At 45.5% G+C, this 144179-nt stretch overlaps 1 long non-coding RNA gene across 1 annotated transcript; it reads right to left on the bottom strand.

Annotated features, from left to right (window-relative positions):
* Positions 1 to 53187: 53187 nt before the first annotated feature.
* Positions 53188 to 100825, bottom strand: LOC142301537 (uncharacterized). The gene is made up of 3 exons (XR_012752822.1): positions 100550 to 100825; positions 57434 to 57524; positions 53188 to 53403 (listed from the first exon to the last, which is right to left on the bottom strand). It is a non-coding gene; the product is annotated as an uncharacterized LOC142301537 (long non-coding RNA).
* Between the last annotated feature and the right edge of the window lie 43354 nt (positions 100826 to 144179).

Here is a 144179-nt window from a genome sequence, read left to right as displayed (position 1 = left end):
GCCGCCCACCTTCTTCCTTCCTCATTGCCGGTGGACGCAGGTAAGGAGATGTTCATCGCTCCTGCGGTGTCACACATAGCAATGTGTGATGCCGCAGGAACGACGAACAAAATCGTACCTGTGGCAGCAGCGATATTAAGGAAATAAGCGACGTGTCAATGATCACCGATTTTGAACGATTTTGCGATCGTTGATCGTCGTTCATTGGTGTCACATGCTGCGATGTCGCTACCGGCGCCAGATGTGCGTCACTAACGACGTGACCCCGACGATATATCGGTAGAGATGTCGCAGCGTGTAAAGTACCCTTTAGTGTGCAGAATTATTACACAACTAAATGAACAACCAAAATTATCCAATATCAAATGGGTTTTTTTTCACCTGAGAATAATAACAAACAACTCAAAATACACAAAAATATATTTTTAACATTAAACAAAATATATCAGTGCCCAATGTATTCACCCTTGTTTTCAATAACAGACATATGCCTTCCATCTGTTTAAGGACCGTTTCACACATCCGGCATTTCAACGGATTACCGGATCTGGCACACTCCAGTACAGTGTTAATACTGTACAATGGAATCGCGGCAAGCTCCGGTCACATGCTCTAGTCACATGACAGCATGTGATCGGAGGTTGCCGCGATGCCATTGTACTGTGTTGCACTGTACTGGAGTGTGCAGGATCCGGTAATCCGGTGAAATGCCGGATGTGGGAAATGCCCTAATCTGTTATTTTCTTAATCTGTTGATGATCAACTTTCTAGGTGGAACCAACCAAAAGTTCTTGGACACTGTTCAGAGAGGTGACTGTTTTCCTTCACCATAAATCTTCTGTTTAAGAACAGCCCACAGGTAGTGATGGGCGAACTTGCAGATACTCAGGATAGGCAGGACTAACCGGACTTAATAAAAAAAAATCGGTTCCGGCCTGGAATTGGTCCTGGATATATGGCGGAATGCCAGTCCCTATATAAGTCTATGGGGACCAGAATTCGGTTCTTAAAAATGGTAAAATGGTGGTAGAAGGGATAGGGGGGTTAGTGCAAGTGTGCTATACTTACCGAGTCTCTGGCACAGCTGTAAGTGCTCTAGGGCCAATCACTCTTCTTCTGGTGCTACTCATTTACCTTCATGAAATTCACTGATTCCCCAGCTCACCGGCTGTCCTGGCATCTGATTGGTTGCAGTCAGACGCGCCCCCAGCCTGTGTGACTGCTTTCAATCACAGACCCTGTCTGCGGGTCACTATCATGGTGTAAAAATAAATAAATAAATAAATTGTCATAGGGTCCCCCCTTATTATGATACCCAGTACAGATAAAGCATATGGCTACAGGCTGCAGCCCCCAGCCATGCGGTTATCTTGGCTCTGTATCAAAATAAGAGGAACCGCATGTAGCTTTTTTAAATTATATAAACAAATAATTTTTAAAAACACGGTGCAGTCCCCCTCAATTTTGATACCCAGCCATGATAAAGCCCAACAGCTGGTGGCTGGCATTCTCAGGCTGGGGAGACCCATGCTTATTGGCCCCCCCAGCCTAAAATAGCAGTATTGCAGGATTGTCGCATCCATTAGGTGTGACAATTCCGGGCAATATACTGGGGTCTTCCTGATTGCCATGGTGCAGTGGCAATTGGGGTAATAAGGGGCTAAAGACAGCTCACAGCTGCCACTAACCCTAGATTAGTAATGGGAAGCGTTCATGAGACCCCCCCATTACTAATCTGTAAGTGAAAGGAAATAAACACAAACACCCAAAAAATCTTTTATTTTAAATAAAATTCAAAAAATCCCACTCTGTTTCACAAATCCATTAACCCCCAAAACACCCACGTAATCCACACGAAGTCTCACGACGATTACAGCTCTGCTACATCTGAAGGCACAATGCTCGGCCATAGAACATGACCACCTGCTGTGAGCTTCAGGTAGAAAATGTCTGAGCCACTTGATCAACAGTGATGTCACTCAGGTTACTTGTGGTCACAGCTGGAGGTTCCCATGGTCCTCCACCTGTGATCACAGGTAGGCTGGTCTCAGTTGACTTTAGTAAAGTCAGTGACCTCAACCACGCGTTTTTTCAACTAGGGATGCAGATTTGATGCTGAAATTTCAACAGCATATTCGTGCACCCAATCTACACCTCCTGGACAAAAATTGCATCAGTACCACATGCGGTATGATGCGGTAGTGATGCGATTTTTTTTTTTTGCCAGGAGGTGTAGACTGGGTGCATGAATATAGTGTAAAAATGTAATCACCAAATTTGAATCTCTTGTCTCTTGGCCCAAAAATGGAAAACAAAGGTTTTGATGCTGATTCAGGGTGGTTTTCTTCCAGGAGGTGCAAATTTGGTGCCGAAATGTCTGCACCAGATTTTAGCACAAAATTTGTACCTCCTGGCAGAAAACCACAATGAAATGGTGTGAAAACTGTTTTTGTGCACTTTTTTGCCAATAGATGCAGATTTGGTGCCGAAATGTTTACCTCACATTCCTTCACCCAGTCTACACATACTGTGAAAAAATCTCATCACTATAACATCAAAACTGCATAGTGTTTTGATGCATTTTTTTGCCAGGAGATGTAGATTGGGTGCAGGAATATGGTGAAAAATTTCAAACACCAAATCTGCATGTCTTGGCAAAACAAATATGTGGTTTTCTGCTAGGAGATGCAGGTCTGTGAACTACTCAGTTCATAGAGGTCAACTGAGGTCAAGTTACCTGTGGCCACAGGTGGAGGACCATGGGAACCTCCAGCTTTGACCGCAAACAACCTGAGTGACGTCACTGCTCATCACGTGGCTCAGTCATTCTCTGCCTGTAGCTCATAGTGGGCGGTCATTTTCTGTGCCCGCACGCTGTCACTTCAGATGTAGCAGTGCTGGAATTGTCATGGTACATCATGTCAATTACGTTGGACCTGGGGGTTTATAAAAAAAGTGTGTATTTTATTTTAAATAAAGGATTTTTGGTGTTTGTGGTTATTACTTTTCACTTACAGATTAGTAATGGGGGTCTCATAGACACCTCCCATTACTGATGTTGCGCTTAATGGCAGCTGTGAGCTGTTTTTGACTCCTTATTGCCACCTCACCAGAGCAATTGGGATGAGCCAATTAAAATTCTGGGGATTGTTACCTCTAATGGATGTGACAATCCTGAGTGGCTGCAGGTTGTTTTTTAAGCTGGGGTGGTAAATAAGCATGGGTCTCCCCAGCCTGAGAATACCAGCCCCCAGCTGTCGGCTTGAACCCATTGGTGCTTCACAGAATTTTATAATATTATAGCTGTGAAAATAAATTATTACATTTTTTTTTCAACTAAAATATGCTGATGGCCCACATTTTTTATTTTTACAAGGGTAACAGGAAAAATGAACCACAAAATTTGTTACTCAATGTCTCCTGAGTATGGCAGTATATCTTATATGTGGTCGGAAACTACTTTTCAGGCACAGTGCACAGCTCAGAAAGGAAGGAGCGTCATATCGGAGTGCAGATTTGGCTTTAATGGTTTGCAGTGCCATGTCATATTGGCAGAGCTCCTGAGATGTCAGAACAGCAGAACGTCCCTTGGGTCTGAAAAGATCAGGGCCTGAGTTCCAAAGTATGTGTCTCCCCATACGACCCACCACTTGAAAGAAGATCTATATATATATAATTACAGTATACAAAGACCAATTTTACCAAAATTATTACCATACAAGGCCAAAATAATACTGCTTTGCAATGTCCACCATCACCACTACATAATAAGTATGTGACGCTCCTGGACTATCAGGTCGTCACAGGATACTGCACAAGCTGCCCTTCCGTGCAGTATTCCGCCTCCCTCTTGTTTCTGGGTCCCTAACTAAATGGTGTTGGCTCCAACAGCAAATCAAATCCTAGATACACCCTGCACCACACCCACCAAGCACACCAGTGGACGGCTTGAGTATAATAGAGTTGCCCAACTGGGAGGGGTCAGGGAGGGGAGGTGAGGAGTGTAGTGAGTAGTGAGTTGGGAAGTAGCCCTCGAGCTGTGAGGAGCTTAGAGGAAGTCAGGAGTGGTGACTCTTGAAGGAACAGTCTAGGTTGCAGACGGTGGTCTGGGCCTAGAGGAGTCGGACCCCCGGTCGCAGGGGATTGTGGCGAGGTGATCAGACCTGTCGAGGAGGACAGCCGGTAGCCTAGCACAATCATCAGTACGGGACCAAAGGCAGGACGGGGACCCTTCCTGGTATATACAGTATGTCCCCATACTGGTTTATTTGTCCGCATCCTGGTATATATGTCCTCCTACTGGTATATACAGTTAGGTCCAGAAATATTTGGACAGTGACACAAGTTTTGTTATTTTAGCTGTTTACAAAAACATGTTCAGAAATACAATTATATATATAATATGGGCTGAAAGTGCACACTCCCAGCTGCAATATGAGAGTTTTCACATCCAAATCGGAGAAAGGGTTTAGGAATCATAGCTCTGTAATGCATAGCCTCCTCTTTTTCAAGGGACCAAAAGTAATTGGACAAGGGACTCCAAGGGCTGCAATTAACTCTGAAGGCGTATCTCTCGTTAACCTGTAATCAATGAAGTAGTTAAAAGGTCTGGGGTTGATTACAGGTGTGTGGTTTTGCATTTGGAAGCTGTTGCTGTGACCAGACAACATGCGGTCTAAGGAACTCTCAATTGAGGTGAAGCAGAACATCCTGAGGCTGAAAAAAAAGAAAAAATCCATCAGAGAGATAGCAGACATGCTTGGAGTAGCAAAACCAACAGTCGGGTACATTCTGAGAAAAAAGGAATTGACTGGTGAGCTTGGGAACTCAAAAAGGCCTGGGCGTCCACGGATGACAACAGTGGTGGATGATCGCCGCATACTTTCTTTGGTGAAGAAGAACCCGTTCACATCATCAACTGAAGTCCAGAACACTCTCAATGAAGTAGGTGTATCTGTCTCTAAGTCAACAGTAAAGAGAAGACTCCATGAAAGTAAATACAAAGGGTTCACATCTAGATGCAAACCATTCATCAATTCCAAAAATAGACAGGCCAGAGTTAAATTTGCTGAAAAACACCTCATGAAGCCAGCTCAGTTCTGGAAAAGTATTCTATGGACAGATGAGACCAAGATCAGCCTGTACCAGAATGATGGGAATAAAAAAGTTTGGAGAAGAAAAGGAACGGCACATGATCCAAGGCACACCACATCCTCTGTAAAACATGATGGAGGCAACGTGATGGCATGGGCATGCATGGCTTTCAATGGCACTGGGTCACTTGTGTTTATTGATGACATAACAGCAGACAAGAGTAGCCGGATGAATTCTGAAGTGTACCGGGATATACTTTCAGCCCAGATTCAGCCAAATGCCGCAAAGTTGATTGGACGGCGCTTCATAGTACAGATGGACAATGACCCCAAGCATACAGCCAAAGCTACCCAGGAGTTCATGAGTGCAAAAAAGTGGAACATTCTGCAATGGTCAAGTCAATCACCAGATCTTAACCCAATTGAGCATGCATTTCACTTGCTCAAATCCAGACTTAAGACGGAAAGACCCACAAACAAGCAAGACCTGAAGGCTGCAGCTGTAAAGGCCTGGCAAAGCATTAAGAAGGAGGAAACCCAGCGTTTGGTGATGTCCATGGGTTCCAGACTTAAGGCAGTGATTGCCTCCAAAGGATTCGCAACAAAATATTGAAAATAAAAAATTTTTTTTTGGGTTTGGTTTATTTGTCCAATTACTTTTGACCTCCTAAAATGTGGAGTGTTTGTAAAGAAATGTGTACAATTCCTACAATTTCTATCAGATATTTTTGTTCAAACCTTCAAATTAAACGTTACAATCTGCACTTGAATTCTGTTGTAGAGGTTTCATTTCAAATTTAATGTGGTGGCATGCAGAGCCCAACTCGCGAAAATTGTGTCACTGTCCAAATATTTCTGGACCTAACTGTAAGTCCCCATCCTGGGCTCCTTTTGGTATATATGTCCCCATACTGGTTAATTTGTTGCCATCATGGTATATATGTCCCCTTCCTCTGCCCCTCCTGGTATACATGTTCCCCTCCTGATTTATATGTCCCCATCCTGGGCCTCTCCTGGTATATATGCCCCCCTCCTGGTATATATGTCCCCATTCTTGTAAATATGTCTCTGTTCTGTTTCTAATGCAAAAACAAACAAAAATTAATAACTGTACTTACCCTGCCCATCTCTCACATTGTACGATGTGCTCTCTGCACTGCGATGTATTTCAGCTGTATGTGCACCCTCAGATGCACATTCAGCTGAAGCAGTGGCTGGGGTCTGAGGCCCCCCACTCCGGCCTCTGCGATTGTCTTGTGACGCCATTACGCTCCTGCATGTCGGTCTGTGGGATGATGTGCCTTTCACTGCCCCACTGCCCCTGGCGCCACCACATGGCTATTTTGCATGCTATGCACCTGAAGCTCTTTGTATGCAAATTAGGCATGTGTAGTGCACCATAAGCAACACAGTTGGCCCCCTCTTGTGTGGTCATATTTTCTGCTAGCTGCGAGTGCGACTTGGACCCCACCCTAGTTATAATAAAGGAAAAAAAGTTCCCTGAATCTAAGCCTTCTTCACTGGGCCCCATATATAGCAGTAAGGGCAGTAATGCCCTGATGGCAGTCCTAATTATACAGAAGGGCAGTGTGTGTAGGGTAATATTATACAGAGGGGCAGCGTGTGTGTGTGGAAATTATACAGAGGGGCAGTGGGTGGGGTTATATTATACAGAGGGCTAGCGGGGGATATTACACAGAGGGGCAGTGGGCTGGGGTATGTTACAGAGGGGCAGTGTGTGGGGAATATTGCACATAGGTGCAGTGTGTGGGGGGTATTGTACAGAGGGGCGGTGTGTGGGGGGATAATATACAGAGGGGCTGTGTGTGGGAAGATATTATACAGAGGGGCAAAGTTTGTGGGGAATATTATACAGAGGAGCAGAGTGTGTAGGGGATATTATACTGAAGAACAGTGTGTGGATGGATATTATATATAGGGGCAGTGTGGGAGAAAGTCCAACAAACTGCCTGGGTTTCTTAAGTTGCACAGCCTGGCATGGGCGTCAGCTGGTTCACTGCTCTTAAGTACAGCGAGAGTTAATTTCTTCTGACCTGTGATCAGCTGTTGGGAGCTCAGGCTGCTGATCACGATCTCCAGCCTTTATAAGCTTATGGATTCTGGGGCTGAGTCCTCGATATAGCTCTTTTGCTTTCTGGTTCCTGTTGCTATCCAGTTGCATGGTGATCTTCAGTTTGTGGTTCAGCGGGGTGTGTGAGTCCTCCAGTTGTGTAGTTATTTCCTACACCTTTTGCATTACTCCCAGGTTCACCTATTGTCCCTCCTTTGTGTTTGAGTGCAGTGCGCATTTCCACTTGTCTGTGACTATTTGTGGGTGTTGGTTACTGGGTTTCTGGCCCGCTTCCTGGGTGGGGGGAAGTAGTATCAGGTCTTGGGCAGGAGACAGGGCCATGTTAGAGGCTTGAGCCTGACTACCATCAAGGCTACCCTTGAGATAAGGGACAGCACAGACACCCTAGTCTTAGGTTTAGCCTAGGAGCCCCTGTTCCGTCTGTACACCCCCGTGACAGAGGGGCAGTGTAGAGCGTGTATTACGGAGAGCGGCAGTGTAGAGTGTGTATTATGAAGAGGGGCAGTGTAGGGGATGTATTATCATTAATTTTCTGAGTGAAATACTTCATTTTCTGAAACAACTTCAATCGTGCTAACACTTTTGGCCATGACTGTGTGTATATTTACTAATAATGTGTGATTGGTGATGATGTAGTGCAGGAGTGGAGTTTTTCCAAGAGTAGCGGTGCGACTATTGAAAGTTTGAGGGGTGGGGGCAGAGCTGGGGTGGAGCCTGTGCGGAGTATCAAGGGTGCCGCAAAATTTTGCCAGTATGAGGCCCTGAAATTGGCGTAGCTGAAGGAAACCTAGCTTGAAAACGAATGATTTGCTTCAAAATTTTGTGACTTTTGAAAGCAATTAACGCCAGTGTTCTGGCAAAATTGCTTTGGTGAATAAGGACCATAAGCTACACCATTTGAACACACATGCATAGTCTCTTATATTGTAGCATCATTAAAACAAGTTGGCCATGTTATCTTTGTTTTAACAATGTATTTTGTGGCTCAAGAATTACAGGTTGCCCTTCTGCTCTGATTAAAGCCGCTTTCCTCATGGACAGTATAGCTTTCATGTCTTCATAATGGTAACTGATGAACGAATATGTGACCAAACCTGTCCATCAGGCTCCTCAAATTAAAATAATTTTCCACATGCACTATCTTTAAATTGGAGGAGTCTCGTGGACAGTTTAGATCACATGCTCCTCTATTAGTTGCCATTTTGAGGATAGTGCCACCTTTAAGGAAGGGTGTATTAACAAACAGGCGATGATTCATGAATATAGAGCTGAACCTGTTATACTTATATATTAATAAGTTACTCAAAATCGTGTCCCCAACACATTTATTGAATTAAAGATAAAGTAGACAACCCCTTTAATTTAATTACAGTATTTCTGTCATACCTAAATTTACTGTATGTCATGATTGACTCCTGGCTCAGCTGGAGCTGAGCCTTTTTTTTAGTTTCACTTCTAATGCAGGTCACGTTAGGGGTTAATCCTTTCTGCCTCGTTCTGGAGGTCAGGTTGCTTTATTAGGGCACTGTTTCTCTTGGACTTCGCCAGTGATATTTCTGGCTCTGCTGTGTTCTGCTCTTGAGTGACCTGTTGTCTGCCCTGCCCCCTCCTGACCTCCGTGTTCACCTGACCTGTTTACCTCCTCTGTTGTCTGTTTCCATCAGTGTCTCTCCCGCTGTCTCCCTGTTCGTTCCTTATCTGTTTACCTTAATTCTGTCTTGTCTTCCCACTCCCCCTCACTTCTAGGCTCTAATTTCCCGGCTACTGACTATTTGCTTCCCTCTGACTACGTTTAGACTTTGCCCTTGTGTACTTACAAGACCTCGTGTTGTGACACGGCTTTCTGACAATTCTACTGCCATCTGGTGGGCTTGACTAGTATTACCTCTGCTAGGGAATTCCCTGCTCATACGTTTCCTCCACTTTTACGCCCCCTAGAGGTTTACCAGCTAACTACCTTCTCAGATAGTTTCAGGAATCCTCTCAGTCCCACATTACTGCGCTGTACTGCTATTGTACATCTTAGAGTACAGCGTGACACTGTATATGTGGTTTAGTTTCATTGCACTGAAGTGAGCTTATCTAGATTGTATGATATCAACGATATACATCACTATCACTATGATATACACACCTTATTTAATATTTTATGTTTTTTGTCCTAAAAAATACTAATTAATAAAAACTGGCCCAACTCTCTGGTGTATTCAAAGTTAAATGTGAACAATAAATCAAGGAAGTACATTTTAATTTTCCTTACATACACTAGAGTGAAGCTACCTACACACTGAACTGAGCTTAAGCAAACATAGTTTCCATGGTTACGTTTGCCGCATTCTAAATGTAGTATATGATTTAATTAGCTAAAATGACTACGTACAAAATTGATGACAGCTGAGCTTGTAGGCTAGCAAAAAACCCAGTAAATAGAAGTAACCTTGCTAGTAAATTATTTGTTTTATGGGAGGTTTTAAGAGAAGGAACTGGAGGACTACTGAAAAAGTCACCCACTATACGCACAGATCTGTCTCACGGGTTGGCGCTGTTTCCTAGCTTGCTGCTTAGATACCGGCTCTCTCTTATTTGCACCTGAAGCTCATTCCACAACTTGAAATATTGTTGAAGACTTCAACTGAAGCCTCACATGTGATTAATATTGGTTCTCTTGTCAGCAAATATAAAACATCATTTTTTAATATAATATAATAGCTTTATTTTACCAATGCTTTAGCCAAGCAAAATTCCATAATGGTGCAAAATTTCCACTGCACTGATGGCGAGCTGGAGAACTGGCTGCATTGGCAGAACATTTAGTCAGACAATCCAGGTCAGAGCAGGCAGTACAGCTTCAATATACAAACCTGGGGTCAGGAGCAGAGAGTATAATCATATAGGCAAGCCGTGTCAGAAAATGGGTGAGACAATACAGAGAGCACCTTGCAGGAATCTAGATGAGAGATGAACTAGAACCAACTTTCGGGCAAAGAGCGGTGGGAGGAGCTGCCTGAAATAGGCTCCACTAGAATGGGATTGGCCAGGGAGCCAAATCTCTGCAGAGCCAAGCAGAGTTAAATTCCTGCAGAGATCGTCCAAACCTCCCTATAGGTAGGTGGAGATTCCCTAGGACCACAGCTGGCAGTGAGCATAAGGCAGCACATGATGATGGTCTGCAGCTTTGGAAGCAGAGTGGTGAATGGATTGAGTGGGGCAGTGCTGTGAAGGCACAAGACAGTTTGTTAGTCCACCCCACCCCTTAGGCTCTGCATTTTTAGATCAGACCAGTGAGGAAACCTCTCAGGAATGGTAGGGGTACTTACGTCTTCAGCAGGTTTGTTCATGGAAGACTTATCACTGGTGCACAGAAGACAGGTGGCTACAAAGTCCTGTATTTTATTGACCAGCTTGAATTCATGTCTCCAGATGTTCTCCTCTGAGTTAAAGCAAAGGCCTTATCCAGAGGGATGCCTCTTACAAACAGGAACTTCTTGAACAGTGCTAGCCAGGTGGTGTAGAAATTTTGCCTCAGAATCAGATGCCTAAAAGAATCCAGACAGGACACAAGTCTCAGGCATGGAAAACTGGTCCAAATGTGTGGAGGCAAGGACTTGGGCAACACCTTGGCAAGTCAGTTGGTAGAACATGATGATCCCCATTAAAGCACCTGACTGGTGGAACAGTTAATATCTGGCGAATCTAGACATAACCATGTAAGACCCAGAAGAACTGAGTTCATAGAGCTAGGTAATAGAGAGAGATTATTTCAGAGTGTTGGGCTCCAATTTACAAGGTGACAGGACTGTAATATGATGAGTAGGCTCTGCAAGGGGTTGTGCGTCATTGGAGGCAACAACCAGGGGACGAACTAGCTGTTATGTAAGAAGCTGAAGCTGATGAACCAGGTCAGGATTGTTGAGGTTGGTAACAAATCCAGAGTTTAAATGTGCTGATGCAGAGAGACCACTCTCCCGAAACCAATTTGAGTTGGGTCAGGGGTTTTGGGGAGATAACTTTCCCATCCTGGATAAACTTTCTGAGTGTCCCAAGGCACTGGAGGCCTCCAATCCTCATTCTGCACTGACGAACATAATGTCCCTTGCTTCCACAGTACATGCAGACATTGTCATGATATCTCTTAGTGCTTGTACAGAGAGCTTGGCTCACTCTACCTGCATTGGCTCTACAGCAGGAGATGGAGCTTGTCGCAGCAAAGGGAACTGAAGGGTTGGAATTGATCTGGGAGGTTGCCTGAAAAGAGAAGACTCTGTTCCAGAACTTGTTCATGAAAACAGAGATCAATCCTGGTAAAGAGGTTTATAAGAGCATTCAGAGAGGATGATAAATGCCAAGTCATCCTTAATATGACCATACAGACCCTGCCAAAAGGTTGCCACCAGGGCTTCTTCATTCCAGGCCAGCTCCACCACCAGGGTGCGGAATCGTAAGGCACACTGAGCCACAGTATCTGTGCCCTGTTTTAGAGTCAGCAGAGATGCAGCAGAAGACAAGGTGCAGCCAGGTTTCTCGAATACTGCCCAGAATATCTCCAAGAATCTCCAAACGCGAGTCACAGGACCACCACAGGATAATTGAGTAGGCAGCCAGATCAGAAAAAGGGTGACAATACAGAGAGCACCTTGCAGGAGCCTAGACAGGAGACAAATTAGAACCAAGTTGTGGGTAGACAGTGATGGGAGGAGCTGCGTGAAATGGACCCTGCGAACACGGAATTGGCCAGGAAACCAAGTCTCTGCAGGAAATAGCCGGGTTAGATGACTGCAGAGACCGGCCATGCCTCAATATAGCCAGTTGGAGATTCCCTAGGAGCAGAGCTAGCAGTGAGCACAAAGCAGCACAGGAAGATGGTCTGATGCTTTGGAAGCAAAGGGGTGAATGCAGTAAGTAAAATGGAGCAGAGAAGAGCTGTGAGATGATGGCATGACATCCGGCGCTCTGTATTGGGAGCGGCAGCGAGAGCAGCTGCACAGGGAGATCGTTGCCCGAGAGGGGTGTAAAGCAGATGTGCATGCCCGCATGTATATGGAGAAAGATCACCTGCAGCGAGCTATCATTGGGTCCAGAGCAGTGTACCATGTAAAGGTGGTACTGGAGGCCCACGGTGGAGAATGGACTGTTGAAAAAAAACACCAAAGGTAGCGCCCTGTTGAATCCAGTTTGCCCCGTTTTACAATAGACAAGGCCGAGAACTTGCAGGCCACCCAATAACTTTTGAGTTTGTAAATAATTCCCGGACCACCCTTCAGGTCCAACAGTCTCCGGAGAGGCTGGTTGGAGGAAGGGCCCGCCGCAGAGGCGGCCGAGGCCCTGTCACCAGGGCAACCGGTGACTACCCTCCAGGTCAGGGGTCCCCTGGACGTGGGGCCTCTGAGAGACTGCCGGGTAAGGAACTTTTAACCCGGCCCATGTGGACTATACCCGGACCTTGACCTGTTCCTGGACTGGGGAAAAGGGGTGCTGACCTAGCTTTAGAGGCAGCATCAAGGTTTAGGTTTGCTTGGGTGGGCAAGCGGATGAACCCAGTCCCGTTTCCCATTAATAAAAATGTTTTTATATATGTGCAACGTTTAAGAACGTGCCTCCCGTAAGGGATGATTTAACCAGCTTACTTGAATGTAAAAAGTTTATTACACTTGTATATGTTTTTCCCGTTTATCTTTTACAGTTGAAAAGCAAACAAAAATAAACCAGTGGTGGTCGGGCAGCCCGCGGACGGTCTGCATTAAACCAAGGGGGAATGTGATGCCCTGTACTAGCCAGGTAGTCACAGACAGGCCCTTGCACAAACACCAGTCCCCTAAAAAGGTAACAGCAGCCAACCTAAAAACCCTGAGTCACCCCTCTCAGGCTTTGACGTTCACACCCGGGGGCGGAGCCAGGCAGTTGGCCACACCCACCGAGGAGTTTGGATAGCCGGAGGCGGGAGAAGCAAGCAGATGAAGTTAGGGAGGAGACGAGAGCAGTCTAGGAGGTGAAAGGAGAGGTGTTAGAAGGAGAAAACGTCTGTCGGGGATCTGGGTCGTGGCCCGGATACCCTGTGGCCAGGAGGCAGACGGTGGTTGCCGCCTGCAGGAGCCAGGAAGACAGCTGCTGGATAAGGGACCGGGACAGGGTAGTGGCCCACCGGTACCGAACTGGGGAACCAACTGGAAACCGGAGCACCAGTAAGGGTACTCAGACCCAGAACGAGGCCCAGAAGCCACTGGACCGAGTCACTGATTGGAGTCTGGACCTTAGATTCTTTCCCACCCAAGTCCCGACTGAAGACAACAGCCCAACGAGGGGGATAGAAAGCCACCGCTCAGGCAGAGAGATCCCACGAGCCAGCGTCTGCGGGCAAACGGACTCTCCTGACACACACAAAGCCGGGGAGCGGACTCCCATCGCTGAAGCGCAGGCAGTCAAAATCTACAAACGAGGTGCAGGAGAAAGGCGGGGACCACCAAACTGGGTGGGGGACCAGACGCAGCCGGCTGCGGGCACTGACCACCATCTTTTTGGTTTACCAGAGACTCCGGTGTATCTGTCATAGTGAGTTCAACAATGCCCTCGGGCCGCGCACTGCCCCGCATTACGCCAACACGTCCGCACCCCCGCATCCTAACCCCAACAACTGGGCCCCGGGACCATCAACCCCCTACCCATGGAGGGGTCAACACCTGGCTGCGCAACACCGTCCTCGGGAGCCTAGTCAACGGCAGCAGTGGTGTCCACACTCACCACGACCCGTGGGTGGCGTCACAAACTTAAACCCAAAAACCACGGCCTCCCCACCGAAACCCCCTCATGTAGCGCCAGCCTCCCTTCAGAGCGATGTGACCCCCGGGTCTGGAGGCGCTAGAGCCACCCACCGACAAGCCCGGATCCGAGTGGCTCGGCTGCGGGGGAGCCCGGGGGCGATACATACACGTTTAACCCCTTAACGACCGCGGGCCGTAAAATTACGTCCTAAAGGACATAATCTTACTGCCCGCGGTCCTCCGGCGGCAGCATGCCGCGATCGGCACACATCTCAGCTGATTTTCACAGCTGAGATGTGTGCCTGCTAGGCACGAGCAGAATCGTTATCTGCTCGTGCCGATTAACCCCTTATAATGGCGCTGTCAATACATGACAGCGCCATTATAAGCGCAATCGCGGTAAAGTTTTACTTACCGCCGAAACCGGAAGTCACGTGACGCGATCACGTGACTCCCGATAGTTGTCATGGTAGTACAGGGTCATGTGATGACTCCTGTACTACACATGAATTGGTTTCACTTTCGCTGTGCCCGGGGCACAGCAAAAGAGAAAGACAGCGTATCTGCTGTTTACAGCCTTCCAGCTGTGATCAGCAGATACTGCAGAGCGATCGGAATGCTGATCGCAATAGCCCCCTAGGGGGACTAGTAAAATAAAAAAAAAAAGTAAAAAAATAAGTTTTAAAAAATTAAAAAAAAACAAAAAAACCTAAAAGTTCAAATCACCCCCCATTCGCCCCATTGAAAATTAAAGGGTTAAAAAAATAAAAAATATACACACATTTGGTATCGCCGCGTTCAGAAACGCCCGATCTATCAAAATATAAAATCAATTAATCTGATCAGTAAACGGCGTAGCGGCAAAAAAATTCCAAACGCCAAAACGACGTTTTTTTGTCGCCACAACTTTTGCGCAAAATGCAATAAGAGGCGATCAAAACGTAGCATCTGCGCAAAAATGGTACCGTTAAAAACGTCAGCTCGAGACGCAAAAAATAAGCCGTCATTGCGCCTAAGATCCCGAAAAATGAGAACGCTACGGGTCACGGAATATGGCGTAAAACGTGCGCCACTTTTTTCGGACAAACTTCCGATTTTTTTTTAACCCCTTATATAAAAGTAAACCTATACATGTTTGGTGTCTACGAACTCGCACTGACCTGAGGCATCACACCCACACATCAGTTTTACCATATAGTGAACACAGTGAATAAAATATCTCAAAAACCATAGTGCTATCGCACTTTTTTTGCAATTTTTCAGCATTTGGAATTTTTTTGCCATTTTCTAGTACACAATATGGTAAAACTGATGGTTTCATTTAAAAGTACAGCTCGTTCCGCAAAAAATGAGCCCTCACATGACCATATTGACTGAAAAATAAAAAAGTTACGTCTCTCAGAAAAAGAATGGCGAAAAAAAAAAACGGAAAGCGAAAAATCGGCCGGTCGTGAAAGGGTTAAATAAAGTTAGGTTAATTCCCCACAAAAGCAGCAAAAAGGCGTCAAACAATGCAGCTGTGTTTTTGCACTCTTAATGCTTTCAATGGGGAAAAAAGCAGCAAAAATGCTAAAAGAATTGACACGCTGCTTCATTCAATAACGCAGCAGTTTTCCATTTCAGTCAGGCAAAAAAAAGCAAATATCTGTCTGTGTGTGCATGCAATTTCTGAAATCTCATAGTTTTTATTATAAAATGCAGCTTTTTAATTGCATTTATTTGCATAAAACTCATGAAAAAAATGCAAAAAAAGCAGCAAAAATGCAACATGTGAATATAGCTTCATATGTGAATTATCCATCATAAGTGGTAGTCACTGCAAATGCATTACTATATATATGTTTCTTTAAAGTAGTATTATTTAGATTATTATTCGAAGTATCCACACTGTTTGATACACCCTAAACTGTATATGGCAGTATTATCTTTGTGATGGTATGGCAGTACTATGCAGGTAAAAATAATGAGGAAAAACTATGGATGGAAATACAGTACAACGGCATCCTTTATTAATGAAGCAGCCTAGAGTAAGTTTGTTTATAAAACCGTATTTCCACACTCTTCTAACGTTCTGACTTAGTCATTGTCACATTTAGCAGATGGACTCATGGTGAACAATTAGTCATAGTACAGAGCACCGTGGTCCATGAAAAAAAGGCAAGACTCAGTCGCCATCGATAGATTTCTCTTCCTTTCTGGAGTAGTTTTAGAGATTGTCTCAGAAACTTTTACTGGATTATAGTCAGTATTACTCCTCATATTTCAGGTGCTATTGAAACAGATTGTGCAGTTGTTTGAAAACTTGCAATTAGCTGATTTTGCTGGGCTAGTAAGTTTGTAGTTGGTGTCCATTTACTTCAGTGGATGTTACCTGCCCTCCAGAAATAAAGGTTTTGCAGGATGAAATTTGTCATAATCTTGATGTTGCCTGAAGCGTGTACTGTATGTCATCTAAAGTGTTTACTATAAGAAACATTTAGTTTGCTGTAATATGATTCTGTATTGCAAAATCTGATAAGGTGCCCCAGCTGACCAACTACATATCTGTCAATTTTCTATTGTCCTCAAAGAAACTATAACTGTCAAATAAAATAAATAAGCATTCAAATGGATTTGTCCCGCTACCTATCTACAGTTAGGTCCAGAAATATTTGGACAGTGACACAATTTTCGCGAGTTGGGCTCTGCATGCCACCACATTGGATTTGAAATGAAACCTCTACAACAGAATTCAAGTGCAGATTGTAACGTTTAATTTGAAGGTTTGAATAAAAATATCTGATAGAAATTGTAGGAATTGTACACATTTCTTTACAAACACTCCACATTTTAGGAGGTCAAAAGTAATTGGACAAATAAACCAAACCCAAAAAAAAAAATTTTATTTTCAATATTTTGTTGCGAATCCTTTGGAGGCAATCACTGCCTTAAGTCTGGAACCCATGGACATCACCAAACGCTGGGTTTCCTCCTTCTTAATGCTTTGCCAGGCCTTTACAGCCGCAGCCTTCAGGTCTTGCTTGTTTGTGGGTCTTTCCGTCTTAAGTCTGGATTTGAGCAAGTGAAATGCATGCTCAATTGGGTTAAGATCTGGTGATTGACTTGGCCATTGCAGAATGTTCTACTTTTTTGCACTCATGAACTCCTGGGTAGCTTTGGCTGTATGCTTGGGGTCATTGTCCATCTGTACTATGAAGCGCCGTCCGATCAACTTTGCGGCATTTGGCTGAATCTGGGCTGAAAGTATATCCCGGTACACTTCAGAATTCATCCGGCTACTCTTGTCTGCTGTTATGTCATCAATAAACACAAGTGACCCAGTGCCATTGAAAGCCATGCATGCCCATGCCATCACGTTGCCTCCACCATGTTTTACAGAGGATGTGGTGTGCCTTGGATCATGTGCCGTTCCCTTTCTTCTCCAAACTTTTTTCTTCCCATCATTCTGGTACAGGTTGATCTTGGTCTCATCTGTCCATAGAATACTTTTTCCAGAACTGAGCTGGCTTCATGAGGTGTTTTTCAGCAAATTTAACTCTGGCCTGTCTATTTTTGGAATTGATGAATGGTTTGCATCTAGATGTGAACCCTTTGTATTTACTTTCATGGAGTCTTCTCTTTACTGTTGACTTAGAGACAGATACACCTACTTCACTGAGAGTGTTCTGGACTTCAGTTGATGTTGTGAACGGGTTCTTCTTCACCAAAGAAAGTATGCGGCGATCATCCACCACTGTTGTCATCCGTGGACGCCCAGGCCTTTTTGAGTTCCCAAGCTCACCAGTCAATTCCTTTTTTCTCAGAATGTACCCGACTGTTGATTTTGCTACTCCAAGCATGTCTGCTATCTCTCTGATGGATTTTTTCTTTTTTTTCAGCCTCAGGATGTTCTGCTTCACCTCAATTGAGAGTTCCTTAGACCGCATGTTGTCTGGTCACAGCAACAGCTTCCAAATGCAAAACCACACACCTGTAATCAACCCCAGACCTTTTAACTACTTTATTGATTACAGGTTAACGAGGGAGATGCCTTCAGATTTTAATTGCAGCCCTTAGAGTCCCTTGTCCAATTACTTTTGGTCCCTTGAAAAAGAGGAGGCTATGCATTACAGAGCTATGATTCCTAAACCCTTTCTCCGATTTGGATGTGAAAACTCTCATATTGCAGCTGGGAGTGTGCACTTTCAGCCCATATTATATATATAATTGTATTTCTGAACATGTTTTTGTAAACAGCTAAAATAACAAAACTTGTGTCACTGTCCAAATATTTCTGGACCTAACTGTATCTATCTATCTATGTACCATATTTTTCAGATTATAAAACTCACTTTTCCTCCCAAAATTTTGGATTAGGTTAGTATTAGGGATAAGCGGGTGTATGCGACACTATTCCATATCCGACGGCTAATGGGGTATCCGAAACATCCGATAGTTGACGGCTAATTTAACATCCGCTCCGATACTTTCATTTTCATTTCTCACATCCTGGCGCCTTTTTCCAGTCAATTAACACATCTGACGTTGCTTGCCCTCACAGTAACACCGCTGCTATCTTTGTTGTGGTGTTACTGTGATTGGCTCGGCCGCGCAGCATCATAGGGGCTATATAAGGCAGCCGCAATTTCGTGACGACGCAGTCATTCCAGAGCTGGCGGTGTACAAACACTGTGGTGTGTAAGGGAGAGCGTTTATACAGCCAACTAATAGTCCTTGTAAGGGCTGAAGACAGTGTGCATAGTTCGTATCAGCTGTGACAATCATAGAACAAGGTTTAGGGAGGAACAGTGCAGTGCGTTCTATGAGATAGTGTTCCTGCTAGAAAATCCAAAATAGTCCTTGTAAGGGCTGAAGACTACATTAGCTAGTATCTGCTGTGTAAATTGTAGAAACAGCTATAGGGAGGGACAGTGCAGTGTGTTCTATGAGATAGCGTTCCTGCTAGAAAATCATATATAGTCCTTGTAAGGGATGAAGAGTGCATTAGCTAGTATCTGCTGTGTAAATCGTAGAAACAGCTATAGGGACAGTGTTAGTCCATTGCTTATTAGTTGAGGGCCGTTCCTGTTTCAAACCGCCCCCCCAAAAAAATAATCCTCTTATTAATGTTGCATACAGTCTGTTACTGCAGTGTGTGATATAGGGCTAGGTTATTCCCAGGCAGGCAGAGATTCAAAGTTATCCTGACATCTGCTACTAAATCAGCAATTTCAGCACTGCTACATCCCTTACGTCTGTTATACTAGGAATAGATATTACAACTTGCAAAAAAAGGTCCCAAAATTGTCAAAACAACTGATTCAGGTGTAGTGTAGTGCCTGACCATCTCAATTCATACCAGCTCAGTTGTGTCCTTGTGTTGGCTTCATAGCGTACATAAACTCCATAGTACCGTACTGCTAAAAAAAATAGTGTAAGTTTAAAAAACAAAACAAAAAAAAAACAAATTGCTGTCACAGTCTGTAGTTCTGCCTGAAGCCAAATACCATAATATATAGCATCCTGGTGGTGTATTCATATCTTACCCAACTTAGATAGTTGCCTGCTGCAACTAACACACAGTTTGAGTGTTCCCCAATTTTTAGCAATACTCTGTCAGTGGCACAACGTCTGCCTGAAGGCTATAATTGTGGTGGCTTCATATCTTACACAGATAGTTGCCTGCTGCAACTAACACACAGTTTGAGTGTTCCCAATTTTTAGTAATACTTTATTTATTTTTATTACTACTTTATTAATACTTGATTATTATTATTAATCAAGTAATTAAACCAAAAAAATGAGAAAAAGAGGGGTTAAGAGCCGTGGACGAAGTAGTGGTGACAGTGGTGTGCGCCCAAGCAGTGTGATCAAGCCAAAGAAAAAGATTCCTGCTTTTTCTACCTCTGCCTTCCTATGCCAATTTTCTTCTTCACGTGGGAAAGCACTCTTGCACCCTGAACAGTGGGAACAGGTCACGAGTTGGCTAGCAGAAAATGCCTCCAGTTACTTGTTGAGTAGCAAATCCCAAGGGTCCACACATACAGACTTGAGTAGCCCAGAGGCTGGGCGATCGAATCCTCAGCCTGGTCCTCCTTCCTCACAACATCAATATTCTAAGAAAACATATGACCCCAAAGCAGGTTACTCTGAGGAACTGTTTACGAGACCCTTTGAGCTTTCTTGCCTCTCACCATGCAATACCACCAATGCAGGTGAGGCCGCAGGTGAGGCCGTGGTGTGCAGTGATGCACAGATCTTTGAACACCCAAGGCCAGAAGAAAGCTGTGTTGTTTGCCGTGACATTGTGGGCAATAAGGTGGAAGTGTTGGAGGATGATGAGACACAGTTGCCCTCAGGTCAGCCTCAAACCTCCATTCCCGAAGATGTTGACCTTCAGGAATTTGAAGACGACATGGTCGATGATGACGTGACTGATCCAACATGGATGGGTGACATGGATTGCGAGAGCAGCAGTGGAGAGGAGCATGTGCCGATAGCCTGCAAAAAGACTGTAAGACATAGGGTTTCGACTACTGCCAGAGGTCAACCAACTGTGCACATGACACCACCACTTGCAGCATCTCAGAGTACAAGGGTTTGTGCACCACCTGTGACATCTCAGAGTCCAAGGGTCCGTACACCACCTGTGGCATCTCAGAGTCCAAGGGTCCGTGCACCACCTGGACCATCTCAGAATCCAAGTGTTCGTGCTCCGATTGTGTAGGAGGTTTTTTTCCAAGAGTCCTTTAGACAAAACGGTGGCAATTTGTTAAATCTGTCAGACCAAGATTAGCAGAGGCAAAAATACTTCCATCTTGGGCACCTCCAGCATGAGAAACCATATGTTAGCCAAACACACCACTAGGTGGTTAGCCACTTCCCTGGGCTGCCTGCTTCCCAAACTGGTGTGCAAGAAGGTGGCGCTGATGCCTCCTTCTCCCAACGTGATGTTGGCCAAACTCAATCATCAGCAACATCAGCTTCGATGTCCCAGCATTCTGTTCAGTTGTCCTTACCACAGAGCTTTGAAAAGAAGCAAAAATACCCCGTTACGCACCCAAGGGCAGAAACCGTAACTGCACACATTGCACGATTGATAGCCCATGAGATGTTGCCGTATCAGCTTGTGGGAACAGAGGCTTTCTGTGACCTTTTGGCGGTGTTAGATCATCGATACTCTGTGCCTAGCCACCACTATTTTTCTCGTTCTGCCGTCCCCGCGCTCCACAATCACGTGTCCGTAAACATCAAATGGGCTCTCACCAATGCCATAACAGGGAAGGTCCACTTAACCACAGACACGTGGACAAGCGGAAGTGGACAGGGACGCTATATCTCACTGACGGCACACTGGGTGAACCTGGTGGCGGCTGGTACAGTACTCTTCATCTGGCTCCTGTGCATCTTCCTCAACATCCGCTTGTGTCCAACCGTCGACATCATTCCCCAGCTGGGATCTCCGCAGCACTGCCTCGGCTAAGCGTCAACACGCTCTACTGAAACTCATCTGTATAGGCGACAAATCGCACATAGCACCTGAGCTTTTGAAAGCAATAACTGAGCAGACAGATGAGTGGCTTGCACCGTTGGACCTCCATCCAGAGATGGTAGTGTGCAATAATGGTCGTAATCTGGTGGCGGCTTTAAAGCTTGGAAAGCTTGTACACGTTCCTTGTATGGCCCAAGTTGTAAATTTAGTAGTTCAGCACTTTCTGAAAAAATACCCTGGGATACCAGACCTACTTACCAAGGTACGACGTATTAGCGCACGTTTCCGCAAGTCGTTTCCCTCTTTTGCTGGCCTGGCAGTGTGGCAGCAGCGCTTACACTTGCCTCGTCACAGACTAATATGTGACCTACCTACGAGATGGAATTCAACCTATCATATGTTGGCCAGGATCCATGAGCAGCAGAGGGCAGTATCCCAATTCCATATGGAACATGCCCGTCAGACGCAGCTGCCAGACATAAGTACTACCCACTACTAGGGTGTGGATTGCAGACATTTGTCAGGTCTTGGAGAATTTTGATTACTGTACTAACATTGCAAGCAGTGAGGATGCTGTTATAAGCATTACCATTCCACTGATTTGTTTATTGAAACGCTTTCTGGATTGTCTGACTGACCAAAGTGTTAATGCACCCGAGTTGTCTGTGGATCCAGACTTCACAACCGTTGCTAGTAATCCACACAACCTCGGCCAACAAGCTCAGGCCACCTTTGCTCAGCATCATGAGGATGAGGAGGATGATGAAGAACAGGAATGCTTTGAAGTTGGTAACCAAGGGATTGACAACCCAAGCTTCAGGGCTGTCCAGCATGGATGGCCTGAGGAGGAGCAGGAGGAGGAGAGAGAGAGAGGAGGTTTAGGGAGACAGCCGGGGGAGTCACTCAGAAATCCACAGCTGTTCACTGATTTGTTACACACGACTACTCTCTAGCGCCCCCCTTGTCTGCAGGCCACTTTTGGTACTGCAGGACAATGCATAAGATGAGGCTGCTGAGCTAATAATGCCAAATATTGGAGGTCTCACAGCAAGGGTAAATGTATATATCACCGATTCCCGCTAATGGAATATATATATATACCTCTGTACCCTTAATGATAGCATTCCAATAATTCTATGCAATAACAATTACGCTGCCACCACCCAGACTTTCTACAGGTAGCTGGGGACCCGTTTCAGATAGCATAAGGCCCTTCGGGTTTATTGGATTCGTATATAAAGCATGAGGAAGAAACTATTAAATTTTTATATATTTAATCCGAAAATAGGCAGTGTTTAAAGAATATACAAGAATTTACAAAAGGGAACAATACACATTACGGCATAGACAGTTACAATAAAATAAAAGGTATAAAAGTGAAACTTACTAAGCTTGTGCCATAGAAGTGGCGTCTACTTAGGGAGTGGAGGGAACTCCAAGATGGTAGAAGAACGGCCAGCATCCCCCTTCATGATGCCCTCCAAGTACTGACTGAGCCCCCCAGACAGGAACTGTCTCTTATGCCCTTGCTAGCCCCCCTTGCCTGTGACATCATTTTACAGTCACTTGTGGGCTGGGCTTGAGATGGTCACAAAGTTCCATAATTCTAGGATTTTTCATATCTTTGCTCCTGGACCACACAGGTGCAAGACATTAGTGTCATTTTTTATATCTTGATTTTACATTTACATTGATACCAAACACAACGCCTCTAGTACGATTTTACTGGCCAATACTAATTGGTCGTGATTCCAGCGATCTCCCCGTCGGGCGAGATGGTGCACTGGGTTCCGCACGACACAGAGATTCTGGAAATATGTTTTTCAATTTTCTAGCATTAAAGCAGCACTTAAAACCTGCTTTGGGAGTTTTCCCGCCAATATAACCAAGAATTGTCTTTCTCTGCATCTTTTGGCTTTAGTTCTACCATCCCCCATGTCATAAATACATTAAGCTTCCAGGCCAATCAGATAATCGTCATGACGATCTGTAGCTGATGGTGGAAATGAGGGGGGTGAAGAACCTTCAACAGTTTTACATGACACCTCCCCCTTTTTGAGGTAGCATGGGAGATTGATTTGCCAATCGTCTCCTAAGCCTACCTCGCTGGCATCCCCCTGCCGGGACAGCCTGTCAGCGTTGCCATGCTCAACACCCTTCCTGTGTTGAATTGTAAAATCATACTGCTGTAGTGCCAAGCTCCGCCGCAGTAGCTTACCATTGTCACCGGCCACCCGGTGTAGCCAGCTGAGAGGGTTGTGGTCTGTTACTATGGTGAAGTTGCGCCCATATAGGTAGGGCTGCAGCTTCCGCAGGGTCCACACTATAGCGAGGCACTCCTTCTCCGCAGTGGCGTAGGCCACTTCCCGAGGTAAGAGCTTACGGCTGAGAAACACCACCGGATGCTCTTCTCCCTTCCCATTTACCTGGCTTACTGCACCCAGGCCAAATGCACTGGCATCTGTCTGAACTATGAACCGTCGGGTGAAGTCTGGGGCTTGTAGGATTGGGGATTGGCGAGGGCAGCTTTCAGTGCCCTGAAGGACCGTTCACAGTCATCTGTCAAGGTGACTACTTGCGGTAGCTTCTTTTTGGTGAGGTCCGTCAACGGCTTAGCAAGAGCACTATAGTTAGGAATGAACTTCCTATAGTACCCTGCCATACCCAAGAAGGACATCACCTGCTTCTTTGACTTGGGGGTAGGCCAGGAGGTGATGGCATCAACCTTCCCTGGCTCTGGTTTCAGGGTCCTGCCACCCACTCAGTGTCCGAGGTACTGCACCTCCGTCATGCCAATCTGACACGTCCCTGGCTTTACAGTCAGACGAGCGCTTTAGTTCCGCCTGAGCACCTGCTCTAGGTGCCCCAGGTGTTCCTCCCAAGTGGGACTAAAGATGGCAATGTCATCCAGGTAAGCGACTGTAAACCCTCCTAGTCCCTCAAGCAGCTGGTCGACCAATCGCTGGAAAGTGGCAGGAGCATTTCTCATGCCAAAGGGCATGACGAGGGATTCATACAGCCCGAATGGGGTGATGAAGGCGGACCTTTCTTGTGCTTCCTTGGACATAGGAATCTGCCAGTACCCTCAACTCAGGTCCATGATTGTCAGGTACCGGGCCCCGGCTAAGCAATCCAGTAGCTCATCGATGCATGGCATTGGGTACGCATCGGGTGCTGTGATTGCATTTAGCCTCCTGTAGTCCACAGAAAACCGGGTTGTCCGGTTCTTTTTTGGAACCAAAACTACAGGCGAGGCCCATGCACTTTTGGACCTTTGGATCACTCCCAGGACTAGCATTTCATCAATCTCCCTTTTTATGTCTTTTTGTACCTCTAGGGAGACACGGTATGGGGTTTGACGGACAGGGGAATGACTCCCTGTGTCCACCTGGTGGGTGGCTAGGGATGTCTTCCCTGGGACATTCGTGAAGATCATCAGATAGGGCCGGAATACCTCCCGCAGCTGGGACCTTTGGTCCAGGGATAGCTGTGGGTTGAATGCCGCCTCCTCGATAGACCCTCCATCCCAGGCCGAGGCGAGCAAGTCCACCAAGACGTCACTTTCGTCTTCCTCTGGAAGACTACATACGGGAAGGGCAAAGGCTTTCCTGTCATGATGAGCCTTCATCATGTTGACATGGAAGACCTTTTGCCTCTTCCTGGCATGGTCGATGGTGACCACGTAGTTTACGTCGTTGAGGCGCTGATGCACCAGCTATGGACCCTCCCAGGCCACCTGAAGCTTGTTCTGGGTCATTGGGACTAGGACCCACACCTTCTGACCCACTTCATACACCCGCTCTCGAGCGTGTCGGTCGTACCATCGCTTCTGGCTGACCTGGGCTTGCACCATATTCTCATGCACCATCTGCGTCATTGACTGCATTTTGTCACGGAGCCGAATGATATACTCCACAACGGACACTTCTGGGGAGTTCAGTTCCTCTTCCCAGGACTCCCTCACTAGACGAAGAGGCCCCCGGACTCATCTGCCATACAGGAGCTCGAAGGGGGAAAACCCTGTTGAGGCCTGTGTTACCTACCTGTAAGCAAACAGCAGGTGTGAGAGATACCGCTCCCAGTCGCGTCCATGTGACTCAACCAGCATCTTAAGCATCTGCTTAAGGGTACCATTAAATCGCTCACACAAACCATTGGTCTGTGGGTGATAAGCGCTTGATATCAGAAGTCGCACCTGCATTTTCTTACAGAGAGCCTCCATTAGACGAGATATGAACTGAGTCCCCTGGTCGGTAAGCATCTCCCTGGGGAATCCTACTCGGGAGAATATGGCCAGGAGGGCATCTGCCACCTTATCGGCCCTAACTGAGGACAGAGCCACTGCTTCCGGATACCGGGTAGCAAAGTCTACCACAGTAAGGATGAAACATTTTCCAGAGCTTCTGGGGACGGCCAGAGGCCCGACGATGTCCACAGCGACCCTCTGGAAAGGCTCTTCCATCACCGGCAAAGAGATCAGGGGAGCTTTGCGAGCAGGCCCTGACTTACCCACTCTTTGACATGTGATACAGGAGCGGCAGTAATTGGCAACATCTGTCCCCATTTTGGGCCAATAGAAGTGGTGAGACAGCCGGGCCTTGGTTTTGCTGACCCCCAAGTGTCCGGTGAGTGGGATCTCATGGGCAATCCGCAGCAACTCACCCTTAAAGCGGTGAGGCACCACCAGCTGTCTTTCCTTTAGCCACTCCTGTTGAGGGTTACAGGGAACAGTCTCCCGGTACAACCTCCCCTGGTCCCAGAATACCCTCTCCTTATCGGTCTCGGAGGAGGGCTTCTCTGCGAGGTCCCTTAACGTCTCTAGACTGGCATCAGTTCGTAGAGCCACCTGGAAAACTTGGCTAGAGGCAGCCAAAAGTGACGTTAAGGTTGCAACCTCATTGGGACCCTCTGGGACCTGCTCTGGGTCCGTAACCAGTTCCGTTATCCCTCTGGGTGAAGAGGTGTCAGAAGGCAAGGTTTCATTAGCATTCTGGGCACTCTGACTGCAGGTGACAGCACCGATGAAGGCTGTCTCCCCGGAGAATAACCACTCTTCCCCATCAGCCTTACAGGTACTACTGGCTGTGTCACTGTCCGCTGTGACACTGCTCAGCTGCATTTGACCACTGTCCTCGTGGTTCTCATGTCTGCCTCCATCTCTGTCAGCACAGACATTTGCTACCTTGGGGTCGTCCTCAGCCACGTCACCCTGCAGCGTGGCATGGCTGAGTTCCCCTGTACAAACCTCCACTTTATTACCATGCACAAAATTTGTAATTATGTTCTGGATATCCGCATTCGGGTCGCATGACTTATCAACAACATTTGCATCACATGATTTAACAACATTTGCATCACAAGACTTATTGGATTCGGGAGGATCATCAGGGAGAAATTGTGCAACTAATCGCCCCAGATCAGTCCCCAATAAAACATTGGTTGGAAGATGTTCGTCCACCCCCACTTCCCTCCACCCTCTCCCAGCACCCCAGTCGAGGGGAACAAGGGCCATTGGGAAGGATTGGTGAACACCCCCAGCCACAGTGACAGTCAGGAGTTTTCCCAGGATAAAGTTTTCAGGGGGTACCAGTTCGGGGCCGATCAGTGTTCGGTCGGCCCCAGTGTCCTTGAACCCCACAGTGGGGGTTCCGCCCACGGTGACGGGGTGTAGGTTTTCACAGGCTCTACCACCCGCCTCCCTTGCCAAAAGGACAGTTCCAGTAGGCCCTTGGGCCTTGGATGTGGGGTTTCTCTTCTGCCTCTCTGGGCAAGCGGAGCTAAGGTGTCCAGGCTGGTTGCAGGAAAAACACCTGCGAGTGTCAGAGGTGGGCCATGCACTGGTGGATGACACAGGACCTACGGGAGGTCGGCTGGTAGGGGCAGGGGTGGTCGTAGTTGTCATCTTACCTCCTTTCCAGCTGGCGGTGGATGGCTTCCGCACCCCCAATGGACGGTTGGCCTCATAGGTGTCGGCAATCTGTGCTGCTGTATTCGCATCTTTTGGTTCCCGGTCCATCATGAACGTTCGCATGTCTGCAGAACACGCGTCGTGTAGGAATTGGTCCTTTACCATCAGGTCTATATCTGCTCACCAGTGGTGGCGGACAGTCCTTGGGCCCATTGGTTAAAGTTGGTCCGGAGCCCATCCACAAAGTCTCTGTTGCTGTCGTGAGGTCCACGCTGGAGGGTCCGGAACTTTTTTCGGTACATCTCTGGAGTCAACTGATACTTCCGTATTAGGCCCTGCTTTATGGCCTCATAGTCTCCACTCTGCTCTTGAGGGAGACTGGCAAACGCGTCCAGGGCTTTGCCTCGCAGCCCTGGGGTTAAGTATCGTGCCCATTGTGCTGAGGGCAACTGGTACTGCAAGCAAGTCTTTTCAAATCCCCTCAAAAAGGTGTCCAAATCCCCGTCCTTTTCCATCACAGGAAAGTGCTCTGGTCGGGGCTTAAAGCTGCTGGCATTATTGGGCTCACCGTTTAGTGAGGAAGATGTCTGCTGCCGGGCTTTGAGGATATTCAATTCATGGTCTCTCTGGGCTTGGCGCTCTCGCTCGGCTCTCTCAGCCTCTCGCTCGGCTAGCTCAGCCTCTCACTCGGCTCTCTCAGCCTCTCGATATTGCTGAATGAGGTTCAGCCGTCCCTGCTGGTTATCTGCAGCGAATTGTTGTAGGGCCATCTGCAGGAAGGAGTCCATGCTGCCCCGGCCGCTGCTCTGGCTTGCAGTTGATGGTGGGGACTCTGCAGCAGCCCCGTCCTGGGCTTGGCTTGCCTCCCCTTCTTCAGCACTGGGGGAACGGACACGCTCTGCGTCCCATTGTAAAAGTTCTTTAATGAGGTCTTGCCTCGTTTTGCCATGGCCATCAATCAACTTGGATCTGCAGAGTGCAGCAAGAACCTCCTTCTTCTGCTGATTGTACCAGGCTTCTGTCACAGCATCCATTATTGCGAAATAAAAGATAGGATAGAAAAACAAGAGAGAGGGGAAGGGGTAACTGCTACACATATAGTATTGTTCCAGGTATATTTAAACACTGAGTTCGATCCTCAAAACTTTTGCAAGTTTTTAGTGAAAGGGATGATTGCTCAAACAAGATCACTAATGCTCTATATCCCACCGCTGCCACCAATTTGTCATGAACAGCCGGGGGAGTCACTCAGAAATCCGCAGCTGTTCACTGATTTGTTACACACGACTACTCTCTAGCGCCCCCCTTGTCTGCAGGCCACTTTTGGTACTGCAGAACAATGCATAAGATGAGGCTGCTGAGCTAATAATGCCAAATATTGGAGGTCTCACAGCAAGGGTAAATGTATATATCACCGATTCCCGCTAATGGAATATATATATATATACCTCCGTACCCTTAATGATAGAATTCCAATAATTCTATGCAATAACAATTACGCTGCCACCACCCAGATTTTCTACAGGTAGCTGGGGACCTGTTTCAGATAGCATAAGGCCCTTCGGGTTTATTGGATTCGTATATAAAGCATGAGGAAGAAACTATTAAATTTTTATATATTTAATCCGAAAATAGGCAATGTTTAAAGAATATGCAAGAATTTACAAAAGGGAACAATACACATTACAGCATAGACAGTTACAATAAAATAAAAGGTATAAAAGTGAAACTTACTAAACGTGTGCCATAGAAGTGGCGTCTACTTAGGGAGTGGAGGGAACTCCAAGATGGTAGAAGAACGGCCAGCATCCCCCTTCATGATGCCCTCCAAGTACTGACTGAGCTCCCCAGACAGGAACTGTCTCTTATGCCCTTGCTAGCCCCCCTTGCCTGTGACATCATTTTACAGTCACTTGTGGACTGGGCTTGAGATGGTCACAAAGTTCCATAATTCTAGGATTTTTCATATCTTTGCTCCTGGACCACACAGGTGCAAGATATTAGTGTCATTTTTTATATCTTGATTTTATATTAACATTGATACCAAACACAACGCCTCTAGTACGATTTTACTGGCCAATACTAATTGGTCATGATTCCAGCGATCTCCCCGTCGGGCGAGATGGTGCGCTGGGTTCCGCACGACACAGGGATTCTGGCAATATGTTTTTCAATTTTCTAGCATTAAAGCAGCACTTAAAACCTGCTTTGGGAGTTTTCCCGCCAATATAACAAAGAATTGTCTTTCTCTGCATCTTTTGGCTTTAGTTCTACCATCCCCCATGTCGTAAATACCTTAAGCTTCCAGGCCAATCAGATAATCGTCATGACGATCTGTAGCTGATGGTGGAAACGAGGTGGGTGAAGAACGTTCAACAGTTTTACATGACAATTACCCTCAGATCATGTTGGCACCAGAGGTAGCGTGTCATCTCATGCAACAGGATTACAACAGAGGGCTACGCATAGTAGGAGCAACACAGGCGGGGGACTAATGTGCCAAAACTGGTCCATTTTCAACAAACCGTCAACTGCGACTAAGATAATGGTTGGGGGAATGATGACAAGGAGGGAACAGTTAAGTAAGATGGTGAGGGACTATGTTGGTGACCATATCAGCGTGCTTTCAGAGTCTACAGTTCCCTTTAACTATTGGGTTTCCAAGCTCAACACTTGGCCAGACCTCGCGTTATACACTTTGGAAGTGCCCTGCTGCGAGTGTGTTGTCTGAGCGTGTTTTCAGCTCATTGGGGTCAATAATAACAGACAGTCGCACATGACTATCCACAGAAAGTGCAGACAGTTTGACCATAATCAAAATGAACCATAGATGGATTGCCACAGAGTATCTCAGGCCGCCTATTAACCCAATAATAAGTGTAGCCCCAAATTTTATATTTCATAAGTTCCAATGTTTCTCAGTCAAGACAATTTTGTCTTCTATCATCTAATGAGACCGCATGACAAATGTAACTTGTTATGCTGCTGCGATTTAATTGTTTAGCCCAATCACCCAGGGCAATATTTTTCAAGCCTTTGTACATTATGCACTGGCACAACCACTGTCCAGGCTAGAATGTCTAGAACAATTGGTCAGGCAGTCTCTATTTCTGTTCTTTATTGATTCTGTGCTCCACGGTGTGTTACACATGGCCCCCTGTGGAATCAGAACTTTTTTTTAGCTCCTTGGCATGTTATGCCTTGTTGCAAAACCTACCAATTTTTGGGAAAAAAAAACTGTTGCCAGTTTTTGGGAGTACCTGCTGATGCAGTGCTCCATTATGTCTTAACCATTACTCCATGGGGGAACAGAATTTATTAAACTCTTTGGCATGTTATGCCCTGTGGCTGATCCTACCAATTTTTTCAAAACAGCTGTTGGGAGCTGTTGGGAGTAGCTTCTGATGCTGTGCTACATGTGTGTCGCCCAGGGAATGGGGTAATCGGTCCCGGGAAGTGAATCAGTGTTGGGGATGTCACTTTGGTGGCCGTTGTCCAGTCCCGAGCCCTGGGGACTTTTTAAAATAGGGAATATTTACAAGAGAATAGAGTTTATCATGGTGTGACGCCACCTGCGGTTTACGGTAAATGACTCGGTACCGCCGCTGCGGAGTTAACAGTCCCTGGGTGAATGGTACTGATGGCAGCAGTGATGGTAGGCCCTCCACAGACAGGGCTTGAGCCAGGGACTTGTCTCAGCAGACATTGCGCCGGAATAACAGAGGCCAGGCAGGGTTATGGTCAAACAGTCTTTACTCACTTATAAGCCTCTAGGTGGCTGATCGCGGTCCCTGGAACCTCTGTCGTCGGTTTGTTCCCTGCACTCTCTCCTTTTAAAGGACTTTTGTGGCATGGAGCGGCTTAGGAATCCCCGGCTGTCTCTGGAGTGGGTTTCAGCCTCTTATCCGTACGGCGGGCAGTGCGGACCCTGTAGGGATGATCCTCTGATTAGATCCCTGATCTTAATCTTACTGCCTGATGCCCCGGAATTTAGGGTAGGTGCGGTCCGTGTAGGTCTCCTCACCCCGTAGGTTTTACCAGGCCGTCTAAAACGGCACCTGGCCTAGGGCCCTGTGCCCCATGCGTGCTCCGGGCCCAGCGGTACCGATCAGTATCTGCCCTGGCGACCTCTCTCCCGTGCCTCCGGGTCACCGCTGCATGACCCTCACTAGGCACGTCCTCACACTTTTGTGTGCAGACCTCTCTTCTTCACTTCTTGTCTCTCTGCTCTCCACTTCCTATCCAGGCTGTCTAGCCCATAGTCAGGCTGAACCCACCAGGTATCCATCTCCCTTGTATCTGGCTACTGTATGAGCCCTGGTTTGGAGTGGGAACTAAGGGTTTTACATTTGTTAGTGTAGGCTGACAATAGCGTTCAAGGTACCAGGAGGTAGGCCCTGCATCCTTGTGGGGATGCATTACCTAGTAGTGCCCTGATGGTCTCAGGGGTCTCACATGGTGTTTGAATCATTCCCCCCTGGGGAAACTGAATTTATTAAACTCCTTGGCATGTTATACCCTGTTGCAAATTCTACCAATGTTTTAAAAAGAGCTTTTGGGAGTACCTTCTGATGCTGTGATTCATTGTGTTTGAACCATTCCCCCCTGGGGAAACTGAAGTTTTGGAAATCCTCGGTGTTAGCTAGTGGAATAAAGCCTGCGTTCCAGAGTGAAACAACTGCCACTTCCATGGTGCAGCACGCTTCACAAACTGCGGTCTAGGAAGCAGGTGATGATACCTCCTGCTCCCAACCTGCTTTTGGCCAGATGCAATTATCATCAATGACATCAGCTTCGATGTCCCAGCGTGGCGTTCGTTTTTCCGTAAAACATACATTAGTGAATAATTTGAATAGAATTTGAATAGAGGGCCACTGGAGCCGGTGGTGTTGGTGAAGGAGGAGGAGGAGGAGGAGGAGGGCATTGCCAACACCCAAATGGCCACATTGGCAATAGCTCTGTAAAGTGTTATGGAGTACGTATTTCAAGTTTCACACTAATGATATAGGACACGTAGAAAACTACAAATGACTGCCGTCACTCCCCAATGTATGTTACAGGGCCCACCTGAGGGCCCTAAGAAGTCTGAGACTTGAGGACAGCCAGTGGCCCTTTCTACATTTGAATAGAGGGCCACTGGAGCCGGTGGTGTTGGTGGAGGAAGAGGGCAAGGCCAACATCACAACGGGCAAATTGTAGCTGACCTTTTAAAGTGCTGTAAAATATGTCCCAAAAAATGAGGTGTGAGATAGACACCAATATAAAGTACAAGTTACAGCCCTTTCTAATCGAAAAAGAAGGAAAAATGTAAAAGACGGAACGTGTGAACATATGCTAAAGTGTTTTTTTTTTTTAAGGTCGAGGCTTGATTTAACGTTTTATTACAGTCATTAGGCACTCCAAACTGTTTCTTTGCAGTTTCCAATCTTTTACTATGGTTTGAGAGCTCTTCTGGCGACTACGTAAACGCCGCGTGCTGCTCTGAGCGCGTTATTCCAAGGCACCAGAAATACACTCAGGCACCTTCTACAGGCTGTGCCCATACTATTTCAGCCTTTTCCCATCCATTTCAGCCTTTTTCTCAGTCACCACAGCTTACCGACGGGTCCAACGAGAAATTATTCGAGTTTCCCATAGACTTACATTGGGCGTCGGATATCCACGGATTCTCGGATATCGGCAACCTATCCGGCGGTTAGCCGTCGGTTTGGATAATACAGTATTTGATCATCCCTAGTTAGTATATGATGTTCTTTTATTTTTGCTCTATGGAGGATATATATACCGGGATGGGGCTAAAGGGGGCTTTACACACTACGATATCGCTAATGTGTTGTCGTTGGGGTCACGGAATTTGTGACGCACATCCGGCCGCATTAGCGATGCCGTTGCGTGTGACACCTATGAGCGATTTTGCATCGTCGCAAAAACGTGCAAAATCGCTCATCGGTGACATGGGGGTCCATTCTCAAATATTGTTACTGCAGCAGTATCGAAGTTGTTCCTCGTTCCTGCGGAAGCCCACATCGCTCCATGTGACACCGCAGGAATGAGGAAGCTCTCCTTACCTGCCTCCCGGCCGCTATGCAGAAGGAAGGAGGTGGGCAGGATGTTACGTCACGCTCATCTCCGCCCCTCCGCTGCCATTGGGCGGCGGTTCAGTGACGCTGCTGTGACGTCGCTGTGACGCTGAACGAACCACCCCCTTAGAAAGGAGGCGGTTCGACGGTCACAGCGACGTCGCTAGGCAGGTAAGTATGTGTGACGGCTCTGGGCAATGTTGTGCGCCACGGATGGTGTGTAAAGCGGCCTTTAGGCTATGGAAAACATATATATCACGATGTGGTCCAGGCTGGGGGACATATATATACCAGGATAGGGCCAAGGCTGGGGGATATATATATATATATATATATATATATATACTAGGATGGGACCCAGGCTGTGTGACATATATTTACTCACAAGGAAGTTATCATCTATCAAAAAACTACTAATGTGGTCCCAAAGTGTTTCCAATCAGAATACATACTAAGCACTTCAAAAGACCATATTTAAATCAATATATCAATCTTTATTCACATGATTTAAAAACATAAACACTAGACACTTGCGACAAATTAAAAACATCAACAAAACAGGGTGTAAGGTAGAGGGTCCACCATAGTTCATTAATTTATAGTATCACAAAATATCCTGATGAAATTTTCATATATCTCAATATCACAAAGCATTTGAATTTATAATAATGCCTTGTTTAATCAATACATGTCAAAAATATGATCTGTATGACCTCTCACATTTCCTAATATTCCAGGGTTAGATGTTTATTTCATCACCACAACAACCAATGTAACAAGCAAGAGGATACACTATATTTTTTCTCTACTTTAGTGCCAAAATACATAATAGAAATTCTGATAACCTTGAGCACTTATATTCATATATACCATGTAATAACTTATATGCTTCCTCTTGTTTTTAAACATTCAAAAATTAGAGTCTTATACTGCATTGGTATCGCAGTGTACTATAGCAGAGGGTGAAATTTACTGAGATCTATTATATATAAGGAATAAACATCCCATCCATTCCCATGAGAGGAATTGGGAGAGATCTCTTAAGCAAGGAATAAACAGACAATCATTCTGATCAATATTAGAGATACTTTACCTAGGCGGACCCTCCCCACACCACTCCAACGATCGTTTCAACGTATCTTCGTCAGGGAGTGATGTGAAGGGGTGATGGGCAGCCCTATATACTTCCCTCACAGCTGTTGTAAATCTGTATAACGAGCGCTCCACTTACCGGGCGCTGCTAGCGTTAGTGCGGAGGCCCCCTCCCCCAACCACGAGGCACAGGCACGTCAGAACAGGCGACACAGTCGCCCGCGATGACGTGACCACATCACGAGGTGGGGGGAACAGGAGCACGCATGCGCGCCACAGCGTCAGCGCTCGTGAATGCTGTATCTAGAGGGAAAGTCGCCATCTTAGTGTATATCAGGGCTTCAACATGGCTGTCGCCTATGACACGATTTGTTAATATGTGCACCAATGCATTTATAGCAGCGACCATCATACAATCTACAGATTTATCATCCAATTCATAAGATGGCATGTATATACACCTATATAGAAAAATCCATGTATATACGTAAATCAATTTGTCATTAGTGAAATTGTGTTTATCATCATTCACCTATCAATATACATTACGGGTGCCCCGAATACCAAAGAAACCCCTTTACATTAAAAATCAAGTAAGCGGTGTAGTGACAGTACCTCAAGATATAATTCACAACATAAAGGAGAATCTTCTCCAAATAGCAAGTCTTTGTTAATCACAAACAGAAAAAGGAAAAAGCTTTTATCATAGTATGGAATTGCTAAAGGACTCCAAAACCGGCTCTCAAGTGACATAACAATTCTTCACAGGATCCAAAAGTATCATTCATCAACTCTGCATCCACTATGGTCATAACAGACCCTACTATAACAAATGATATGAAGATGGGAGACACAAAGGTGTCTCCCACCCCCATTCATGGCATAGTAATTGAAAATCAGGGTGATCAGTGATATAATAAATAAGGGAATAGTCAATGGGATAAATCACTATGAAGATCATGAAGGATGCTAGAGACGATGAATATCATAGTATGACCAATTCAAGTCATCACAAGGTCATATAAGGTGCCCTGTGTAGTTATAGTTCAGAAAGGAGCCATAGTTGATGTCATTATTCACTGAAAATGGTTCACATAGATAGTGCAACCATTCATCCAGTCAAAGGAGTTCCACAGAAACCCAAAATAGGAGGGTCATCTAAACACAAACGTTGCAAGGGGGGATGATATAAACCATATCACCGCCCATTGCCCATGGTGTAGATATTGAAAACAAGGGTGATCACATCAAGTCACAACAAGGACATATAAATATTTTATATATGGTCTCAAGCCAAAAAGAGGCAGTAATTAGATGTCATTAGTCACTAAATATGACTCATAAGAATAGTATGACTATTAGTCCAATTATACCTAGGAAGTTCCACAAAAACCCAAATGGGCTCATCTAAACACGGACGTTGCAAGGGGAGGTGACATATCAATATCACCACCCATTGCACATGGTGTAGATACTAGAAAAAAGAGGATGATCACATAAGAGTGACCTTAACATTAATAGTATCAGTCTCCAGTCAGTATCAAGAACAGGGAAAAGAACAAAAGGGACCATGAGGAATCATACTGCCACAATATGTAGCTGAAGATAGTGCCATCATAATCCCTGATTCGAGATTATCCAAAGGGTTTATAGAGGAGAAAGGTTGATCATAATTATAATCCTATCAGATCCATGGCCATTTCAAAACAACACCTGTTCTAATGAAGAGTAGAGAGGGCGGATGTGATCACTATCATCCATTCATATACTATAAGAAGTTAGAAAATCCCCATTGATCATTCAAACCTACGGGCTTCATACTCCTCAATAGGGTGATCCATTTACACTCCATTTGTCCCAATCTCTTAGTTATATCACCTCTTCTATTGCCCACATGAAGTTTGTCAATGCCCCGGAACTGAAGGCGATGTCCCTGACCTGGATGGAATTCCCGAAAATGTTTGGCAATAGGTTTTAATTTGAAAATTTTCTCGGTCTGGTCTGCGGTGACTGTCTCAGCATTTTTTATATCTCTAATATGCTCCAAAATGCGAACACGAAATTCTCGTGTAGTCATTCCGACATACAGCTTCCCACATGGGCAGCATGCCAGATAGATAACATGTGTAGTTCTACAATTGATATGCTGTAGGATTTTATACATTTTAGTATTGGAAGCATCGGAAAATTCTTGAGTTCTCACCACATACTTACAAGCTGAGCAGTCACCGCATCTCCAAGACCCCCACTTTGGCCCACTTGACCCAAAAATAAAGCGGGACGATTTTGCAACATGATGACAATGTACCAAACATTCTCGGATAGTTTTACTTCTTCTGGCTACAAAAAAAGGTTGGTTAGTTACAATATTACATAAGTTTGGATCTTGTTTCAAGATGGACCAACAACTGGAGATAACATCCGTCAATTCAGCCCATCTGGAGTGATAGGTGGTGATGAAGCGTAAAGCATTATCAGATGTTTTCTTGCGACGAGGAGTTAGGAGTGCTGATCTCTCTGCATTTTTTGATCGTTCATAAGCTCTATTGATGTTTTCTTTCTTGTACCCCCGTTGAAGAAATCTTAAACGGAGATCTCCTGCTTGTCTTTCAAAATCCTCCTCCCTGTCGCAGATGCGTCTGGTTCTAATAAATTGGCCAGTCGGTATCGCTCGTATCACATGCGACGCATGAGCTGATTTTGAATGTAAAAGGGAGTTAACACTTGTCTCCTTTCGATGTATCCTGGTATGTAAATCTCCCTGATCATCCACCAAGATATCCAGATCCAAAAAAGTAATTCTTGTCTTGCTGACTGAGTATGTTAGTTTCACGTTCCACAGGTTGTCATTCAAATATGCCAGGAACTCTTCCAATATAGTTTTGGAGCCCTGCCAAATAAACAGAACGTCATCAATGAATCTCAGCCAGAGTACCACTGAGCCCAAGAACATTGCTTCACTCTTCTGCACAAATTCCCTCTCCCACATTCCCATGAAGAGATTGGCGTAGGACGGGGCACATGCCACCCCCATCGCCACGCCCCTCTTCTGTAGGAAAAAACGATCTTTGAAAATAAAATAATTGTGGGAGAGGACAAATTTCATTGCAGTCAAAATAAAATCAACCAAATCATTTCCCATATCTCGATTGGTTAGAAAAAATCTCAGCGCCGACAGTCCCAGGGAGTGTGAAATACTAGTGTAAAGGGATTCCACATCACATGTGATGAGGAACATGTCCTCATCCATGTGTATCCCATCCAATCTGCGTAACACTTCTGTGGAATCCTTTACAAATGATGGCAATTCCATCACTATTGGTTTCAAAAAATGATCTAACAATTTCGATATGGGCTCAACCAAGCTACCATTCCCTGAGACGATCGGTCTGCCGGGTGGGTTTTTCATATCCTTGTGTACCTTTGGCAGTAGATACAGCGTAGGCACACAAGGAAATTTAATTCTAAGACCTTCCCAGACCTTTTTAGGAATAACGCCATTTTCGAGGGCCTCATCTAAGATGTCATTTAATTCCACCTGAAAGGAGTCCGTTGGGTCTCCAGTAAGCTGTTGATAGCAAAGGGGGTCGTTGAGCTGCCTGAAGACCTCTTTTTCATAGAGGTCCACAGGCCAAACTACCACGTTGCCCCCTTTGTCAGCTGGTTTGAATATGACATCCTTCATGCGTTTCAATTCCTCAAGGGCTTGCCGTTCCTCTCTTCGTAAATTGTCATACGGTCTATGTTGGGGAATCTTAAATATTGCTTCAACCACCATTCTAACAAAGACCTCAACCGAAGAGCATGATGACAATGGTGGAAAAAATGTACTTTTTTTCCTAAAAATCTCTGGAAACTTACCAGGCTGTGCCTCCATTTGTTCTAATAGTAGATCCTCTAGTGCTGCCCATCACCCCTTCACATCACTCCCTGACGAAGATACGTTGAAACGATCGTTGGAGTGGTGTGGGGAGGGTCCGCCTAGGTAAAGTATCTCTAATATTGATCAGAATGATTGTCTGTCTATTCCTTGCTTAAGAGATCTCTCCCAATTCCTCTCATGGGAATGGATGGGATGTTTATTCCTTATATATAATAGATCTCAGTAAATTTCACCCTCTGCTATAGTACACTGCGATACCAATGCAGTATAAGACTCTAATTTTTGAATGTTTAAAAACAAGAGGAAGCATATAAGTTATTACATGGTATATATGAATATAAGTGCTCAAGGTTATCAGAATTTCTATTATGTATTTTGGCACTAAAGTAGAGAAAAAATATAGTGTATCCTCTTGCTTGTTACATTGGTTGTTGTGGTGATGAAATAAACATCTAACCCTGGAATATTAGGAAATGTGAGAGGTCATACAGATCATATTTTTGACATGTATTGATTAAACAAGGCATTATTATAAATTCAAATGCTTTGTGATATTGAGATATATGAAAATTTCATCAGGATATTTTGTGATACTATAAATTAATGAACTATGGTGGACCCTCTACCTTACACCCTGTTTTGTTGATGTTTTTAATTTGTCGCAAGTGTCTAGTGTTTATGTTTTTAAATCATGTGAATAAAGATTGATATATTGATTTAAATATGGTCTTTTGAAGTGCTTAGTATGTATTCTGATTGGAAACACTTTGGGACCACATTAGTAGTTTTTTGATAGATGATAACTTCCTTGTGAGTAAATACTGGTTGTTGTTGTAGGAAGGATCACCGACATGGATTTCAGGATTCGTGACTCAGCATGGTTGAACAAACTACCAACTGTATTTGGAGAAATAGGTGGTGATGTGGTTGACAGTACCTCAGAGGACATCACAAATGAAAAAGATATATTAAAGGAATTGCTATACAGAAGGACCAAGACATGGTGGAACAAGGCGTCCTTGGAACATTATGATCAACGTAAATTTATACCACGTGGACTACGGGTACAGGTAATGCCCTCCTTTTCTTTGGAGGAAGAATCATTAACAAAGAGATGGGAAGATGCATGTAATGCATGCTCCTCATCTTTTTTGTCAATTTTGATTGAGGCCGATAAGAAACATCTGGAAAAATTGGAGGAACAAATTAAATTGTCACAGGACAAGGTACGACAAGCGCTATCTCCTGAGCAAATGCAGAAATTTGATTTGGAACTCAATAATTCCTTCCAAAAATGGGAGAAAGAGATACAAAGTCTGAAAACGAGCAAATTCCAACGGGATACTCGAGATTACCAGACCAATAAAGTATACAAGTGGAAAGCGAAACAGAATCCCGTAAGAACGACGTCCTTCTCATCGTCAATAAGTGACATCTCCAGTGTCTCTGTTGAGAATACACGGGGTGAAACATCAGGATCTGTGAGTGGTTACTATACACGGAACAAAGCAAAGAAATATAAACCTGCCGTTTTTGAATCGGATTTCAAGACAACAAACACCCTAAAGGTAATTAATTTATCTAATATTACCTTAACAGCAGCACAGGAATCAATTTTGACTTTGGGGTTGGGCTTTTGCCCAACAGCAAATTTTAATCACTTCACGGCAATTAAGGATACCTTCCTGTTTGCCAGGAAGTTGTTATTAAAAAAGTACCACTCTAAACCTACCTGTGATTCATTCTCTACAGAGGAAGAACTGGCGGCACTTCAAGCACTAGAGGATCTACTATTAGAACAAATGGAGGCACAGCCTGGTAAGTTTCCAGAGATTTTTAGGAAAAAAAGTACATTTTTTCCACCATTGTCATCATGCTCTTCGGTTGAGGTCTTTGTTAGAATGGTGGTTGAAGCAATATTTAAGATTCCCCAACATAGACCGTATGACAATTTACGAAGAGAGGAACGGCAAGCCCTTGAGGAATTGAAACGCATGAAGGATGTCATATTCAAACCAGCTGACAAAGGGGGCAACGTGGTAGTTTGGCCTGTGGACCTCTATGAAAAAGAGGTCTTCAGGCAGCTCAACGACCCCCTTTGCTATCAACAGCTTACTGGAGACCCAACGGACTCCTTTCAGGTGGAATTAAATGACATCTTAGATGAGGCCCTCGAAAATGGCGTTATTCCTAAAAAGGTCTGGGAAGGTCTTAGAATTAAATTTCCTTGTGTGCCTACGCTGTATCTACTGCCAAAGGTACACAAGGATATGAAAAACCCACCCGGCAGACCGATCGTCTCAGGGAATGGTAGCTTGGTTGAGCCCATATCGAAATTGTTAGATCATTTTTTGAAACCAATAGTGATGGAATTGCCATCATTTGTAAAGGATTCCACAGAAGTGTTACGCAGATTGGATGGGATACACATGGATGAGGACATGTTCCTCATCACATGTGATGTGGAATCCCTTTACACTAGTATTTCACACTCCCTGGGACTGTCGGCGCTGAGATTTTTTCTAACCAATCGAGATATGGGAAATGATTTGGTTGATTTTATTTTGACTGCAATGAAATTTGTCCTCTCCCACAATTATTTTATTTTCAAAGATCGTTTTTTCCTACAGAAGAGGGGCGTGGCGATGGGGGTGGCATGTGCCCCGTCCTACGCCAATCTCTTCATGGGAATGTGGGAGAGGGAATTTGTGCAGAAGAGTGAAGCAATGTTCTTGGGCTCAGTGGTACTCTGGCTGAGATTCATTGATGACGTTCTGTTTATTTGGCAGGGCTCCAAAACTATATTGGAAGAGTTCCTGGCATATTTGAATGACAACCTGTGGAACGTGAAACTAACATACTCAGTCAGCAAGACAAGAATTACTTTTTTGGATCTGGATATCTTGGTGGATGATCAGGGAGATTTACATACCAGGATACATCGAAAGGAGACAAGTGTTAACTCCCTTTTGCATTCAAAATCAGCTCATCCGTCGCATGTGATACGAGCGATACCGACTGGCCAATTTATTAGAACCAGACGCATCTGCGACAGGGAGGAGGATTTTGAAAGACAAGCAGGAGATCTCCGTTTAAGATTTCTTCAACGGGGGTACAAGAAAGAAAACATCAATAGAGCTTATGAACGATCAAAAAATGCAGAGAGATCAGCACTCCTAACTCCTCGTCGCAAGAAAACATCTGATAATGCTTTACGCTTCATCACCACCTATCACTCCAGATGGGCTGAATTGACGGATGTTATCTCCAGTTGTTGGTCCATCTTGAAACAAGATCCAAACTTATGTAATATTGTAACTAACCAACCTTTTTTTGTAGCCAGAAGAAGTAAAACTATCCGAGAATGTTTGGTACATAGTCATCATGTTGCAAAATCGTCCCGCTTTATTTTTGGGTCAAGTGGGCCAAAGTGGGGGTCTTGGAGATGCGGTGACTGCTCAGCTTGTAAGTATGTGGTGAGAACTCAAGAATTTTCCGATGCTTCCAATACTAAAATGTATAAAATCCTACAGCATATCAATTGTAGAACTACACATGTTATCTATCTGGCATGCTGCCCATGTGGGAAGCTGTATGTCGGAATGACTACACGAGAATTTCGTGTTCGCATTTTGGAGCATATTAGAGATATAAAAAATGCTGAGACAGTCACCGCAGACCAGACCGAGAAAATTTTCAAATTAAAACCTATTGCCAAACATTTTCGGGAATTCCATCCAGGTCAGGGACATCGCCTTCAGTTCCGGGGCATTGACAAACTTCATGTGGGCAATAGAAGAGGTGATATAACTAAGAGATTGGGACAAATGGAGTGTAAATGGATCACCCTATTGAGGAGTATGAAGCCCGTAGGTTTGAATGATCAATGGGGATTTTCTAACTTCTTATAGTATATGAATGGATGATAGTGATCACATCCGCCCTCTCTACTCTTCATTAGAACAGGTGTTGTTTTGAAATGGCCATGGATCTGATAGGATTATAATTATGATCAACCTTTCTCCTCTATAAACCCTTTGGATAATCTCGAATCAGGGATTATGATGGCACTATCTTCAGCTACATATTGTGGCAGTATGATTCCTCATGGTCCCTTTTGTTCTTTTCCCTGTTCTTGATACTGACTGGAGACTGATACTATTAATGTTAAGGTCACTCTTATGTGATCATCCTCTTTTTTCTAGTATCTACACCATGTGCAATGGGTGGTGATATTGATATGTCACCTCCCCTTGCAATGTCCGTGTTTAGATGAGCCCATTTGGGTTTTTGTGGAACTTCCTAGGTATAATTGGACTAATAGTCATACTATTCTTATGAGTCATATTTAGTGACTAATGACATCTAATTACTGCCTCTTTTTGGCTTGAGACCATATATAAAATATTTATATGTCCTTGTTGTGACTTGATGTGATCACCCTTGTTTTCAATATCTACACCATGGGCAATGGGCGGTGATATGGTTTATATCATCCCCCCTTGCAACGTTTGTGTTTAGATGACCCTCCTATTTTGGGTTTCTGTGGAACTCCTTTGACTGGATGAATGGTTGCACTATCTATGTGAACCATTTTCAGTGAATAATGACATCAACTATGGCTCCTTTCTGAACTATAACTACACAGGGCACCTTATATGACCTTGTGATGACTTGAATTGGTCATACTATGATATTCATCGTCTCTAGCATCCTTCATGATCTTCATAGTGATTTATCCCATTGACTATTCCCTTATTTATTATATCACTGATCACCCTGATTTTCAATTACTATGCCATGAATGGGGGTGGGAGACACCTTTGTGTCTCCCATCTTCATATCATTTGTTATAGTAGGGTCTGTTATGACCATAGTGGATGCAGAGTTGATGAATGATACTTTTGGATCCTGTGAAGAATTGTTATGTCACTTGAGAGCCGGTTTTGGAGTCCTTTAGCAATTCCATACTATGATAAAAGCTTTTTCCTTTTTCTGTTTGTGATTAACAAAGACTTGCTATTTGGAGAAGATTCTCCTTTATGTTGTGAATTATATCTTGAGGTACTGTCACTACACCGCTTACTTGATTTTTAATGTAAAGGGGTTTCTTTGGTATTCGGGGCACCCGTAATGTATATTGATAGGTGAATGATGATAAACACAATTTCACTAATGACAAATTGATTTACGTATATACATGGATTTTTCTATATAGGTGTATATACATGCCATCTTATGAATTGGATGATAAATCTGTAGATTGTATGATGGTCGCTGCTATAAATGCATTGGTGCACATATTAACAAATCGTGTCATAGGCGACAGCCATGTTGAAGCCCTGATATACACTAAGATGGCGACTTTCCCTCTAGATACAGCATTCACGAGCGCTGACGCTGTGGCGCGCATGCGTGCTCCTGTTCCCCCCACCTCGTGATGTGGTCACGTCATCGCGGGCGACTGTGTCGCCTGTTCTGACGTGCCTGTGCCTCGTGGTTGGGGGAGGGGGCCTCCGCACTAACGCTAGCAGCGCCCGGTAAGTGGAGCGCTCGTTATACAGATTTACAACAGCTGTGAGGGAAGTATATAGGGCTGCCCATCACCCCTTCACATCACTCCCTGACGAAGATACGTTGAAACGATCGTTGGAGTGGTGTGGGGAGGGTCCGCCTAGGTAAAGTATCTCTAATATTGATCAGAATGATTGTCTGTTTATTCCTTGCTTAAGAGATCTCTCCCAATTCCTCTCATGGGAATGGATGGGATGTTTATTCCTTATATATAATAGATCTCAGTAAATTTCACCCTCTGCTATAGTACACTGCGATACCAATGCAGTATAAGACTCTAATTTTTGAATGTTTAAAAACAAGAGGAAGCATATAAGTTATTACATGGTATATATGAATATAAGTGCTCAAGGTTATCAGAATTTCTATTATGTATTTTGGCACTAAAGTAGAGAAAAAATATAGTGTATCCTCTTGCTTGTTACATTGGTTGTTGTGGTGATGAAATAAACATCTAACCCTGGAATATTAGGAAATGTGAGAGGTCATACAGATCATATTTTTGACATGTATTGATTAAACAAGGCATTATTATAAATTCAAATGCTTTGTGATATTGAGATATATGAAAATTTCATCAGGATATTTTGTGATACTATAAATTAATGAACTATGGTGGACCCTCTACCTTACACCCTGTTTTGTTGATGTTTTTAATTTGTCGCAAGTGTCTAGTGTTTATGTTTTTAAATCATGTGAATAAAGATTGATATATTGATTTAAATATGGTCTTTTGAAGTGCTTAGTATGTATTCTGTGTGACATATATATCTATATCATTATGGGGCCCAGGCTTGGGGACATATAAATAGTAGGATGGGACCTAGGCTGGGGGACATATACTGTATATATACACAACCGTTTAAAGGTTTGGGGTCACCCAGACAATTTAGTCTTTTACATGAAAAATCATACTTTTATTTATCAAATGAGTTGCATAATGAATAGAAAATATAGTCCAGACATTGACTAGGTTAGAAATAATGATTTTTACTTGAAATAATAATTTTCTTCTTCAAGCTTTGCTATCGTCAAAGAATGCTCCTTTGCAGCAATTCCAGCTTTGCAGACCTTTGGCATTCTAGCTGTTAATTTGCGGAGGTAATCTGGAGCTATTTCACCCCATGCTTCCAGAAGCCCCTCCCAAAAGTTGGATTGGCTTGATGGGCACTTTATGGGTACCATACGGTCAAGCTGCTCCCACAACAGCTCAATAGGGTTGAGATCTGGTGAGAGGGTTGGCCACTCTATTACAGATAGAATACCAGCTGCCTGCTTCTTCCCTAAATAGTTCATGCATAATTTGGAGGTGTGCTTTGGGTCATTGTCCTGTTGTTGAATGAAATTGGCTCCAATCAAGCGCTGTCCACAGGGTATGGCACGTAGTTGCAAAATGGAGTGATAGCCTTCCTAATTCAAAATCCCTTTTACCTTGCACAAATCTTCCACTTTACCAGCACCAAAGCAACCCCAGACCATCACAATACCTCCACCATGCTTGACAGATGGCATCAGGCACTCTTCCAGCATCTTTTCAGTTGTTCTGCGTCTTCCAAATGTTCTTCTGTGTGATCCAAACACCTCAAACTTCGATTCGTCTGTCCATAACACTTTTTTCCAATATTCCTCTCTTCAATGTCTGTGTTCTTTTGCCTGTATTAATCTTTTACTTTTATTAGCCAGTCTCAGATATGGCTTTTTCTTTGCCACTCTGTCCTGAAGGCCAGCATCCCAGAGTCTCCTCTATACTGTAGATATTGACACTGGTGATTTGCGGGTACTATTTAATGAAGCTGCCAGTTGAGGACCTCTGAGGCATCGATTTCTCAAACTAGAGACTCTAATGTACTTGTCGTGTTGCTCAGTTGTGCAGCGGGGCCTCCCACTTCTCTTTCTACTCTGGTTAGAGCCTGTTTGTCTCCTCTGAAGGGATTAGTACACACCGTTTTAGGAAATCTTCAGTTTCTTGGCAATTTCTCGCATGGAATATCCTTCATTTCTAAGAACAAGAATAGACTGTCAAGTTTTACATGAAAGTTCTCTTTTTCTTGCCATTTTGAGAGTTTAATGGAACCAACAAATGTAATGCTCCAGATTCTCAACTAGCTCAAAAGAAGGTCAGTTTTATACCTTCACTAATCAGCAAAACTGTTTTCAGCTGTGCTAACATACTTGCACAAGTATTTTCAAGAGATTTCTAAACATCCATTAGCCTTCTAACACAGTTAGCAAACACAATTTACCATTAGAACACTGGAGTGGTCGTTATTGGAAGTGGGTCTCTATACACCTATGCAGATATTGCAGCTAGAATAGTCATTTAACACATTAACAATGTATAGACTGTATTTCTGTTTAATTTAATATTACAGCAAAGATGGAACTGCAGCTGTACATTACCTAGGCCAAAAACTACTACTCCAGAAGGTACCTACAAGCATGAGGTTCCTGTGAAGAGGGTTGTAGGCTTCCATCTTATGGCCATAACACCAACTAAAAAAATTATTTTTTTTTTACAGGATGCAGCCAGGCCCCTTTCTGTTAGGCCTTGCATATTAGAGTTTCTGTCAATGTATGATGCGCAGTGGAGTACGGCTTGGCAGCCCGCCTGATCTAATAGTATGGGCGTCGCTTAATAGGCTGCGGGTTTGTGACTGTGCATGTGCAAATGTGAACAGCGCTCTATGCAAGTCGTCAGTGTGCAGTTTTACCATCCATCAATCGCCCCCTCCATGTTTGGAAGTGTGTGTGGGATTTGCTCCTCCTGCACCTGTGATGTCTCCACCTAGTGGGGGTTTAGCTGTATTCTGCTGGAGTAGTAGTTTTTGGCCTAAGTAACGTACAGCTGCAGTGCATCTTTGCTGTAAGTAATGATATGTATTCCTCGTTTTTGTTGCTTTTTTTATATTAATTCAATATTAGCTTCATTGAAAAAAATGTGCTTTTCTTTCAAAAATAAGGAAATATCTAAGTGACCCTAAACATTTGAACTGTAGTGTGTGTATATATATATATATATATATATATATATATACACCAGGATGGGGACATATATACCTGTATGGGCCTAGGATGAGGACATATATACCAGGAAGGGGCATATATACACAGGATGGGGCATAGGATAGAGACATATATGCCAGGATGGGGGACATACTGTATATACCAGCATGGACCCAGGATAAGGACATACAGTATATACCAGTATGGGGACATATATACCAGGATGGACCTAGGATGGAGACATATACCAGAATTTTTTTTATATTTCTAGTGAGTCTTTTTCTGACTGAGCACTCCGCCCTAAGACCTGGCTGTGTTCATAACCATTATAGCAGGAGCCTAGCTGTCCATACATGGAGGTTTGCAGTCCAAATAGTGGCATTTTGCCCAGATACGGATGTTTTTAACCTAGATAGTGGCAATTAAGTTAGGTTCCCGGATTACAGAGATATACCTTGCCGTTGGTTCCGTTCTTACATGCATTGGCCAATACATAAACTAAATATCTCTCTTTTGCAGTAATGCAGTGCCATATTTTCCCTTGTACATTTTTGGCTTTTTCAGTGTGCGACTGTATGCATTTATAGTTACTATGTTTTTTCAGTTAGCACCTGTTCACATTTGTTGGATGTGCGGGTCAGTTTTTTTATATACCAGAATAGGGACATACCGTATATACCAGGATGGGGGACATTACTAAATAATAAAAGCTGAGAGGGCAACACATATGTCTCTATAGGATTTAGAAAGCTACAAGGACTTTTACATCTGACATCAACATGCACGGGAGGTGGAAATGGGGACCAGATCCAAATCTTACACCTGGGTCCATCAAACTATAGTTATGCCACTGGTGTGGGTGGCATTTACACAGTGTGAGAGTCCCTTATACACTGTGGGAGCTAATGTAGGGGTCACTATACAGGGTGGGAACTAATGCAGGGGTCATTAAGCAGTGTGGGAGCTAATGTTGATGCCTTTATTCAGCTTGGGAGCTAATGTGGGGGCTGACAAATACTGTGGGGACTACTTTGAGGGCCCTCATATAGTGTGGGGGGATACTATTGAAGCTATTATACAATGTGCGAGTTACTGTAGGGACAATTAATCAGTGTGTCAGCTACTGTGGTGGCCATTACACAGTGTGTGGACCATTGTGTTGGGGGAGCTGTGGGCCCATCATACTGTGTATAGAAAAGGTGTAGAGGTATCATACTGTGTATAAGGAAGCTATGGGAACATCATACTTTGTATAGGGGAGGTGTAGGGGCATCGTACCGTGTATAGAGGAGGTTTACATGGGGAGACATTATTACATGTTAAGAAGGCACTTAAGAACCATTATTGTTATAGGGGCATTTTGAATATTGTGACCATAAAAAGGAGCACAAGGGGCATTATTACTTTCTAGGAGTATAATTTGGACACTTTTTTAGGGTACTTGGACAGGGTATTAATATTTTCTACCATTAATATTTTTTACCATCTAGACAGCATAAATGAGGCATTATTACCATATAAGGAGCATAGTGGTAGCATTACTATGTGGGACAGTAGGGTGCTTTCACATCAGCGTTTTTTTAACTGCGGCATGAATGGATATTTTGCCGCAAAGTCGGATCCATTACAAATGCGTTGTCATTTCAATGCATTTGCAATGGAATTGCGTTAATATGCAGTCACATGCGGTTTCGTGTGGCACACACTGGATCCGTTGCTTTGCGGTATTTTACCTTTTTTCAAAAACGCTACTTGCAGCATTTTTGTCCTCGGGCAAAATACTGCATGTCAATGGATCCGTTAGATTGCGGCGGTAGCTGCAATGCATTTCAATGAGCCGGATCCTGCTCTACCGGAAGTCGCCAGATCCTGATAGACAGGATCCTGTTTTTTGTACTGAGCATGGCCAGAGAGCAGCCTGGCATGGTCAGTACAGAAATCTCTCTCTCTGGCCGGTTTCAGACATCCGTGTTTTATCAGGTACAAGCCACATGCATGGTTATAGTCATATGTGTGACACGTACCGGAGAAAACACTTGTCTGTGAAATAAAAAGATGTTCTACATTCACCTGTTTCCAGCCCTGTTTTCTGCTCTGCTGCCTCCTACTCCTGACCGCCGCTCATTAGATTATTCACTGCCCAAGGATCTAGAAGCAGGAGCGCCAAGACAGCACCGCGGGGTCAGGTGAGTATACAGAAAGCAGTGTGTGAGCAGTGACGTCCAGGAGGTCATTGGAGTTCCTAATGAACTCTGATGACATCCTGATGACACCCCCGCGACACCCACGCTACAGAGGGTGTCAGGATGGTGACTTCACGGGTTCATCAGAGTTTATTGGGAACTCTGATGAGTCCCTGATGCTGTTCCCACGATGCTCTGGCTTCCAGGTCCTCACTGCACACACACACACGTGAGCACACATACACAAATATGTATACACCCATAGCAAACACACATGGATACACCGAGCACATACACACACATAGCACACATACATGTATACAATGAACACAGACACACACATATGTCTTCACACACACACACACACACACACACTGCTGGATACTCACCTGTCCCCAGTGATGCTGTCCCTGACACTAAAGTCCCCAGTGCTGCTCCTGCTTCCAGCTCTTCAGTGCAGTGAATATTCAGTGAGTATAATGAGCGGCGGTCAGGAGCAGGAGGCAGCAGACAGAGTCTGAAACCAGCCTCTCTCTCTCTCCAGAAGACCAGGATTGTGGAGGTGTGAGAAGGAGTAATAAAGATGGAGTCCCTAATGTGTCTGTGTATTTATTTCTAATAAAGTATTTTTTCTCTGTGTGGTCTTTTTTTAACCCTTTATTGGAGATTCTTAATGGCCGGGTCAAACTTGGCCTGACATTAAGAATCTTGGGCTTTATACCAGCTGGTAATACAAAGCTGTTATTAACCCCTTATTACCCAGCGTGCCACCCGACACCAGGGCCACTGAAGAGTTGGATACAGCGCCAGAAGATGGCGCTTCCAAGAAAGTGCCATTTTCTGGGGTGGCTGCAGACTGCAATTCGCAGTGGGGGACCCCAGAAAGCTTGGGCCACTCTGCGCTGCGGATTCCAATCCCCAGCTGCCTAGTTGTACCTGGCTGGACACAAATATTGGGCAAAGCCCACGTCATTTTTTTTTTTTTAATTACCATATTTTTCGCTTTATAAGACGCACCGGATTATAAGATGCACCCCAAATGTAGAGATAAAAAAAGGTAAAAAAAATAAAAATGGGGTTCGTCTTATACTCCGGTGTTGTCTTACTGGAGGGGGGCAGCAGTGGTGGTGAATTGGGGTCACAGGAGGCAGACATTATGCTGGCAGGTGCGACGGGTCAGTGATGGCAGGTGCGGCAGGTCAGTAGTGGCAGCAGCAGCGGCGGGTGAGTGGTGCAGCAGGCCAGTGCAGTGAGTGTCCCAGTGTCCGCGGTCCCGGTTCGAATGATGAAGCCTGGAGCGGCGCATGCGCAGATGGAGCTCTCATCCAAGAGCTCCATCTGCGCACGCGCCTGCTCCAGGCACCATCATTTTAAACTGGGACCGCGGACACACTGGGAAACCTGCCGCACAGCCACCCGCACGCACAGAGTGGCAGCCAGAAAGCTGCCCGCCCACCCACACAGAGAGGCAGCTGGCACTGACAGGCACCTGGCTGCCACCCGCACACAGGCACCCGGCTGCTGCCCACACACAGCCACAGGCACCTGGCCACCCGAACGCACCCAATCACCACACAGACAGACCCTCCAGGTAAAGCTATATTCAGATTTTAAGACGCTCCCCTCATTTTCCTCCCAAATTTTAGGGAGGAAAAGTGCATCTTATAATCCGAAAAATAAGGTATTTCATGAAATTGATTAAATATTTAAAAAAATGGTTCTCTATATTTTTGGTTCTCAGCTGGGTACAAATAGGCAGCTGGGGGTTGGGGGGCAGCCCGTACCTGCCTGCTGTACCTGGCTAGCATACAGAAATATGGCAAAGCCCACGTCATTTTTTTTTTTTTCAGTTTTTGGGCAAAAAACTTAGAAAAAATAAGGGCTTCCCTGGATTTTTCATTGCTAGTGAAGGTAAAACCAAGCAGTGGGGGTTACCAGCCAGTAGCTGTTTGGGTTACCCTTAGCAATAGAAAATGCAGCAGGAGCCAATGCATTTTTTTTTTACCCTTATGTGTTTGGGGTTTTGTTTTTTTATTCCTTAATGAACTTAAAAAAAAAAAATTCGACATGGGCGTTGCCCATCGAGCACCCGAGCATTTTACTGCTCACTCATCCTTATTACTGACCACACAGCCAGCAGAACAAATAATCAGATCAGCTGACTTCAGTGCCGGCTGATTACTTGTTCTGTGTCACCTGCATCCATTGCAGCGTGTGCAGGCTGTGAGGTCAGCTGAGTTCGGCCGGCACTGGAGTCCGCTGATCTGAACTCAGATGACCTCACAGCCCCCACACGCTGCGATGGATGCAGGTGACACAGAACAAGTAATCAGCCAGCACTGGAGTCAGCTGATCTGATTACTTGTTCTGCTGGCTATGAAGGCAGGAGTTCAGATCAGCTGACTCCAGTGCCGGACGAACTCAGTTGACCTCACAGCCCGCACACGCTACATAGATGCAGTGGGACACAGAACAAGTAATCGGCCGACATTGGAGTCAGCTGATCTGAACTCAGCTGACTCCTGACCACACAGCCCGCACACGGTCACACGTGATTGGCAACGGGCAATGACTACTGTTAACCTGCATCCATCGCAGCATGTGCAGATTGTGAGAGCAGGAGTTCAGCTGATGCCTAATCAGTTGACTCCAGTGGCGGCAGATAAATTCTGTGTCCCACTGCATCCATCGCAGCTGCCATAAAAAGTAGAAGGACGGTAAAATAACAATTGTGGTTGCATGCATTGCACATTCATTCCACAGGATCCGGTCATATGCGGTTTGGTACCCTTGAGATGTTTCTTCAGGCTTGGAAACAGATGATAGTCGGAGGGAGCTAGACTGAATAATATGGGGGGTCAACCAGCTGGAAGCCCAGCTCCGCCAGTTTTGCTGTGGTCGCTTGTGCAGTGTGAGAGAAGGCGTTGTCTTGCAGGAACAAGATTCCTTTGGACAGCTTGCCTCGCCTTTTGGCCTTCAGAGCTGTCTTCAATTGGTTCAAAAGCTCAATGTAATACCTTGCAATGATGGTGGAAGCCTTTTGAAGGTAGTCCACTAGCAGCACATCCTCCTTTTCGCAGAACACCGATGCTATCACTTTAGTGGCTGATTTTTGCACCCTGAACTTCATTGGACGAGGTGAACCACTGTGCCCCCACTTTTGACTGCTTCTTGTTTTCAGGGTCATGAAAATAAATCCAGGTCTCATCGATAGTGACCAGTCGATCCAGGAAGTTCTTATCAGTCTGGAAACGCTGACAAATGGATCGGGAAGATTTCACTCGCATGTTGATCTGTTGTCAAATATTTGGGGACCCACTTTGCAGACAGCTTCCTCATGTCCAAATGTTCATGGATAATGACACAAACACGTTCACGGAAAATCCCTATGATGTCTGCTATTGCTTTAGTTGAAACTCGTCGATTCTCCAGTATGAGGTTGTGCACAGCATCGACGATATCTGGAACAACAACCACTCTTGGTCGTCCAGGACGTTCTTCATCATTGTTGCTGAAGTGGCCTATTTAAATTTGGCAACCCAGTTCTTAACTGTGGAATATGAAGGGCATTGATTCACCAATGTCTGCGACATATCATCATGAATATCCTTTGCGGACTTTCCTTGCAGAAACAAGAAATTTATCACTCCTCTGCTCTCAGTTGCTGTGAATATCGCATTAGACTCCGCCATTTTGTTTTCTGGTGTGCTTAGAACACTGCTGCAATAAGCAACAAACGCAACATTTTGAAAACATATATTTGACACATAAGGCTTTCATGTGATGTAACATTCATTACCATAGAAACAAAAAAAATCACAAACCCCTCGTATTTCCATTTTAAGTGCAGAATATACACCGAAAAAACAAAACCCAAATAACAATTGTAGAATTGCGGGGGGGTTTTGCAACTTCATTTTATTTGGTTTTATTTTTACAATTTTTCTTTAAACCATATTATCAAATAGAAGGTGAAATTCAAAAGAACAGCTAGTCCCACATAAAACAAGCCCTCATATTGCATTGTCAGCAAGAAAATAAAAATGTGGCTCTTGGAGGAGGGTGAGAGATTAATAAAAGGGCAAAAATAAAATAAAATGCTTGGTTCTTAAGGGGTTGATCAAAGTTTAATTTTTTACCTTTGTTTTTTGCCTCATATTGTTTAAATCAGGGACGGACAGGGAATTATATTCAGTCCTGGCATTTGAAAGCACACAGCCCATGCAGTCCCCGTCCAAGAGCTCCAGATGGGGACCTCTATTACACTTCCTGGAAAAAACAAAGATTTATAACAAGACCAATATTTGTAATAATACTGCTATATAATAATACTAATATTTCAATATAACAGACAAATATCACCAAACCATAACCAAAAATTAGCAGAATACAGTATTGATAGTACCACCATAATGATCGTTAAAGGGGTTGTCCAGGCTTGAGGTTACAGTCTATTTGACTGCAGACATCTGAATGCTCACAGTACTCAGGATTCTCTGTTGCCGACACCAGGAGTGGGCAGTCATGTGATCAAATGTATGTGATTTCCACACCACCTGAACAGTAGGATGTTCCCCACTGTCTTCCCCAGACAGCATGATGTTCAGCATAAATTCCAACACAATATGTCGCCACAGCTCACGACACAATATAATGGCTCACATAGACCTCCCCATAGTATGATGACCTCCACAGCCACCCATATGGTATGATGGTCCACCACAGCCACACCACACAGTATGATGCCACCCCATACAGTATGGTGGTCTACCACAGCCATATCTTACAATATGTTGGTCCCCCCACATACAGGGTTTCACACAGGGCTTCACACATACCACCATACAGTATTATGGTCTGCTACAGATACGCCATGAAGAATGATAGTCCCCCAAAAGCCAGCTTACACAGTATGATGGATCTCCCCACACAACATGATGGTCCACCCACTGCCACCTCATACAGTAGGATGGTTCCCCCACTGCCACCCCATACAGTATGATGGTCCACCCACAGTATTTTTTGACAGTATGATGGATTCCTCACAGCCCACAATAAGGTATGATGATTCCCTCATAGCCCCATTACATAGCCCCATTACAGTATGATGGTCTCCTCAAAGCACCCTATAGATTATGATTATTATGGTCCTCCCTAGCACCCTATAGAGTATTATGTCCCCCACAGCCCTCTATATAGTATGATGGTCCCTCAAAGCCCCTCTACAGCTACCTATAAAGTATGATGGTCCCTCCACAGCCCTTTATATAGTATGATAATCCCTCACAGCCCCCCACAAAAGAGCTGATATTCACCTAATCTAGACTCCTAGTCCTATACAGCTTTTGTTTACTTTTCTGTCTGGTCTTGCAGTGGACACTAGCAGCGCAATGCAGTGATGTCATTGCCCCAATGCCCCGCTGAAGTGAAAACAGAAGCCCATGCCCCACTGGCTCCATCAAACTCATCAAAAGCTCATTATGGGCAAATAGCCCAAAAATCACTAACAAAAAAACAAGACCCACATCCCAACGGGCCAACTTCATGTCCTGTTACCCTTTCCTGCATTAAACGAAATCTGCCAGGTAAAAAAAAAAGTTATTTGTATGTCCTGTGAGCAGTGATTATGTAGGTGTAATCTACCTTGAGGACAGATTTGATGAGAAGCAATGTGACCCTATAATGGCATCTTGCACCAGAGGTGAGCATTCAGTTAATTGTAATTACACTTAAAATCATTGCCTTTTGATGTAAGAACTCATTTTCCTGTTTTTCTGCATTTTTGCTTGTTTTTTTTTTTTTTTGTTTTTTTTTAAATCTATGATAAATAGATGATTTTCATCGTCTTCTGAGGGTAGATTTGACGGTTATGTACTCTGCCAACTTTGTGGAAAATAACATCTAATTTATCCTTTGCACAGTGCCATAAAATTAGGTGTCATCTACAATCCTTTGTAACATGAGCTGAAATTACATTTATTGTTCTTTGTGAATTAAGACTTTGATAATAAAACATGAGTATCTTCCTGTGAGGTGCTATATTTAACCCAGCAGGAAGCATCAAAAGTAAATCAGAAAATTTTAAATTATAATCTATACAAGTTAATACCTGCATCTAGTCACGCTATTTCTATTGTTCCCCCACTATGCTTAGCGGACAAAAGTTACATAATAATACTAATAAGGTTTGTCAGATTTTGAAAGACGACTTGTTCTTATGTATTACATTACACATATTCATTAGTTTTGCTTCTTGGAAGGCAACACATACCTTATACACTAAAGTAAGGTAAGGTACAATCATCGTGCTGGTTTTTGTTGTATGATTTTAATCTGTGTTTTAGGTTATGCTGAAGACCCTCCTCATGGAGACCACACCAGATTTGCTGTCCTTTGTCTCCCATTTCAAGCCATCAGTGGTGGAGGATCCCATGGCACATAAAAATTGTAATTAATAAAATGAAATTATTTTGGGGGCTTAAGAAATGTATTTAAAGGTGTTGTCCAGTACTTTTATATTGAAGACCTATGATAGGTCATCAATATCAGATTGGTTGGGCTGCAACACCCGTCTTCCCTCCTGATCAGTTGCTCCCTGTGCAAACGGTGGCCTGATGTGATCAGTTTCAGAGCAGAATAGTGGAGCTCCATCATCTGTATAGTGGCTGCAGAGGGGTACTGCAGATTCACTCCTATTTATTTTAATAGGGGCAGTTGTGCAGTACCCGATTGCGGCCATCATACAGTTGATGGAGCTGTGCTGTGCAGCTCCACAACGGTTAACATACAGTCATCGCCAGCACTCAGGACAGCTGATCTGTGCTAGGTGCCACTCCCCAACCATCTAATAGATCTGATATTGATTGTGGAGACACGGGGGTTAGTGGGTGCTCTTGTCCACTGGCCCAGCCGCCTTTAGAAAGACTGCATGGACCAGGGTTCATCCCATCTGACGCCGGACTCCTTACCCATGGGCAGAACTACTTAGACAACACGGTGCAGCAAACACAAAATTTACACTTTATTGGATCCCTAACAGTCAAAGGCATATAAGACAAAACCATGTAAATCACACGAGGTAACAGACAACAGAGTCTCATCATTCTGCTGGCTCACCAGGGATTAGAATATTCGTGCCTTCGGAGCTTCCAGGGCCACATACCCCCAAACCAGCAGCACCCTGCTTTTGGTAGGATCCCAACAGGAATAGGATCATGACAAGCATAGGAAGCTTAACAAGCACAGCAAAGTCCGTAGCCAGGTAACTGAATTGACCCAACCTGGGTTTCTTCCAGCCGAATCCTAGAATCCTCCGTGGTACTCCTGCACAATGTAATCCAGTTTCTGATCCCCTAATCGACGCCAAAGTACCTAGGCTGGGTAAAGGATATCCAACCGGGACAGAAACTCCCGGATTGAAGCCATGTAGCAAAAAGAACCCCTGGTGACTCAAGCAGTCCCTTTTTATATCTCCCGGGCACTCATCCCAGGGTATTATGATCTTACCGAATTAGTGGAATAAGGTTGTGCTCTTATTGGGTGGCATTCCAATCCACATAGTTAGTTCTCCTGTATAATTCTCCTCTGAGTTAGGTAGACAGAGAGGCTGAGGGAATTTACATTAAATTAGCAATACACAACCTCAGACAATGGACAGATCCCATGTGCCGGGGGAAAACAATGACTTAACATAAGTTACCACACAAAAGTGACCCATGTCTGGCGAAATTAAGAAGTTTACCCCTGACAGACATTGAACAAGGCTGTGTCTTCACATGGATCACCTATTCTAAAGATAAGCCATTAATATAAAAGTATACATCCACTACTCTATATGGTGCCAAAACCCTAAAGCCCCAAGGTCCAGATGCACACCTGATCTTTTTAGTGGACAACCACAACACAGAGATCCTGACCTGAACATTTTTTACCATAAGTGCGTTTGTTAGAAGAAGGTGATCCCCTTAAAGGACTGACAACAGAGACGTCTCCTCATGCCATTCAAACCTTGCCCTCAGGAACAGGAGACTCAGTGGGAACAACCACCCCCCTTGACCACCTCTCCTGCGGTGACACCAAGGCCTATCATTAACCTGTAGAGAAGGTAAGACATCACCCATTTTCTCCTGCAGCACCTTGGCCACCTCGGCCTGGAAAGATGGATTATTGGAGGAAATGTACAGGTCGTCTCCCTGCACACAACTTGTGGGACGCGGATTTTTATCCTTTGTTACATGCTTGGGAACAAATGGACAAACCCCATTATAATGACCCTTAAGACCACATAAAAAGCACGCACCTGTCCCATGGCAAACCGCAAGCGACCTAGTATGAGGTGAGGTGCCCCCAACTGCATAGGTTTGACAAGATGCACTTCTGGAACCTTCGCCCTAGGGAGAAAAACAGGGGAACAAAATATGTAATGTATTGTTTACATATTTTTTCACATTTTTGTGGAGATCCTGCATGTTAGCACACCTTCTCTTTTTCAGTTACCATTTAACAATTTCTGCGCTATCATAGATCCCCAGTAAGTGGTGCCCTCTTACGAAAATTGTACCTTGTGTTGTATTATTACAGTGGTGAGACTAGTGTTCTCCCTGGCCTACTCACTAGCTAGGGTATTATCAGGGCTAGCAAGGGTCTAGGCATGTGATAGCGACTGGGGAAAGGACCCATAAAGGGACGTTGGCGACTGTAGGGTACAAACTCATGTGAATTGCATGAGGTGTCTCTACTTCCCTCTCCCTATTGTCAGGGCTTTCCTTCTATACCACTCCCACTGCTACCCTTGTGTTGCACTACACATTGAGTGTCTACCATAGCACATATTTCCCATTGGCTTTTTAGGCATTTTTAAACATTTTTTGTGAGAATTTTCTTTCACTGTTATTTATAATAAAATGCGTTTAATTGGTTATCATATTCCATCTACATACTTCTTTTTCTATGTGTTTCTAATCAGAAATATGTTGCAATTCACACCAATACAGTCATATGAAAAAGTTTGGGCACCCCTATTAATGTTAACCTTTTATCTTTATAACAATCTGGGTTTTTGCAACAGCTATTTCAGTTTCATATATCTAATAACTGATGGACTGAGTAATATTTCTGGATTGAAATGAGGTTTATTGTACTTACAGAAAATGTGCAATCTGCATTTAAACAAAATTTGACCGATGCAAAAGTATGGGCACCTCAACATAAAAGTGACATTAATATTTTGTAGATCCTCCTTTTGCAAAAATAACAGCCTCTAGTCGCTTCCTGTAGCTTTTAATGAGTTCCTGGATCTTGGATGAAGGTATCTTTGACCATTTCTGTTTACAAAACAATTCCAGTTCAGTTAAGTTTGATGGTTGCCGAGCATGGACAGCACGCTTCAAATCATCCCACAGATTTTCAATGATATTCAGGTCTGGGGACTGGGATGGCCATTCCAGAACATTATTATTGTTCCTCTGCATGAATGCCTGAGTAGATTTGGAGCGGTGTTTTGGATCATTGTCTTGCTGAAATATCCATTCCCTGCGTAACTTCAACTTCGTCACTGATTCTTGCACATTATTGTCAAGAATCTGCTGATACTGAGTTGAATCCATGCGACCCTCAACTTTAACAAGATTCCCGTCCTGGTGCCGGCATTGGCCATACAGCCCCAAAGCATGATGGAACCTCCACCAAATTTTACTGTGGGTAGCAAGTGTTTTTCTTGGAATGCCGTGTTTTTTTGCCTCCATGCATAACGCCTTTTTGTATGACCAAACAACTGAATCTTTGTTTCATCAGTCCACAGGACCTTCTTTCAAAATGTAACTGGCTTGTCCAAATGTGCTTTTGCATACCTCAGGCGATGTTGTTTGTGGCGTGCTTGCAGAAATGGCTTCTTTTGCATCACTCTCCCATACAGCTTCTCCTTGTGCAACGTGCGCTGTATTGTTGACCGATGCACATTGACACCATCTGCAGCAAGATGATGCTGCAGGTCTTTGAAGGTGGTCTGTGGATTGTCCTTGACTGTTCTGACCATTCTTCTTCTCTGCCTTTCTGATATTTTTCTTGGCCTGCCACTTCTGGGCTTAACAAGAACTGTACCTGTGTTCTTCCATTTCCTTACTATGTTCCTCACAGTGGAAACTGACAGTTTAAATCTCTGAGACAACTTTTTGTATCCTTCCCCTGAACAACTATGTTGAATAATCTTTGTTTTCAGATCATTTGAGAGTTGTTTTGAGGAGCCCATGATGCCACTCTTCATAGGAGATTCAAATAGGAGAACTACTTGCAAGTGGCCACCTTATAAACCTTTTCTCATGATTGGATACACCTGCCTATGAAGTTCAAAGCTCAATGAGGTTACAAAACCAATTTAGTGCTTTAGTAAGTCAGTAAAAAGTAGTTAGGAGTGTTCAAAGCAAGAAATTGATAAGGGTGCCCATACTTTTACACCGGTCAAAATTTGTTTAAATGCGGATTGCACATTTTCTGTTAGTACAATAAACCTCATTTCAATCCATAAATATTACTGATGAGTCCATCAGTTATTAGATATATGAAACAGAAATAGCTGTTGCAAAAACCCAAATTGTTATAAAGAAAAAAGGTTAACATTAATAGGGGTGCCCAAACTTTTTCATATGACTGTATGTGAACAACTGTGTATTTTTTTTAAGTTTTAATGTGTTTATAAAAATGGTATGATCAGACCATGTCCTTGTACGGTCAGACACAGCCATTACACAGTACATAGCAGGGACACATATAAGATTATCTCAACACAGGAACATTTTATATAAACATATCCAATTGTATAAATTGTTATTATTATTCCAAGATATAATAACTTTGTTTCTTGGACAACTCCTTTAATGATCAATGTTCATTGGTTATTCTAGAAATTTGTTTGGTTTCATTCTCCCAGCCACCAGTGACCATGATACAGTGAACCTAGACATTCTTTCTTATCAGCTACTATACCTTTTTTTATAGCCATCTTGCTGCTTTCATCTGAAACATTTCAATGATTAATCTGCTTTTAATTAACTCAAACAATAACCCAGAGCTAAATGTCAGAAAGGTAAATCTTCGACAATCACTGCCTCTACAAGCAATGATTCACCTTTTATTTCCTCTTATGCTTGACCAGCCATTTAGGACAAGAGACAGGTTTAGTAAGAACCAAAAAATTTACCATGTCCAGGATGAATTATTACTGGGAAGTCAGTTGTATTCATGACTGGTTAGGTTAATATTTAGGTCATAAGGACTTCACAAGATAAGAACTACAAACTATCAAATTTTACTACTTATAACAGGGGGCGTATATAGAAATCATTTGTTCCCATAGCAAAAGCCTTAATTTGGCTCCCCTTCAGTCCTCACCCAATAAAAAAAAATAGGTTGGGTAGATATCCTTTCATAAGCGCAGTCACTCAAGAGTATACCGCCTTATGTTTTAAAACAGGAAGAGGGACATGTATTATGGTACTTAAGCGGGCTTTACACGCTGCGACATCGCTAGCAATTGCTAGTGATGTCGAGCGCGATAACACCCGAACCCGTCGTACGGCCGATATGTGGTGATCGCTGCCGTAGCAAACATTATCGCTACGGCAGCGTCACACGCACATACCTGCCCTGCGACGTCGCTCTGGCTGGCGAACCTCCTCCTTTCTAAGGGGGCGGTTCGTACAGTGTCACAGCGACGTCACATGGCAGCCGTCCAATAGAAGCGTAGGGGCGGAGATGAGCGGGATGTAAACATCCCGCCCACCTCCTTCCTTCCTCATTGCCGGTATATGCAAATAGGAGATGTTCGCCGCTCCTGCGGTGTCACACACAGCGATGTGTGGTGCCGCAGGAACGACAAACAACATTGCTAAAAAGCAGAAAACGATTTTTTATTTCAGGACGACCTCTCCACGGCAAACGATTTTGCCCTCTTTTGCGATCGTTTCAGATCACTCTTAAGTTTTACACGCTGCGATATCGTTAATGACGCCGGATGTGCGTCACAAACACCGTGACCCCGACGATAATTCATTAACGATATCGTAGCGTGTAAAGCCCCCTTTAGGCTATGCTGCCATGCAAAGAACTTTTTGGTGAGTTTTTGATGTAGAACTTTGGCAGCATTTCTGCACCTATTATGTAAATTAGGTCATTTGTGGGGGGGGTTTAGATGTATTTTTTTCATGCGTTTTTATCACGTTTTTGAAGCTGCAGTTTTCCACTTCTTGTTATGTCATGTTTTAAATAAAGCTGCTTTGCTTTTGATACTTCCTGGTATTTGGCTTTGACAAACTTTACCGCTAGAGTCATGTGCAGCTTACATGCATTTTTTAAGAATACACTTAGGCCCTGTGCACACGTTGAGTATTTGATGATTTTTTTCTCACAATATTTGTAAGCCAATATCAGGATTGGAATAATAAGAGGAAATGTATAACAGAAACACAGGCATCATTTCTTCATTTTTTATCCACTTCTTTTTTTGATTTGTTTTTGAATACTCAACGTGTGCACATAGCCTAAAAAGATCCTACCATAAATTTTCTATTGGGTTCAGGTCCGGTGATTGGCTTGGCCATCCTAGCAGCTTTATTTTCTTTCTCTGAAGCCAATTGAGAGTTTTCTTTGCTGTGTGTTTGGGATCATTGATTTGCTAAAATGTCCACCTTTGTTTCATCTTCATCATCCTAGTAGATGGCAGTAGATTTTTAGCTAGAACGTCTCTGTACATTTGTCCATTCATCCTTCCTTCAATTATACAAAGCTTTCCAGTGCCGCATGCTGAAAAACGGCCCCACACTATGTTGTTCTCACCACCAAACTTCACCGTTGGTGATTTTGGGTTGATATGCAGTGCCTTTTAGCCTCCAAATATAGCATGCATTATGGCATCCAAAAGTTCCCTTTTGGTCTGACCAGACAGTTTCTACCAGTATTTCACAGACCTGTCTAAATGTTGTTGAGCAATTGTTAAACGTGCTTGAACGTGCTTTTTGTTCAGCAATGGAGTCTTGCATGGTGAGTGTGCATACTGGTGCACTGAGTGCATTGCTTATTGTTTTCTTTGAAACAATTGTAACTGCTGATTTCAGCTCTCCACAGGTGTTCCTTGGCTCTAAAGGCCCCTTTACACACTGAGACTTTCTAGCGATCCCACCAGCGATCCCAACCTGGCCGGGATCGCTACAAAGTCTCTAGTGAGTCGCTGGTGAGCTGTCAAACAGGCAAACCTGGAAAACGACGCAACAGCGATCCGGACCTGCAGAACGACCTAGTTAGTCATTGGGGACGTTTTAAAGCAGCTTTTTGAAAGGGAAGTGGCTAACGAAGTCGCTGTAAAGGCCCCTTTACATACTGAGACTTTCTAGCGATCATACTGCACAGCGGGAAACAAAGGACCAAAGAATGGTCCTGAGAGATGTGTAGTGATCAGCAACCTCACAGCGGGGGCCAGGTCGCTGATGTGTTTCACACACTGCAATGTCGCTGGGGAGGTCGCTATTACGTCACAAAACCGGTGACGTTACAGCGATGTTGTTTGCGATGTTGCAGTGTGTAAAGGGGCCTTTAGACAACTCTTCTGATAATTCTTTTCACTCCTCTATCTGCAATCTTGCGGTGAACATCTGGTCGTGTCCAGTATATGGTGACATTATGACCTTTCCTCTTCCGGGTTAGGGCCTCAACAGTGCTCACTGGAACCTTCAATAGTTTAGAAATGCCATCAGCATGTTTTGCAACAATAAAGTTGCAAATGTCTTGCGACAGCTCACTGGTTTTACACATCATGAGATGTTTCTTGTCTGGAGCCTTGGTTATGAGACACCTTTTTATCAGCCATCAGATTTATCAGCTGTTATTTTTTTTTACTAAGTGGTAGGATTGCTTTCTAATTAACGGTTGATATCAGCTGGTGTCTCGAATTTCAATGGATTTTTGCACTTCTCTTTTTTCATGTGTTCAAAACTTTTTTTCTGTGTCATTTCTTTTTATTACACATAACTTAATTTATGGACATCTATCTATAGTTAGACTTTTTTGCCTATGTGGATTGGATGGGTTGTTACCGACAACTGGTGAGAAATGAATGTCACTTGCAACTTTAGAGTTTTATTTACTTAAAAACTTGGTTCCATACTTTTTTCACCTGCTGTACATAATATAGCCAGTATCAACAGTATATGGAGGTAACTGAGTTTCTGAACCTCCTCCACCCACGAGGACCCTTTATGAGGGTGTGAATACAATTTATTTTTTGTGGGAAAACTCAACTTAGAGATTGTTTGCTGGCAGATGTTTGTATAGCAGTATATACTATGAACACCACCTACTTAGTAATTGAATTATAAGTAAACTATATAGAATGTTTTTGGTTGCAAAAGTGTGACAAATTCATTTAGTAAGCAGTCTGTCAATTTGTTACTTGGTGGCTGGCCAGTGTTTGTTTCATGACTCATGTTCTAAGATGAAATGCCAAATTGTAATACATATGCCACTTTTTCTTTGTACCTCACATTTGCCTAAAGCAATAGACTTACAGTATCGTGACTGCAAAGTTTAGAATGTTGTAGGGCTAGAAAACTTTCTAAACAAACATTCATCTACAATACTGAAACATTTTTGCAGTGTTTTATACTTTTATGTTCACTTTTGATACATTTTTTTCAACTGTTGCATTTTTTTTAGCCCCCTCACCACGCGGTGACTTACCATTTTTCATTTTCATTCCTTTCCTCCCATTCTTCCAAGAGCCATAACTGTTTTTTTATTTTTTTGGCAACATAGCTATATAAGGGCTTTTTTCTTGTGGGTCAAGTTGACCTTTTGAGTGAAACCATTAATTTTACCTTAACATGTACGAGAAAATGGGAAAAAAATCCAAGTCCAGTTAAATTTCATAAAAAGTTCAATTCGACAATTTTTGGGGAGTTTTTTGTATTTACCATGTTCGTTATATGGTAAAACTGTCTTGGCAGTACGATTCTCCAGGTTAGTGCGAGTAGATACCAAATGTGTATAATTTTCTTGTAACTTAATTAGTGAAAAAAAATCTGAAAAAAATTGCCTTTGTCGCCATTTTCCAAAACACATAATGTTTCCATTTTTCAGGATCTGGGGCTCTGTAATGTCTTATTTTTTGCGCCCTAAGCTCATAGTTTCATAGTGTTTATGGTTGAAAGTAGACTTAGGTCCATTGAGTTCAACCCATGACCTAACCTAACATGTTGGTCCAGAGGAAGGAAAAATCCATATGGCACAGACAGTAAGCGCCACATTAGGGGGAAAAAATTCCTTCCCGACTCCACATACGCCAATCATACTAAATCCCTGCATCAGTGTCCCTTCTAGAATCTAGTGCACATAACCAATAATATATTTTTCAAGAAAGGCATCCAGGCCTCTCTTAAATTTCAGCTGATATTATTTTTTTATAGATGTAATGTTTTGATTGTCTCTTATTGCATTTTATTGAAATGTTGTGGCGGTAAAAGAAATGTAATTTTGGTGTATTGAATTTTATTGCCATTACACTGCTAACCGATTGGATTATTTTATGTTATATTTTGATAGCTCAGAGATTTCTGAACACAGCAATGCAGAGTACGTGTTTGTTTTTTTAATATTTTATTTTCAATGGTCCAAAAGGGGGTAATGCGAAATGTTGTGTTTTTTATTTTTTTTTTAAACTTTCTCACTTTTTGCATATGTATGCAAAGCATATGTAATTGCAATCATTTTCTGGGAGAAATACTTCATTTTCAAGAACAATTTCAAGGGTGCCAACGCTCTCGGATATTACTGGAGCTGACTACATTTCGTCAATGCTCGTTACTTGATCAAGCATCGGGGTGCTCTGCTAATTTTGGGTTCTCTGATATTTTGCCCAAAAAGCAATGACCACAACACACAGGCTCGCTTTACTGCTTGATGTGTGCAGGCACCGCAGGGGGAGCCATACCGCAGGGGGAGCCATTCACAGTCAGTGAATGGCTCTCCAGTGTAATGTTCTTGGACTTAAGGTCCATTTACATGCAACGACATTGCTAACGAGATGTCGTTGGGGTCACGAAAGTCGTGACGCACATCCGGCCTCGTTAGCGATGTTGTTGCGTGTGAAACGTACGAACGACCGCTAACGATCAAAATTACTCACCTAATCGCTGATCGTTGACACGTCGTTCATTTTCATAATATCGTTGCTTGTGCTGGATGCAGGTTCTTTGTCGTTCCTGAGGCAGCACACATCGCTACGTGTGACATCCCAGGAACGCCGAACACTGTACCTGCGTCCTCCGGCAATGAGGTGGGCGTGTCTTTCCTTCAGCTGCTGTCCGCTCCTTCACTTCTATTGGCCGCCTGCCGTGTGACATCACTGTGATGCCGCACGAACCGCACACTTAGAAAAGAGGCAGTTTGACGGCCACAGCGACGTCACTAGACAGGTAAGTATGTGTGACGGGGACTAACGATATTGTGCGCCACGGGCAGTAATTTGACCGTGATGCACAAACGATGGGGGCGGGTGCGATCGGCAGCGACATCGCTAGCGATGTCGCTGTGTGTAAATGGCCTTTAGTCTGTAGGGATGATAGAATACCAAAATATCCGACTTTGCGAATATCGACGAATAGCTCTCTCTCTCTCTCTCTCTCTCTCTCTTTCCATAATGTTCGTTACTCATTTCAAGCTCACCTATGCGTCTGACTAGTTTGAATCGAAGAACTAGCATTCAAGCATTTTATTGTTCGTCAATCACAAATGATTAGTTATACAGATTCTTGTTCTGTCACTGCATTGTTACTGATTTTCTCTTAAAAATCTTTATTTAAATTGTTTTGATTTTTTAGTATATTATAATTTCACCTTCGGCTTTCAAAACTGCCTAGATCCTTCTTGGCATGTTCTCGATCAGATTCAAATATGTCGCAACCAAAATCTGATCTCAGGTCTCTTTTACTCAATCCCAATGTTGGTGCATACTGGTCTAGTACCTTGGCTATGTGCATAGCTTTTTTTTTAACTCTACCCACAAGGTATCAATTGGGTTGAGCTCTGGGGACTGTGGGGCCAATCCAGCACCTCTACTTCATTGTCATTGAACCATTTCCCCACCAATTTTGACGTATGCTTTGGATCACTGTCCTGCTGCAACACTATGTCATCCTTCTAATATCCATAGTACTTAAGCATACGAAATAACTTATCTTGTAGGATACTCACATATAACTCAGCATTGAGAACACTATTGATTCTGGTCAAGTATGCAATGGCTTTGGCTGTGAACCAACCCAATGTCATCAGGTTTCCTCCACTGATTTGCACAGTTCCTTCAATTTCTCGATCTGATAGTCCATTTTTCCATTGTTTCTTCCAGGACCATTTGCACTCATCATACGTTAGTCTATTGCACCAGATCACCTATTTCCAATCTTCTGCAGTCCATTTTTGTATTTTTTTTTAAAGTTAAAGATGACGCTTCTTAGGACTATATTGAAGTTGGAGCTTCTTTACCTTTTTTTGAGCCACCATTCCAGACTTGTGTAATTTGAGTTGCTTGGTTCTTGCATGGATTTAAGCCGTCTCTACTGCCATGTTTGTTGCGCCAGAACTTATAGACCTTGTGATGAGCCGACTTGTTGATTTTGCCTGGACGTTGATCTCTTGGCTTTTGAATGGGTGGACGGACTTCATTTCATATTCATCCAACTGTCATCACCTCGCATGATGTGGTATGGAATCTTTTTGGGCCGAGAGACTATCGATGAGATGGATGATGCTATTTCTCTTATCTTGAGAAATTTTCTTCATGGCTGCTCCTTGATTTGAACCAGTGACCTTTTGCTCGAGAGGCAACCTAATAATACACAGAGCTATTAGGAAATGTGAAAACAGGTTGTTATTTGTACTATACAGGAAGAAAAATATTTTCCGCCATCAGGAGCAAAACAGTAACAATGCAATGACCTGACAAGAATCTGCATAACTAATCATATGCTAAATAATTGTGAGTCAAGCTTATCTATGAGATAGCCAAGATGTTTGTCTATAAAATGAAGGTAGTCTCACGCTCAAAGTTGTGGTTTATGGTGAGATATTGAGCCTGAAAGTCAAAAGTTTAAAACATTGTTATTCATTTGCTCATCAGTGTATATCTGCATAGCAGAACTCAGAGTGTGTGTGTGTGTGTATATATATATATATATATATATATATATCTATATATATATATATATGTAAATATATATATATATATATATATAACGCCCTGGCAAAACCAGGTAATCACAGTTAGGCCCCCGCATTACACTGTTCCCTCATTAGGTAACACACAGCCAACCAGAAAACCCTAGTCACCCCCCTTAGGGAAAGATAGACACACCAGTGGGCGTGACCAGGCAGCTGGAACATGCCCACCCAGGGGTCTAGACAGCCCGGGGCAGGAAACAAGCAGTCTAAGTTTAGAGTGAGAGTCTGAGGTTGAAGTTGGAGAGGACTGTGGGCTGGAGCTAAGTGTAGCTCCAGCAAGAGAAGCCCAGATTGAACGGTACCAGGGTAGGAGCCCTGGTGCCACTGGCTAGGAGGCAGATGGTGGTCTCCATCAACAGGAGACGGGAAGACGGCTCGGCAGAACCGAGGTGGACCGGGACAGGGTTGTAGCCCGCCAGTACCGACACGGGGAATCGACCCAGAAACCGTAGCACAAAGGGGGGTACTCGGACCCTGAAGCCAGAAACAAGCGGACTGGTTAATTAACCGATTGAGGCCAACGCTAGAGGTACTGTCCCACCCAAAGTCCCTCATAGAAGACAACAGCCCACTGATAAGGGATAAGAGGTCACCGCTAGGGCCCATAGATTCCACGGGCCAGCGTCTGCGGACATGGCTCCTTAGGCCACATCCAGCCGGGAGTGGACTCCTGTGTTTCACACCAGGAAAGTCCACCTTACACAAAGAAGTGCAGGAACAGGATAGAGACCACCAGCCGGGTGGAGGACCTGAACGCAACCGGCGGCGGCACCGGCCACCATCACCTTGGTTTACCAGAGACTTGTGTGTTTTCCTAACAGTGAGTACACTAGCACCCCCTGCAGTCGCCGTCCCCTGCACCGAGCCACTCGGTCCCAGTGCCACCATCCCTGCCCACGGAGGGGTTAACAACTTGCTGCACAACATCTACCCCGGGTGCCCCATAACAGCAGCGGTGGTGTCCCACCTCACCAGACACTGTGGGTGGTGTCACAAACTTATTATGGCCCAGCCCGAACATCTACGTCCCCCCATTTATTCGGCGTGTCTGCGAGACCCCCGGGTCCGGAGACCCTCGAGCCACCACCCCTGGAGGCCCAGACCCGAGCAGCGCCGGCTGCTGGCATTGGGGCGGCACATATTGTCATGTAGAGCTGTTGAAGGGACTTCCTCCCCCTCTTCTTCACCAGCCACAGGTCGTCATGGCGATTATCTGATTGGCCTGGAAGCTTAAGGTATTTATGACTTTGGGTGATGGTAGAAGAAAAGCCAAAAGCTGCAGAGAAAGACAATTCTTTGTAATATTGGCGGGAAAACTCCCAAAGCAGGTTTTGAAGTGCGACTTTAATGCTAGAAAGATGAAAAACACATTGCCAGAATCCCTGCGTCGTGCGGAACCCAGCGCACCGTCTCACCTGACGAGGAGATCGACGGAATCACGACAAATTAGTATTGGCCAGTAAAATTGTGCTAGAGGCGTTGTGTTTGGTATCAATGTAACTGTAAAATCGAGATATTAAATATGACGCTAATATCTTTCACCTGTGTGACCCAGGAGCAAAGATATGAAAAACCCTAGAATTATGGAACTTTGTGACCATCTCAAGCCCAGCCCACAAGTGACTGTAAAATGATGTCACAGGCAAGGGGGGCTAGCAAGAGCATAAGAGACAGTTCCTGTCTTTTGGGGCAGTCAGCACGAGGAGGGCATCATGAAGGGTGATGCTGGCCGATTCTAACATCTCTTGGAGCTCCCTCCCTCCATAAGCAGACGTCACTTCTATGGCAGAAGCTTAGTAAGTTTCACTTTTATACCTTTTATTTTAATGTAACTGTTATGCCGTAATGTGTATTGTTCCCTTTTGTAACTTCTTGTATATTCTTTAAACACTGCCTATTTTCGGATTAAATATATAAAAATTTAAGAGTTTCTTTCCTTATGCTTTATATACGAATCCAAAACCCCGAAGGGCCTTATGCTATCTGAAACGGGTTCCCAGCTACCTGTAGAAAGTCTGGGTGGTGGCAGCGTAATTGTTATTGCATAGAATTATTGGAGTGCTATCATTAAGGGTACCGAGGTATATAAATATTCCATTAGCAGGAATCAGAGATATACATTTACCCTTGCTGTGAGACCTCCAATATTTGGCATTATCAGCTCAGCAGCCTCATCTTATGCATTGTCCTGCAGTACCAAAAGTGGCCTGCAGACAAGGGGGGCGCTAGAGAGTAGTCGTGTGTAACAAATCAGTGAACAGCTGCGGATTTCTGAGGGACTTCCCCGGCTGTTCGTGACAAATTGGTGGCAAGCGGTGGGATATATAAAGCATTAGTGATCTGGTTTGAGCAATCATCCCTGTCACTAAAAACTTGCAAAAGTTTTGAGGATCGAACTCAGTGTTTAAATATACCTGGAACAATACTGTACGTGTAGCAGTTACCCCCTCCCTTCTCTCTTGTTTTCTATCCTATCTTTTATTTGGCAATTATGGAGGCTGTGTCAGAAGCCTGGTACAATCAGCAGAAGAAGGAAGTTCTTGCTGCACTCTGCAGATCCAAGTTGATTGATGGCCATGGCAAAACGAGGCAGGACCTCATTAAAGAACTTTTACAATGGGACGCAGAGCATGTCCGTTTCCCCAGTGCTGAAGAAGGGGAGGCAAGCCAAGCCCAGGATGGGACTGCTGCAGAATCCCCACCATCAACTGCGAGCCAGAGCAGTGACCAGGGCAACATGGACTCCTACCTGCAAATGGCCCTACAACAGTTCACTGCCGAGGACCGGCAGGGACGGCTGGACCTCATTCAGCAATATCGAGAGGCTGAGAGAGCCGAGCGCCAGGCCCAGGCTGAGAGAGCCGAGCGCCAGGCTCAGGCTGAGAGAGCTGAGCGCCAGGCTCAGGCTGAGAGAGCCGAGCGAGAGGCTGAGCGAGCCGAGCGAGAGCGCCAAGCCCAGAGAGACCATGAATTGAATATCCTCAAAGCCCGGCAGCAGACATCTTCCTCACTAAACGGTGAGTCCAATAATGCCAGCAGCTTTAAGCCCCGACCGGAGCACTTTCCTGTGATGGAAAAGGACGGGAATTTGGACAGCTTTCTGACGGGATTTGAAAAGACTTGCTTGCAGTACCAGTTGCCCGCAACACAATGGGCACAATACTTAACCCCAGGGCTGCGAGGCAAGGCCCTGGACGCGTTTGCCAGTCTCCCTCAAGAGCAGAGTGGAGACTATGGGGCCATAAAGCAGGCCCTAGTACGGAAGTATCAGCTGACTCCGGAGGTGTACCGAAAAAAATTCCGGACCCTCCAGCTCGGACCTCATGACAGCTACAGCGATTTGGAGGGTGGGCTCCAGCGCACCTTTGACCAGTGGATCCAAGGACTGTCCGTTACAACCTTTGAGGAGTTAAAGGACCTCATGGTGAAGGACCAACTCCTACATGTCTGTCCTGTGGAGGTTCGACAGTTTGTTATGGACCGAGAGCCCAAGGAGGCCTCAAAAGCAGCCCAGATTGCCGACGCCTATGTGGCCAACCGTGCATCGGAGGTGCGGAAGCCGTCCACCACTAGCTGGAAAGGGGGTAAGATGACAACTACAACCACCCCTGCCCCTACCAGCCGACCTCCCGTAGGTCCTGTTTCATCCACCAGTGCCCGGCCCACCTCTGACACTCGCAGGTGTTTTTCCTGCAACCTGCCTGGACACCTCAGCTCTGGTTGCCCAGAGAGGCAGAAGAGGAACCCCACATCCAAGGCCCAAGGGCCCACTGGAACTGTCCTTTTGGCAAGGAAGGCGGGTGGTAGGGCCTGCGAAAACCTACACCCCGTCACCGTAGGCGGAACCCCCACTGTGGGGCTCAAGGACACTGGGGCCGACAGAACACTGGTCCGCCCTGAACTGGTACCCCCTGAAAACTTTATCCCGGGAAAACTCCTGACTGTCGCCTTGGCGGGGGGTGTCCACCACTCCTTCCCAATGGCCCTGATTCCCCTCGACTGGGGTGCTGGGAGAGGGTGGAGGGAAGTGGGGGTGGATGAACATCTACCAACCAATGTTTTATTGGGGACTGATCTGGGGCGATTAGTTGCACAATTTCTCCCTGATGATCCTCCCGAATCCAAAAAGTCATGTGATACAAATGTTGTTGATCAGTCATGTGATGCAAATGTTGTTAAATCATGTGATGCAAATGTTGTTGATAAGTCATGCGACCCGAATGCGGATATCCAGAACGTGATTACAAATGTTGTGCATGGTAATAATGTGGAGATTTGTACAGGGGAACTCAGCCATGCCACGCGGCAGGGTGACGTGGCTGAGGACAACCCCAAGGTAGCAAGTGTCTGTGCTGACAGAGATGGAGGCAGACATGAGAACCACGAGGACAGTGGCCAAATGCAGCTGAGCAGTGTCACAGCGGACAGTGACACAGCCAGTAGTACCTGTCAGGCTGATGGGGAAGAGTGGTTATTCCCCGGGGAGACAGCCTTCATCGGTGCTGTCACCCGCAGTCAGAGTGCCCAGAACGCAAATGAAACCCTGCCTTCTGACACCTCTTCACCCAGAGGGATAACGGAACTGGTGATGGACCCAGAGCAGGTCCCAGAGGGTCCCGGTGAGGTTGGAACCTTAACGTCACTTTTGGCTGCCTCTAGCCAAGAGTTTCAGGTGGCTCTACGAACTGATGCCAGTCTAGAGACGTTAAGGGACCTCGCAGAGAAGCCCTCCTCCGAGACCGATAAGGAGAGGGTATTCTGGGACCAGGGAAAGTTGTACCGGGAGACAATTCCCTGTAACCCCCAACAAGAGTGGCTGAAGGAAAAACAGCTGGTGGTGCCTCACCGCTTTAGGAGTGAGATGCTGCGGATTGCCCATGAGATCCCACTCGCCGGACACTTGGGGGTTAGCAAAACCAAGGCCCGGCTGTCTCACCACTTCTATTGGCCCAAAATGGGGACAGATGTTGCCAACTACTGCCGCTCCTGTATCACATGCCAAAGAGTGGGAAAGTCAGGGCCTGCTCCCAAAGCTCCCCTGATCTCTTTGCCGGTGATAGAGGAGCCTTTCCAGAGGGTCGCTGTGGACATTGTCGGGCCTCTGGCCGTCCCCAGCAGCTCTGGAAAACGGTTTGTCCTTACTGTGGTAGACTATGCTACCCGGTATCCGGAGGCAGTGGCTCTGTCCTCAGTTAGAGCCGATAAGGTGGCAGATGCCCTCTTGACCATATTCTCCCGAGTAGGATTTCCCAGGGAGATGCTTACCGACCAGGGGACTCAGTTCATGTCTCGTCTAATGGAGGCTCTCTGTAAGAAAATGCAGGTGCGGCATCTGATATCAAGCGCTTATCACCCACAGACCAATGGTTTGTGTGAGCGATTTAATGGTACACTTAAGCAGATGCTTAAGATGCTGGTTGAGTCACATGGACGCGACTGGGAGCGGTATCTCTCACACCTGCTGTTTGCCTACAGAGAGGTACCACAGGCCTCAACGGGGTTTTCCCCCTTCGAGCTCCTGTATGGCAGACGAGTCCGGGGGCCTCTTGGTCTGGTAAGGGAATCCTGGGAAGAGGAACTGAATTCCCCAGAAGTGTCCGTTGTGGAGTATGTCATTCGGCTCCGTGACAAAATGCAGTCAATGACGCAGATGGTGCATGAGAATATGGCGCAAGCCCAGGCCAGCCAGAAGCGATGGTACGACCAACACGCTCGAGAGCGGGTGTATGAAGTGGGTCAGAAGGTGTGGGTCCTAGTCCCAATGACCCAGAACAAGCTTCAGGCGGCCTGGGAGGGTCCATACCTGGTGCATCAGCGCCTCAATGACGTAAACTATGTGGTCACCATCGACCATGCCAGGAAGAGGCAAAAGGTCTTCCATGTCAACATGATGAAAGCTCATCATGACAGGGAAGCCTTTGCTCTTCCTGTGTGTAGTCTTCCCGAGGAAGGCGAAAGTGAAGTCTTGGTGGACTTGCTCGCCTCAGCCCGGGATGGAGGGTCTATCGAGGAGGCGGCATTCAACCCACAGCTATCCTTGGACCAAAAGTCCCAGCTGCGGGAGGTATTCCGGCCCTACCTGATGACCTTCACGAATGTCCCAGGGAAGACATCCCTAGCCACCCACCAGGTGGACACAGGGAGTCATTCCCCAGTTCGTCAACCCCCATACCGTGTCTCCCTAGAGGTACAAAAGGACATAAAAAGGGAGATCGATGAAATGCTAGTCCTGGGAGTGATCCAGAGGTCCAAAAGTGCATGGGCCTCTCCTGTAGTCTTGGTTCCCAAAAAGGACCGGACAACCCGGTTTTGTGTGGACTACAGGAGGCTAAATGCAATCACAGCACCCGATGCGTACCCAATGCCACGCATCGACGAGTTACTGGATTGCTTAGCCGGGGCCCGGTACCTGACCATCATGGACCTGAGTCGAGGGTACTGGCAGATTCCTATGTCCAAGGAAGCACAGGAAAGGTCCGCCTTCATCACCCCATTTGGGCTGTATGAATCCCTTGTCATGCCCTTTGGCATGAGAAATGCTCCTGCCACTTTCCAGCGATTGGTCGACCAGCTGCTCGAGGGACTAGGAGGGTTTGCAGTAGCTTACCTGGATGACATTGCCATCTTTAGTCCCACTTGGGAGGAACACCTGGGGCACCTGGAACAGGTGCTCAGGCGGATCCAAAGCGCTGGTCTGACTATAAAGCCAGGGAAGTGTCAGATCGGCATGACTGAGGTACAGTACCTTGGACACAGAGTGGGTGGCGGGACCCTGAAACCAGAGCCAGGGAAGGTTGATGCCATCACCTCCTGGCCTACCCCCAAGTCAAAGAAGCAGGTGATGTCCTTCTTGGGTACGGCAGGGTACTATAGGAAGTTCGTTCCTAACTATAGTGCTCTTGCTAAGCCGTTGACGGACCTCACCAAAAAGAAGCTACCGCAAGTAGTCACCTGGACAGATGACTGTGAACGGTCCTTCAGGGCACTAAAAGCTGCCCTCGCCAGTTCCCCAATCCTACAAGCTCCGGACTTCACCCGACGGTTCATAGTTCAGACAGATGCCAGTGCGTTTGGCCTTGGTGCAGTACTCAGCCAGGTAAATGGGAAGGGAGAAGAGCATCCGGTGATGTTTCTCAGCCGCAAGCTCTTATCCCGGGAAGTGGCCTACGCCACTGTGGAGAAGGAGTGCCTCTCTATAGTGTGGGCCCTGCGGAAACTGCAGCCCTACCTATATGGACGCAACTTCACCATAGTGACAGACCACAACCCTCTCAGCTGGCTACATCGGGTGGCCGGCGACAATGGTAAGCTACTGCGGTGGAGCTTGGCACTACAGCAGTATGACTTTACCATTCAACACAGGAAGGGTGTTGAGCATGGCAACGCTGATGGGCTGTCCCGGCAGGGGGATGCCAGCGAGGTAGGCTTAGGAGACGATTGGCAAATCAATCTCCCATGCTACCTCAAAAAGGGGGAGGTGTCATGTAGAGCTGTTGAAGGGACTTCCTCCCCCTCTTCTTCACCAGCCACAGGTCGTCATGGCGATTATCTGATTGGCCTGGAAGCTTAAGGTATTTATGACTTTGGGTGATGGTAGAAGAAAAGCCAAAAGCTGCAGAGAAAGACAATTCTTTGTAATATTGGCGGGAAAACTCCCAAAGCAGGTTTTGAAGTGCGACTTTAATGCTAGAAAGATGAAAAACACATTGCCAGAATCCCTGCGTCGTGCGGAACCCAGCGCACCGTCTCACCTGACGAGGAGATCGACGGAATCACGACAAATTAGTATTGGCCAGTAAAATTGTGCTAGAGGCGTTGTGTTTGGTATCAATGTAACTGTAAAATCGAGATATTAAATATGACGCTAATATCTTTCACCTGTGTGACCCAGGAGCAAAGATATGAAAAACCCTAGAATTATGGAACTTTGTGACCATCTCAAGCCCAGCCCACAAGTGACTGTAAAATGATGTCACAGGCAAGGGGGGCTAGCAAGAGCATAAGAGACAGTTCCTGTCTTTTGGGGCAGTCAGCACGAGGAGGGCATCATGAAGGGTGATGCTGGCCGATTCTAACATCTCTTGGAGCTCCCTCCCTCCATAAGCAGACGTCACTTCTATGGCAGAAGCTTAGTAAGTTTCACTTTTATACCTTTTATTTTAATGTAACTGTTATGCCGTAATGTGTATTGTTCCCTTTTGTAACTTCTTGTATATTCTTTAAACACTGCCTATTTTCGGATTAAATATATAAAAATTTAAGAGTTTCTTTCCTTATGCTTTATATACGAATCCAAAACCCCGAAGGGCCTTATGCTATCTGAAACGGGTTCCCAGCTACCTGTAGAAAGTCTGGGTGGTGGCAGCGTAATTGTTATTGCATAGAATTATTGGAGTGCTATCATTAAGGGTACCGAGGTATATAAATATTCCATTAGCAGGAATCAGAGATATACATTTACCCTTGCTGTGAGACCTCCAATATTTGGCATTATCAGCTCAGCAGCCTCATCTTATGCATTGTCCTGCAGTACCAAAAGTGGCCTGCAGACAAGGGGGGCGCTAGAGAGTAGTCGTGTGTAACAAATCAGTGAACAGCTGCGGATTTCTGAGGGACTTCCCCGGCTGTTCGTGACACATATATATATATTACATGATGGGAGCACATTTTTAAATGCATTTTAATGGTTCTGCAGTGTCATAAAAAAATAAAAAAACACTATCACTTATTTACCATATTTTCCATATTACACAACACCAGCAAAAAAAAAAAGAGCATATGACAGTGACATAAAAATGATGCCCCATGTATCACAAAATAGACACAAAACCAACTTAAATATCCAAATAAGAATAAAATTTACAGCCCATTAAATTCCATGAAAGAAAAAAAAATGTGCCTGGTCAAGAATGGAGTTAAAGTGAACCTGTCAGGTACAATATGCACCCAGAACCACGAGCAATTCTGAGTGTATGATGCTACTCCCTGCCTAAACGTTCCTGCATCTAGTAGCATATGTCGCGGGCGGAGGGGTCGGGAACGCCGCTCGCCTTGGGGAATCACTGGCGCTCGGGTCCGGTGCTCCTGCTCCTCGGTGGCTCGAGCATGGGGCCGGACCCGGGGGCTCGAGCAGCGCCTCCTCGCCCACGAGTAAAAAAGGGGAGGTTTGGTGGTGGGATGTCGGTTGTGACGCCACCCACGGGTTGTGGTGATGGTGGGCACCACCGCTGCTGGTGACGGGGGATCCCGGGAGCGATGGTGGAGAGCAGCTTAAGGTGTTGATCCCTCCGTGGTTAGGGGCTGTTGGTCCCGGGGTCCCGGTTGGGGTGTAGGTAGGAGGTGATAGGTGCAGGTGCCGATGCGGGGAGGCAGTGTGGATGCAGGGCAGCGTTACGGTGCAGCGCTGTGCCGGATGGCACTGGTGTACTCACTCAGGTAGTCAATAACAGATTCTCTGGTAAACCAAACGGCTGGATGGATGGGCCCCGCAGTCGGCTGCAGTATCTTCAATCTCCCTGGACGGGTTGATGGTGGCTGTTGTTCCCTGCACCTATGTGTAAGTGTTTGACCCCTATGGATTCCCACGGGTGGTCCGCTCCCCGGCTTGTACGTGTTGGGAGAGCCCGTTTTGACCACAGGCGCTGGCCCTTGGATCTCTGGCCGTTGGCGGTGGCTCTTATCCGGATGGGTTGGGCTGTTGCCTTCTGACAGAACTTGGTTGGGAATGAACCCCTGAGGTCCAGACTGCAATAAGAGAATTTGACCGTTATGGCGGCTTCCGAGCCTAGTCGGGGTCTGAGTACCCTGCCTTGGTGCTTGGCTTCAATCCGCTCCCCGGTTCGGTACCGGCAGGCCAACGCCCGACCCCGGTCCTACGGTTCCGCAGACCTCCACCTACTCCTGCAGACGGCCACCACCGTCTGCCGACCTTGCTGATGGTGCCTGGGCTCCAACCCAGACACATACAGTCTCTCCTTCTCTCTCTATACCTCCTCTCCACTTCACCTCCTGAACTTAACTGACTACTTTTCCCGCCTCCAGGCCTGTGAACTCCTCAGTGGGTGGGGCCAACCACCTGGCTCCGCCCCACCTGGTGTGGACATCAGACTCTGGAGGGGGCAACAAGGGTTTTGTTTGACGGGTGTTTCTGACCAGGGGAGGGGGTGTGTGTGTATGTTATGTTATTCTGTGACCCCTGGGGTCCAGGGCGTCACACTCCCCCTTGGTAAAATGTAGACCATCCGCGGGCTGCCCGTCCACCACCGGTTTTATTTTTTTTCTGAAAAAGATAAATAACAAAGAACAGTATGCATAGAAAATAAAAGAGTGGGCAGCACTCTGCAGGTAGCTTCAGACAGCTTTATTTTTCGATGCTGACAGGTGTAACAGACATGAGGGAGTGGAGGGAGGGGAGCACGAGGACGACGGTACCGTTTCGCACCTCTAGGGGCGCTTTCACGGGTCCACGCCATACCATGGATGGACCCGTGAAAGCGCCCCTAGAGGTGCGAAACGGTACCGTCGTTCTCGTGCTCCCCTCCCTCCACTCCCTCATGTCTGTTACACCTGTCAGCATCGAAAAATAAAGCTGTCTGAAGCTACCTGCAGAGTGCTGCCCGCTCTTTTATTTTCTATGAATTGATGGCTTTGTCTGGGCAATAGCACCGCGGTTGAGACAGCAGCTTCCATCATACCAGGAATTTTTTCAGGATTGTGCCCGATGTCACAAAGCAACAACCACACTGCTTAGTGGTGAAACGGGATCATCTCACTACCTCTTGAAAGGGTAAGCAGTGCTATGCACTTTTCCTTCTATGTTATTTTAAAGAACAGTATGCATTTTCAAATCTTCACTTACGGGAGGCATGTCATTTAAACGTTGCAAACATTAACAAAAACACTTTTAATAATACGGATGGGTCCCATTTATTCCGCTTCCCCACCCAAACAAACTAAACCTTGATGCTGCCCCTAAGAAGTGGGCAGCACCCCTTTTTCCCAGTCCGGAAAAAAGAACCTGGTTCAGGTTGCCCAAGCGGGTACGGGTACGGTATCTTGCACCCGACTGTCATTCAGGGGGCCCCACGTCCAGGGGGACCCCTGACCCCGGAGGTTGGTCCCCGGTCCTGGTGGTGACCGGACCCCAGCCTGCTCTGCTGCGGGTCCCTCCTCCAACCTGCCTCTCCGGAGGTGGTCAACGGGACTCCAGCTCACAATTATTTACAAGCCCACAAGTTTGTGGGTGGCCTGCTAGTTCTCGGCCGTGTTCATGAGTAGTTTCTCATGTGGGTATGGGCTTTTAAGGCAAGCATGTAACTTAAGGTCCCAACGGGGGCCAAACTCTTCTTCTCAATCAGGTGACAGTCTCGGATAATTAGTGCTCATTCATTCAGATATTTACACAATCAACATACGGCACCCCTAGATGGCAGTTTCCCTATACCTAAGCGGGGGCGTACCTAGGTTGGGGTGTGTGGACCTTCTGGGCCCAATGACGTCATTGGGGGGCACTGGGACAAAGGAGACAACTGGTTTCTCTTCCCGTCTGTCGGGTATGGCAGGTGGAGACCTACGGGGGCTTGGTATAGGTGCATCCCTGGGCACTGGTTCAAGCGGTTCACTGGCGGTTATTTCCATTTCCATTTCTTCCATGGGTTGTGGGAACATTATCACCGGAATAATCACCGCACCGTTCTGCATAGGCCAGTCTACGGGGAAGTCGCCCATCACTGTGTGGATCACCTCTTTCTTTTCCCCGTTCGGTATGGGGACTGGGACTTCCTCTGCCAATCGTAAGGGGTGTGGGCATCTCTTCAGGTGGTCCCTGAAAACTGTAGCCGTGGTTCTCCCCTGGTTGCGACTAATCAGATAAGTCTTCTCGTTCTCCCATCCAGTGGGCTGTATAACATACGGGGTTCTTTCCCACTGATCATCAAGCTTCTGGGTTCTCCTCTTCCGTTTCAGCACTACATCTCCAGGCTCAAAGGGAACAGCTGGGGCCCGTCTGTTTAAACGCTGCTCTTGTTTTTCTCAGCTCTGATGCAGATTCTTTTCCACATATTCCTGGATCCGTCGGTACTGCGCCTGCCGCTTGGTATCCCAGTTTGTAGTGGAGGGAAGAGCCTCCGGAGCATCCAGGCCCATTTCCAGGTCTACAGGCAACTGTCCTGGTCTGGCTCTCATCTGATACGCGGGTGTACACTTGGTAGAACCACCATGTTGTTGTACATGTCTACCAGGTCAGGCAGCTTCTCCGGCCACAGGTTCCATTCTTCTAACGGTAGTGTCTTGAGGAGACCCAGGACCAGGTGATTCATCTTTTCACACATCCCATTGGTTTGGGCATGGTATGGCGTGGTCCTGATTTTCTTGCACCCATACATCTGGCAAAACTCCTGGAACACTTCTGCTTCAAAGGCCGGACCCCGATCCGTGAGCACCCTCTCCGGGTACCCATGCGGTCGACAGAAGTAGGCCTGGAATGCTCTAGCTGCGGTATGGCCTGTCAGATCTTTAACTGGTACAACCACCATGAACCACGAGTAGTGGTCCACGATGGTCAGGGCATAGGTATACCCGTTTCCGCTGGGTGTGAGCTTGACGTGGTCTAAGGCGACCAATTACAGCGGTTGATGGGTGACGATCGGCTGTAGGGGAGCCTTCTGGCTGGCTTCATCCCTTCTTCTCAGTGCACAGGGACCACATTCTTGACACCAGGCCTCCACAGACTCCCGCATCCCACTCCAATAGAACCACTCTCTCAGCAACATTTCCAGTTTCTTCCAACCGAAGTGTCCAGCGCCATCATGGTACGCCTGCAGGACTTTGGGCACGCTGGCCTGAGGAACCACCAGCTGGCGAACCATCTCATGAGTTTTTGGGTTGATCAGCTCCCGATACAGCTTCCCTTGATGCAGGTATAGCCAGGCTCTTTCTTCCCACAGCCGCTGGGCTTCAGAGGGAGCTGAGGGATCCATTTTGGAGGAGCCCTGTGCAATCATGGTCTTGACCAACAGGACGGCAGGCGCCTGGTCCTGGGCTTCTTGCCACCCCTGGCTGGGTAACGGGTCCAGGTTCACCTGTTGCTGATTGACACAAAGTTTTTCGGCCGGTGGCCGGTGGAACGCGGGCAACTCAATTTCCTTGGGCTCGTCGTCTTCCAACCTACCGTCAGGCAGGTGGGGCATTTGGGATAACGCGTCCGCGTTGGTGTTCTTGCGGCCGGCTCTGTATTTGATAGTGAAGTCATAGTTGGACAGCCGAGCCACCCACCGCTGTTCCAGTGCTCCTAGCTTGGCCATGTCCAGATGGGTCAACGGATTATTGTCCGTATAGGCAGTGAATTTTGCTGCCGCGAGGTAATGCCGAAACCTTTCGGTGATTGCCCACACCAGGGCTAGGAATTCAAGCTTGAAGGAGCTGTAATTCTCAGGGTTTCTTTCCGTGGGCCGGAGTTTTCTGCTGGCGTAGGCGATCACTTTCTCCTTCCCGTTCTGGACCTGGGACAAGACTGCCCCCAGGCCCACATTGCTGGCATCGGTGTAAAGGATGATTGGGAGGCTGTAGTCGGGATATGCCAGGATTTCTTCCCTTGTCAAGGCTGACTTCAGCTGGCGAAAGGACTCCTCATGCTTCTCTTCCCACATAAATGGGGGTCCAGGGGCCCTACCACCCTTGGTCTGTCCCACGAGGAGGTCTTGCATTGGGGCAGCCATCTTTGTGTACCCCTTGATGAAGCGGCGGTAATAGCCTACCAGGCCCAGGAACTGCCTCACCTCCCTCACTGTGGTCGGCCGTGGCCAGTCCTGGATAGCAGTAATCTTCTCAGGATCGGGGGCGACACCTTCTGCACTCACCACGTGTCCGAGGTACTGCACCTTAGGCATCAGCAGATGGCACTTGGAGGGTTTCAGCTTCATCCCATACTTAGCAAGGACACAAACACTTCTGCCAGGTGCTCCAAGTGAGCCTCCTAAGTCTGGGAATACACAATCACATCATCCAGATACAGTAAGACAGTTTCGAAATTAAGATGTCCCAGGCAGCACTCCATAAGCCGTTGGAAGGTCCCAGGGGCATTGCACAGCCCAAGCGTCATGCTGTTGAACTCGCAGAGTCCCATAGGGGTGGCAAATGCAGTCTTCTCACGATCTTCTGGTGCAACCGCCACCTGCCAATATCCGCTGGTCAGGTCGAAGGTCGAGAAATATTTAGCAGTTTTCAGCGCAGCCAGCGACTCTTCAATACGGGGGAGATGATAGGCATCTTTATGAGTTATTTGATTGATCTTCCGGTAATCCACACACATTCTCATGGTGCCATCCTTCTTTTTCACCAGTACCAGTGGAGCTGCCCAGGGACTACAACTATCCCTGATGACCCCTGCCTCCTTCATGTTCCTCAACATGTCCTTAGCGCATTGATAGTGTGCTGGTGGGATTGGCCTATACCTTTCCTTGATGGGTGGATGTATGCCCGTGAGGATATGATGTTGCACCCCTCTAATCCTCCCGAAGTCTAGCGGGTGTTTGCTGAAAACCTGCTCCTACTCCTGTACTACCCTGTATACCCCCTCCTTGTGATGCGTGGGTGTAGCTTCAGTGCCTACATGTAATTCCTGACACCACTCCTCTAGTTGTTCGGGGGGTGTGCCGCTATTGGTGGGGGGTACAGAGGTAGGAGGGGTGGCTTCATGAATGGCGTGGGGATCTATGGTAAGCAGCTTGGCAATGGTAGCGTAACGGGGAAGCCTAACTTCTTCCTCCCCACAATTCAGCACTCTCACAGGCAGTCTCCCCTTTCTGACGTCAATCACCCCTCTGGCCACCATCACTGTGGGCCAGTGTTCTAAAGGCGTAGGTTACACCATCGACGGGTAATCGCGCCCTTGGGGGCCCACTGCTGACCTACACCAAATCATCATCTCGCTCCTTGGTGGCACCACCAAAGGGGCCACGTCCATCACCCGCACTCCACTAATCTCTCCACCCATCAAATTCACTTGCTGCCGATGCAGGAGGGCCCGAATCTCATGCTGTACCGCCCTCTGTTGGCATCCTCCCGCAGTGGCCGACAACTGCTGCAACAGACTCAGCACTTCCCCCATACAATGCTCAATTACATTAGTCCCTAGAATTACTTTTGGGTTACGGTCACTGGATTCATTCAGCACCACAATCATACCTTGATGTTTTAACTCTGTACGTCCCACAGTCAGGGTCACTTCTTTAAAGCCCACCTGTGTCATAGGGAGCCCATTGGCCGCAATAATGGTCAGACGGTCATCAGGAGGGGCAAGTTCACTATCATCCCAATACCGCTGGTACAACGTATATGGCATAGTGGTTACCTGTGATCCTGTGTCCAATAGGGATTACAATGTGATCCTGTGTCCAATAGTCGAGATGCCGTCCACCGCCAGGGGGATGATGGGGCGGCCTCCCACGTACCGGTCTCGCCAATCGGTAGGGCCGTTAGGGTCTACTCCTGAGGATTGGCCCTTGGCCCCAGGGGTTGCTCGTTTAACGGGCATCGCCGAGAGTAGTGACCAGGTTTGCCGAACCTGTAACAGGTAGGGGGTCCATACCGCTGGTTATTGATCTTTTTCCGCTGCATCCAGGGGACGTCCTCCGGGCTGTCGGCGAGCTGGATTTTCTCCGGGGGCTTGACTCTCGTCGGGAGCTGGAGTGCGGAGAGGATCCGGGCGAGGTCTCCATCCATGCAGCGGACTTGTGCGGCCAGCTCCTCCATCAGTCCACCGGGTGCTGCAGGGGCGGGTAGAGCCAGGAGGGGAGGTGCTACCGAGGCAGGAGCAGTTTCAGCCGGCTATGGGGCTACATCAGGGGCGCCAGGGTTTGGGGCTTGCAGGGCCTTGATAGCCCGATCTTTCAATACGGTAAAGTCCAGATCGGGGTGTTCCAGGGCCCACAGCCACAGCTGCTTGCGGTCCTCCGTGGACCCCAGCTCCTGCAGGAATTGTTCCACTAGCATCTTATTGCTGTCCACATCGTTAATGGTGTCCACTCGTTTCAGTGTACGGAGGGCAGTCTGCAGGCGCAAGGCATAGTCTCTTATGTTATCTGCAGGTCGCTTTCGGCATTGATAGAACTGCATCCGCAATTCAGCTTCTGTGCGGGTCTCGAAAGCGGTTTGGAGTTTCTCAAAAATGGTAGTCACTGAGGCCCGGTCCATGTCAGTCCAGGTCTCCGTCTCCTGCTCATCCGCGCCGGTTAGCTGCCCTAGCACTACCGCCGCCCGCTGCCTGCCGGTCATGGCATACAGGTCAAGAACCGGACTAATCTTTTTCCGGAAGGCCTGCAAAGCATCAGGCTTCCCATCATATTGCGTCAGCCAGGTAGCACCGGGCACATAGGGCAGGGAGATCGGCATTACCTGGGTGACCGCTGGACCCGCTGCGATGGGAGCGAGGGCTGCCATATTACCATCTCTGGGCGCCGCCGCGACCACGACCGGCACCCCTCCGACAGCCCCATCAGGCGCAGACATCTTTTTCTCGCCCCCCTTGGTTCTCTCCGGCACCTCCTTCTCCTGGGGGCGGGCTTCACTTTTCGCACCTTCCCTGCTCGGGGAAGACGGCTCGAGCGGGAACTTTTCGCGCCCAAGATGGCGGAATTTCAAAATTTTCGGCCGGACACCGCCGGTGGGGACTGCAAGGCGCACTTCTACTGGTAAGTAGATGGTAGACAGAGGGTAATCCAGCAACAAAGTCCGAGGGATATTAAAATCCAAAAATGTTATTAAATGAAATTAAAATCCATATAAAAAAACTTCTGTCCTCACTGGGTTCACAGCTTATTTTAATTAGTCCATTTCCATTTATTCAGTAGAGACTGACTAAGAGCCATTGGGTTCGAAATGCATCCTCTCTGACAGTTGGTTATACCCTGTTTGGACCTTTTTTTTTATATATATGGATTTTAATTTGATTTCATAAAATTTTTGGATTTTAATATCCCTCGGACTTTGTTGCTGGATTACCCTCTGTCTACAATCTGGATTGCCAGTATACCCTTTCCCTTGCACGAGTCCTGGATATGGTGACCCCTCCTTTGGCTACAGGTAAGCGGATACCAATCTTTCTTTTTGTCCCTGGTAAGTAGATGGGTAGGATCCTGTTCGTGACGCCAAGTTGTCGCGGGCGGAGGGGTCGGGAACGCCGCTCGCCTTGGGTAATCGCTTGCGCTCGGGTCCGGTGCTTCTGCTCCTCGGTGTCTCGAGCACGGGGCCGGACCCGGGGGCTCGAGCAACGCCTCCTCGCCCATGAGTAAAAAAGGGGAGGTTTGGTGGTGGGATGTCGGTTGTGACGCCACCCATGGGTTGTGGTGATGGTGGGCACCACGGCTGCTGGTGACGGGGGATCCCGGGAGCGATGGTGGAGAGTAGCTTAAGGTGTTGACCCCTCCGTGGGTATGGGCTGTTGGTCCCGGGACCCGGTTGGGGAGTAGGGAGGAGGGGATAGGTGCAGGTGCCGATGTGGGGAGGCAGCGTGGATGCAGGGCAGCGTTACGGTGCAGCGCTGTGCCAGATGGCACTGGTCTACTCACTCAGGTAGTCAATAACAGAGTCTCTGGTAAACCAAACGGCTGGATGGACGGGGCCCGCAGTCGGCTGCGGTATCTTCACTCTCCCTGTACAGGTTGATGGTGGCTGTCGTTCCCTGCACCTATGTGTAAGTGTTTGACCCGTATGGATTCCCACGGGTGGTCTGCTCCCCGGCTTGTACGTGTCAGGAGAGCCCGTTTTGCACCCAGGCTTTGGCCCTTGGATCTCTGGCCATTGGCGGTGGCTCTTATCCGGATGGGTTGGGCTGTTGCCTTCTGATGGGACTTGGTTGGGAATGAACCCCTGAGGTCCAGACCGCAATCAGAGAATTTGACCGTTCCGGCGGCTTCCGAGCCTAGTCGGGGTCTGAGTACCCTGCCTTGGTGCTTGGCTTCAATCCGCTCCCAGTTTCGGTACCGGTGGGCCAACACCCGACCCCGGTTCTACGGTTCCACAGACCTCCACCTACTCCTGCAGACGGCCACCACCATCTGCCGACCTTGCTGATGGTGCCTGGGCTCCGACCCAGACATACACAGTCTCTCTTTCTCTCTCTCTACCTCCTCTCCACTTCACCTCCTGAACTTAACTGACTACTTTTCCCACCTCCAGGCCTGTGAACTCCTCAGTGGGAGGGGCCAACCGCCTGGCTCCGCCCCACCTGGTGTGGACATCAGACCCTGGAGGGGGCAACAAGGGTTTTGTTTGACGGGTGTTCCTGACCAGGGGAGGGTGTGTGTGTGTATGTGATGTTATTCTGTGACCCCTGGGGTCCAGGGCATCACACATAGATAAAGAGATCTTTAGAAAAAGTATTTCTAAAGATCTTTTATCATATGCTAATGAGTGCAAGGACTAGTCACAAGGGCATTAGTTTCTGCGCTCATTTCACCCTCTTAGCATGTTAGAACACCCACAGGGGCATGCTAACTTGTTATTCAATGCAGCGTCACCAGTGGTGATGTGTGGCGCCCCAGAGGCTTCCGTCGCCACAGAGACATTGCACCTCAGCCACAGGTGTGATGTCCCATCATGGGTAAGCAAAGGAGTAAACACTGGTTTACAGGCAAATTTACACTACACCCATTGTTAGGCGTATTTTGGGACCGGGGATAGTGGCAGCTACCTCCATGCTGCCTGCTGGGGGGGCCGTAAGACCCATCTCTTCTCCCATAGGGTGGGGTCTAGCAACTGGGAAAGTGGGAGGAGCCAACAGCAAGAAAGAGCAGACACAGGAAGTTCAAGTGGAGTTGTCAGTGGGCAGTGAGTAGAGTGAGTTGAGAGGTGTTAAAAAATACAGTTGACGTGACATATGCTAAGCCAGTATATTAATGATTGGAGCAAAATAGGTGCAAAAACATATATGGATTTATTCAAATAAAAGTTGAAGTCATTGCAGAAAAGTTACTGTCTTGGCTTGAGTTAATGAAAAGAAATAGATAAGTAGAGAAAAAGAGTTCATTTATCTTACATAGCTGTGATGTTATGATAAGCCGTCTGTTACGGGGGGACCGGCAGATTAGGACCAGGGGGTATATATCCTAATCGCCAGTCGGGGCCCACCGTGCTCCAGATGACAAAGGAGCTGCTGGCACCTGAGGGTTAGGCGGAGACTATAGAGCTGGATGGCTCTGAGATAACCCAGGAACTCTGGGAACCGGTCACGTGTGTTGGGACACGTCAGACCGGACGACAACCCGATTAGCGTTTTGGTGCACCTAGCGCTACACCAACCACGTGTGCAGGAAACACGTCAGGCCGGGTGGTAACCAGGTAGCGTTGACCGGAAGACCGCCACGAAAGCGCCCTGTCGGGCTCGTGTGTAGGACACGTCAGGCCGAGCGGTCCTCCGATTAGCGTTTCTGGCCACCTCTCGACTGGCCACGTGTGTGTAGGACACGTCAGGCCAGATGGGTACACCAGTAGCGTTGACCGGGAAGCCGAGGGAAATAAGGAACACCCTGTTAACTCCACAGGGGTCCTGGAGTACGCTGTCCGTGCGCGTAGGGGGCACAACCGGACAGGTGGCGCAGCAGGTGCGTTGTCCGTGTGCGTAGGGGGCACAATCGGACAGGTGGCGCAGCAGGTGCGTTGTCCGTGTGCGTAGGGGGCACAATCAGACAGGTGGCGCAGCAGGTGCGTTGTCCGTGTGCGTAGGGGGCACAATCGGACAGGAAGCACAGCAGCCGCAGCCCAGTTAACGCCACTGGGCTGCTATAGCAAAACTGGAACGGCAGGAGAGAAGCACGGCGCCTGACCCTGATGTGCCGAGCCACGAATCTTGGCGTGACAGGCACCGTTCGCCTAACCCTACCTACCGCTTCCCAACATAGGCTTATGCCGCAATGAGGCTCTAACATGGAGGTGTGCTCTGACTGAGCAAATGTGAAGACTGTGCACCTCCATGTTGTCTCCAGCCCCTTTTATAACCTGGGTCCGCCCCAAACCCAGGGTGGAACCACCAAGGTCCAATAGCAGAGTGCCATGTCATCACTGACGTCACATGCGACCTATCTGGAACCGCCACGTCATTGATGACCTCATGGCAGCCACGCCCCAAACACTTCACCAGTCATCGTCTGACGACCAATACTGAGATGCCAGATCATAGGGGCGGGCCTCTGTGAGCCAGTCCGGAGTTGCCACGTCATCAGGACACCTGACACCCTCTGCCCTATCAGGACCTGCCACCTCACGGACATGCTCAGTGAGGTCCTTACCGGACCTAGCCTCTGATGCACTAAGTGCCTGAGCATGCTCAGTAGCCTGAGCCACAGGCTTAGAAAGCAGACTATCAGTTTGAGCATGCTCAGTAGCCTGAACTGAGGACTTAGTCTCAGACATAACACAAACAGGCTGAGCATGCTCACTAGGCAAAACACCGGGCTTAAACTCTGGCTGGGGTAAATTGGCGCATGCATGCGCACTAGCCGCCTCTCCACACTTAGACGTGGTGGAAGGAACAGCCAACTGGACCACCCGAGGCACGGCCAAGAACGGCAGCCGGCGCCTGGGCGCAACAGGAACTGCAGCAGGCTGCTTGCGGCTATGGCGGCGCCGGTTCGTAACAGTACCCCCCCCTCTAGCGGCCCTCCCACTCGAATGGTCTATAGTCGCCACAGATACCACTGAGCGACGGGCGGAAGATGGAGACATGCAGTGGGAGCTACAAGACTCGCTCCACCGCGTAATCACCCCAGACGACCAGTCAATATGTGGGGAATGTTGCTTCAACCAAGGAATACCCAGCAGAATATCATCTGCACCCTTAGGGAGAACCAGAAATGAAATGGTCTCTCTATGCCCAGATGACATGGCAAGGGTAATGGGCACTGTCCGCTGGTGAATTACCTTGGGCAACAAGGACCCATCCAATACACGGACTCTCACTGGCCTTGGCATTTGCACCAGTGGGATGGCATGCCGCCGGGCAAAAGAGGAGGAGATGAAACTATCCCCAGCACCTGTGTCCACACTTGCCCTTGTGGACCATGTTGACCCCTTAAAGGAAATTGACGCGGGAAACGTCACCCTAATGGATGACACAGAGTCCAGTCTACCTTTAGCTATGGTCACCAATCGCGGTCTCTTACCCTGACGCTTTGGGCAACGGTTGGCATAATGACCATACTGCCCACAAGCGAAACAGGAAATGCCCTTGCAACTCGAAGACCTAGCAACACCAACCCTAGAGATGTCCATAGGGACAAAGATGTCCTCTAAGGGAGGTGCAGTAGGAGAGACCACTACAGTGGCTGAACGACCCTCTGACCTGCACTCCAGCTGACGTTCGGAGGTCCGCAGGTCAATGCGGGTAGCCAGAGTCATGAGGCCCTCAAGGGTAGTTGGTACCTCACGCGACGCTAATGCGTCCTTCACGTGCGAGGCTAATCCCCTCCAGAACAGTGGAATGAGAGTCCTCTCTGACCACCCCAGTTCTGCAGCAAGTGTCCAGAAACTCACAGCATATTGACTTGAGGAGGTACGCCCCTGCTCCAAAGTCAGTAGCTGTAGGGCCGAGTCGTGAGTGACCTGAGGCCCCAGGAACACTTGTCGCAAGGACTCCAAAAACTCCTTAGAGTCCTGTACTACGGGGTCATTCCTCTCCCACAAAGGTGTAGCCCACTCCAGTGCTCTATCAGAGAGCAAGGAGATGATAAACCCCACCTTCGCCCTCTCTGTAGGAAACCGTGCAGCCAACAGCTCTAGATGGACTGAGCACTGGTTCACGAATCCCCTACATGCCTTGCTGTTCCCCGTAAACTTGTTGGGCAGCGAGAGGTGAGGGAGGGTTGGAGTAGGCTTGGTGACTGACACCATTGCAGCCGCTTGAGCCACCACATCATCCATATCAGCAGCAAGAGCAGACTTCTCCAGAGCCCTCACTCTGGCATCAAGCTGCAGTATGAACTGACGTAGTTGCTCTATCTCCGCCATGCCAGCCAGACCCTGGCGCAGTCTTACTGTTACGGGGGGACCGGCAGATTAGGACCAGGGGGTATATATCCTAATCGCCAGTCGGGGCCCACCGTGCTCCAGATGACAAAGGAGCTGCTGGCACCTGAGGGTTAGGCGGAGACTATAGAGCTGGATGGCTCTGAGATAACCCAGGAACTCTGGGAACCGGTCACGTGTGTTGGGACACGTCAGACCGGACGACAACCCGATTAGCGTTTTGGTGCACCTAGCGCTACACCAACCACGTGTGCAGGAAACACGTCAGGCTGGGTGGTAACCAGGTAGCGTTGACCGGAAGACCGCCACGAAAGCGCCCTGTCGGCCTCGTGTGTAGGACACGTCAGGCCGAGCGGTCCTCCGATTAGCGTTTCTGGCCACCTCTCGACTGGCCACGTGTGTGTAGGACACGTCAGGCCAGATGGGTACACCAGTAGCGTTGACCGGGAAGCCGAGGGAAATAAGGAACACCCTGTTAACTCCACAGGGGTCCTGGAGTACGCTGTCCGTGCGCGTAGGGGGCACAACCGGACAGGTGGCGCAGCAGGTGCGTTGTCCGTGTGCGTAGGGGGCACAATCGGACAGGTGGCGCAGCAGGTGCGTTGTCCGTGTGCGTAGGGGGCACAATCAGACAGGTGGCGCAGCAGGTGCGTTGTCCGTGTGCGTAGGGGGCACAATCGGACAGGAAGCACAGCAGCCGCAGCCCAGTTAACGCCACTGGGCTGCTATAGCAAGACTGGAACGGCAGGAGAGAAGCACGGCGCCTGACCCTGATGTGCCGAGCCACGAATCTTGGCGTGACAGGCACCGTTCGCCTAACCCTACCTACCGCTTCCCAACATAGGCTTATGCCGCAATGAGGCTCTAACATGGAGGTGTGCTCTGACTGAGCAAATGTGAAGACTGCGCACCTCCATGTTGTCTCCAGCCCCTTTTATAACCTGGGTCCGCCCCAAACCCAGGGTGGAACCACCAAGGTCCAATAGCAGAGTGCCATGTCATCACTGACGTCACATGCGACCTATCTGGAACCGCCACGTCATTGATGACCTCATGGCAGCCACGCCCCAAACACTTCACCAGTCATCGTCTGACGACCAATACTGAGGTGCCAGATCATAGGGGCGGGCCTCTGTGAGCCAGTCCGGAGTTGCCACGTCATCAGGACACCTGACACCCTCTGCCCTATCAGGACCTGCCACCTCACGGACATGCTCAGTGAGGTCCTTACCGGACCTAGCCTCTGATGCACTAAGTGCCTGAGCATGCTCAGTAGCCTGAGCCACAGGCTTAGAAAGCAGACTATCAGTTTGAGCATGCTCAGTAGCCTGAACTGAGGACTTAGTCTCAGACATAACACAAACAGGCTGAGCATGCTCACTAGGCAAAACACCGGGCTTAAACTCTGGCTGGGGTAAATTGGCGCACGCATGCGCACTAGCCGCCTCTCCACACTTAGACGTGGTGGAAGGAACAGCCAACTGGACCACCCGAGGCACGGCCAAGAACGGCAGCCGGCGCCTGGGCGCAACAGGAACCGCAGCAGGCTGCTTGCGGCTATGGCGGCGCCGGTTCGTAACACCGTCCCTCTCTGGATTGTCTGGTTGAATGCTCCCATTCTACCTCTGAGTGAGTCCGTCTTCTGAGTGCCTGTTCTTTGAAGTGTGGTCTGCTTTTATAATTCAAACCCCACCCCCTGATTCTCCTCATCTCTTTACATGGTCTTACAAGAACTAACTATCATTTTTAGATATAGCTTATGTCATATCACGTGATTCATATTTTGCAGAATAAGTGTCTTGCGCAGTGGAGACTTGTAAAACTAAACCACTTTGACATAGAATGTAAAATATATAGAACTCTTTGAAGCTCGCTGACCCTTGACCTTAGTGTAACAGTAAGAAGATTCTCAATGCTAATTTCAGATCTTTGCACAAATTCCAGTTAGAATATAGCACTCCGTTGTCAGCTAACTTGATGAACAATGGCAGATGGCTTGGTTCTACCATGTCAAAGACTTTGGTTAGAGATTTCAACTCACAGGCTCTCTTAAAGGCATGGGCAAAATACACACATTATATGAATGTATGTATTCAAGTTTATGAATCAAATCTCCATAAACTCACTATTTTACAGTCCCCCCTTTTTTGAAGATTTGATGAATCCCCGGGAAACCCTAACTCATTCATCATCATTCGTATCACATACATTCTTGTTGAAAATTCTAGACCAATATTTGACTTGATAAACCAATCTGAAACTTTCTGTCAAAAAGTCATCTTGCGATTTAACATTCCTCTAAGAATGTTATCTTCCTTTTTCATTTCTATTTTTATATTCTTATATATCTTCTGAATTCTACACATCACAAAAACTTGATAAATAATGCACATCAAAACTAAGAAAAATATGATTATGATGGGATTAAATAAAACATTTCTAACCGCTGACTGAAAAGATGACTGAGACCAGGAATGTACCGATTTCCCAAAACTTTTCCACCAAGTTCTACCTGACATTCCATTCCATTCGTGTTCAATATCATTTAATTCACCTTGTTCATGCCTGAATATAATTTCTGCTTCCTTTAACTGTTTCGTTAATAAATCTAACAAACCCTTATCTTTCTTTATTTCACTTGTCCACATATCCCAAGGAAAATCATTTATGTGGGATAAATTGAATTGTATGGGAAATGCCGTTAGGTTTCTCTTTCCTATAGAAGTGATATTAAAACTTCCTTCCTTCTTTGAAAGAGATCTCACATTTCCTTCTATACAATACAAACCCATGGGTAGGTTTTCCTTATGCACACAAGTAGAATAGAAAGCAGAAACCATCTCTGTCTCAGACATGACCTGAACACAAATCTTATTTGGACTTACTGGAGTCACCAGATCATGTAGTGTCTGTGCAGTCTCTATTCTCGCATGACAAGAAGAATGATTATGAAAACATGAATGATAAATCACCTTATCCTGTCCAGGTAGACACATCACCTTAGAAACAAAATGTAAACATGAAGAAATGTCTAATTGTTCAGTGTTCACTCCATCAAATGCAAAATCTGTGTACTTAAGTTGATAAAACACTTGTGTGTTACTCACAGGTATACCCAAAACTGTAACAGGAACAATAGTTCCCTCTCTTCCGATCACTGGGATTAGCGATGTGCCAACACAAATGTTTCGTTCACATCCTAACCACTTATTTACCCACAAATCCGTATGATTCAATGCAAAATCGTACTCTACAGGTAAATTTCGCAGTATTCCCAGTGGAGTAATTCCACTCTGTAAAGCTTGTGCAATCAACTTCAGATTAGAGGAATACTCTACCTGTATCTCCAGGCACGCTTTAGCTACTTGTGTTTCGTGTGTGCTTTCCACAAGAGCTAATGTAGCATCCTGTAGATGTGACACGGAAGACCCTAGTACAGCAGCTGTATTCATTACCATCTTTTCAAGAAGTTGATTCAAACTCTTCTGAATCTTTACACCTTTTCCTCCAATAAAACCAATATTATCCAAATCTGACTTAAGTGTCTGTATATTCATGGCATTAGTCAGACTTCCCACTGTCCCAACTCCTCCCAGAATTCCTTCTAACACTCCTCTCTTACTCCTAGTCTGAGTTGTTCTTCTCCCAAACCATTGTTCTATCCCCATCTCCATGTTTATGAGATGTGATTGACACTGAGGAAACCTGGTAGAGATCTTCCAATGAGACATATTGAAAGTCCATACCATTGTCATAAATTCTCCATCCCTTAATAAGGACTTAGACTGAAATTGATTAATTTGGAAAGGAGTAGATGGCATGAATCTTGTGTTTGTGCATGCGTTATCTGCTGCTGACCAAATATTCACACTAACGTCTTTACAATGTCTGTAATGTGTCTTTGTTTCAACGCAACACTGATAAATTCCAGAGTCCCTGGAAGATGGATTTTCTATGGAAAAAATGAAATTATCATCCATCCATCTGATATTACCAATCTGACCTCTGTGAATGACATTAGTTGGACTGTTTAAAAAACTTCCCAAAAATGATGAATTTTTGGTCCATGTCATCAGAGACTCAGAAGGCAATTTCAATCTTGTGTTACATTTTAACATTATAGGAAATGTATTTTCTTTATTATGTACTGTCTGTGGTGAAACCCTTATTTCCGGAACTATAGTGTTAGTAACAGTAAACACTACAGATACCTGAACTTGTACAGGTTCCCGTGTTATCTGGAAATTCCATGTTTTGACCCAATCTTTATCTCCTTCTGTAATGGAGAGTAAAGAAGGATCCAGAATTTTCCCAAAAATCTGAGTTTTTAACAAAATTTCTGTTTTGGATCTTCCAAACTTTCCCCTAGCAATCATGTCATTTGTAATATCACCGGACCATACAGCAGGTTCATCACCTCTGATCTCTATGTTCCAGTATAGTACATCTGTAGGAGAACATTCCCATGTACCCGTTTTATTATTGTGTACATATTCTCCTTGTAATTGTGTGAATCTAGTTTTAGGTCCTGCAATAGCATGTAATATTATGTTTGTGTCGTGTACGAAATGTAATTCAATGCAACATTTTGTTCCATATCCCATGCAGATATTTCCTGTTATCTCAACAGAATCATCCGTGATGTTCTCTGTCAATAAGTTCAGTGTCTCTGATCCTCTCGGTCTTCGTGAATGTTGAATCTCTCTAGTCCGCTCATTCACATCATTGGTGATTGTTCCTTGATGTAACTTGTAAACAATGACGGAAATAAAGCAAAGCAGCAGGAAAGTAGATCCCATCACATGGACGCTTGTCTTGAGCTTGGGAAATTGTTCTTTTTCCAGAAGGCTTGATGTCATCTTTCCTTCACAGTCTTTAGGTTCCTTATTAGTGTTGAGCGAGCATGCTTGTCACTACTCGGTACTCGCACGAGTATCACTGTACTCGGGCTACTCGGCGGGGACCGAGTAATTTCGCGATACTCTTGCTGTACTCGTGGACTTCATGTTGGCGCTCTTTTTAGAGCCAGCCCTCATGCAGGGATTGGCTGGCAGACCACTGCAATGCCACAGCCCTGTTACTTGTGGAATTGCAGTGATTGGCCGGCCCGCACAGCATGACCGTGCCTTTAGCCCGACACTTCCCTGCTCGGCTACGGCCCCTCCCGCACTCCACTCCGCGTGTATATATATATGCACGCTTACACACACACGCACGTTTTTTTTTTATAATTTACAGTTTTATGGTTTCTACATGCTGTCGGGGGTCATTTCAGAAAAATACTCGGGTCTCCCATAGGATAACATTGGGCTCGGTGCTCGGGCCGAGTACACGAGTATTTTGGGATGCTCGGCCCGAGCCTCGAGCACCCGAGCATTTTAGTACTCGCTCATCACTATTCCTTATTCCAGTTCTTAAAGGAATCCATTTCTTCCTGGAAAGAAATGCAGTATCATTATTTTGTCACAAATATTTTGCACTGGTCAACGTGAACCCACACTTTTTGTGTTTTCCGGGTCTTTTTTACCACATTTGACACTCGGTGCACAAGAATCATGACTTGTCCCATAGTCTCAAGGACTTCAAATGGACCTTCCCAATTACACTCCCATGGACCACTTTTGCGAAAGGTTTTGATCATCACTAGAGCACCTTTCTTGAATTTGGACTCATAGGGTGGCTCCATTTTCTGCATTCTCGATGCCGCATATGGCAGAATCGCTTTCAGGTTCTCCTGTAGCGATCTCAACCATTGGGACCTTGAGATAGCATCTTTTTGTGGAGTGGATAAAAATGGCTCATGTGGAAACCACAATGGCATGTTTCTTCCCGTCATCAACTCAAACGGAGTAAATTGAGTTGTAGAAGAGATTGAACCTCTTATACTCATGAGTATGAAAGGTACCTTGTCAACCCAAGTGTTACCTTTGTCCAAAAGCATCTTTGCAATTCTGGATTTGATAGTTCTATTCATTCTTTCCACAATTCCCGCAGATTGTGGATGATAGGGGACATGAAATTGCTGTCGTGCCCCTAGAATAGCACAAGCAGTTTGCATGATTTTACCTGTGAAATGGCTTCTTCGATCGGAGGTAATCATCCTTGGGATCCCCCAAGTGCAAAAAACATGTTGTACCAATTCCCTTGCTGTGGACAAAGCATCATCTTTCCTAACAGGTAATATTTCTACCCATTTTGAGAACACATCTACCACAATCAATGCATACCTGAGACCATGTTTACCTGAGGGTAAAGGACCAATATAGTCTATTTGCAGTGTAGACCATGGACCATCTGCAGGTGCGATTCGTAGAAGCGGTGGCTTCTGTCCTTTAGGTCTTGGATTTATTTGGGCACAAATGAGACATGATAGTTCAACACTTTGAACTGTTTCGTCCATTTTTTCCCAATAAAATTTCTCCTTGAGAATGACTAACAATTTCTGTTGACCCAAGTGACCTAAACTCTCATGGTTGTATCGAGTGAATTCTACCTGTAGATGTTTTGGTACAACGGGACGCAATTCTCCATTTGAATTGTGACACAAAACCCCATTTTCACAGATAAAAGGAGGCTTTGGATCATCCTGAGAAGTAACAAGAGAAGGATCTTTTCTCTGTTCTTCTGCAAATGAAGGTATATATGTATCTGTTCTTTGAACCGCTGAAATCTCAGAAGGTTCAGAGTCAAACACTTCCTCTCCTGTCAGGGCAGCTTCTTTGGCTAGAGCATCTGCGGTTGCATTACCTACAGATAACTCATCATCAGATCTTTTATGTGCAGCGACTTTCACTATAGCAAATCTATTTGGGGCCCTAGATGCCATCTCAAAAATTGATTTTAGAGTATCGCGGTGCACCAAGGCTTTGTTGGAGGAATCTACATAGCCTCTCCTCTCCCAAACAGGCAGATAATCGGTTAGGGATCTGACAACATAGGAGCTATCACTGTAGATTACCATTGGAGTTTGATCATCAGCTTCATTCAGCTGTAGGACTATTCTTACCGCTTCTATCTCTGCCCTTTGAGCTGAGAAATGACTCGGTAACTTGTGTTTTACCACTTGTCCTCTCTTGGAATAGAAAATTCCATATCCTGTGTAATAGTGTCCTTCCAGAAAAAATCTAGAACCGTCTACAAACACAGGTTCATCTGCGTCTTCCGACTGTCGTCTGAAGAGAGATGGACTTGGTTCATGGAACGTTTGTAGGCAATCATGGGTGTGTCCTTCATACTGCATCAATTGAGGAAGAACATATTTGGCCTTATAATCTACCTCAATTTGATTTGGAGACAATGAGAGCAACCAATGGGCAAATCTCTGATGTGACACACCTGGGATGTTTTTCTCAAAGAGAAGTTTCAGTGTGGAATGTGGCGTTTGGAGAATAACCTTTTGGAACCCGATGATGTGTTGAGTGATTTTTATCGCAAAATACACTCCCACCAGGTGTCTTGCGCACACCTCAAACCCCCTCTCAACAGGTGAGAGAAGCTTAGAGAAGTAACCCAAGATTCTCCATTCCCCCCCTTGCAGCTGCAGCAAAACCACAGAGATACTTGTCTCTGAAGTGTGTGCTTGAAGCGCAAAAGGTGCGTTCTTTTCCACCATACTTAACGCAGGTGCGTGTTGTAGATCATGTTTCAATTGTGTGAAGGCTTTTTCCTGTTCGACACCCCAGGGACCAAAATAATCATCATTATCACCTTTTAAAAGATCATACAAAGGTCTGGCTTTGTCAGCAAAATTTTCAATGAAATCCCTTGAGTAATTTACAAGTCCTAAAAAATGTCTTAGTGCCTTGTGTGATGTTGGAATTGGAAGGGATGCAATTGCCTCTATTCTGTCCTGTAAGGGTCGCCGTGTACCTGGACTTAGCAGAACTCCTAAAAACCTGACCTCAGTCTGCATCAGCTTGACCTTTTTGGTATTCAGTTTTAAACCTGTATCATGCAGCAGCTCAAACAATTCTGCAAGTAGAGTCACGTGCAACTCCTCATCCTCTGTACTCAACAAGATATCGTCCACATATTGCAATAAACATTCTGGACGAGAAAATTTCGACAAAACGTTCGCTAGCGCCTGATGAAAAATGCTTGGCGACATACTAGCGCCTTGAGGAAGCCTACAACATACAAATTGTTGATCCAGGTGGTTGAATGCAAGCCTATATTGACAACTTTTCTCAATCGGTATACTGAAAAAACCATTACTGATATCCAATACTGAGAAATACTTTGCCTTTGCATCCAATCTCGACATCATGTCATGTGTATCAGCTACAATCGGTGCAACATTGGGAGTAAACTTATTGAACATTCTCAAGTCCAATAACATCCGATAGCTACCATCGCTTTTCAGAACACACCACAATGGATTGTTACAAACAGAATTTGCCTTACGTATCACACCTTGAGCCAACAATTCCTGAATAATCTTAGACATCGGAGCAACTGACTCTGGAGGCAACTTATACTGACGCTGTGGAGGCGGGTCTCGGCCTTCAATTTTAACAACAACATCCTTCATCGTTCCAACCTCATTCCTGTACTGAGCCCATAAAGAAGGAAACCGCTGTACTATCTCAGTCAATACTTCATCACCACCAGTTTCAGGCCACAAATGATCTGCTGACACTACATCGGTCAAACAAATGGTCCCGACATGACTATATTCATTTGGATCAATAACTACCGCCTTACAACCGTTAGAGTCTTTCCAAACTGTTTTGTTACCCAAATCAATAATCAAGTCATGCTTTTCCATAAAATCAGTGCCAATTATATTCTCAGTAGTGTTGAGCGAGCATGCTTGTCACTACTCGGTACTCGCACGAGTATCACTGTACTCGGGCTACTCGGCGGGGACCGAGTAATTTCGCGATACTCTTGCTGTACTCGTGGACTTCATGTTGGCGCTCTTTTTAGAGCCAGCCCTCATGCAGGGATTGGCTGGCAGACCACTGCAATGCCACAGCCCTGTTACTTGTGGAATTGCAGTGATTGGCCGGCCCGCACAGCATGACCGTGCCTTTAGCCCGACACTTCCCCGCTCGGCTACGGCCCCTCCCGCACTCCACTCTGCGTGTATATATATATGCACGCTTACACACACACGCACGTTTTTTTTTTTATAATTTACAGTTTTATGGTTTCTACATGCTGTCGGGGGTCATTTCAGAAAAATACTCGGGTCTCCCATAGGATAACATTGGGCTCGGTGCTCGGGCCGAGTACACGAGTATTTTGGGATGCTCGGCCCGAGCCTCGAGCACCCGAGCATTTTAGTACTCGCTCATCACTAATTCTCAGTATCCTGACAACACCAAATATCCATTTTTGTTTTCAAAAAACCAGGTATTTCCAAACAAACATCCTGCGCTAATGTCACCTTTGTTCCATTTTTACCACTGAAACCAACAATTGTACATACAGGGGAATCTGGCTTTAAATGTAAATCAACATTTGTGACACTCAATTGTGCACCTGTATCAAGGAGAAATGTTTCTTCCTGACCCTCAAGATTTACCTTTAAAAATGGTCGACCACAGCCATCCATTGAAACTCGAGTGACAAATTCCAGTGGCTTTGCTAGTCAGGATGATGGAGAAGGGAGAAGAGCAGCAGGTGTCTTGCTCCTTCCATCCAATCCCTGTATGGTCATTTCCCTTATTTGTCTGGTCAGAGGTGCATATGGTGATTGGTTATTTCTGTTGTCAGTATGAGTGGGCGTGTATGAAGGTGGAGGTGCTGAAGATGGGGGAGGTGCACTGGATGTGTTTGGCATCAGTCCATTTTCTTTACCCAGCCTTTCCTCAGCTCCCGCCCTTAGGAATTTCTTGCATTCCCACTTCAGATGTCCGGATAGGCCGCAGAAAAAGCAGTGTATATTGCTCTTTCTGTTACCCCCCCTGAATTCTTGTTTTTAGAATTCAACACCGGTCTTTTGTTTTTGCTTTGTTTTTCCTGGGATACTAATGTGTCAGTGGTCCCCTCTATCATGGCTATTTTTGACTTTACCTGATTTTGCTTCATTCGTCTACGTATTCTATCAATAAATGACGTGGCCTCTTGTAGATTTTCCATCCTAGAAGCAATTTCGAATGAAGCAGGGTCCAAATATTTAAACTTTTTAACAAAGGCCTTGACCATGGAAGTCGGTTCTTGATCAGGTCCGATTTCCATTATCAATCTATACCCTTGTTCAAATTTCACTAAGAATATGTATGGATCCTCCTGTATGTGTGTCTTGAGGTTTTCTAACAATTCGACTGTTGGGGTAGACTCTCCTGTGGTAAAAAGAATTAACTGTCTCAGCCTATCTTCCTTTGTGTCATGGATCAGGTCATCATGTTCTTTTGGCCTAGGTGTTGCTTGTAACCTTTTTGCCATGTGGGAGGGAAGCCATACCCTGAATATTTTATTTCTCTGATCATTCGTCAGATTATATTTATCCGAATGTGACTCAAAAATGTCCGCATTATGAAAGGCGTCCATTTTATCATCATATTTGGGTATGTCTTTAATGATTTTCATTAATTGGTCATGGATTTTAATGTTAAGACGGGCTGCCTTGTCGTGTAACTTCTTTTTCCGCAGTTCCTCCTCATTTAGACTCTCGTCCTCAGCTGTATCAAGCCGGTCCGGGATGTCGGAACCTGAGGCACGTGCTGCGGAAGCATCTGTCTTGTTCTGTCTTGTAATAACAGATACATATTTAATATCATTCTGTAATTTTGATATTAAATCTGCTCTTGTTTCCAACTGATCTTCAGAATGTTCGATATGTTCTGCTAATATCGAACAATTTGGACAATCTGTTGTTTCTGCATCTGTGATGTGTGTATCTGTTGTATTGGGTGTATCTGTTGTATTGGGTGTATCTGTCACCATGCAGATGGTGTGTGCTGATTGCTGTGCCCCACCCACCATGGACTTGTAAGTGTATACCATACCCAATACATTCTGTATCTTTTTCTGTAACCGTTTCACAGTAAAAAACTTATCTAACTTAGTATTCTCAAGTTCACATTGCCGGTACAGATTTGACCATAACTGTGCGTCAGTGTGCGTATGGTCAAATGTATACTCTACATTACTGTTTCTAGAATAATCATGAATGAAATCCATATCTCACCAATATGTGATGCTTGTCCTGGAATGGCTCCAATCGTCTATGGGTCGATCGTCCTGGAATGGCTCCAATCGTCTATGGGTCGATCGTCCTGGAATGGCTCCAATCGTCTATGGGTCGATGGTCCTCTGTGTCCTAGAAGGATTGACACATACGACCTCCGTGCAGCTTGTCACGTTAAACCTCTCCAAGGTTCCGTGATGTAGACACAGTGTATCGTCTTTGCCTGCAGTCTTTGGACAGAGATGTTACTCCACTGACCCCCCTTCTCTGACAAAAGGCAGGGAATGACGTAAGAAAAAAAGTTCCCGCAGCAAAAGGCAGTGTGAAAAAAAAAATCACCCCGCACAGAAAACAGCTGTGTCTCTCAATCATTCAGGCTGATGCTCGCCAAATATGTTAAAAAATACGGTTGACGTGACATATGCTAAGCCAGTATATTAATGATTGGAGCAAAATAGGTGCAAAAACATATATGGATTTATTCAAATAAAAGTTGAAGTCATTACAGAAAAGTTACTGTCTTGGCTTGAGTTAATGAAAAGAAATAGATAAATAGAGAAAAAGAGTTCATTTATCTTACATAGCTGTGATGTTATGATAAGCCGTCCCTCTCTGGATTGTCTGGTTGAATGCTCCCATTCTACCTCTGAGTGAGTCCGTCTTCTGAGTGCCTGTTCTTTGAAGTGTGGTCTGCTTTTATAATTCAAACCCCACCCCCCTCATCTCTTTACATGGTCTTACAAGAATTAACTATCATTTTTAGATATAGCTTATGTCATATCACGTGATTCATATTTTGCAGAATAAGTGTCTTGCGCAGTGGAGACTTGTAAAACTAAACCACTTTGACATAGAATGTAAAATATATAGAACTCTTTGAAGCTCGCTGACCCTTGACCTTAGTGTAACAGTAAGAAGATTCTCAATGCTAATTTCAGATCTTTGCACAAATTCCAGTTAGAATATAGCACTCCGTTGTCAGCTAACTTGATGAACAATGGCAGATGGCTTGGTTCTACCATGTCAAAGACTTTGGTTAGAGATTTCAACTCACAGGCTCTCTTAAAGGCATGGGCAAAATACACACATTATATGAATGTATGTATTCAAGTTTATGAATCAAATCTCCATAAACTCACTATTTTACAAGAGGAGTGAGAAGTGAGGAGTTAGAGAGAGAGAGGTTGATACCTCGGAAAAGCAAGAGAAAGTGATGCTTCCTGGTGGAGACCCTGGGGCCGAGCTAAGCCCAGGTGACACCACAGACTGAAAGAACGGATTCCAGGGCCACTGAAAGGCTTTCAATCTTGTGGCCTGTTCCACTGACCATCGGGTGGAGGGATCAGGCTGCAGACAGGGACGGTCCCTAGAAACCAAGCAAAGAAAAACATTTCCAAAGTGAACACCGACGGCCCAGGGTGGTTGCAAGCGCCCAGGGCCACATCCCACCGTAGATCCCTTGGGAAGAGGGCAAGATCCATTCAGGCAAGGCTTCTTGACCAGAACCTATAGTGGAGGCCGAGACAGGTTTATCCAGAGAGGTCAAGGCTTGAAGACAGCTGAGGAAAGAGACACAACAAAAGGGTTCACCGGCATTCACTCCCAGAACTACCCGGGATCGGCGGAGGTCCCTGACAGGAGATTTCAGCAGTCCAAAGGCAGCAGTGTGCTGCAGCCCTGGAATTGTGAGTAAACATCTTGAAACTGCACCCCCTGGTGTTGCCTCCTTTATTTCCCCCTGCACTTCACCCTTTCCAAGCACCAGTGAGTACTTATTGCACCTGACAGGTTCCCTTTAAATGGCCTTGTCTTGATCTGATTAATTATAGGGAAATTACCATTACAGTGCAAATATTTCATCTAGCCTCTCTAGTAATAGAAATAGTAAGATGCATAAAATAGGAAGCTATAACTATTTCTTAACTCCATCCTCCCCAAAGTAATCTTATGCACATACACCTTCCTATAAAGCCAAACCACCTCTGCTTACTTTTATACAAAGCTGCAGGAGTAAAAGGTGTACTATAAAAAATCTATAGCTTTATTACTGCGTTACCGTATATTAGTGACATATACATATAATACACAACTCGACATTTTGAGTTATGAGTGGTTGAATCGTTTATACCACTTCCTGATATTTGCAACAGAATGGAAAGAATACTTACAATACACTCCAGTGTAAGTGTACCGCGTGCCCTACTTCATTTTAAGTGACGCAGCATGCTGCCCGTGACCTTCTGTCAGTGCCAACGTGTAATTAAATCCCTGAAGCTTTTCTGAAGACTCATCCTGCTGAATTTAAATGAATCAAAAATATTAAAATAGCGGATTCTAAAACTCCTCCATAAAGGAATTCCTATAGAAACTGCTGATTTCTTAGGAGTTCATAATGTTATGTTACATCTGGAACACTTGGAGTTTAACGATGACATAATCAGAGCAACACTGGAAACTGGAGACAATCTCAGAGGGTCACAAATTATACAACTGAAGCTTAAAATTGATGTCACCAGATTTCACAATGCAAACTGCATGCATGATTAAATAGATCTCTTACAATGGTGGAATTACCTTGAAAATCCATGTCAGAATGGCTGTATATCTTAATATAATATGGGCATTTAACGAGTCCTAAGGTCAGTTAACTGACCTTGATAGTATAATATTACAAAAAGATCTGGATAAGATGTCAGAATGGGCAGATACTTGGCAAATGAGATTTAATGTTGATAAATGTAAAGTAATGCACCTAGGACGGAGTAATCCTATAACTGCGTATACATTAAATGGAAGTAAACTCGGGACTACAGAACAGGAGAAGGACTTGGGTATTCTTATTACAAATAAGCTGAGCAGCAGCACTCAATGTCAGGCAGCAGCTGCAAAAGCAAACAAGATTCTAGGGTGTATAAAAAGAGAGATTAGATCCCGCGATCCCAACGTATTGTTACCCCTCTATAAATCACTTGTAAGGCCACATCTGGAATATGGGATCCAGTTTTGGACTCCACATTTTAAAAAGGCCATTCAGAAGTTAGAGTCAGTTCAAAGGCAGGCAACTAGACTACTACAAGGAATGGAAGGCCTCCCATATGATGACAGGTTGAAAAAGTTAGATATGTTTAGCTTAGAAAAAAGACGTCTCAGAGGAGATCTCATTTATATGTATAAATATATGTGTGGTCAATATAAAGGACTGGCACATGACTTATTTCTTCCGAAGACAATACTAAGAACAAGGGGGCACTCACTGCGAGTGGAAGAAAAGCGATTCCGACACCTAAATAGGAAAGGGTTCTTTACAGTTAGAGCAGTCAGACTGTGGAATACCCTACCACAAGAGGTAGTAATGGCAGATACTATAACAGCTTTCAAAAAAGGGCTGGATGATTTCCTCAGTACACACAACATTGTTGGTTATAAATGACTTAGGGTACTTTCACACCTCCGGTTTTTCTTCTGCGGCACAATCCGGCACTTTGCAGGAAAATCGCAACCGGTTTTTTTTGCTGCCGGTTGCGATTTTCCTGCATAGACTTTAATTAGTGCCGCATTGTGCCGCATGGCCTTGCGTTCCATCCAGTTTTTGCCGCATGCGGCAGATTTAGCCGATGCGGCGGCCGGATGGAACGTTGCCTGGCACGTTTTTTCGTGCGGCAAAAAAAACCGCATCGCGCCGCATTCGGCCGATGCGGCGCATCTCTCAATGCATGCCTATGGCGGCCGGATGCGGCGCGATGCGGCAAATACCGCATCCGGCCGCCGCATGCGGTTTTTGCCACTGCGCATGCTCAGTAGCATGCCGCAAGCGGCAAAAACCGGGCGGGCCGCATGGGAAAAACTTATGCAAAGGATGCGGTGTTTTCACCGCATCCGTTGCATAGCTTGCACAGCCGGATTGAGCCGCAGGGCTCAAGCCGGATGTGTGAAAGTAGCCTTAGTGACCAAATGTAGAACTGGTGGAGGAAGGTTGAACTAGATGGACCTAGGTCTTTTTTCAACCTTAGTAACTATGTAACTATGTAACTATGAGTCCAGCTAAAGTGTATTCAGTCTTTGGCCACCCAGTCTAACGGCTTTTATAGTGACAGCAGGGAGAAGAAACCCTCCAGACCTTCCATTCAGGTACAATGAGCAGAAATTGAGTGTAAACTTTTTAACATGATTACACAGCCAAAGTGTCATGATTCCTCTGTGCAGAGCATCTTGCCTTTGGAGATGCTCTGCAGCTCTTTCCTAAGTTACTAAGCTAACAGCTTTTTTGACAGCGCAGGATTCCAGGTTGGTGCTGATTACTCAGGTGTTCCTAATTCCTGGTAATTGCTCAGGTTTCTTTACTGAGCATGCTCGCCCAGAACCCTGCCAGTTGTATTCTCTAGTTCTGGAAGTGTGCTGTTGGTTTTTGTCTCCGCTATTGTTCTGATCTTCGTTTTCTGACCCCGGACTGTTATTTGACTCCTCTCTTCCTGCTCTCTGTTCCTGTTGTGACATCCTACCTTTTGACCTCGGACCGTTACCTGATCCCATCTCTGATTTCTCCCTGAACCTATTACGTGCTCTCCTGGATTTCTGACCCTTGGATTGTGACCTGACTACGTCTCTGTTTACTCTTTGTGCTCATACATGTTCTCCCGTTACCAGACCCCACCTTTCCTGACTACTATTCTGTCCATACTACCCATAAGTAGTGACTGGCATTACACAAAGTAAATACACCAGCTTCATTAAGTAAATAAGTATTTTTAATATATTGTTAAACCTGGTAACAGTTTCTTTTCAATATGATGTTTATTTTAAGTCTAGTTATGAAACTCTGACAGTACATTCAAATGTAAGTCTCCATAGACATCTGTTCAGTATATACTTTCTGTGTTGACTCCTATTTGGTTCCATTGACCCAATATGGGCACTGTGAGAGAACAGAATCCATGTTTTTCTTATAGTGTCCATCTTGTCTTATAGCTAATGATGTCATAGGGTTAACCTAACACTGATGGGCGGGGGTTTCCTATTTCTGCTCACGCCCCTACTGCTCTTATTGGTGCATAGTTCAGAGTGAACTTATCTTGTGTCTGTGACCCTATATAAACTGGTCACATGTACTAATAGAGGAGAATTCTGAGAGCACACCATACTAAGCGTGTGTGCTGTATTGATTTCCCGAGCACTCGTAACACAAATCTTATTAATTAATAGTGATGAGCGAGTACCAAAAAGCTCGGGTGCTCGAGGCTCGGGCCGAGCATCCCAAGATACTTGTGTACTCGGCCCGAGCACCGAGCCCAATGTTATCCTATGGGAGACCCGAGTATTTTTTCTGAAATGACCCCCGGCAGCATGTATAAACCCTAAAAATGTCACAAAAGTCTCAGACGAGTGCTCAAATGATATGGCAACAGCATGGGGAAGACCCCTTGAAGCATTTATCACTCAAAAGTCACAGCTGTGAACAATTTTGTCCGAGTTTTACGCCATTTTTACGGACTCACCAGAAAACCTTCCAAAATGACACCAAAATGAATTTTCATGGTGGAAATGTTAAGGGCACATACCCAATAGTGAGATAGAGCTGGTGTATGTTACTTTTTGAGATTATTACATGAAAGACTTTACGTAAAAACATTGTGTGGCACTCCGATGTCCAAAACGCACGTTTTGTGCTTTTTACTAGCGATGTCGGTCATTTTTTTTTTCATTCTATCTCCCGTCGGTCGGTCTCGCTCTGTCTTGTCTGTCCCCCTCTCACAGTCTGTCGGTCAGTCTCCCCCCTCTCTCATACTTACCGTTCCCCGATCACTGCCGCGGCGCTGCACAGCTGTTCACTAAACTCCGGCGGCTTTTCCTATTTTGAAAAAGCCGGCCGCTCATTAAACAATCTCGTATTCCCTGCTTTCCTGCTTTTCGGCGCCTATGATTGGTTGCAGTGAGACACGCCCCCACGCTGAGTGACAGGTGTCTCACTGCACCCAAACACAGCAGCCGGTGGGTGTGTGTATACTGTGCAGTGAAATAAATAATTAAATAATTAAAAAAAAACGGCGTGCGGTCCCCCCAATTTTAATACCAGCCAGATAAAACCATACGGCTGAAGGCTGGTATTCTCAGGATGGGGAGCTCCACGTTATGGGGAGCCCCCCAGCCTAACAATATCAGTCAGCAGCCGCCCAGAATTGCCGCATACATTATATGCGACAGTTCTGGGACTGTACCTGGCTCGGGGTAATAAGGAGTTAATGGCAGCCCATAGCTGCCACTAAATCCTAGATTAATCATGTCAGGCGTCTCCCCGAGATTCCTTTCATGATTAATCTGTAAATTACAGTTAAAAAACACACACACACGAAAAATCCTTTATTAGAAATAAAAAACACTAACAAAGTCCCTCATCACCAATTTATTACCCCACAAACCCTCCATGTCCGGCGTAATCCACAGTCCTCCAGCGTCGCATCCAGCTGTGCTGCATGAAGGTGACAGGAGCTGCAGAATACACAGCTGCTCCTGTCAGCTTCACACAGCAACTGAAGACAGCCGCGCGATCAGCTGAGCTGTCACTGAGGTTACCTGGATCCAGCGGTGGATGCAGCGGTGGCCGCGGGTAACCTCAGTGACAACTCAGCTGATCGAGCTACTCACCGCCGCACCGGTCAGCTCCACGCAGCAACTGAGGTGAGTATCGCGATCAGCTAAGCTGTCACTGAGGTTAATCGCGGCCACCGCTGGATCCAGCGGTGGCCATGAGTTACCTGACTGACAGCAGCTGATCGCGCTACTCACCTCAGTTGCTGTGTGAAGCTGACAGGAGCGGCGGTGTATTCTGCAGCTCCGGTCACCTGCATGAAGCAGAGCTGGACGCGACGCTGGAGGTCCGTGGATTACGCCGGACATGGAGGGCTTTGTCGGGGTTAATAAATTGGTGATGAGGGACTTTGTTATTGTTTTTTATTTCTAATAAAGGATTTTTTCGGGTGTGTGTGTTTTTTAACTGTAATTTACAGATTAATCATGGAAGGTTTCTCGGGGAGACGCCTGACATGATTAACCTAGGATTTAGTGGCAGCTATGGGCTGCCATTAACTCCTTATTACCCCGATTTGCCAACGCACTAGGGTAAATCGGGAAGAGCCGGGTACATTCCCAGAACTGTCGCATCTAATGTATGCGGCAATTCTGGGCGGCTGCTGACTGATATTGTTAGGCTGGGGGGCTCCCCATAATGTGTGGCTCCCCATCCTGAGAATACCAGCCTTCAGCTGTATGGCTTTATCTGGCTGGTATTAAAATTGGGGGGACCGCACGCCGTTTTTTTTAATTTATTTATTTATTTTACTGCACAGTATAGACACGCCCACCAGCTGCTGTGATTGGGTGCAGTGAGACACCTGTCACTCAGGCTGGGGGCGTGTCTCACTGCAACCAATCATAGGCGCCTGTGGGCGGGGAAAGCAGGGAATATGAGATGGCTGTGTGCAGAGCACAGCGCGCCCGCCGGTATAGAGGCTCGGTCACGCTGTGCGGGCCGGCCAATCACTGCAAATCCACAACTAACAGGGCTGTGGCATTGCAGTGGTTTACGAGGAGCTGCTGATAAGTCTTTGGCTTTACCCAGAGAGAAACGAGATAGGATGATGAAACTTTACATTTATTCCACATACTCTCCACTGATGTCAACACATTTCTTACATTGGTATTCCAAGTTCTGTAACCCTAGCAAAAAGAAGGATTTCACTTGTGCCTCAAACCAAGCATCAGTAGCAGCCATGGCATCAGAAATGGTGTGAAATTTGGTACCCTTCTATTATTATTATAATTATTATTTATTATTATAGCAACATTAATTCCATGGCACTTTACAAGGGAAAAAGGGAATACATAAAAACTAGTACAACAATCATTAACAGTACAAAACAGACTGGTACAGGAGGAGAGAGGACCCTGGCCGCGAGGGCTCACAGTCTACAGGGATTGGGTGAGTGTACAATAGGTGAGGACAGAGCTGGTTGCGCAGTGGTGTACTGGACTGAGCGTAATTGTAGGTTGTAGGCTTGTCGGAAGAGGTGGGTCTTCAGGTTCCTCTTGAAGTTTTTACCGGTAGGAGAGAGTCTAATATGCTGGGGTAGAGCATTCCAGAGTATGCGATTGTGGGAAGAGGAGATAAGAGAAGAGTAGAGAAGGAGATCTTTTGAGCATCTGAGGTTGCGTGCAGGTAGGTACCAGGAGATTAGGTCACAGATGTAAGGAGGAGACAGGTTGTGGATGGCTGTGAGGGTCATGGTTAATGTTTTGAACTGGAGTCTTTGGGCAATGGGGAGCCAGTGAAGGGATTGGCAGAGTGGTGAGGCAGGGGAATAGCAAGGGGAGAGGTGGATTAAGTGGGCTGCAGAGTTCAGGGTAGATTGGAGGGGTGCAAAAGTGTTGGAAGGGAGGACAGAGAGCAGGAGGTTGCAGTAGTTGAAGCGGGAGATGATGAGGGCATGTACTAATGTTTTTGCTGATTCTTGGTTAAAGAAGGCACGAATCCGAGAGATATTTTTGAGTTGTAGTCGGCATGAGGTTAAGAGGGCTTGGATGTGCGGCTTGAAGGATAGAGCATAGTCGATGGTTACTCCAAGGCAACGAGCTTGTGAGACTGGGGAGAGTGAGCAGCCATCAACTTTGATGGATAGGCTTGGTGGAGCAGTTGAATGAGGAGGAGGAAAGACAATTAATTCTGTTTTGTCCATGTTAAGTTTTAGAAATCGCGCAGAGAAGGATGACATAGCAGAGATACATTGTGGGATTTTGGTTAGTAAGGACGTAATGTCAGAATGTCAGGTCCAGAGAGGTAGATCTGAGTATCATCAGCATAGAGGTGATACTGAAAGCCGTGGGACTCTATGAGCTGTCCCAGGTTGAAGGTGTAGATGGAGAACAGCAGGGGTCCAAGAACTGAACCTTGGGGGACACCAACGGATAGAGGGTGGGATGAGGAGGTGGTGTGAGTGGGAGACGCTGAAAGTTAAGTCGGTTAGGTATGAAGAGATCCAAGATAGGGCCAAGTCTGTGATGCTCAGAGAGGAGAGAATCTGTAATAGGAGTGAGTGGTCTACTGTGTCGAAGGCAGAGGACAGGTCAAGGAGGAGGAGGACAGAGTAATGTCGCTTGGCTTTGGCAGTTAGTAGATCATTGGTGACTTTAGTTAGGCCAGTTTAAGTAGAGCAATGCGGTCGGAAGCCAGATTGTAGCTGGTCAAAAAGGGAGCAGGAGGAGAGGTATGAGGACAGTTCAAGATGAATATGCTATTCCAGTAGTTTTGAGGCATAGGGGAGAAGCGATATGGGGCGGTAGCTAGACATAGAGGATGGGTCAAGAGACGGCTTTTTAAGCATGAGAGTGATCGAAACATGTTTAAAGCATGAAGGGAATACACCAGTTGATAGTGATAGGTTGAAGAGATGGGTTAAGGCTGGGATGAAGACTGCGGTGATGTTGGGGATGAGGTGCGACGGGAGTGGGTCAAGTGCACAGGTGGTTAGATGTGATCTTGAGAGTAGAGTGGAAAGATGATCTTCTGTCATGGGGAGAAGCTGGATTTGGAGGAAGAAGGCTGAGTAGCTATGATGAGGGGCTGTGGGGATTGTGGGCCAAAGCTTGCTCTGATGTTGTCAATTTTCTGCTTGAAGAAAGAGGCAAAGTCTTCAGTTGAGATGAGGTGAGAGGGGGGTGGTTCTGGGGGATGGAGGAGAGAATTGAAATTGTTGAATAGCTGTTTAGGGTTGTGAGATAGAGAGGATATGAGGGATGAGAAGTAGGTTTGTTTTGCAGCAGTGAGTGCAGACTTGAAAGTGCTGAGGGACTATTCATATGCAACAAAGTGTTCAGTAGAATGAGACCTCTTCCATCTGCGTTCAGCAATTCTGGAAGCCCATCTCAGTACTTTAGTCTGGCTCTTGTGCCAAGGTTGCCTGTTGATTGTGCGAGTTTTGGTATGTGTGAGGGGGCGGCCAATTCAAGAGCTGCAGAGATTGTAATGTTATATAAGTGGCTGCAGCATCTGCGTCATGTAAGGAAGCAATGTCTGTGAGAGGGAGAAGGGACTGTGAAAGGCAGTGTAACAGGCAACCTTGGACCCTTAAAGTGTTTCTTCAGGTTGGGAAACAGATGATAGTCAGAGGGAGCTAGATCTGGTGAATAAGGTCGTGGTCAACCAGCTGGAAGCCCAGCTCTGTCAGTTTTGCTGTGGTTGCTTGTGCAATGTGAGCAGAGGCGTTGTCTTTCTGGAATAAAATTCCTTTGGACAGCTTGCTGCACCTTTTGGTCTTCAGAGCTGCCTTCAATTGGTCCATAAGTTCAATGTAATACCTTGCATTTGTAGCGCCCCAGCAGCAGTCAAACCGCTCGAGTCCGGATGTCACTGCTCGTGGCTTGAGGGTCTCCGGACCCGGAGACTAAGGGTCACAACTGAATGAAGAAGGGGGGGTATTTACAAGGGAGAGATAGTTCCTGACGCCACCCGTGCTGTGCGGTAATAGGGAGTACCGCCGCTGCTGTTGGGAGTACCCGGGGTGATGAAGTGGGGCAGCTAGATGACGTTACCCTCCGGGTAGGGATTGTCCCCGGGATTCCGGATGGTGAGATGGGATGCAAGGGGAGCGCAGGCTCGCTGGTTGCAGGGGTTAATCAGGTACTCACTCAGCAAGAAAGCAGACGCTGACAACATAGTAAACCAAGTCTCTGGGTGCCACTGCCCTCTTGGGGAGCTCGTCCGGGTCCAGTCCCCTGCACTACTGCCTGGTGGTCTGTGGCCTGCCTCCTGGGACCGTATTTTGGAGTGTACTTTGTGGACCGTCAGCTTGGAGCTTTCCGGGCCCCGCTCCCTGCTATGAGTAGCAAGAGGAGCTTGCTCTCAGGAGCTCACACTTGGGTTTTCAGTGGGCTGCTTTGCTTGGAAAGCCCTATCCCCCTCATTGCGCTAGTGCCCCCGATCTCTGAGCTTCGTGGGAACAGTCCATATAGGCCCTGTCCTCCGCAGGTTAATTGCGAGGTTGCTTGAAGCTTCTCCCCGACCTAGGGTCCATGTACCCCGACGTGCCTCCGGTCCCGGTCCGGCTATTGAACTGTGGCTGCTGGCTAGTTTCCAAGACTAGCCAAGCACCCAGTCCCAATCTTCCGTGACTGGGTCTCTGACTCCTCCTGGTCCAGACCACCGTCTGCGACCTAGTCTCCTTTTCCCCTGGGAGCTCTAACTCCCAGCTTCCTCGAGCTTCTCACTGCTCGAGGGCTACCACAGACTCTGGCGAGCTGCTACTCCCAGCTCTTCACTCACTGGGAGCTACGTCTGTTCTTTGGGGAGCTGCTTCTCCCAGCTCCTCACTCACTGGGAGCTCTCACCGTTCTGCCTGTCAGCTCTGCTCTGCTCTCCACTTCCTCCCTAGCTGACTTCCCCCCTCCCACCAATCTGTCTGACCCCTAGGTGGACTGCCCTATTCCAGCTTACGCAACCCACTGGTGTGCCTGACAGGTGTGGTGTAAGATGTAACTAGGATTTGTGAATGCTGGTGGAGGCAGTATCGCAAGATAGGGACCCAGAACCATGGGGGGTTGAGCCCTGCATGGGGAGAGAAAGATTGTGCAGTACCCTGTGATGACCTGACTAGTTCAGGGCGTCACACATTGATGGTGGAACCTTTTTGAAGGTAGTCCACTAGCAGCACGCCCTCCTTATTCCAGAACACAGATGCCATCACCTTAGCGGCTGATTTTTGCAACCTGAACTTCTTTGTACGAAGAGAACCACTGTGCTTCCACTCTTTTTACTGCTCCTTGTTTTCAGGGTCATACTAATAAATCTAGGTCTCATCCATAGCGACCAGTTGATCCAGGAAGTTCTTAGTTTGGAAATGCTGACAAATAGATCAGAAAGTTTTCACTCGCATGCTTCTTTGATCTGTTGTTAAACATTTGGGGACCCACTTTGCAGATAGCTTGCTCATGTCCAAATGTTCATGGATAATGACACAAACATGTTAACGGGAAATCCCCATGATGTCTCCTATTGCTTCTGTGGCGCCCTGGACAAGCCAGGGGCCACAGGTAACAACACAGACACACCCCCACCCTCAGCAGTTCACAGCAGTCATCCCAAGTGAGACCTGATTTCCTCTCTCGGGTTCAGACAGACACACCAGGTGGGCGGAGTCAGGCAGATGGAGACGCCCACCCAGGAGTCTAGCTGGTCTGAGGCAGGAAACAAGGCAGACAAGTCCAGGCAGAGGAAGAGAGAGGAGGTCTGCAGAGAGGCAGATGCAGACTGGGGCCTAGGTTGGAGCCTAGGGCCCTCGTGTAGCAGTCAGGCAGACGGTAGTGGCCATCTGCGAGAGCCGGGAAGACAGTCTGGTGGAACCGTAGGTAGCCGGGGCTGGGCGGTGGCCCACCGGTACCGAACCGGGGAGCCAGCTGGAAACCGGAGCGCAGGAGGAGCGTACGGAAGATGCAGGAAAGGATTTACATTACCACCCTGGGGTCAGGGGAAAACACTGCAGCCGTCTGTGGGACCCGTCCATCCAGCCGTTTGTTTCATCAGAGACTCCGTGTGTGTTACTGGCTAAGTGAGTACCACCGTGCCGTGCGGCACAGCGCTGCCCCCGCGACCCTGCACCTCGCCAGGCCCCGTAACCCGCCTGCCAACCATCCCTACCCCATCACCGGGCCCCGGGACAACCAACCCCCTACCCACGGAGGGAAGAACCAACATCCAAGCTGCTCCCTGTCACCGCTCCCGGGATCCCCGTCCAGAGCAGCGGTGGTGTCACCAACCTCACCACAACCGTGAGTGGCGTCACGGACAATATCCCTAAACCAAACCACCCCCTTTCACTCACAGGCAAGGAACGCCGCTCGAGTCCCCGGGATCCGGCCCACCGCTCGAGCCACCACCGAGCAGCAGCAGCAGTAGCTGGACCCAAGCAGTTGGTGAGCGCAGTGTCCCCTCCTCCGCCCGCGACACTTCAGCTTAAAGTCGTCAATTCTCCAGTATGAGGTTGTGAACAGCATCAACAATCTCCAAAACAAAAACCATTCTCGGTCGTCCAGGACGTTCCTCATCATTGGTGCTGAAGTGGCCCATTTTAAACTTGGCAACCCAGTTCTTTACTGTGGAATATGAAGGGCATTGATCTCCCAATGTCTGCGACATATAACCATGAATATCCTTCAGGGACTTTTCTTGCAGAAACAAGAATTTTTTCACTCCTCTGATCTCAGTTGCTGTGAATATCGCATTAGACTCCTCCCTTTTGTTTTCCCGCATGCATAGAACACTGTTGCCATAAGCAACAAACACAAAATTTTGAAAACGTATATTATACACATAAGGCTTTCATATGATGTAACATTCATTAGCATAGAAACAAAAAAAGATCACAAAGCCAGAGACTTATCAACAGCGCCTCATAAATGTAAACATATAGCTTTACATGTTTACTTTTGCACACTTGTACTAGTCCAATTTGACAATCATACAGTCCACACTTTCACTACGGCTTGCTAATTCATTTTTCTTTCTGTATATGTGGCGCCCCTGAGGCATCAGTTGCCACAGGGTACTGCATCTCTTTTAAGATTTAGTACTCATCCCGGGTAAGGAGAGATTAATCGCTGGTGATTCTCAAATTCAAACAGTTAGGTGCCTTCCCACTGGGGGGACGGTCTGAAGTAGATAGGGGGGTGGAAATCACGAAGCATGGCACTTTCCCAGTCACTTGAGCCAGCCACCTGGGGGGCTGGCACTACTTGGGGAAAAGAGAAGTTCTTCACACATAGCCAGTTAGCCCAGGTCACAGCTTGGGGTGAGACACACACTGGGACCTCAGTCCATTTTCTTCTACTATCACACTTCTGGGAACTCCATAGGACCCATGGCTTGGAGCATCCAGCTCAGACTGGATTCTCTACAGCTACATGGGATTCCAGGGTCTGCGGCGAGTGCAGGAAACACTCACTACCCACTCCATATTCCACCTACAATGGGATAGGAGGGACCAGGAAGGACTCACAGTGGCAACAGCGGTGGTGACCTCGAATTGCTTGGGATCGGCTGGGGCCCATCCCGGCAATGACCGGCATCTTCCGGGTTGCTTAAAGAACTGTGAGTAAAACACCTGGGAACCTCAGAGACTGTGTCTATCATCCCCAGCGCCTCCGCCCTGCTCCTCGGCGCCTGCCACTACTACTTCCCTCATCATCCTCCCCGGGGCCCGCTCTACCTGTGGGGAGTAGAAATATCTCGGCTGCTACTACCATCCGCCCCGGAAACAGCGACAGCGGCGGCTAATTCCCTGGCCGCATACTGCAGGTGGCGTCAAGAAGTCAACCTCCACCATCATCCTTATCTCCCCTCTCCCACCGTGTACACCTCGGGGTCATGAAACCGGGCAGGGCCACCCGTGACATCCCCCTGATCCTCACTGGCCCGATGATGAGTATTTTCCCCCAACCCCCTGGGGTGCTACATATATGTACCTAATTACCTAGATTTGCTTGCTACATCCTTTTTCGAAAGGGTTTTATAATTGAGCTTGAAAAGCTTGAAACATTTAATTATAGTTTTGTTCAAAATGTATGGCAAAAAAAAGTAGTGGCAATGATATTGGGCAGCGTATTGTAAAAGAAAAAAGTAACATAGCTAAGAATGTGAGACCAGCAAAAAACAGCAGAAGCACCTCCAGACCTGGAATCAGCCATCCTGGCAGTAGTATTATGAAATGCATGTCAGAATTGGCCTCCTACTCCTCTGTATTAGTAGTGATTAAGCGTAGAGTGTTATAGAATATATGGAACATCACTTGTCTCAATCACAGCAGGATGATGTTACCTCTGGGAGCAACACCGTCAGTCTAAGTTAGTATTCTGCACAGAGTGGTCTGGCTAATCACAAATGACTAAGAGTGAATACTTTAACACCAAGTTTCAAATTAAAAAAAAAAATAATGAGCTATCGGTTCGCATTGTTGCTAGCTGGTTATTATAGGGTTCCCATCCTTTTCTATTGTTGAAGTCATTTTGACATTACTAAGAGAGTTATTGTGCTCAGGAGCTTAAAAGGAATGGATACAGTCTTAAGAGATCTCAGAGTGTTCTAGACATTTTTTGAGGGCAATTTGAAGTTTTACGATATTGCAATTATTGGGACAACAATTTGCCATAAATGAAATTAAAAAACAAACATATGGAGAATTGGAATTGCAAAACATTTACTCCTCTCTACCTATTTGTCATGAGCATTTAAAGATATATATATATAATTAACAGTAGAATTGAGCGCGGTTCGCGGTTCGAGGTTCTCCAGTTCGCGGCTCGAGTGATTTTGGGGGCTGTTCTAGATCAAACTAGAACTCGAGCTTTTTGCTAAAGCTCGATAGTTCTAGATACGTTCGAGAACGGTTCTAGCAGCAAAAACACAAGCTGATTACTAGCTGGCTTTCCGCTGTAATAGTGTAAGTCACTCTGTGACTCACATTATTATGAAATTTCAGTGTATAGTGTGCGGGAACAGCGCATTCAGATCACTGCTGTTTGGATAATGGCGATCGCCATTTTTTTTTTTTTTCCTTGTCTTCCTTCCCTAAGCGCGCGCGTGTAGTGGGGCAGGCCAGCATGTCAGCCAATCCCAGACACACACACAGCTAAGTGGCCTTTTAGCCAGAGAAGCAACGGCATGTGTGATAGGATGTCCATGTTACATGTCCCTGCATTATAAAAATGGACATTTTCCTCCAGCACGCCATTATCTCTTCTGCGTCTGGGTGTCAGTCACCGCTGGCGTAGCTCCTGTCTCCGATACTGCTGTGCACGCTCTATACACAGCGCTATACAGAATAGGGATAGAAGTTTCTTTCAGCCCTTGTAAGGGCTAATACCGACAGGGTCAGAGCCATAGGTGACAGTCAGGGCCGTGAAAACAGATTTTAACAGCTACACAAGATGACAGCGTCTGTGTAGCTAAGGTCAGTGATTTCCTCGCTGCATTTCCCCATTAGGAGGGATAGAAAGGGAGGCTTCCTTTCCTGTACCCAGACCCACTGTACCCTCCTGCCCTTTGCACACTCAAACTCATTGTTACTAAGCCATTATACTAGCAAACACTGAGGAAACTTAGTGGAATCCTAAACGTGGCTGTTGGACTTCTGTATTGTCCCACTAGTGCAAAGATATTTGCAGCACGTCTGCCTGCATTGCACACTCAAACTCATTGTTACTAAGCCATTATACTAGCAAACACTGAGGAAACTTAGTGGCATCCTAAACGTGGCTGTTGGACTTCTGTATTGTCCCACTAGTGCAAAGATATTTGCAGCACGTCTGCCTGCATTGCACACCCAAACTCATTGTTACTAAGCCATTATACAAGCAAACACTGAGGAAACTTAGTGGCATCCTAAAAGTGGCTGTTGGACTTCTGTATTGTCCCACTAGTGCAAAGATATTTGCAGCACGTCTGCCTGCATTGCACACTCAAACTCATTGTTACTAAGCCATTATACTAGCAAACTATGCTGCCAGTTTAAGGGCCGTAGTTGCATTGTCAGGGATAATTATTGTTGTTTATTCTGCTGTTAATAAAGCTAGACCACCGCTGAAATCTACACCACCCCTCAATTTTTGCTACCACATTTTAAGTGCACAATCTTGTCGCAATCAAAATGAGTGGCAAAATGACAGATGCTGGTGGAAAAGGGAAGAGGCGTGTTGGAAAAGGAAAAAAGGGTTTGTCCGTGGGGAAGGTGACAAAGCTCCATTAACATCTGCTGAAGATAGACCATCTTCCAGCAAAAGTAAGATGTCTACTACTTACCGTGGACAATCCGATGTGCTCCCTTTTTTACGGACACGAACAACTGGAACAAAGGTAGATGATGGCCAAAAAAGGAAAATGCTTGAATGGATCTCAAGTGGTCCAACAAGTGCCCTCTCCGCCACCTCAACTACCGCATCCAAAAAACACCAGTCCTCTGAGTTGTCAGCCCAATCACACTTGCATTCTCCCAGCTCTGATGTCTCCATCCGCCCTGCACAGAATGGTGGAACTGAGATGGCTGAGTCTGCAGAGCTGTTCAGTCACACTATAGCCTGGGAATCAGAAGTCTGCTCCCAAGCTACAGTGAGTACAGACCAGGAAATGGTCTGCAGTGATGCCCATAACCTTTGTGACTCAGATTCAGGCCGTGAGGACCAAGTTTCTGAGCATAATGTTGACCCTTTTTCACAAACTGTAACACCTGTTGTTATAGACAATGAGGAACATACTGATGACGATGAGACGCAGATACCAGATTGGGATGATAACTTAAATATTCGGTCAGGGCAAGAAGAGGCTCGGTCTGAGGGTGAGGGGAGTGCAAACACAACAATTGATGAGGAAGTTCTAGGTCCCACCTACTGTCAACCCACAGTCAGGCACTCAAGGAGGTCAACAGAGGCGGTGGAGGAGGATGCAACCGACGACGAAGTTACATTGCGCCTTCCTGGACAGAGTCGGAGCACTGGTAGCACGTCTACAACTGCATCCTCAGCCACGACTCTGCCTCTGAGCACTAGTCGGGGGGGCTCAGCAGGTCGCATGCCCTCTAAGCCTTGCCTAGCCTGGTCTTTTTTTGACATAGCAAAAGATCGCCCAAATTATGTGATCTGTAAAATTTGTCGTGATTCTGTTAGTAGAGGGCAAAACCTCAGCAGTTTGACAACTTCTTCCATGAATCGTCACATGAATAAATATCATATGTCCCAGTGGGAAGCTCACTGTGCTGCAATGCGGCCTAGCGGAGCGAACCATCCACCGCCTGCCCCTTCCAGTGCATCCGCGCACTCTTCATCTTCTAGGACTGTGGGGACAGCTGTCACACCTGGTTTTCCACGCACAACTTCCACCACTGTAACCGCAACAGGCAGTTTGCTTGGTAGGTCGTCAGTTGGTTTGGAAGGGGAAACAAGTACGTGTGTACAGCTCTCTCAGACATCAATAGCACCAACGTTGGATGAAGGCAACATCATGTCTACGCCTGCACTGTCCTCACAAATCTGCATTTTTCCAGGGACACCCTACTCAACACCGTCTACACACAGCAGCCAGATCTCTGTCCCTCAGATGTGGACAAATAAAAGGCCATTTCCTGCGACCCATGACAAAGCTAAGAGGTTGACTTTATCCCTCTGTAAGCTCTTGGCTACCGAAATGCTGCCTTTCCGCCTGGTGGACACACAGGATTTTAGAGACCTTATGTCTGTCGCTGTGCCCCAGTACCAGATGCCCAGTCGCCACTACTTCTCTAAGAAAGGTGTGCCCGCGCTACACCAGCATGTCGCACACAACATCACCGCTTCCTTGAGAAACTCTGTGTGTCAACGGGTGCATTTCACCACCGATACTTGGACCAGTAAGCATGGACAGGGACGTTACATGTCGCTTACTGGGCACTGGGTAACTATGGTGATAGATGGTGAAGGGTCTGCTGCACAAGTCTTGCCGTCCCCACGACTTGTGTGTAAATCCTCTGTCTGTCCAAGTTCCGCCACTGCTTCTGCCTCCTCCACCTCATCTGGGTCCTCCACCTCCGCCCCAAGCCTGCCTGGTCAGGCCACCAGCGTTCTCACTGCGCAGAAGGAATCACGCACCCCTCATTACTATGCTGGCAGAAGAGCGCAACGGCATCAGGCGGTCTTTAGCTTGACATGTCTTGGAAATAGGAGTCACACAGCGGCTGAGTTGTGGGCAGCTCTGGAGACTAAGTTTAATAAATGGTTTTCTCCACTCAACCTGCAGCCTGGTAAGGCCGTGTGCGACAATGCTGCAAACCTGGGTGCGACCCTTCGCCTGGGCAAGGTGACACACGTGCCTTGTATGGCTCACGTGTTGAACCTTGTTGTCCAGCAATTTTTAACACACTATCCCGGCCTAGATGGCCTTCTGACCAGGGCACGAAAACTGTCTGCTCACTTCCGCCGTTCAACCGCCGCAGCTGAGCGACTTGCATCGCTCCAGAAGTCTTTCGGCCTGCCGGTTCATCGCCTGAAATGCGATGTGGCGACACGCTGGAATTCGACTCTCCACATGTTACAGCGACTGTGACAGCACCGCCGAGCCCTGGTGCAATACGTCATGACGTATAGCCTGGGCCAACGAGATGCAGAGGTGGGGCAGATCACCCTGATGGTGTGGTCTCAGATCAAGGACCTATGCACCCTTCTGCACAGTTTCGACATGGCGACGAATATGTTTAGCGCTGACAATGCCATTATCAACATGACAATTCCAGTCATTTACATGCTGGAGCACATGCTAAACACTATTCGGAGTCAGGGGGTGGGACAGCAGGAAGGGGAGGAACTACAGGAGGATTCATATGCGCAAGATACAACAACATCACCAAGGTCCAGACGTTCATCATCACCAACGCGGCAGGCATGGGACCATGGGGGACAGGGATCAACAAGGGCACATGGTAGCAGGCGAAATGTTGAGGAAGGTGCAGGAGAACATGAAGAAATGGAGGACGAACTGTCCATGGACATGGAAGACTCAGCGGATGAGGGAGACCTTGGTCAAATTTCAGTTGAAAGAGGTTGGGGGGAGATGTCAGAGGAAGAAAGAACGGTTAGCACCTCTATGCCACAAACACAGCGTGGACTTGGTCCGCATGGCTGCGCAAGACACATGAGCGCCTTCTTGCTGCACTACCTCCAACATGACCCTCATATTGTCAAAATTAGAAGTGATGATGACTACTGGCTTGCCACACTATTAGATCCCCGGTACAAGTCCAAATTTTGTGACATAATTCCAGCCATAGAAAGGGACGCACATATGCAGGAGTATTAGCAGAAGCTGTTACTCGATCTTAGCTCGGCTTTTCCACCAAACAACCGTGCAGGTGCAGGGAGTGAATCTCCCAGTTGTAACTTGACAAACATGGGACGGTCTCGTCATCTTCAACAGTCTACCCATACCAGTAGCACCGTATCTGGTGCTGGTAACAGCAATTTTATTGAATCTTTTTATAATTTTTTAGACCGTCCTTTGCAAGGCCACCAGAGACAAGTCTGACACATAGTCAACGGCTGGAGAGGATGCTACAGGAGTATCTCCAAATGAACATCGATGCCATGACTTTGCAAATGGAGCCTTGCTCATTTTGGGCTTCAAATCTTGAAAAATGGCCAGAGCTCTCCACTTACGCCTTGGAGATTTTGTCGTGTCCAGCTGCCAGTGTTGTCTCTAAACGTGTCTTCAGTGCTGCTGGGTGTGTGCTGACAGATAAGCGCACGCGTCTGTCCAGTGACAATGTGGACAGACTAACGTTCATCAAAATGAACAAGTCATGGATCCACAAGGAATTTACTACCCCTGTGTCATCCTGGGGAGAGTAAATGCTTGTAAATTTGGAATGTGCTTGATGCAAATCAAAACATCCTGTTTGCAACTAGGGCACAAGTTCTGCCACTGATGGGGTGTCTGTGTGGCCCAATTTTTGGAAAAAAAGGGAGACTCCGCTTGGAGTAAACCTTGCTTGCTATGTTTTTTAAAAGGAGCCAAGATGAACAAGTCATGGTTCAGCAAAGACTTTATCTACCTACCCCAGGGTCATCCTGGGAACGGTTAAGTATGGCGTATTTTTGAATGTGCTTGATGCAAATCTACCTGTGAAGTGTAAAACTGGGGCACAAGTGCTGCCACTGAAGGGGTGGGTGTGTGTGTGGCCCAATTTTTGGAAAAAAGGGAGACTCCGCTTGGAGTAACCCTTGCTTGCTGTGTTTTTTAAAAGGAGCCAAGATGAACAGAGCTGGGATCAGGAAAGACTTAGCTACCTACCCCGGTGTCCTCCTGGGGACGGTTAAGTATGGCGTATTTTTGAATGTGCTTGATGCAAATCTACCTGTGAAGTGAACAACTAGGGCACAAGTGCTGCCACTGATGGGGTGTCTGTGTGGCCCAATTTTTGGAAAAAAGGGAGACTCCGCTTGGAGTAACCCTTGCTTGCTGTGTTTTTTAAAAGAAGCCAAGATGAACAAGTCATGGTTCAGCAAAGACTTATCTAACTACCCCGGTGTCATTCTGGGGATGGTTAAGTATGGCGTATTTTTGAATTTGCTTGATGCAAATCTACCTGTGAAGTGTACAACTGGGGCACAAGTGCTGCCACTGATGGGGTGGGTGTGTGTGGGGCCCAATTTTTGGAAAAAAAGGAGACTCCGCTTGGAGTAACCCTTGCTTGCTGTGTTTTTTATAAGGAGCCAAGATGAACAAGTCATGGTTCAGCAAAGACTTTATCTACCTACCCCAGGGTCATCCTGGGAACGGTTAAGTATGGCGTATTTTTGAATGTGCTTGATGCAAATCTAGCTGTGAAGTGTACAACTGGGGCACAAGTGCTGCTACTGAAGGGGTGGGTGTGTGTGTGTGGCCCAATTTTTGGAAAAAAGGGAGACTCCGTTTGGAGTAACCCTTGCTTACATTGTTTTTAAAAATGATCCAAGATGCACAGAGCTGGGATCAGGAAAGACTTTGCTACCTACCCCGGTGTCATCCTGGGGACGGTTAAGTATGGCGTATTTTTTAATGTGCTTGATGCAAATCTAGCTGTGAATTGTACAACTGGGGCACAAGTGCTGCCACTGAAGGGGTTGGTGTGTGTGTGTGTGGCCCAATTTTTGGAAAAAAGGGAGAACTCCGCTTGGAGTCACCTTGTGGTGTTTTACATGATATTAGAAGGGTGTGCCATGCCTATATCTGTGTCTCGTCCTCTTTTTCCTTGTCCAGCTCTTTTGTTTTCGCATGAGTATATGTCCTTGTCACTTTCCCATGTGTTTGTGTTGTGTTGTGAGTTGTTTGTCACCTTTTGGACACCTTTGAGGGTGTTTTCTAGGTGTTTTTATGTGTTTGTGATTGCCTGCCATTGTTTCCTATGCGGTTCGAGTTCGGTTCGTCGAACGTTCGCCGAACTGAACTCGAACGAGACCTCCGTTCGACGAACCGAACTCGAGCCGAACCGCGGCTGGTTCGCTCATCTCTAATTAACAGATACTATTATTGCTCATGGATTGAAAAAGCCACTGATTAACATCATTAACAGCTATAAAATTATCTTCAGTCAATACCATGACATTTTCCAAATCCCAATGGAGATGTTTTTCTTAATATTTGTGCAAGTTCCAAAGCTATGTTCATATTATCATTGCAGGAATGCAATCATGATGGATAGTTGCACCCCCACATAAATGGCTGATATCAGAGAAATCTGACTGTTTAACCCCTTCACGACAAGGATTTACCTGTAAGTTCTAAATCATGAAATGGTAATCACCGGCTGCTGCAGTGAGCCTCTGACGATACCCTCACATGTCTGTTGATTTGTACAGCAGATATATGTGCCTCAAAGGAGAAGGTGGATCCGCGATCCACCCGCACCTGTTAAACCCTTAAATCGCATGCAATTAAATGCCCAGAGCGGGTAATGCACATTTACCCGTTGCCATCGGAGGCCCTGTGATCTGATCACAGGGAGCTGATAGTTGCCATGATAGCACAGGGTTATGTGATGAGACTTCTTTGCTACTACTGTATCACTTCCCGTTTCAGCCAGCAAAGTGCTGGCTTTTACAGATGATGGGCATGTCTCCTTTTCTGAGCTGTGCAGCTCTGATCAAGAGAAATGAATGAGCGATCAGACTCTTGATCCTTATAGTGGACTAGTAAAATAAAAAAAAAGTTAATTAAAAGTTTTAAAATATAAAAAAAACTAAAATAAAGTTCAAATACCCCACCATTTGCCCCATTGAAAATTAAAGGGTTAAAAAAATTAAAATATACACACATTTGGTACCGCTGTGTTCAGAAACGCCCAATCTTTCAAAATATAAAATCAATTAACCTGATTGGTAAATGGCGTAGTGGCAAAAAAATTTCAAATGCCAAAATTACATTTTTTGGTCGTCGCAAATTTTGCGCAAAATGTAATGCAATAACAGGCGGTCAAAATGTAGCATCTGCGCAAAAATGGTACTGTTTAAAATGTCAGCTTGAGACACAAAAAATAAGCCATCACTGAGCCCCAGATCCCGAAAAATGAGAAGGTTACAGGTTGCAGAAGATGGCGCAGAGTGTGCCACCTTTTGGACAAAATTCAGAATTTATTTTAACTCCTTAGATAAAAGTAAACATATACATGTTTGGTGTCTACAAACTCATACCAACATGAGGCCTCATACTGATATATCAGTTTTATTATATAGTGAACATGGTGAATAAAATATCCCAAAAACAATCGCACTATGCCAAATGCAATTGCACTTTTTTTTGCAATATTTTTGCAAAATGGAATTTTTATACGGTCTTTAAGTACACAATATGGTAAAACTTATGATTTCATATAAAAGTACAACTTGTCCCGCAAAAAACAAGCCCTTATAAGGCAAGATTGACGGAAAAATAAAAAAATTACAGCTCTCGGAAGAAGGTGAGCAAAAAAACAAAAAAAAGCGGAAAACCAAGTAATGCGTACAATAAACACAGTGTCGGACCTGTTACCGGAGAAACCGCCAGTAATACCAGGACTGGCTGCGGTTACCTGCATTGAACTCCAGAGCTCTCACCTGAGCTCCGGAGTACAGTCTGGACTGAACTCAGGGTTTGCACGACTGAACCGCGAGTGCCGACTGATTCCCTTGTGATTACGGTTCAGTTCATGACAGCTGCGGACAGGGTGGGCTGCACTCCAGAGCTCAGGTGAGAGCTCTGGAGTTCAATGCAGGTAACTGTAGCAAGGCCTGGTATTACTGGCGGCTTCTCCGGTAGCTACTCCGACACTGAATAGACATATGCACATTCTGTAATTCCAGTTACATGAATACAATTTCTTAAGTGATATATGATGCTAAGTTCACATCCCAGGGAAAATGTGTAGTCACTGTCACTTTCCACTAGAGACAGGGTTCCTGATGGAACACATTGTGGGGATTGTCCAACCTTGAAATTGAAAAAAAACATAACTACCCATATTTCCTATTTTGTCCCAAATTAATTATTATTATTATTATTATTATTATTATTATTGCAGAATAGTGGTGGATACCACTGCCTTTACCACTACCCTGACAGTCTTAATAACAAGTTGTCTGATGAAGGCCACCTGGCCGAAACGTAACATGTTGCTTTAAGACTTATGGAATAAATTCTTCATTTGTATCACCATTTGAGAGTGCCGTGTTTCTAATTCTCTTACATGTGGAAAGGGCTACACATAGTAGGGACAAGTACAATAATCATAAACAAAACAAGGCACAGACAGGTACAGGAGGATAGAGGACCCTGCCCGCGAGGGTTCACAGTCTACAAAGGATGGGTGAGGATACAATAGGTGAGGGTAGAGATGGTCGTGTGGCGCTCTAATGATATGAGACTGCTGCAACTAATTATTGATGATGAATTTATAATTCTCTGATATTTTATGTGTATTGTTCATTTTAGATCACGTCTTGAATATACAATTTTCTTTCAACAAACTTTGAAATTATGCCCAATTAGGGTATATGAACAACACATATCCCTTCAGCTGTTCATGCACTAAACAGATAGCTTTTCATTTAAATTGACTCCATGTAAGTTTACTTTTTCCTTTAGGGTAAATGTCTGGCTAGAGAAGGTTTACCCCCGGCAAAATTAGCTGTTTGCCGGGAGTCAAACCCAAAATTATTAGATGATTCTCAGCTATTGACATTAGACCTCTCTAAATCCGAGTAACAGGACATTGCCTTTACCTTAGGACTGCTTTGACGTCGGCTTTGGATGACCCCATCAGCAGCTCATTTCAGGCCAAATGAGATGAAATTCCATAGCAATAGATACAATCTATCTCTCCTCAAGATAGCAATGTAATGTCATTTACTCTGTGAAAGAGGTCACAACTGGTTCATTGCACAATTGATCAATGACTACAGTTGGCCTGGAAATGTTTCAGGATGGAATAATCTTCCTGAATGAATAATAATATATTCTTATGTTTATTCAACACATGCAAATGATCACTTTACTTATCTAAAATGACAGTAAGGGAAGCTTTAAATACATTGAAATGTTGGAAAATTTGCCCTAAAACCCCTGAATGATGACACATCTTCCATAGAAAAATAAAGGCACCAAACAATTCACTATAAGTCAATGGATTCACTGACTTTATAACCAATAGTATGGAGAAATTGTGCCATTTTTATCATCTATCTATCTCTATCATCCATCCATCTATCTATCTATCTATCTATCTATCTATCTACCATCTATCCATTATCTATCCTCTATCTACTGTATCTATTTAGCTATATATCATACATTCATCTATGCTTCTATCTATCTATCCATCCATCCATCCATCCATCTATGAATGTACACGACCGTAATGTAATCTATGAAACTATAATTACTGAATAGAGATTAGCCGATTAAAACATTGGAAATTGTGTCACTTCTGCTGATATTCTCAGGTCCCGGATAAATTCAACAATTTGTATTTCAATTTGTGAGGATTGCAAAAAGAAAATGCCTGGCACAATTAAGATTTATGTAGCCAGTCAGGTGGGGCTATCACAAGGACCATAAAAATGAGGGTAGGAAAAGCATTGTCGACTTTTAAGATTTGGCATCCGTGTTCTGCGGGTTCAGCCAGATTTTAAATTTCTATTCTGCACCCGAACTTGACACCTTAACCTCAATGGAAGAGGACACAGCTCATCTATGCAGATATAGCATATAAAAGCCTAAATTGTGGTGTACTGCAGCTGTGTAAAACACTAAAAATGAGACCAGTACTCTCAATCTGTGGAATATCAAACAAAAATTCATGATAAGGAGGTGCTACAGCTTCAGAGTCAGTGTGACTGTAAATTGATTGATCTGTGATATACTGTAGTACTATTAGGAAGTGGACTGGGTGTTGTTGCGTTCTTTCCCTTGAAGACACCAATCGAGTTATTGTATTGTCGAGTAGTATGATGTAAATTGTGTCCTGCGTCTTTTGTAAATATTGTGCCAAGTGAATCGTGATGTATTGTAATGTAATTCAAAGTGTGATATGTCTTGTGATTAGAGATGAGCAATCCTAATCAGGAAAGATCAAAAAATGTTAAAATCATCTTTGGCCAGATTGGATAGGGATCGGATATCCGAACATTTACTGCAAAAGTCGGCGATCTTGCTAAGGATCAGTAACTGTTTGGATGGCAAAAACCATCTTCTCCCTGCCCATCACAGCCATGACAAGTATTGGCATGGCTGTGATTTGCCACTGTTAGAAATAGGAAGCAAAAGGGTTGAAGCAGTACATACTTATAGAGTATCATTGTGACTGCAGCACTACTTCTGGGTCCGATAATCCCTAATACTGGTTTCTTCACCCTCCAATGTCAGACTGCGCCCCCACCCTCGCTGACAGAGTTCTGCTGGTGTAAAATATATAAATACATTTTAAAAATGCCAAGCAGTCCCTCTCTATATTGATATTAGCACAGATAAAGCATGTGGCTATAGGATGCAGCCCCCAGCCGTGCATTTATCTTGGCTGTATATCAAAATAAGAGGAACCATGTGCGGCCTATTTTTTTTCTTTTTTAAATAGTTAAATAATGTAAAAAATCGGCATGCAGTCCACCTCAATTATGATACCCAGCCATTATAAAGCCCAACAGCTGTGGACTGGTATTCTCAGCCTGGGGAAACCCATACTTATTGGTTCCCCAGCCTGGCTCTTCCCGATTGCACTGGTGTGGTGCCAGACGGGGTAATAAGAGGTTAATGGCAGCTGCCATTAATGGCAGCTGCCATTAATGAGGTTAATGGCAGCTGCTAGTAAGCTCTAGATTAGTGATGGCAGGCGACTATGAGACCCTCCTCATTACTAATCTGTAAGAGGGAATAAATAAACACAAACACCAAAAAAATTCTTTATTTGAAATAAAATATAAAAACATCCTCTTTCAACACTTTATTAACCCTCAAAAGTCCCAAGTCTGATGTAATCAACATAAGGTCCCAAGACGATTCCAGCTCTGTTACATCTGAATGCACAGAGCGCGCGATCATGGAACATGACCACACGCTGTATACTCAGGCAGAGAATAAGCAGCGGGATGAGCACAGGTAATTTGCAGTCACAGTTGGAGGTTCCCACGGCCCTCCACCTGTGACTGCAGGTAACCTGAGCTCAGGGGACCTCAGAGAACCTTCTGAGGTGAGCTCATTGAGTTCATTGAACACAACAGAACAGAGTAGAAGTCTGACACATAGTGAACAACTGGAGACGATGGTGCAGGAGTATCTAGAGCTCAATATCGATGCCATCAGGGGGGATTGGACCCTTTTGCATTTTGGTCTTCAAAAATGGAAGAGTGGCCTGAGCTCAAAAGTCATGCCTTGGAAGTTTTGGCCTACCCGGTAGCCAGCGTTCTCTCAGATCATGTCTTTAGCACTGCTGGTGATGTATTGACGGATAAGCGTATCTGGCTGTCCCCTAAAAGTGTAGACCACCTAACTTTCCTAAAGATAAACAAGTCATAGATGTCCAATGACTTTGTCACTCCAGTCCCAGACTGTGCAGACTAGTCAAGGATGTAGTGCCAGGGATGTGGGAGAACACACCTGTCTATCATCTAGCTGTTTCTGGTGAAGGTAGAAATGCTGGTTCAGACATTGTTACAGGGCTGGTCCCACCCATCCACGTTGCCGCGTTCTACTATTTGTAGTCTGTGCCAATTGTTGCCACTTTTCCTGTTGTCTGACCATCATTTTTTGAAATGTGAAAACTCTAAGTAGGGTCTGCAAACTGTCTTTTAACTGCAGTGCCAGGGGTCTGGGAGCAACAACTCTCCACCTGTCTGTCATCTTGCTGTCTCTGCTGAAGATAGAAATGTTGGTTCAGGCCTTATTACATGGCCGGTCCCACGAATCTATGGTGCAGTGTTCTACTATTTGTAGTCTGTGCCAATCGTTGCCACTTTTCCTGTTGTCTGACCTTCATTTTTGAAAATGTGAAGAATCCAAGTAGGGTCTCTAAATTGTATTTTGCCTGTAGTGCCGAGGGTGCCAGGGGTCTTGACTTAAAAAAATGGAAATGTTAGGTCACAGCCTGTGTGTTGTATGGTTCATACCTAACTGCTATGCAAAGACACTATGGGGAAATGAGGAGGGGGGGAATTGATGTCATTGTTCTGCTGTCTGTCTGAAATGTTTTTAAATATCAAGACTCCAAGATATGTCTCAAAGTTGCCTCTAGTCTGTACTGGCAGGAGTGTGGGAGGAGCAGTCCTACACCTGTCTCTCATCCACCTCAATATTTCATATGTCAATAGTCTAGGAAGTAAATGGCTGTGCCAAAACAGTGGTGCTGCACTATAAAACGTATTTTGCTGGTTTGGAAGCTATGTGACCCCCTAAGGTGTTATCTCTGTCTTAGGTTTGGCCTCCCATTGAATCCACTGAGGTTCAAAAATGTTCGGAGGATTGTTTGGCGAACATCGGGGAGATCGCCAAACATGGGCAAACTGAAGTTTGCTCATCTCTACTGATGTTTGTAAAGAAAGGAGTCTTGCCCATGGCTCCCAGCAGAGATTACATTACCCACTCACTGCAGCAAAACACAGGTAGACAGTAAGGGGTACTTTGCACGCTGCGACATCGCTACTGCGATATCGTCGGGGTCAAATCGAAAGTGACGTACAACCGGCGCTGGTAACGATGTCGCAACTTGTAAAGCCTAGATGCGCCGATAAACTATCGCAAAAGCGTCGAAAATCGGTGATCTGTGTAGCGTCGGTCATTTTCATAATGTCGCACCAATAGGAGATACGATGTTGTTCCTCGTTCCTGCGGCAGGACACATCGCTGTGTGTGAAACCGTAGGAGCGAGGAACATCTCCTTACCTGCCTCCACCGGCTATGCAGAAGGAAGGAGGTGGGCAGGTTGTTTACGTCCCGCTCATCTCCGCCCTTCCGCTTCTATTGGCCGCCTGCCGTGTGACGTGGCTGTGACGCCGCACGACCCGCCCCCTTAGGAAGAAGGCGGGTCGCCGGCCAGAGCGACGTCGCAAGTAAGGTATGTGTGTGTGAAGCTGCCGTAACGATAATGTTCGCTACGGCAGCTATCACAAGATATCGCATGTGCGACGGTGGCGGGTACTATCGCACTTGGTATCGCTAGCCGATGCTAGCGATGTCGCAGCGTGCAAAGTACCACCAAAGGTCTAAGTAGTTTCAGCAATCTTACAACTAAACAGCCACATGCTGCACTTATCTAGAAGTAACTAAATATTAGCAACTAGTGAAGAGGTAGCATCAGCATACTCAGACATGGAAGTGACAGGGCCATCCACTACTTCTCAAATCTTTAAAAGGGTATTCTCCTTAAATTGCTCAATTTGGTTAGCATAAAAATAAGCAAGTGTACATTTGACTTGCTTTTTCTATCTGATTTCATTCTTTGCTGTGAGAGCTTTTATATCGCATAACGTACTGCTCATTTTCAAAGAGTTTGGCAAGCAGAGCTTGGCCAAGTATTTATACATTTTACTTGCTTATGTAGTGAAGGAGGTGTACAGATTATCCCACTGCTATGGGGATTAAATATGATATGGCCAGTGTATTTTATAGTGTGTGCATTCATTGTAATAGTTATGTTTTATAATATTGTTATAAGTGTTGCTGCTGCTGGAGAATAAAGGCTGGTCATGTAGCAGAGGTGGAGCAGTGCAGTGATCTGGCGGACGAGAATTTAAAGTGTTTTGCTGAAGATTGTGTTTAATTATAATGTGTATTTTATAGTAATTTAAAGTATAATCAGTTATGTGTGATTAATGTATTAATCATGTAATGTAGCGCATAAGAATGATAACTAGATAAGAATTAGAGTAACTGAAAGTTTTAGCATGTGCAATAGTAGGTACTTCCCATTTGCCAAAGTAATGGAGAACCAGGATGGGAGGAGTGACAGGGAGACAGAGTTAGCTGGTGAGACATACCTGAGAGATGTTAGTTCTGCAGAAGAGTTCCAGGTGTGTGGACTGTGCTTGGTAACTTAGCCCCATTGGGGAACCCAGAGGTATTCTCTGTTTGTCCGGAGCCTGCGGCTCTCCTCAGGCTGGGATTAGTATAGCCATCCAAGGCAGTGTGTGGACACAGTTAACCGTGGAGACAAGAACGGGGACAAGTAGAGGCTTGGGCTCAGCTGTTGGAAGGCTAATACCAGTGAGGGCTTGGAAGAAAAAGTAGCCCAGAGAGCAGCAGCAGAACTGAATAGGATTGGCCATGTCTGTCGAGAAGGTTGAAGAGCAAATAAACCATTCCATGTTGTTTTATAAAGAGACTCTCTGTGTGATGTGTTGCCCTGCCATGCCTATGACAGTGATCAGCTGCGGGGAGGTCGAAACTCCCCTGAAGACCAAAGTAAGTGTAGCGCCCCTGAGCCATCAGGAGCTGCAGGGAACTGCATCCTGTCAAAGATGCAGGGCCTACCCCCAGCGACCCTGAAGACCAGTGCCGGTAACATCAAAAACACACATATAATCCCTCTTTTTCCTTTCCCCAAACACTGTTGACAGGCTAGTGTTGGACACAATGGATGGCCACCTAGGGGTGGAGCCAATCCAGTCCCCTAGATGACAATCAGTGAGGGGTCAGATAGTCAGTTAGTGGAAGTGAAAGGAGACGGACGTAACGGTACTGAAGGGAGAGTGTAACAGTTACCTGTCAGGCTCAGGAGTGTGCTTGCCGATGGAGTACTCGCTGAACCATAGCACCGGCGGGGTACAAAGCCCTAGGTCAGGAAAAGCTCCAGGCAGACCTGATAAAATGTGCATGGTGAGGGGACCATCCAGGACCTCACCGACCGTAGAATCCGGGGGCACAGCAGTAAAGGGTGAACCAGGGGACCGGGAACAAAGAACTAACCTACAGAGTTCAAACTGCCTGCCGTACGGACCAGAACCAAAAGACAACCAGGAAGGGACCCCCAGACACTCCAAGCCATGGGGACCCACCAACCAGAGACAAGTGCAGGGGAAGTACGCCACCAGGTCACTACACTGGCACTGGAACTAAGGAGACCAGTGGTGAGAACAAGCCTTTATCGGGTCAAAAGCAACATCTTTGTGAGTAAAGAACCAGTTACACTGCAATCCCTTGTGTGGCCTTCCTTTTTTCTGCTCCACGGTACTGTTAACGGACTTACACATCAGCCACATCATTTATCCCCTGGGGCTCAGCCCTACTTGCGGAGGGACACAACATTCAGGCTGCCATAAACATCAGAGACCGTGCAGCGGTGGCTCCATCCATATAGCCGCAACCCGCAAGTGGCATCATGACAAAATCTTTAATCCCTATAAATATCCCTTTTAAAAGCAGGCCCCAGGGTTACAGAATCGGGCACGAGCCATTACACCTGTTAAACTTCCTAGTGAAACCAGGCCCGGGACCGAGTACCCCATAGCCCTGGGGTGTGACATAAGTGTTGCGATTCCCCATGTGGGATGGATCACAAACACAGGCTCCGTTTGGTGAAGTAGAGCAGAGCCCTGTCAACCCAGTGTTTTTTCCCCTCTAAGTAACACCATTAATTTTTACAGCTCTTTTCAGACAACATCATCACTGTGCCTTTTGGGGTTCATGATCTTAATTCCCTATCAGTATGTTACTGGAGTGTTTGAGGAAATCCATACAAACATAGAGAGAACATACAAACTCCTGTAGGTGTTGTCATTGATGGTATTTGAATACAGGAACTCAGTGCTGCAAGGCTTCAGTGGTAACCACTGATCCATGGTTACTATATTATGCGCAGTAGTTACGTTACAGGAGAGGAGTTAACTCCTAAAATTCCAGTCAGCTCCCTCCTGCTCATTAATTTTTATACAGCAGCTGCTCACATCCATCCTCCATCTTCTCCACTCCTGACAGGGCTTTTTTCAGTCCTGTAGGATCACTTTGCCAGTTATGAGAACAATTTTCTTAACCAGGCTTTAGCTTGCCTGAGCTATCCTTGTTAAAAGGCATTATCATTGCAAATATAGCAATAACAGTTTAGACTCAGAACAACTCACAGACAGTTAATGTGTTGTAGCAGAATGAAGCTCCTGCTTAGAACTGTTACTCAGGAAAGAGTGCAAGCCCCTTCAAACAACCAGGAAGCAAGGAGATGAAAAGCTCTGAGTTGCTCAAGAGACAACTTGAAAAAGCCCTTTAGTTATCATCATAGACAGCGATTGTTTACTGTGCGAGCAATGAGGTTATGAATCTTTCTGCCACATGATGGTCAATTCACTAAAAAGGAGGACCTGGATGACTTTGTTGAAAAATATAATATTACAGGTTATGGGTACCCGATCCTCTGATAGGAGGTTGATTCAGCAAGCTAGTCTGACTGCTATATTTGTAGTCAGGAATTAATTTTTTTCCTTAACCAAAGTCCAAGTAGCTTCAGCCTCTTGGGGTCTCTGCCTTCCCGTGGATCATCCTATTAAGATTATAGATTAAACTGGATGGCCTTCTTCAACCTTAAAACTATGAAACATCAATCATAGGAAAGAAAAGACACTGGGGCTTAAGTAAAGACTAAGATAGACACAAGCCTAGGGTTGGAGGGTTATTTTCCATATATATATATTTGTAGAGGGTTGTGTAATTATTTTTTCATGCCTGGTAAGTAGTTCGTTTTCAGTCCATTTTAAACTGAGAAATTTTATAACAGCTGAAGAAATTACACATTTCTTCCAGAAATTGCCAACATTTTAATTTGTTTACAATAAATCTAATTATGGTAACAAAGGTACGCAAATTTATTTTATGCATCTATTTTAATGGGGTGTCAGGTTTTAGAATATAGCATGGCAGTCATCACTTTCACATTGCAGTTATCAGCAATGTAAAATAAAGTATTGCTTCTAAAGGGAACACTCAAGCTATACATGGTCGCTTATACAATACTATTGGGCCTAGTTTCAAACTACTGTAGCTGGGATATAAAAATATAAAAGACTAAATTGCATTTTCCTAGTAGTAATATATGCAGTTGCAGAAATCTATTACTAGGACTATTGATATACAGTAGGCAACCCATTAACACTTGAACTACTGAGGTAGTCATTTTGACTACTTTGCACTATGTATTTCTATATAGGTGTCACGAGTCCAGTAGTTCTAGTGTTAAAACTAAACTTTTATTTTTTTTTGTAACACCGTGTTTTTCTAAAAATAATACCTCCCCCAAAAATAAGCCCTAGCAGGGATTTTTAGCATTTTTAAAGCAAGGCTTAAATATAAGCCCTTCCCTGAAAATAAGCCCTAGTTACGGTTCAATAATGAAGTCTCCATGCAGCTAAAAAGTTTAAGAATACTGCAGGACACTTCATTATAGACAGCGGACACCCCGGAATCATACTCACCAGACACCGAGCGGGAGGCCCTGCAGTGGATCACACACCCACATCAGATCTCCCACCTGCACACATCAGATCACACACACAATCACCTATCAGATTGCACACATACTCTCCACATCCAGAGGTACAAATTTGCTGAGACGCAGTGCGGTGGAATGCAAGGACCTGTGGCTGTGGCTGTGGAAGGCTTACAGGATCTGCGATGAATACCTTCCTCCCATCTTTCCCTGCGGCTGGAGGCATTCTGAATGCCGGATGTGGTGAGTGACTAGTGAGTGTGTGTGTGCGATCTGATTTTAATTATGTGTGTGTGTATGCGATCTGATGTGTGTGTGTGTGTGTGTGTGTGTCGGCCAGAAGCAGGAGAGGACGGCATACAGCATACCTGCTGAGAGGGCCCTCTGGAGATCACAAGGAGAACCTGGTAGCGACGCAAACGTCTGGGGTCTGGTAAGTATGACAATACTGAGAAGACGGGTATGCTTTTTTTTAGGGAAAACTTACTCCTAACCATGTGTCTCCAAGAATAAGACCTACTCCAAAAATAAGCCCTACTACTTTTTTTTGGGGAAAAAAAAAGTATAAGACAGTGTCTTATTTTTCTAAAAACATGGTATATGCACTATATTAAGTTAAGTTTAGGAATTTCCAAGATTTGTCCGGACATGTTTATGGTCGTAGTCTTTTTTAAAACATGTTGTGGATTGCAGAACCTTAATGTTCTCCATTTGAATGCTCCTTCCACTCCAGTACTCTCTACTGTGTTCTTGTACAAGGATACATGTGATTAATGAACCTTTTCATCGTATGAAAGATGACTCATGTCACATTTAATGAGTTTAGCAAGTGGAAATATGACAGCGTATGTTATTCTAATATAGATGCCTTAATCTGTAGCTTATTTTAGAGGTATTCTCTATTTATAGCAAAGAGCAGATATATAGTAGATCACTATATTTAATTCTGTCAGCCCAATTGACTGTAAAAACTAAGTAAACAGGATTGACAGAATTAAGTCTGAAGAGAAAGTTTAACTAGGCCAGTGCTGTCAGTTACCAGTAAGGGAGGCAGAGCAAGTCAAATCAGGGGTGGAACAGTGCGCTGAACTTCTTGGCCAGACCTAGGGCCACCTAGTTAGCATATTTGATTAAGGGCAGAGTCACACTTGCATATGACTCGCACGAGTGCGATGTGAGAAAATCTTGCATTGCACTCGGCCCCATGTGAGACAATGCTGCAACTCAGATCTGCATGTTTTTCCACAGCCGTCAATTGACTGAGAAAAACAATCGCAGCATGCAGCGATTGTCTGTGGGAGCCGTGTCACTCGCACCCATTCAAGTATATGGGTGCGAGAGAAACATCGAACTGCACTCGGATGTTATCCAAGTGCAGTGCAATATACGTTTGGCGCCTCTGCGGCTTCAGTCGCCACAGGGTATTGCACCTCACTTAAGGTGCAGTATTCATCTTGGGTAAGGAGGGGTTAACTACCAGTGTTTTCACATTTCACCTTACATACAGCTTAGGTACCCTCCCACCAGGGACTGGACTAGAATAGGCTGGGGGTGGACATCATGATGCATGGGACTTTCCCGGTCACTAGGACAACCACCTGTGGGGTGGGCACCACTTGGGGTAGAAGTAGGAGCAATTCTTACACAAACTTCAGTCAAGTCAGGACTTCAGTTCTGGTGGCACAGCACAATACCACTCTTCTTTTTCTTCACAGAGCCTATGGCTTGGAGTGGTAAGCTCAGCCTTGGTTCCTCACTTCTGGAGGGACAACCCTTGGGAAAGGACAATTTCAAATACCGGTGGCTACCTCTAACTTATCCGGGATCGGCTGGAGCCCCTCACGGAAGAGACCGATACCCCCGGGCAACCAAAGGACAGTGAGTAAAAAGACCTGGAACCGCAGCAGCTGACTTTGCCTCTTATTGCCAGCGCGAGCACTCCACACTTTGGCGCCAGCCATCACTACAACTCTCATAATCTTCCCCGGGGCCCTCTACACCTATGGGGAACAGAACCATCTTTGCTGCGACACCATCAGCCCCAGAGGACATCACCCGCAGTACCAGCTAATCCCTGGCCGCGTACCACAGGTGGCGTCATGAGACAAACTTTCCCCGTCATCCCATCCTCCATCATTCCTCCCTTTTATTGTACGCCTCGGGGCTACGATGTGGTTGTTATGTCACGAGTCCCATGCCTTATAACTGCCAGCTTCACTCTACCAGCCTTCAGACAAATGATTAATCAATAAGAAGTGATGGTCAACCTTAGCCCTCACTTCCTGTTGATTATTCATTTGATAGAAGGGAGAGAGAGAAGCCAGCAGTGATTTGACACGAGACTTGTGGGACGTAACAATCTCATGTGAGCTCTAGGAATGCGAGCATTGACACCACTGGAACTGTGCTGGCAAAGGAGGTAAGTATAAGCTTTTTATTTTATTGAGGTCAAACATTGGGAATGAGAAGGGATTGTCCAGAAAAAAACAAAAAAGTAAGCCGGAGTATGAGTTGGTATCCGTGTAGCTTATAAGCTCATGCTCAGGTAGTGAAGGTATTTTAACATCTTCACAACATATGATATACAGTACTAGTACATCATTGGTCATGTCCCTGCCTTTGATGCGGGCTTGTACGTCGAGCCTGTATCTTTCTATGCACATGTCAGCTTATCTGATCAGCCAACATGTGCCCCCAACATTGTTCGGTTCAGCACAAGTGATCAGATAATCACATCTTTAAGTCCCCCTAAGGAGACTAGTAAACATACAAATAAAAAGTGAGAAAAAAGTTTTAAAAATATGAAAAAAATAAAAGTTCGAATTTCCCCCTATTTGCCCCATTGAGAATAAAATAATTAAAAAAAACCCATATATTTGGTATTTCTGCGTTCAGAAATGTTTAATTTATGGAAATATAAAATAAATTAACCTAATCAGTAAACAGTGTAACAGAAAAAAAATTAAAAATAGTAGAATTGGGTATGTTTTGCCGCCGCAACATTACAATAAAATTCAAAAAGAGGAGATCAAAACCTTTCATCTACCCAAAATTTGTGTCAGTAAAATTAACAGTTTAGGGGAAAAATTAGGCCATCACACAGACCCAGATTCCAAAAAATGAAAATGTTACGGGTCTCTGAAAATGGCATCAAAGGCAAAAAATGTTTTTGCTTTCCAAACTTCTGAATTTTTTTTCACCAATTTAAAAAAAGAAAAACTGTACATGCTTGGTATGTACATAGAATAATTTTACCAGGTCAATTTTACCATATTGTAAATATGGTAAATAAAAAATTCAAAAGACAATTCTGGAATTGCACTTTATTGCAATTTCATCGCACTTGAATTTTTTTTCTAGCATACTATATGGTAAAATTAGTGGTTTAATTCAAAGGTACAACTTATCCCACACAAAAAACCCTCAGATGGCTATGTTGACAAAAAAATGTTATGCTCTTGGAAGAAGGGGGGGGCACAAATGAAAATGAAAACTCCAAAATTGCCTGGTGTTTTGCTAATATTTTAGCACTAAGGTTCAGATACGGCTTTAAAGAAGGCAAATAAGTAATTTTATTATAAAGGTTAATATAAAATACAAACTTAAAGGAAAAGTATGATATTGCGTATACTTTTGTATAATCAACATACAAAGGTTAAGTACAGTTAAATACTTACAATCACCAAGGAGTTTTGAACATCATCTGCCTGGAATATTAAGAATCAGAGAAGCATGACATAGACAGAGGACTCCTGGAAATCCCAACACTGACCGGACATCTCGGTACAGGTAACACGAGCTTCTGTCTGTGCTATACTTCATCTGATCTTATAGAGGCTTGAACAATATTACAAGCCTTAAAGTTAATGTGTTGTAGTCTTATTGATCCATGCCCTTTGATGGCCAGTCATTGGGCATAGATGAATCAGAGATACACCACACATCAGACAATGGGGGAATAAACCCACAGACAATCAAATCTCCCAAGAATACACATCAGGTATTTGAGCTAGGTAAATGGATATATTGTCTGTCTGTGTATATAGCAAACACATAAAACATCAGATTGTTGAACTAAAGTAAATCATTAGGATTCTCTTACAATGGTATATTGTCTGCCTGTATATTCAAGACAAACACACAGAAACCCTTAAGGATACACAAGATTTTGTAACCAAGTACACTTTGTCTGTATGGTTAAACAATATGTTATAGTATAACATAATGTATAAACTCAAAAATAGCCATTTTTATATTTGCAATACATTCCACCCTTGGCTATTTTGAGCCATACATTATTTATACAATGTCCCATACCCTAACGGCATAGTTTTAGCGGATGATACAACAACACAAAGCAATGCATGCAAAATAGCAAAAATTACTCCTAATATATATAATGCATATATCCAAAAATCAGGTAACTAAGAAAATACACATTCCCACCATCTACCATTATCTTGTGTAATGTAATTAATCTAGTATAACTCTATCTCTACTTGTGATAAATATAGCCACCAAACAAGAGAATCGTCCTATTGCTTTAGCTGCATATGCCGCTGCAGTGAGTGTTCCTACAATTATTATAGATAATCCTTGTATCTATGATTTTGTTAACAATTTTACATCTTGTATATATGATGAAACGGTCATTATATTGTTAATCTCATATTATTTCCTGCCCTCATACGTTTGCATTTTTTATTTGTATGAGAGCCACAAATAATAGCAATCTCTTTATAGCCTGTCTGATTCTGTATTTTTAATTGTTGACATCTGCCTATTTTGCTTTGACAAGTCCTCTGAGTCCTTAGGGCAATCATCTCTTCTGTTAGAGAATGTTCCCCAGTGCAGTTCATACAGGCACAATACAGATTGGAGGTGAAGTTTTGGTCACATCTTCTTCTAGGTCTTCTTCAGTTTGGTTTTCAATAAGGCCACATTTTCCATGGTTGGTCTCTCTGTTTTCGGTCTGAAGGTTGCTTGGCTTCTGACGGAAGTAGATCCATGCCCATGGTGGCGCCAATGATGCAACATTTCCAGATTTTGATCTAAAGGGACAAAAATACACATATTACTCATCTGTCAGTTGGGATGTATTCCCACTTGTCTTGTTTCATAACTGTCAGCACATTGTCTGCTCCTTGAGCAATGACTTCACCAGGTTCTGGAATACCTTTGTCACTCAATTGTTTTACCCACATTTTTGCACAATCATTGATAGGATGTGAAGATCCAAATCATTTATCTTCTCTGCAGAACTGAAGGAGCCCTCCCTCTGACTATCTACATTTTAGAAATAGTACAATCAACTGAACTATTCTATCTCACTTCTGTATTAACATGTCTCTGTCTCCACTATTCATTAGAATTACCTTAATTAATAATCCTGATCTATCCCTTCTCTCATTACCTGAGTTCAGTTTAAGGCCAAATCTGACCTTCAGACTATGAGACCATTATGCTGAGATGGCATTTACAAGCCTATTGTGGTCCTGATTGAACATACACATAAAACAAACAACAACCATTAGGTAAATACAATACCCATTCTTCACAATGGGATGATTACTTGTTTCATTGTTTTAGCCTGATTGCTCTAATAACATGTAAAACTCTGGTCTCCAGTCTAAAAAGAAAGCACAAACATGATTAGAATACAAGCTCAAATACTACACAAAACACAATTTTATCCAGTCCATTATCCATATGCTAAAAGATTCACATCTAACTTGACAGCCTAAAAAGCTCACTATTTACCCAACCATATTGGTATATTGTGCTGTATTAATTAGCAGCATGGGTATGTAAATATATGACCAACCAAACAATAGCAAAAATAATTGCCCTTCCAATAGACTGAACACAGGGATTCTCCTGGTTTACAGTCTCTCTGTGAACATTTGGATGGCTCTGTATTGTTTATGAGCAGGAATGGCTTTTATATAACTTATCTCTTTACATATCTCTGTACATTCTGTATTGGTGGCATTCTCCTCTGTGGTCTCAATATTACCCTTATCTTTTTCAATCTCCTCTGTGGTCTCAATATTACCCTTATCTTTTTCACCCCATCTATCTTCCATTTCAGATGGAGACATCTTGGTGGAAGATGATGATAACCTGTTCTGTTGGGCTTTGATTTCCTGCACTAAACATTTGATTTCAGTATAAAGATCCTCCACCCCCGGTGCTGTCGGCTGTGCTGGTGACGATGAGAAAGTGGGCCCTCTTTCTCCCCGTGTCCTGCTTCGCCTGCGCTGTGGAGATTCAGAATCTTTTGCTGCAACCTTTTTATTATGTGAAACCCCTGACTTTTTATTGAGTCCTCTTCTTTGATACAATTTTCTCTTTTGATACAATTTCCACATCTCGTCAGTACTAATCCCATCTATTTTATCCCAGGGAACACCATCCTTTATCAGGGCCATAAACATATCTCTCCTGGTAACACGGGATCTACGATTTGTACTACTTTTGACGTTGTTACACTGTTCTTCAAAACTAAGCTGACCTCTCTGTTTGGGACCCCATTCTCCCAGACCCCCTAACTGTCGAATCGCCTCCAATGTATTGGAGATGGGTTTCCCAGTCTGATTTACCATTAATGCCATCATGACATGTTTATAAGCTGGAGGGGCATTTCTAATGATACAATTTCTAATAGATGCACTTACAACAACTTGCATGTAATTGTCATATGTACTTGCTGAAATAGCATTTTTCATAGCCTCCTCCTTCAATCTCCGTGCACAATCTTTCAATGTAAACCATGGTTTTTCATTGGACGGCCAGTCCGCCTCAGATGGGTATTTATGCTGCAATGCCATAGCCACAACATCCATCATACTACACACCACATGTGGTTGCTGAACTATCAAGGAACAAAATGCTTCCTTCACTACAGGCTCATGGCTGAGTTGAACAAACTTTGGGCCATCCACACCATCCAGATGCACTACATGAGCCCCCATCTCCCATAATCTGACTGCCCAAGCTATCAAAGGTTCATTTGACCTTTGTGAAAAACGATCATGAACTGACTGCAATCCTCTACCATATTCCTGTTCTGTTTACCTGTAGCTGTTTCTACGACTTGTCTATGGTATATAGGATGAACTCTTATTGGGTTAAGAGGAGGATCACTTTCCTTCTCCCCACTGAAATGTTCATCCTTCTGGTCTGGATCGGTGACGTTTTCAGAATCAGTTGAGTTCTGTACCTCACCATTCCCTTCATCTGAGTTCCCCTCTGTCCTTGCTTTGGCTATGGCCAAAGCTACTTTCTTTCTATTCTCCTTCCCTCTCTTCTTTCTATATTTATACTGCTCTATACATACAGCAGACTTGTCTGCATCATGCTGATATTCATCACATTTGTCCACTGACAACTTATTCTGACACTGTGCTGTGACCAATGCAGTCTGGACCTCACACAACTGTCTCTCTAATTCCTGAACTTTTGTTACCATACGTATCTTTTCCTCATGCTGTTTTCTATATGCAGACAGCAGGATCCATCCACGCCTACCAACAGCACCCAATTCTTTACCTTTTTCCACTTTTACTTTTTGCAAGCATTCAACCACATCAACAGGTTCAGCATTTTTCAAACATTTGTCCCATGGTTCACTCAAACCAACACTATGCGACCACTTGGTTGCCAAAATATCATAGGGACTCTGTTCCCAACCTGGAATCTCAATGCATTCACTCACAAACACTTTTTTCTTAAAAAGAGGCATATTTTACGCAATATCACACTAACAAATATACTCAAAGCCTTCTGCGTATATCCTGCCGACTACACCAAATGTTTTGCTAATATTTTAGCACTAAGGTTCAGATACGGCTTTAAAGAAGGCAAATAAGTAATTTTATTATAAAGGTTAATATAAAATACAAACTTAAAGGAAAAGTATGATATTGCGTACACTTTTGTATAATCAACATACAAAGGTTAAGTACAGTTAAATACTTACAATCACCAAGGAGTTTTGAACATCATCTGCCTGGAATATTAAGAATCAAAGAAGCATGAAATAGACAGAGGACTCCTGGAAATCCCAACACTGACCGGACATCTCGGTACAGGTAACACGAGCTTCTGTCTGTGCTTTACTTCATCTGATCTTATAGAGGCTTGAACAATATTACAAGCCTTAAAGTTAATGTGTTGTAGTCTTATTGATCCATGCCCTTTGATGGCCAGTCATTGGGCATAGATGAATCAGAGATACACCACACATCAGACAATGGGGTAATAAACCCACACACATTCAAATCTCCCAAGAATACACATCAGGTATTTGAGCTAGGTAAATGGATATATTGTCTGTCTGTGTATATAGCAAACACATAAAACATCAGATTGTTGAACTAAAGTAAATCATTAGGATTCTCTTACAATGGTATATTGTCTGCCTGTATATTCAAGACAAACACACAGAAACCCTTAAGGATACACAAGATTTTGTAACCATGTACACTTTGTCTGTATGGTTAAACAATATGTTATAGTATAACATAATGTATAAACTCAAAAATAGCCATTTTTATATTTGCAATACACTGGTGGTGAATGGGTTTAGCCATAAATGTTGTAACATTTCTGGCAAGGTGCACATGTGCCGCCACGGAGGCCTCTGATGTCATGACGGTTGCTCCGAGCAGTGATATGGCCGTACTGGGCGCGAGCGGCAAGCTTATTTTAATGGGGAGTAAAAAAAAATAATATTTAAAGAGGGGAGAAAGAAAAATAAAATAATTAAAGAGTTTGTGACGCCAGTTGGGATGTTGGGCTGTGGTATGGCCGGGCACTGCTGGTGGGCCCCAGGAGTTAGGAGGAGAAGCGCAGTGCCAGAGTGTTGTCCTCTTGCCCCTTAACTAGGGCTCGTTCTTGGGGGATGTGTTGAGGTAGGGATGGCGCGGCAGGGAATAAATCAGCCATAGACAGGACAGGGAGCTTTTACCTTTTACTGAAGCTCTGTATAACAGTCTAGAATGTTCTTTTTAGCCTTACAATGATGGTGGTTTTCCCTGCCCAGACGGGAGTTTGGCTTCTCTGCTGTGTGGTGAAGGTGTACTTCTCCTGCTACTATTTCCCTACCTGGGAATAGGTAGCTTGGTATCCTAGGATTCCCAAGACAAGAACAATCTGGACTTTTGATTCCTTCTGGGGAGCAGGTGACTGGAATCCTGAAGGAAAACTCCCTGTTTCTTCTAGAAGCTTCCAGACTCACACATGCCACTGTGCACCCAGGAATTTCACTACTCCTTGTAAAAAAAGGCTGTAGTCTCTCAGTTTTGTCACCGACCATGAAGGCACCAATGACCTAGGGACTGATACCCTGACAAGTGTAGCTGGCCCCTACAGAGGTTTCTAGAAATCACCTCAGGACAGAACCTCTCCTCAGTACACTCCTCACTTCACCTCAAACCGACTTAGACTAATTGCCACTGACTCAAATTTACCTCAGAGCTAAGCTCCTCCCTCCCTTTTCTCCTTCTAGGGTTCATCCCTCAAGAGTTGGTTTTCCCTCAAGTGACAACCCCAGTAAATGAGTGTATGTAAATGTATGTTTTGTTGTGAGCAGCAGAGAAAATTAAATTCTCACTAAAGGCCGCTTTACACGCTACGACATCGCTAAAGCGATGTCGTTGGGGTCACGGATTTTGTGACGCACATCCGTCCGCGTTAGCGATGTTGTTGCGTGTGACACCTTTTAGCGATTTTGAATCATTGCAAAAATGTTCAAAATCGCTAATCGGTGACATCTCCCCCTAATCTCAATTATCGTTGCTGCTGCAGTAACGATGTAGTTCGCCATTCCTGCGGCAGCACACATCGCTATGTGTGACACCGCAGGAACAAGGAACCTCGCCTTACCTGCGTCCCGCCAGCAATGAGGAAGGAAGGAGGTGGGCGGGATGTTCGGCCCGCTCATCTCCGCCCCTCCGCTTTGATTGGGCGGCCGCTTAGTGATGTTGCTGTTACGCCAAACGAACTGCCTCCTTAGAAAGGAGGCGGTTCACCAGTCACAGCGACGTTGCTATGCAGGTAAGTATGTGTGAGGGGTGTAAGCAATGTTGTGCGCCACGGGCAGCGATTTGCCCGTGTCGCACAACCGATGGGGGCGGGTACGCACGCTAGCGATATCGGTA

Source organism: Anomaloglossus baeobatrachus, chromosome 1 (genome assembly GCF_048569485.1).
Source record: "Anomaloglossus baeobatrachus isolate aAnoBae1 chromosome 1, aAnoBae1.hap1, whole genome shotgun sequence".
NCBI lineage: Eukaryota > Metazoa > Chordata > Amphibia > Anura > Aromobatidae > Anomaloglossus > Anomaloglossus baeobatrachus.
Note: the sequence above shows the minus strand (reverse complement) of the source record. Positions and strands in the feature narration are given on the sequence as shown.